The sequence below is a fragment of the Cololabis saira genome, chromosome 8 (genome assembly GCF_033807715.1).
Source record: "Cololabis saira isolate AMF1-May2022 chromosome 8, fColSai1.1, whole genome shotgun sequence".
NCBI classification, from domain to species: Eukaryota; Metazoa; Chordata; class Actinopteri; order Beloniformes; family Belonidae; genus Cololabis; species Cololabis saira.
In genome coordinates this window covers 5,664,916-5,784,915 of record NC_084594.1, presented here as the reverse complement: position 1 = coordinate 5,784,915, position 120,000 = coordinate 5,664,916, and the positions used below count along the sequence as shown (strand labels likewise).

General features: G+C 38.8%; 1 protein-coding gene across 1 annotated transcript; it reads left to right on the top strand.

Moving 5' to 3' along the window:
* Nucleotides 1-42,414: 42,414 nt before the first annotated feature.
* ccndbp1 (cyclin D-type binding-protein 1) lies at nucleotides 42,415-111,250 on the top strand. The gene is made up of 11 exons (XM_061728369.1): nucleotides 42,415-42,564; nucleotides 45,405-45,464; nucleotides 49,141-49,220; nucleotides 50,221-50,302; nucleotides 51,900-51,996; nucleotides 52,154-52,227; nucleotides 98,669-98,745; nucleotides 100,097-100,356; nucleotides 102,365-102,425; nucleotides 106,383-106,429; nucleotides 111,117-111,250. Exons 1-11 carry the CDS (start codon nucleotides 42,477-42,479, stop codon nucleotides 111,223-111,225), a joined length of 1,035 nt encoding a protein of 344 aa, XP_061584353.1. The 5' UTR covers nucleotides 42,415-42,476; the 3' UTR covers nucleotides 111,226-111,250.
* The last annotated feature ends 8,750 nt before the right edge of the window (nucleotides 111,251-120,000 follow it).

Genomic DNA, 120,000 nt, shown 5'->3' with positions numbered 1-120,000 from the left:
CGCTCCTTTCTTCCGCTCAGACCGGCGGAGACGGCCCGCATGGCCGACTCCAACATGAAACACAAGCCGCTTTGCGAGGGTCAAGGCGAGGGGAGAGACATCCTCGAGTCGGGCTTATCAAACGCTTGAAAAATGCATGACTTGTTCTACTGTAGCACCATGACACAAGTGTGAAGAGTTATCACAGCTGCCCGCATCGGCCGCCCGCTTTGATGAGGAGGAGATAAGAAGCGTTGCCGCTAGCTGCCCGTGTACGCCGACAGACAGCTGCGTGGAAGTGGCACGGTGGGTGGCCGCGACGCTACTAACATTAGTTTACCTTAAAGGGGACCTGTTGTGAAAAACAGGTTTTCTCTTGCTTTAACATATATAAAGTGGTCTCCCCTCAGCCTGCCAACTCAGAGAAGTGTCAGGGTTTGACATTTCCCCCAGTTTGTTTTTTCAGTTCTGCTCCTCCTGTGTTCCATCTGCCCTGATTGTCCGCACCTGTGTCTCGTTACCCCCTGTGTATATCTGGTCTTGTCTTTCCCTGCTCCATGTCGGTCCGTACTGTTTCCTTCCTCCATGTGTCCTGTCAGGTTTTTGGTTTTGACTCTCGTGTTTTGTTGAATCCTACTCTGCAGCGTTTTTTGTTCTTGTTTTTTTTATTAATAAATCCTGTTTTTTGCAACTCCTGGCTCCTGCTCTCCTGCATTCGGGTCCTCAACAAACCACACCCGTGACAAGGAGGAAAGCAACCAGATTCTGCAGTGTCTGTACAGCCGCCCGGATGAGCCGTCCAGTGTGATGTGGCTTCTAAAGGAGCCGTGTGTAAGAAATGGCCAAAACTGGTACTGCAGTCACTTTCAAAATATTGTTGAGCGGCGTGTACCCCCCCCCCCCTCCTCCCCGACCAGAGGTTGGCAGGTAGGCTGCAGAATGCAGCAGGAACGTACCGTACGCACCGTACATGCGCATCGCCGCGTACCCTACGGCGTAGGCTCTGCGTTGGTGTAACGCGGAACCATAAATCAGCCTTAAGGCTGCAGCGGCGTGGGAGAGATGGATGACTGAGGGAGAACACAGTTTCACCAAGAGTGGAAAGCAGCGCCGGGCAAGTTATGCCACAGTTTGCAGATGTATTGTTGACGCGTGGGCCAACGTGTCCGAGGCGCTGCATGGCACGGAAAGTGATTCTGACAGCGAGGAAATTGGGACTGGCACCGCTGATTTAGCGGAGCTCTTTAATGCAGAAACAGAGGATGAGACTTCGATTGGTTTGATTAATGTAAAAACTGAAATAAAGTAGCCTACAATCAAACAAAGTTTTGCTCCCGCTCTATTTTTAAATACGCACACTCGTGTGCTTGTGTGTGTGTTCTGCGGCGCGCGTGTGTGTGTGTGTGTGTGTGTGTGTGTGTGCGTGTGTGTGTGTGTGTAGACGGCGCCTTTAGGTTCAGTGCGCCATGTGTGTGTTTTAAATACAGAAATGACACAAAACTGAGGGTGCGCCTTTCCACACGGCGCCCGTATGGTCGCGAAAATACGGTATTTATATATGAAATGTCAGATAGGTAATTTTTTGACGACACCCCGGTTGAGAAAGGCTGATGTAGGTAAGAGACATTCATATTGATTTTCACACTTTTTTGAACATGACCCCAGCGCAACTCACTCGCACAAATGCGAGTGGATACATATTTCTCTTCGCACCGGATTATTTTTATTCGCAAATGCGATGAAAACTGTCGCCCTGTACAGCCCTGCACTGTTACCTTGTCCAAGTAAATTAGCGTTAGCCAAACATTTAGCTATGAATCTTACCTGTCCAGGAGAAAATCAGCAACGTTGGCGTCTGTCTTCAAATTCTTCTCCGCTTTAAGCCGTCTCCATCTATCAAAAGCATCTCCTATACAAATCCTTGTTTTATTTCGGATCTTGTCACGACGTAACTCGGATTCATAACGAGGTCTTTTAGGTTTTGGAAAGCTAGACATTTTTTCATCCAACACGTTCGCAGCGGCTGCTGCGATAATTAGAGCCGAGCTGGCAACCCGGATGCCGAAACAATACTGACTTGGTGATTGGGAGATAGGTGGAGGGTGGAGCTTCAGAAACAATACTGACTTGGTGATTGGGAGATAGGTGGAGGGTGGAGCTTCAGAAACAATACTGACTTGGTGATTGGGAGATAGGTGGAGGGTGGAGCTTCAGAAACAATACTGACTTGGTGATTGGGAGATAGGTGGAGGGTGGAGCTTCAGAAACAATACTGACTTGGTGATTGGGAGATAGGTGGAGGGTGGAGCTTCAGAAACAATACTGACTTGGTGATTGGGAGATAGGTGGAGGGTGGAGCTTCAGAAACAATACTGACTTGGTGATTGGGAGATAGGTGGAGGGTGGAGCTTCAGAAACAATACTGACTTGGTGATTGGGAGATAGGTGGAAGGTGGAGTTTCAGAAACAATACTGACTTGGTGATTGGGAGATAGGTGGAGGGTGGAGCTTCAGGCCAAAACAAAAAATGACAACATAAACATCAGTTGAGGGCTGCAACTCCTCTTTTTAAACTGGAATATCCTGGCTTGAGTGCTGTTGTCAGTGACATAAGTATTTGAAATTAACATGATTTTTAAATGTCTGTTGACATATCGGGGTCATTTTATGATTAGTTTTATTATTGCTCTTACATACGGCTCCTTTAAGAGCCGTTCAGATTCTGCTCCCGTCGTTACGTAACCAAAATGTGTTTTACATAGGTTGGCCTCCGATGCGTGAAACCACGCCCACAACTAACTCCGCTTCCGCCATTTTTCAAATCTTTTTTTCAGTTTCAGATCTGATACTGAAAAAAAAAATTGAAACTGTAAAAAAGAATTTTCAGGTTCAAATTTTATTTTCAAATTAGCAAAACTTTTGGCCTTGATTTGGCTCCATAGAAGTAGCCCCCTCAGGGACAAATATCAACACTCACAACCCATAAAACGTCTTAAATCAAGTGCAAAAAATATGTTGAATCCTTTTTCTTCTTGATAGACGGCTCAGGGTCGTTTAAGTCCTGGCTGAAATGTTTTCATTGTTACGACTTGGCTTGGAAACAAAATTGAGACAAACACTTTTTCAAATTTAAAAAGCAAAGCTTTTATTTGACTAAATAAGTCAAGTTAACCCCACAGGGGAGAAAAATAAGAAGAAAGTTCCAGCAGCAGATGAGGATGAGCTGTCTGCAGCTTCCACTCTTCGCTTAATTGCACCTCCAGCTGCTGGAGTGCATCATTATCATTTTTGGAACGCTGAGTGAATTTAAAGCGGGCACGATATGACTTATTTTCAAATGCTGACACGACTTCCCTGCGGCTGGAATTTCCAAAGTATGTCTGTAACATGGTTTGGTCAACAATGCCACAGAGATGCATCATAAAGCTGCACTTTGGGTGACGTCTTCATCGTTCTGCTACTGGACGGTTTCGGGAGCAGAGTCAGCGGTTCCACCGACACTTTTCCTCCCGTGACGTGTCGGCGGCTCGGTGCAAAGCTGAGTGTTTGATGGCCCGGTCGTTTTAACCAAGACACCGGTTTGTTACTGTTTTTCTGTTGGTTTTGACTTCAAACACTCAAATAAGTGCACTCAGGCACGGAAAAGACGGGGAATATGTTTTGGAAGTGTCTTTCAACGTTACATTTTTTGTTGTTCGATATCTTCTCTCCACATATCTAGCTCGAAGGTAAAGCCGGTGACACTGGCGATGAAGGCGAATGAACATGGCTGATGACGTTATGTGACTGACGTGTATTTTTGTTGACAAATTAGAAATTAAAAATTGTTCTTTTAAAATTAGATGGCATCAACTCAAACTCCAAGACAACTGCCTAACGAAATAAACTAATAATATGAATAAAAATGAATTCGGAAATATCATTTATTTATGTTCGTTTTTTTTTCAAGGCCAAAGTACGGTGGCCGAGACCCGCCATTGCAGAAATTAAAGAAACGATGCAAATAAAAAGAAACGCAGCTGCAAATAAAATAAACGCTTTGCAAATAAAATAAATGCTGCAAATAAAAACAAACGCCGCTGCAAATAAAAGAAACGCTGCAAATATAAAGAAACGCAGCTGCAAATAAAATAAAAACGACGCAAATAAAAAAGCCACAACGGAAGTTGCTGATGCACCGGTGTTTTTTACGTGAGAGGAGAAGAAGACGAAGAGGACGTAAGTGAAAAGGAAGAAATAAGAAGAGCGAGGAATAAGAAGAACAACGAACGAGAAAATAAGTGAAAAGGTTAGTGTTCAACGTTGCTACGTGTAATTTTTAATGTGCAACACCGGTGCATCAGCAAAAATAGTCCCCGGTAATTCACTTCCTTTGTGGCTTTTTTATTTGCGTCGTTTTTTTATTTCATTTGCATTCATTGCATTCATTTGGTTTCTTCATATTTGCAGTGTTTCTTTTATTTGCAGCAGCGTTTGTTTCTGTTTGCAGCGTTACTTTTATTTTCAGCAATGCCGGGTCTCGGCCACCAAAGGGAGCCGCTACAACGAGGACGAAGAGCCACATGCGGCTCTGGAGCCACAGGTTGCAGACCCCTGGATTAAGGCAACAATTCGACTTTCTTTGTGTTTAGTGTGAGTGTTGGAAACTTAAGTAACCCTGGCAGGCAGCAGGAGTCGTTCACGATGCACCACCAGTGCCTCGTTGGAAAAAACTCAGAAATACAACCAATCATCTGATCCACACTTTCTCATCTGACACATATATTTACCGAGTCATCATTGCTTTCTTTATGCAGAACTGCATCAGATTTCCTTAGAAACAGCTCACGCCGGAGGAGAAAACGGACATTTCTCAGCGAAGACAGTCCTAATTTTCCGGTTGGGTGTGTTTGCTCGCCGCCGTACTGAAACTGCCGGGCTGACGACATCGTGCCGTGCAAGCCCAAGTAAAATTGGTAACATTAGCAGTAACTGCAGCCCGTTGTGTCACGACGCCTGAAGGCTCATTGCTGATGATTAACTGGGACGCACGTCGGTTATTGTCGGACTGATTGCTGTTGTTCCTTTCCTCGTGTGACTGCTCCGAGAAGTGTTTCGCCATGAATACATTTGAAAAAGTTGCTGATGAACTCTTTTAGGAGAGAACGTTGTCAGATATATTTTTATTTAGATGCACCAGTAAACGTCCACTTTCCTCATTGTCTCCAGTACGGTTCATTTTCTCATTTCTGCTAATGTGTGTTTTTATTTCATACACTGATACAAATATTGTGCTTGATCTACTTAAAACAATTAAGTCAACTTTTTGCATGAGATTATTATGTAGATCAAGAAACTAGTCTTTGTATAAACTACTTAATTTTTTGTATGTAAATAATACATTTAGCAAGTACAGTCAACTTAATTGTGTTAAGTTTACTTTATTTATCAAAATTAAGTTGACTTTAAAAAGACAAAAAAAGAAAAAAAGAAGAAAAAAGAAAAAAAGGAAAAAAAGGAAGAAAAACAATTAAGTTGACTTTACTTGATTGAATTTTGTACATACTAAAAATTAAGTAGTTTATACAAAGACTAGTCTTTCTTTCTTATTTCTACATAAAAATCTCATGCGAAAAAATTGCCTTCATTTGTGGTGTTGTATTTAAACAAATAAAGCATTTTTCATCTAAACGTTGGTCAATCTGCCCAATAGATTACAATTGTTAAAGGAAAAGTAAATTTTACATAAATACTGCTTGTTAAGGAAAAAATGCACAATGTCTTGTTTTAAAACTATGAAGGAGTATTAGGGCCAAACTAAGACAAAAAAAAAAGGAAATTACAAGAATAAAGTCATAATAATATGAGAATAAAGTCGAAAAATTACGAGAATAAAGTCGTAATATTTTGAGAATAAAGTCGTAATATTACGAAAATAAAGGCGTAATATTAAATATATTATAAATATATAAATATAACTTCACAAGATGCTCAATATTCCTCATTTTAACACAGGGAGAAGATGCTCTTCCTGTTAGAGTTCTCATAAAATACGACTTTATTCTCATAAATTATATTCACATAATATTACGACTTTATTCTCGTAATGTTAAGACTTTATTCTCGTAATATTACGACTTTATTCTATAACGACTTTATTCTCGCAACATTACGACTTTATTCTCATAATTTCCAATTTTTTCTTTTTGTCTTAGTTTGGCCCTAATACTCCGTCGTATAAAACAAAAGCAGATTAAGTTCAAAACTAGATGTATTCATGTAAAGCAACAAACTTAATTTTTTAATTGTTAATATCACAGATTTAAATGTTATATTTACATGCGCTTAGATTTATTTTTTCAGTGTAATCACTCTGTTTCTTTGCCTTCAGTCTGTTCTCTTCATCCAAATCCCTCTTTTATCGTCTTTCCACTTATCCCTCCTTCCTCCGTGCGTCTTTCTGAGTTCCCTTTGACATGAATTATTAACAAAAAAGATAAACAGTTTACATGTGTCTCTCTCTCCGGCTACATCCCTCCGGGTCTCTCGGCCCAGGTGTGCAGTCTTAGGTGGTGGCCAATCCCGTTGCAGGTGGGATTAAACGGGGATTAAGCGAGTTTCTCCGTGAAAGCAGACAGACGGACTAGCACTAATCTGACTTTAGCCGTGTACTGAAAAACAGCCGGCTTGAGCAATCCTACTCTTCCTGCGAATGCATCAAGTCTGTGTGTGTGTGTGTGTTCGTGTGTGTGTGTGTTCTTATGCTTCCACCTTTGTGGGAACCAAATGTTCTCTGCATGCAAAAAAAAAAACACAAAAAAAACTAAAACGTGAGAGAATAAAAGTGTTGCGTGGGTCCTGATCTCTGCAGGGAGTTAGCCGAGGATTAGGGTTTAGGGTTTACAGCTCAGTTAGGATTAGGGTTCAGGTCAGGTTTACAATTATAACAAAACATGCAGCTGTGGAAGTATCACTCATGCAAGCTGAAACAGCTTCACCTAAACGTGTCATTTAACCTCAGCATGAATATGGTCGTTTTAGTGAATCACACTGGATTAAAGCAGCACAATTTTGTTTTCTTTCAGCTTTTGTTGAGTTTGGCGGCTCCTTTGGACAAAAGCGGTAGTGCTTTACCAGTAGTGTGGAAGGGTTCCTACCATCCACCTCCAAGTTACATACAGTAACCCTGCGTTCACACTGAAAGCGTCAAAAATGTCCTGATGCCAGCATCTCGCTGTTTGGAGCGTTCACACTGAAAGCGGCATGTACTGTCGACCATAGACATATATATGTATATATGTGTATGCTGTCGACGCCTGCAGTGGTCGGGGCTAAAGCTGCGCTGCAGAACTGGAGGGAACAGCGGGAACAGCCTACACATATAGCGTACACATCTTCAGTTTCCTATTTCACCATAGATCACACTTTGGGACGCCTTCTTTATATTTTAGCGTTATTTCCGCGTAGATAAGAGTGAATTTGATGCTCCTTAACAAGTTTGGTCCACGGATCAACATCAACCGCCAGAGCCCAATAAATCCATAAATTAATTACAGTAAGGTAACGTGGACTAGATGTTGGATGAGGGTTGCTTGTAGAGCTACATAATTAGTTATCTAACGTGGTCTGACGTTGCAACCCGTATCCAACCAAGGACCAACTTTAAAGTGTCTGAACGGTCCGACCAAAGTCACTAAAACTGCATTATTTTTGATTGCAGTGTTCCACATAAAACTGGTTCAATCAGAATCAGAATCTGAATCAGAAAAAGGTTTATTGCCAAGTTTGTTAAACACACACAAGGAATTTGTTGTGGTGATTGGTGCAATACAATAAAAATATAAAATATAACTCCAACTCCAACAATGTCAGTAAGCACAACAAAATTCATACATAAGGCCTGATTATAGGACGCACTGTCGTTTTTTTAGAAAAATTAAGGATTTTGAGGGCCTTATAGTGCGGAAAATACGATACAACGGAAAAACAGACACTTTTACTAAATTATGAATAAAAAGTGGTATTGACAATAAAACCTTATTCACTGTATGCAGGTAGTCAGATTACCTAATTTTTTCAACATCTAGACCTGACAAACTAAAGGATCCCTACATCATAATACTGCCACCACAGAAAGCTGTTTAGTCCCAACATCTTGACTTCTTATCACACGTGTGCGTGGAAATAGTCTCATTTTCAGTGTTAAACATTGCTGTGATTCCCACTGTTGGTTTTCAGAAGGATACAGAACAGGGTGACGCATCCGGTCATCTTTCTATCGCTAATCATTACTTGTCACTGTGGATTCAGTGCACGATTATACACGGACATCCTGTCTGACACAGGAATCAATACCTCTGGCAGCATTACCTGTGTGCAGCGCAGGCACGACCGACAACTGTTGCAGATTATAATAGGAGGATAAAAGCGCTTGCGTGATCTTTTTTAAGCATGAATGAGGTTGATGCTACGCTGGTGCGTCTGGTAAGTCGTGGGCTTTGTGCTTCCACCGTCAGCCTTTGTTTCATCTTTTTGAAATCGCAGTAGAGCAAAGACAGGGTAAACCGTGTCAACAATAACAATGAATGCCCAGACCGGCTGCAACCAGCAGATATGTCACGTTGTGATTCTCCACAGGAGGAAAAAGAAGCTGAACCAGTCGTCTCACTTATATTACAGTTTCCTGTCTGTTTATGCTGCTTTACTGAATAACAGCCTTAACAGGAACACCTAAACTACAGCCTGATGCTCATTAGTCAACATTACCTGGGGAAAACTGTCCTTACTGGGAGAGTGACATTTAAACAGAGCTGGAGCCAAAAACTGTACTCAAGTAAAAGTACTGTTACTTCAGAATAATATGACTCAAGTAGAAGTAAAAAGTAGTCATCCAAATAATTACTTGAGTAAAAGTAAAAAAGTACTTGGTGAAAAAACTACTCAAGTACTGAGTAACTGTTGAGTAACGTCTGATTTATTTTTTTAACACAACCATTCAAACAGACAAAAGTACAAAATAATCATCTTCAGGCAAATTAAATCAATAAAATAATAAAATTAATTAAAATTAATAAAAAATAAAATATAGCTTAAATTAAAATAATCTTAAAGTAAATTCAAGTACTTTAATAAATAATAAAATAAATAAAATAATAACAGAATAAAAAAATAAATTAAGCACAAGTAGCACAAAATTTCAAGCCTTTGTACTTTTCTTTTTTAACCAGCAGAACTAGAACAAACATGAACTCATATAAACTCTGTGTGTGTTTGAGTCTGTGTAAATGTGACAAAACATGCAAAAACAAACATTTTTACCAAAGAATCACCCAGTGATGTCATGAGATTGACGCGTACGTGGATAAAAGGGATAAAAGAAAAGTAACAGCTCAACGTAGCCTAATGTAGCGGAGTAAGAGTAACAGTTTCTTCTTCACAAATCTACTCAAGTAAAAGTAAAAAGTATAGTGATTCAAAACTACTCCTAAAAGTACAACATTTCCCAAAACTTACTCAAGTAAATGTAATGGAGTAAATGTAACTTGTTACTACCCATCTGTGCATTTAAATGCTTATAATAAAACCCTTTTGTCTCAGTGACCCGGTAAAGTGAATTATGAGTGCTGTAAAAGTAAAAGACTGTATTTACTGTAGGTATCTCCCCCCCAAAAAAGGCCCGTGGTAGTTTTTATTCTCACTGATCTATACATGCAGAACATCAACAAGGACCCGGAGTTCAGTGTTTTGCTTAATAACATGCTGCATCAGTAAACGGGGAAATAACGGGGGAAGACGACAGGGGCGTCAATTAGGTATGAAGGTACGGCAGCTGCCACACCTCGGCTTCAGGGGAAAATGTAAATGTTTGTTTTTTAAATACATTTAGGGAATTACTCTGTGTATATTTGTATTGATTATTCTATTACTTACTACATATAGAATAACTACAAATGCAAATCAGAACAACATGATCGATTTCACTAGTTATTATACACTGCAAAAACTCAAAACAAGAATATTTGTCTTAATTCTAGTTAAAATGTCTAATTTTTAGTTAAAAAAAATCTCATTACATTTAAGACAAGACTCAAAAACAACAATTTTCACCTGTTTCAAGTAGATTTTTACTTAAAATAAGTAGAAAAATCTGCCAGTGGAACAAGATTTTTTTGCTTGTAATGAGAAGATAAATCTTGTCCCACTGGCAGATTTTTCTACTTATTTCAAGTGAAAATTTACTTCAAACAGGTGAAAATGGTCAAATAACAAGTTATTTTTCTGGCGATGACTCTTGTTTTAAGTGTAATGAGATTTTTTTACTAAAAATGAGACATTTTAACTAGAAATAAGACAAATATTCCTTTTTTTTACTTTTTGCAGTGAGCGAGACTGCATTTGAAAAAGTTCCAGTTTTCTTGACCACACAGATAAGCTACATAAACTTCTGTGATGAGTATTTGCTGGACGTGTTGATTGATACTCTAGTTTAGTTCTGTGACTCGTAACCTTGCCATACCTTAGCTTTGACTGAATTAACGCCACTGGAAGAGGAGCAGCTCAGCTGATGCTTTAGTCTGTTCATCATCTGGTGGTGAAGGAGAAGAACGTTACTCCCCCTACTGGAGCCCTGAGGAAACACCAGATCATCCAAACCATGGGATGGGGTTCTGTACCGGCCGTCTGGTACTGTCTGCAAATTATGAGACAAAACAAACACATTCAACAACACACATTAACAGAAAATGTTTTGTGAGAAGGACGGGAGTTATAATTCAAGAGGGAAATTTAATTTAAAAAAACAATGTGTTCATTCTAAAAGGAAAAGCATGTGTATCTCAGTTGTTGGAGTGGATTATGGAATGGGTTGGGTGATGGGTTGAAGCGATGTACAAATATAAATCAATTAAAAAAAACGGTACAAAAAGGAAATTCCGGGAAGTTATTTGATTGAGGAGTTACTGTATGTAAAGGAAAGATTGTGTTTGTTAGCTGGTTAGGTGCAAAGGCTCAACCAATGGGAAAATCTGTAGCCTAATAGGTAAATTAGCAGCTATTTATTATTAATATTTATGTTTAATTTATGATAGAGGTAACAAAGGGGCAGGGTTAAATAAGTTTTACTTTGTTTTTTTTTCCGGTTTGTATTACGTTTTTGTAGTTGTTGCTTTTTTTCTGTATGTTTTGAATTTGTTTTAAAATTTTATATTTTTCCCTTATGAGTTCGAAATAAACAATTCAATCAATCAATCAATCAATCAATCAACACAGGTCAGAAAAATGAAGGTATATGTGCTAAAATGTGAGCATGAGGGGGAAAGAATTCTTTACTTCAATAATCTGTTTGGATAAAATCCCAAAGATATTATTAACTTATTATCAATATTTCACATCAACTCTTATTACTATTGATATTGTGTTTGTTCATGTTTAAATTCTTTTCTTTTCTCAGTTTTCTTTATTTCTATAGTAAAGGTTTTTTGGCATCCTTTTCCTGTTACACAATTTAGATTTTCATTTTTTTTGTATTTGTTGCTCTTTTTTATGGCTTTTTTTCTCATTTTTGGGTTGAAGGCTTATACATTTTGAGATGTTTCATTCACTATGCATGATGGCGCTGGGTTGAAATAAAAGGTGCATGACTAATTAAACAGGGAATAAAAGTTTGAAAGAGAAAAGTGCAGAGATTTCTTTTTTCAAAACGACTTTCTGCCCATAATTGTATCTCCAGAAGGGTCTAAACTCCAACTGTGCCTGGCACTTTGTCACGTGACTGGTTGTAACAATTCTGACTGGTTTAGAACGGTAACTAATAACCACAGAGTGAGTGGAGAGCAGGGGGAAGCGAAAACCACTGTTCCATTTGCTCCGCACAATTTTTCGAGGATGCATTTAGGGCAGGGGTCGGAAACCCAAAATGTTGAAAGAGCCGTATTGGACCAAAAACACAAAAAACAAATATGTCTGGAGCCGCAAAAAATGAAAAGTCTTGTAAAATTCGAAGTGTCGAGAAAAAAGTCAAAATGTCGAGAAAAACCTTCGAAATGTCGAGATTAATGTTGAAGTACAATTTCGAAAAAAAAGTTGAAATGTCGAGAAAAACATTTGAAATGTCGAGATTAATGTTGAAGTACAATTTCGAAAAAAAAGTTGAAATGTCGAGAAAAAAGTCAAAATGTTGAGAAAAAAGTTGAAATGTCAAGAAAAAAGTCAAAATTTCTGGGAAAAAAGTCGAAATTTCTGGAAAAAAGTCGAAATGTCGAGAAAAGAGTCTAAATTTCGAGAAAAACATTTGAAATGTCGAGATTAATGTTGAAGTACAATCTTGAGAAAAAAGTCCAAATGTTGAAATTAAAAAGGAAAGGAAAACGGAAGAAAAAAAGAGAGAAAAAAGAAAAAAAGGAAAAAAAGAGAAAAAAAGGAAAAAAAGAAATAGAAAAGAAGAAAAAAAGGAAAAAAAAGGTCAAACATTTTTGAAAAATCTCCATGAGCCACTAGGGCGGTGCTAAAGAGCCACGGGTTGCTGTTCCCTGATTTAGGGGATGTTGGCTCAAAATGCATTCTGGGATACTTGTCCGTCTCAAAGCTACACAGGGAAAGTGATAGAAGATTCGAGATGAGTAAACATAAAGTTATGTTACATCCACAGGGCAAATGCCAGAGTCATGTCATTTCAGAGCGACATTATAAAGACTAATAAACCGTATAAAGAAGACTCAAATATCAAACTGTTCAAGTAGGGTTAAAGGTCAAGACAGCTAACGTCGACAAAAAACAAGAAAAGTGAGAGAACAAGGCTCAAGAATTACCAATTAAAATAAAAATCCCTCTCAGTTTAATAGGCTAGTCGCGGGTGGGATGAATGTTTTAGAATACCAATTAGTTTTAATTACAAGCATCTGGCACAGGAAGAAAATGAGAAAATAAATTGTACCTCTGATTCAGTTTTATAATACGTTGGACACGATGACCTGATGGCAGAGCGACAGCAGGTCTTTCTGCTGAACCGAGTCCCAATCACAGTAAAACCACCCCATCCTTGTGCTTAATCAATACAAACAGGGTTCAAGACTAAATAATTGGGGACTTTAATAGTTCTCTTCCATCTAAGGCAGGAGTCTGCAACCAAATATGTTGAAAGAGCCATATTGGACCAAAAACACAAAAAACTAATGTTTGTCTGGAGCCGCAAAAAATGAAAAGTCTTGTATAAAGCCTGAATTATGGTGTGCGTTAAATCAACGGCGTAGGCTCTGCGTTGGTGTAACGCGGAACCATAAATCAGCCTAAAGACTTAGAATGAAGGCAACACATGCTGCATGTTTCTATATTAGTTGTAACTTCGGGAAGATTTTTTTTTTCATTATGCACTTCGAGAAAACAGTCGAAATGTCGAGAAAAAAGTCAAAATTTCGAGAAAAAAGTTGGAATTTCAAGATTAATGTTGAAGTTGAATTTTGAGAAAAAAGTCGAAATGACGAGAAAAAAGTTGAAATGTCGAGAAAAAAGTCAAAATTTCAAGAAAAAAGTCGAAATGTCAAGATTAATGTTGAAGTTGAATTTTGAGAAAAAAGTCGAAATGACGAGAAAAAAGTTGAAATGTCGAGAAAAAAGTCGAAATGTCGAGAAAAAAGTCGAAATGTCGAGAAAAATTTCAAAATTTTGAGAAAAAAGTAGAAATGTCGAGATTAGAAAGGAAAGGAAAAAGGAAGAAAAAAAGAGAAAAAAAGGAAAAAAGAAGAAGGAAAAAAAGAGAAAAAAGGAAAAAAAGAAGAAAGCTGGAGTTGACAAATTTCTGCCACAACAAACCTTAAAACTTAATATTAGGTGGCAATTTGTGCAAATAATGACTTCCTTTAGTGTATTTTGATTCATTTTTATCTGTCAAATGGCTCTGAAACGAATTGGCGACTAAATCCAAACATTGAGTTGAAGGCTTCTCCTGTCATTTGAGTTTTAATTGTATAACATAATGCAAAAGCACTTTGGATGAAGGTGGACGGCTTTGACTTGCACATCTGGGGGAGGAGTTGCATCCCATTTCCCACCAGCAGTCAATGTTGCATTACATTACTAAAATGAACCATCATGTTGTTGGAAGCAGCTGATCTTTCAGATCCATTACGATCCAGCTGGAAAGCCAGCTTTTCATTTGTGGAGCTGCGATTCGGAGCCCCCTTTCTAAAAAGCCTGGAGCTCATTTGGTTCCACTTTAGCAGGTATAAGTGCAGCGACGTGTTTGCTCGCTGCTAAAACGCAGCTGACCTCTACATCAGCGCCGGGGCTAAAAACATCTTATGTAAACACGAGCAAACGTCTGCTTTACCCAATGCTTTCATTATCTGGACATGCTGGAAAAATGTAGCATACGTGTGTGAGGCCCTACAGTTTTAAACAGGATGTAGAATTTAGTAAATGATCCTACTCACTAGTAAAGATTCAGATTTCTGAAAATCCTGTTTTCCTGTTTGAAGCATCCTTTACTTCTCTAGTGATGTGACATGCATGTATTTGGAAAAATGGTCAAAAATTCCCATAAACACACTTGGTGTCGTGTTAGGATCGAACCCAAGTTGTATCTACAGGACTGTCTCAGAAAATTAGAATATTGGGATACATTTCTTTATTTTCTGTAATGCAATTAAAAAAACAAAAATGTCATACATTCTGGATTCATTACAAATCAACTGAAATATTGCAAGCCTTTTATTATTTTAATATTGCTGATTATAGGTTATAGTTTAAGATTAAGATTCCCAGAATATTCAAATTTTTTGAGATAGGATATTTGAGTTTTCTTAAGCCGTAAGCCATGATCAGCAATATTAAAATAATAAAAGGCTTGCAATATTTCAGTTGATTTGTAATGAATCCAGAATGTATGACATTTTTGTTTTTTGTAATTGCATTACAGAAAATCACAATATTCTAATTTTCTGAGACAGTCCTGTACTTGTACATCCTTCTAATAATTGTCAATATTCTATTCAAAGAAAGTCTGATCGCTCAAAATGTTCAAAGATTGGAAGGAGGAACTGATTTGATCAAAATTGCACCAAGCGCGACTAGAGAAAACTTATGTATGATACAAAATGAAGATGGTTGGGACACTAAAAGCATTTGAAAGATGAGGAATAATTATTCAGGCATGAATATATGAAACTTTACTGATCAATAACAAAATAAACCAAAGAAAATGGATGACATGAAAAGTTAGAAGATGGCATGGAAAGGTACATTTTTCCACCCTAAAATAATACATTATAGTAAAGATACAAATGCAGGAGCTACAGTAGTCTTTTATCATCACTCTGGGAGAGGAGGCAACTAATCTTTGTGAAATTACTGAGATATGGAAAAAAATCGCTGTTACAAACCTGATTAATATGCTTTTTAAACAGCAAATCTGATCAAAAATAAATCCAAATAACCTTCTATAGGGGCTTGGCACCAAAAACGTTTACCTCTATTTTATCAGAATTTAAAAAGATTGCAGACATCCAAGGCCTTAATGTCTTTAAGACAAGCCGGAGGCTTCGCTAACCCTTCTGTTGCACAAATACAGCGGCGTATCATCAGCATAGCAATGAAAATTGACGCCGTGGCTGTGGATGATAGACGAGACTGCGCTATACTCTTCTATTAAGAAGGAAGCAACTTTCTACTGAGACTATAAGAATGTCTTTTACGACACAAAGCTCTTGATTCCATGTAATTTTCTGTATCTAAACTTAAAAACTGCAGTTATGGTGTTTAGACTTAGACACCGCAAGAAACACAATGTCTTAACATGTACCACGTAATTACTCTGGATGGCAGTACTTATGTTTAAATACCCCCCACCGCAGACGCTATAGAGCTATGCAGCTACAGCTTTAAACAACTAATTCCTGGTGAATTGATCCTATGCAGAGCTGAGGCTCAACGTCTGACTCCCTCCCTGCACTGCCAGCGTGCTCACTTCCTTTCAGCATGACATGCCATCACAGTCTAAATTACTTTACCAATGTCTCCATCTTGGTCCAGAATATTTAGCATCTGTAGCATAAGTTTATGAATGAAAACGGCAACCGGTAAAAATGGCCAACAACATATTTTTTCCTAAAATATGTCCAATAGTCTGCTAGTACAGTGGTTCCCAACCTTCTTTCCTTTTTCCCCCCCTACTTGTGTCTAAGACCAGCCGGGCCCCCCAACCCGTACATACTGGCACCAAAAGAGTAAAGTGATTCGTTACAAATCTTTAATTGAAAAAATTAACATTAATTATGTTTTTTTGATACGTTTCTCTTTGGTTTACCCTGTATACATATGACTTTGTCTTTCTCACCTTCATTTTGTGTCACCAATGTATAAAATACGCACAGAAAATAATTGCAAGGACATAAAATAATTTCTGAAAAATGTCTCTTTTGATATGAGAGCAAAATTTTTTAACATTTCTCCTTTAACAACCTAATGTTGATTAAATTAAATGTTTTAATTAATTAAATGTTGAATAATGATAATATTAATAATAATAGGTTTTTATAAAAAAAAATAAGTTTTTATCCTGCTAAATATCTTAGAAATATATTTTGGTCATTTTAAAATAATAAGTGGGTTTATACAGACTTGGATTACTGTATTCCATTAGGTGTGTTATTATGATTTTTTATTTATTTAACATGCGCAAATATAATTTTTACAACTGCATATCCTCAAAGCAGACAAAGTTTCGCACCCCCCCAGAGATCTCAGGCGCCCCCCCCAGGGGGGCCCGGACCCCAGGTTGAGAGACACTGTGCTAGTATATACATATATACGGTGGCCGAGACCCGCCATTGCTGAAATTAAAAGTAACGCTGCAAACAGAAACAAACGCCGCTGCAAATAAAATAAACGCTGCAAATAAAAATAAATGCCGCTGCAAATAATAAAAAACGTTGAAAATAAAAAAGCCACAACGGAAGTGAATTACCGGGGACTATTTTTGCTGATGCACCGGTGTTTTTTACGTGAGAGGAGAAGAAGAAGACGAAGAGGACGTAAGTGAAAAGGAAGAAATAAGAAGAGCGAGGAATAAGAAGAACAACGAACGAGAAAATAAGTGAAAAGGTTAGTGTTCAACGTCGCTACGTGTATTTTTTCTTCGTCTTCTTCTTCTCCTCTCACGTAAAAACACCGGTGCTTCTGCAAAAATAGTCCCCTGTAATTCATTTCCGTTGTGGCTTTTTTATTTGCGCTGTTTTTTTTATTTCATTGGCAGCAGAGTTTATTTTATTTGCAACGTTTATTTTATTTGCTAAGCGTTTATTTTATTTGCAGCGGCGTTTGTTTCTGTTTGCAGCGTTACTTTTATTTTCAGCAATGGCGGGTCTCGGCCACCGTACATATATACTAACAGATAATTTAATAATTGAATAATAAATTAAATAATAATAAAAAGATACCTAGTACCCAGAGCCGAAGTAGGCGGGGTTGCAGCGAAGCTGCTGTGATTTGATGACTTTGGAGTGTGTGACACAAACAAAGAAGAAGAAATCAACACCAAAGATGTAGAACCTGGAGGAGATAATATATGTGTTCGATAGTTAAAAGTTAAAAAATGAGAGTGAGACCAGCTCCAAGCAGCGAGGCTTTTTCATTTTTTGTTAGCTCGTCTCAGTGTTGCTGAAAAGTCCGTTGGTAGCCGTGACCAGCGGTGGACTGAGAAACCTTCTGGTAGATCTTTTTGTTCCTTAATGCCTCATCTAGTCCCTTTGAATTCACAGGTTTATCAACATCTGCACCTCAGAGTTGAACCACCAAACAGACTTTTACGCTGCCGTTGCTGGTTGAATACGAACAAGAAGCCGCCGTCAGAGTCGCTCTTCAAACGATGACAGTGACTACGTTTACATGCAGTCAAAATTTGGGTTATTGCTAATATTCCGGTTACTGAAACATTCGGAATATTCCGTTTACATGGTGATTAATTATTTGAGATATCTGGATCAAACCAGCGACGCACAGAGAACGTCATGACACAATTCCCGTCATTTCTGCTTCTTCTTCCTGTATCCAAATTCAAAACAAATGCTGCTTCAGACAACTTTTCTCTCACTTTCTTGTAAATCTTCTATCCCGGTACTTTCTACCGTCTACAAATGCAGAAATGTTCCTATCCTTCATTACATTTATGAAGTGATTAGTCTCCTCCTGGTCTTGTGTTTCTCCGTGTTTATAAGAACTTCCTGGACTCAAAAGACCAGGATTCCTTGTGAACAGAACATGTGTAGAAAACAAATTCATGTTCCGTTTGATGGGGATATTCCGTTTGGAGTTTACATGACCCAATATTCAGGTTTTAAAAGGAGTAACCCAGGGCTCATATTGGGGTTTTTAAAAACCCGAATATGAGCAAATTCAGGTTATTCAAAGGGGTTATTGGTGTTTACATGGCCGTGCATAACCGGGTTATTGCCAATATTCAGGTTTTAAAAGGGTTATTGATGCATGGAAACACAGTCACTGACTCAGACGTCTGACTCCAACCCCCCGACCAATCGGTGGCCTGTCGTGTGATGACATCACAGCCTTCTTAGAACCTCGGCAGAGTAGTTACAGAAAAGTATCTACTCTGCACCGGTAGAGCCCTGGTGGAAAAGCGCCAGAACCAAGTGGAGGCGAGCTGAGTCGAGCAGGTACTAGTGGAAAAGCATCTGTCATGTTACTTGGAGAAGACTTGTGAAGGACACACTTTCACGCATTTCAAGAAAACTAACATCTGCCATTCATATACGTCAAGGATAAAGCTTTTTACCAAATCATGGTACTAACCACTAATATAGTTGGAAAACAAACAAAAGACCATTTTATGGTCATGTTATCTTTCAGCTACTTTGGGTTTGATCACTTTTACTTAATAAGTTTGTATACTGAATAAAATAAAATGTAAAGAAGAGAACATGTAGTCGAAATCCGTGTTGGAATCGGGAATAACCTCCTGCGTCTGTGCTCGGAAAACACATTCGATAATAAAAGCTTGACATTTGGATAAAATCTGCAACCCTGTTCCTCAGGATATTGTATACAGGTTACCGCCTGGCTGCACACACACACACACACACACACAAACACACACACACACACACACACACACACACACACACACACACACACACACACACACACACACACACACACACACACACACACTCTGTCACCCCGCTGCTCCCTGCAGCAGCTGTGTGAGGTAATGTCTGTCTCTTTCTCCGTCTGTGCAACACCCTGCAAGAATAACAGATCCACCTCTTTCTCTCAACCTTTTTCTAAACTCATTATCTTCCTTTCTGTCAATCTGTCTGTCTCAATGTCTGCACCCCCCCGCCCTGCCCTTCCACCCCCCTTAACACCACCTCTCCTCCGTCTTCACTCATCTTTTCCCTCCTACTCCCCCACCCGTGTTTGAGGCTAGACTCACAGGACTGTTAAAATCGTCCTCCGTCAAAACGAGACCGGGCAGAGAATCAGACTCGACTCGGGGAGGTGAATAAATCTTGTGGCAAAGTGAAAAGTACGCGAGTGGCTTTAAAGTTGTTGGGTTTTCGGTGTTAATCCCCCATAAAATGTGGTCTGGTTTTTCACCGACGTCGCAACAACAGACAGACTGAACCCCGAGACGCCTCCGACGTGTCACTCTGGTGTGTGAGTCTGTACGTGTGTGGAAAGAAAGACTCCATGAATGAACTGAAGTGCAAATCTCTGCGTGATTATGGGTGTTAATGAGGGAACTTGGCTCAAATTGTAAAAATGCTTTTGGGTGGCGAACAAGAGTAGAGACGTGCTATAAAAATGTGGCCTGTTTACGTTTGTAGGATGTCTGGGTTGAACGGCTCTTTTGAGTAACTTCCACCGCATCCCTATGGGGCTCTGCGGTGTAGACGTCGGGCAAACATGTCACCACGTCTTTGCAGCCCTGTTATTTCCACCGTGCTGCGTCGGTTCTTCACGGAGGACAGGAGAGCATGCAGTCACTTCCATAGATCCTTATCTCGGTCCTTCAGTCAACAGAACTAACCGCCTCTGTAGCTTCTTCACAACATCGGAAGTGCTATGTTTCATGTTTAGTCTTCGCAAAATGAATCCTGTTCTCCTCGTCACTAATTCTGTGCAGTTTTTTTTCGTAAGAAGGCAGTTTAAGCTCTTCAAACTTTGTTGTACAGATAGTTACCAGATATACATCTAGATAGCACGGCCGGCTAATCTGAAGCTAATGCTAATAAAGGCGTTGGGTAAATAATAGGCCTGTTTTCTCATATTAATTACCAAATATCAATTCGTATGTCTAAAGATCTTTTTTTTTTTATTATTTTATTTTCACACAGTGAACTTTAATCCCAGTAGTCGCATCATTTAAGTGTAATACTAGTATTAATATGTTGCATAACTACAGTCATGTAATTCAGGTAACAGCCTTAGAAAACATTTTTAATAACACTAACCCAAATTGATATCGGAATGAATTGAATTGAATCAAACCTTTTTTTCCACTTTTTGAGTCTTTTTGTTACTTATTCCAATGCAAACTTCCCCTTTTACTGTCGCCTTCTGAAAATAGGGAATAATTCATTTTATATTTTTTAATTTCAACATTTTTGTACCCGCCCCTCTTGTATTCCTGAGACTGAGGACACCAGCTTTAGTAAACAAATATATAAACTTTGTACACTGTTTTTACTTGTTTCTTTCAAATTGATGAAATAAAAGGTCTTAACAAAAAAAAAAAAAAAAGAATTGAATCGAATCGTGATAATCGATTCTGAATCTTAAGAAACCGAATCGAATCGATCCCCAGCCCTAGTAAATAACATGCAAAATCACATCTGAACAAACTGCTAAATTCTGGAACAACATTCTTCATACACACGTTTTCACAATCGAGATGTTTGACTATGATGCACAAAACAGATTTAGCCAAACGCTAACAGAACCTCAGCACAAATACCTCACACCAGCTATCTAGCGTGGTGGTGGAGGGTTGAGGAGGTGAGCTCATGTTGCAGCTCCAGGACCTGGACAACTTGCAGGTTTGGAATCACATGTGGATCAATGTGGATCCTGCGACAGGATAACGACCCCAAACACGCTGGGAAAACTACAAACACGCATGCTGAAAAAGAAAAGAGTCGAGCAGTTGCAAAGGTCCAATCAAACTACAAACCTCAACCTGATTCAAGTGATGGGACCTTAAAGAGATCCACTGAGCGTTGCCCCTCACCCCTACTTCTCTTCTCTTCTTCTCTTTCCTTTTTTCAGATCAACTCTCAGTTATTAATTATAGGTATTTCATCATTGTTCCCTATTGTTCTTGTAGTTTGTTGTGCTGGTTTGCCCCCTTTTTCTCTCTGTACATGTCTGCAGGCCAGAGCTTCAGGAGCTGCATGCTGACCTGCAGTCCCACCACTGATCATCTCAGTGTCTGCTGTCTCTGTAGTCCACCAGCTAACCAGGTATAACCAGTCATATGTACATAAAACTCCAGTTAACGGATCATTAATACTAATATATCTTGTCTTTTGTCCATCCATCCATCCATTTTCTTCGGCTTATCCGTTCCCGGGTCACAGGGGCAGCAGTCTCAGCAGAGATGCCCAGACTTCCTTTACCCCAGACACTTCCTCCAGCTCTTCCGAGGGGACCGAGACGTTCCCAGGCCAGCCGAGAGACATTGTCTCTCCAGCGTGTCCTGGGTCTTCCCCGGGGTCTCCTCCCAGTGGGACATGCCTGGAACACTTCCCTAGGGAGGAGGGACATGCCTGGAACACCTCCCTAGGGAGGAGGGACATGCCTGGAACACCTCCCTAGGGAGGAGGGACATGCCTGGAACTCCTCCCTAGGTAGGAGGGACATGCCTGGAACACCTCCCTAGGGAGGAGGGACATGCCTGGAACACCTCCCTAGGGAGGATCCAGGAGGATCCGGTACAGATGCCCAAGCCACCTCAGCTGACTCCTCTCAATGTGAAGGAGCAGCGGCTCGACTCCGAGCTCCTCTCGGGTGACCGAACTCCTCACCCTATCTCTAAGGGAGCGTCCAGCCGCCCTGAGGAGGAAACTCATCTCTAAAGGAGGAAACTCATCTCTAAGGGAGCGTCCAGCCGCCCTGCGGAGGAAACTCATCTCTAAGGGAGGAAACTCATCTCTAAGGGAGCGTCCAGCCACCCTGCCGAGGAAACTCATCTCGGCCGCTTGTATCCGCGATCTTGTCCTTTCGGTCACTACCCAAAGTTCATGACCATAGGTGAGGGCAGGGGCGTAGATTGACCGGTAAATCGAGAGCTTCTTCTTTCGACTCAGCTCCTTCTTCACCACGACGCTCCGGTTCATCGACCGCATAGCTGCAAACGCTGCACCGATCCATCTGCCAATCTCACGCTCCATCGTTCCCTCACTCGTGAACAAGATCCCGAGATACTTGAACTCCTCCACCTGAGGCAGGACTTCTCCACCCACCCGGAGAAGGCACGACACCCTTTCCCGGTGGAGAACCATGGCCTCGGTTTTGGAGGTGCTGATTCTCATCCCTGCCGCGTCGCACTCGGCCTCAAACCGCCCCAGCACATGCTGAAGGTCCCGGTCCGATGAAGCCAACAGGACAACATCATCCGCAAAAAGCAGAGATGAAATCCTGAGGTTCCCAAACCGGAACCCCTCCGGCCCCTGGCTGCGCCTAGAAATCCTGTTCATAAAAATTATGAACAGCACCGGTGACAAAGGGCAGCCCTGCCGGAGTCCAACATGCACCGGGAACAAGTCTGACTCACTGCCGGCAATGAGAACCAGACTCCTGCTCCAATCATACAGAGACCGGACAGCCCTTAGTAGAGGGCCCCGGACTCCATACTCACTCAGCACCCCCCACAGAATGGCACGCGGGACACGGTCAAATGCCTTCTCCAGATCCACAAAACACATGTAGACTGGTTGGGGCAAATTCCCATGAACCCTCGAGCACCCTGCGGAGGGTATAGAGCTGGTCCAGTGTTCCACGACCGGGACGAAAACTGCATTGTTCCTCCTGAATCGGAGGTTCAACTATCGGTCGTATTCTCCTCTCCGGTACCCTGGCGTAGACTTTCCCGGGGAGGCTGAGAAGTGTGATCCCCCTGTAGTTGGAACACACTCTCCGGTCCCCCCTTTTAAACAGAGGGACCACCACCCCGGTTTGCCACTCCAGCGGTACTGTCCCCTTCCTCCATGCAATGTCGCAGAGGCGTGTCAACCAAGACAGCCCTACGACATCCAGAGACTTGAGGTACTCAGGGCGGATCTCATCCAGCCCCGGTGCCACCGAGGAGCTTACAACTCGTACTTGTCTACTACTCTACCTACGTTTGTCTTTTGTACCTTTGACAATATATCAGTGTCTCCTCTCTCTGTTCTTCATTCTCTCTGTCTGTTCTCTCTTTTCCTGCTCTGCCCAGTCTGGCCTTCGGCAGGAGAATCCCCCTTATGGTCCTGGTCCTGGTCCAGGTTTCTTCCCTCCCAAAGGAGAGTTTTTTCCTTGCCACTGTTTGGCTTACGGTTTTTCTCCCACTAGGGGAGTTTTTATGTAATAATTGCTCGGGGGTCATGTTCTGGGAATAAAATGTCGAAACTTTTCATTTCTAAGGCCAAGTGGTATAATCTCTACGTCACGACAGGAAATCAAACGGAGCAGAAACGAAGCTGCTGAGACAAATGAGAAATAAATAAATAAATCCTGGGCCTGTTCCTCCCACACACACACACACACACACACACACACACACACACACACACACACACACACACACACACACACACACACACACACACACACACACACACACACACACACACATGCACAAACACACACGCACAAACATGCAGACTATATGTTTTATATAAATCCAGAAAATTAAAACCAGCCGGAAGGCTGTTAAAATACACGCTTGCATTTGTTCGAGGGAACTTCAAATAAACACATTTCTTTCAGCAGACATATTACACAATTAGTTATCCACACGGATTTAGCACACACTGTCTGGAAGGCTATTTTAAATCCTGTGTGTGTGAGTGTGTGTGTGTGTGTGTATGTGTGTGTGTGTGGAGGCGCTGTTAATGATGTCATTGTATAATCAGTATAATCTGATTACTGTGTGACAGATTTGATGCCTCTCAATTTCCTGTCTGTCTTGCAGTTTATTCCTTCAAAGAAATTTGAGAATTGAGAACGTCCGTCTGTCCGTCTGTCCGTCTGTCCTTCACGTCTGACTCACTGTCCGTCACGTGACCTACGTCGTCATTCACCGAATGACCGCTCTCAGTTTCACAGAAAAGTAAAGAGAACAAATGTCAAATGAGTCCAATTAAAGGGTTTGGGATTATATAGCAACTCTTAGGAAAGGTGGAAGCAATAAGGAGGACCAAAACTAACATAATTAAGAATAAAAGCAGAACTATTTGTTTTTTTCCTTTTCTTTATACGTGCATTGGTTGCTTTTACATCCCCTCGTCTCCTCTTTTAACTTTACTTTATACATTTCTGCCTCATTATGCAAATGAGGAGGGCGGGCCTTAGTGGTCCAGCTTCTCTACTATTGGTTAATAAACAGGAAGGAGCAGGATCGGGCCGAAAACAAGACTATTGCACAACCTAAAGACTAAAACCACTAATAATAATGTCAACATTTATAGTTAATAGACACTAGCTTCTTTCATAACATTATTAGATCATGTTAGAAACTCACCCATTAGATAATATTCAGTCTTCAGTGCAATAGTCTTAATGTTTATCCCACACTGGGATAAACGTACACGCCCCTCTCACCCCTGTACTGTTTACACCATCAGCCTCACTGGAGACTGAATATTGTCTAATGGGTGAGTTTCTAAAGTGATCTATGAATGTTATGTGGTGTAAGAGACAAAGGGACATTATAAAACCAACAAAGAAGCTAGTGTATACTAACTATAACTCTGGACATTATTACTAGTAGTTTTAGTCTTGAATAAAATGTAGAGTAGAATGAAGATGAATATAATTCAATATTGAGGACATTTATTAACTATACTGCCAGGACGTCGTTAAAGCGCTCATTAGCTCTTTTCTGCTGTTTGTAAGCGCAAGAAACACTAAACTTAAAGAATGAGTTTTTATTATCTTTTATTTTCAATCCACTCAGGCCGTCCATCCCCCGTCCAAACCCCTGGTTCGACAGGACTTTGTCAGATTTCCAGACGCCCCTGGTAGCCTGGATTTTTCCTGAGCCTGATGGGACTCATTTGTGTTGGCCGTGGCTAGGGGTGTAACGATACACTAATCTCACGATACACGATATTGAGGTCACGATAACGATACGATATTATAGCAGTATTTTTTTAACAACCTTGAATGAGGAACATATGACTGGAAAAATTGTCTTTTATTTGAAAGACACAAAATACAAAACAATGCTGTGCATTTGCCCTATTGTTACAGTTTGTAATGCTTTATAACTGTTTAAGTTTTAAAGAGAAAGCCAGGCCAACCATTTTCCACAAACTGAACTAAAAGTAAATGTCAGGTTTGCATTATGATCTTCAGTTTCATACAAGTACAAATATTTTGCCACAAACTGAATAGTTTCTCTCATGTATGATCTGACTTTTTTCTTTTCCAGAAATTTAACAACTAAAATTAAATAAATAAAAGTAAATAAATACATTTTTACATCATAAAACAGATTGATTCATGCTCACCTTATAAGTGTAAGAGCAGATTTATTTTTGTTAAGGTTATTTTGGTAATTCAGGGTTGATTATTTTATAAATATATTCTTTATATTCTGATGTAAATCAGGGACTATAATGACACTAGTCAGTTTATCTGTAGTGATTAGTCTGTTTTAGATTGGGCGGAGTGATACGCCACAGTACGGCACTAGGTGCTGTGTTGATGTTCTAAAATCCTACACTGTTGAGGGACATTAAAGTACACTGGAACTCAGCAGAAGTTGTCCCCGTGTTTATCCTACTCACCACCCCAAAAAGGCTTAATTTAATAAGGTAAGGCTTAACTCTACACCAGACTTACATAAGTAAAAGTTCAGAGCTCAAAACCCTGCAAGAGTCCCGTGATCGGGACCAAAACGGTACTAGTTTCTTCTGAGCGGAGGAAGATTTTGGTCCGCGGGTCGAGCCGTGGTCGGATGCGCGTTACTAGTCAACACAATAGATTAATATTAATAACCCAATATCGCGATACAGTTTGTCACCTCCACGACACGTTTCGTGACGTTTTTGTATCGCGAAATTTCGTGGCACAATATATTGTTACACCCCTAGCCGTGGCCCTGGTACCAACTGGACAACCACCTCATCGATGGCCGGAACGCAAAATGATGATGAAAAGTGGAGGAAATCTTATAATCTCCACTTTGTACCTCATTAATACCTAGTGGTGATTGTTATATATTGTAATAATCTTGTTCAAAAACAGTGTATTATTTATTGGATATCAATAAGAAATATAAGCGCTTGAGGAAACAAGTTTTTATTTTGTTTATTTTGTTGGTTCTCAGGAGAGTCAATTTCTCAGATAGGAGGTTTACAGGGAAACGGGCTGCTCTGAACAGAGCTGTACATTCTTTACTTACTTTACTTTATTTATTTCTCAGGACAATGCAAATTGATGAACATATATACAGTACATATGTAAATGTGCCAGATTGTAGCACAAGGCTAGTTTCCATCTGTAGTCCATGCTATTCATGCTTGAAAGTGCAGTTTTAGTTTTCTTTTTGCTTTTTTTTTGACCATTTTTCTTTTTTTTTGTCTTAAACTGTAAAACAAAGACGTGATTCGTCTCGTTTTAAAAAGTGAAAAACAAACACAGGGAGACAAACTAATCAAAAACCAAAATATTCAATCTGTTGTGCACAAAATCCGTGACTGAATGTAATTTTAGCAGTTTTATTGTCTGTCTCTGTGTTATTGCCTCTTCTATCATCTCTTTCTTTCATCTTTCTTCCTCCTTTAATCAGCGTCTTATTTTTATATATATCTCACAGTTTTTCGAGTCGAGCACTTGGAGGACTTCAGGAGATTAAAAAAAGAAAAAAGAAATCCATCGCCTCCCTCTGCTTCTCCTCCGTCTCATTTCCTCTTTTGTCTCTTTCTTTTTTCCTCTCCCTCCATCGCTCCGGAGTCCGTTTCTGTCTCACAGGTGTGATCTGTGTGGGGAGTCACTGTCTAGACAACTGATTATACCGAATAATGAGGGAGAGGGGGTGGCGGGCATAAACCGAGCATTAAAGGGAGAGGAGGGGGGGAGGAAAAGAGAGTGCCAGACAGAGAAAGAGAGGTGTAAAGAGGGGAAGAAAAAGTAGGAGGAAAAGCAATCTGCAAGGGATTAGTGAGAAGGAAAAAAGATGAACATAAGAGGGAAAGAAAGGGACAAATCGGAGATGAAACACGGGAGATGAAAAGAGGAACGGGGAATATAAACCAAAAATATATTAAAGAGAGTGAGGGGAAAAAACAATGGGATGCGGAGAAAGAGAGATGAAAAATAGAAAGAATGTGCGCGCACCCCCAAAAAAGACTAAAGTGTACCAATCTCACACACACACACACACACACACACACACACACACACACACACACACACACACACACACACACACACACACACACACACACACACACACACACACACACACACACACACACGAAGTGAACACTGAACCAGAACAGAAATGCAGACTGATTTGTTGTTCGGAAACCCTATCAGTCACACAGGCTTTAGTGTGTGTGTGTGTGTGTGTGTGTGTGTGTGTGTGTGTGTGTGTGTGTGTGTGTGTGTCTTTGTTTGGTGATGAGTAACGAGCGATTCCAAAAACCTCCCAGGCACAGAACAAACACACACACACACACTTCCCCACACTGTAATAGGCTTATCCAGCACTGCAGTTTCATCCTCTAAACTCTGCCCTGTTTCCTTCATAGTTCTGCTGAAACACTAGTGACTTCCAAAGAAACCGTCCTACGCTTCCACGTGTGTCCTTGCGTGCACGTACACACACACACACACACACACATACAGGAGTGTGTGTGGAGAGAGAGAGGGTGAGGCAGCAGTGCAGAGGGTAAAAATCACAGGACTGTCGAGGAAATGGCTGGAACGAGGCTTAACTTCTGTCGCATTGCAGCACAGACGGATTGAGCAGTCAGATACGACCGAGTAGGTTAAATATTTATTACGTGGCCCGTTCAGGCAGCACCGTCTGCACACAGGAGGAGTGGGAGTGTGTGAAGGGGGTCATAAAACCAACCCCAAAACCATAACGGCTAACGGGATTTAAGATGCTCGGCGGTGACGGCACGCGTGCAACGTCACCGGAGCTGGAAGAGAGGAACATCTGGATCCAGTGGAGAGGGGAAGAACCTCCAAGAGCCAACACGGATCCTGTAGGACCAGGACTGGAGTTGAGGGGGGATGATGGGGGATGGCATCCCCCCCTGAAATAAAAACGGTCCAAATCATCCCCCCTGTAAAACTGCCATCCCTCCTTTCCATCCCTTATGTTATTTCATCAATGAATGTGGTTTTACTGCTATTTCAACATATAGAGTCATCACCAGAAAAATAACTTATTTGAAAAAATGTTCACCTTTTTCAGGTACATTTTCACTTGAAATAAGTAGAAAAATCTGCCAGTGAAACAAGATTTATCTTCTTCTTACAAGCAAAAAAATCTTGTTCCACTGGCAGATTTTTCTACTTATTTCAAGTGAAAATCTACTTGAAACAGGTGAAAATTGTTGTTTTTTCCAGTGATGAGTCTTGTTTTAAGTGTAATGAAATTTTTTTACTAAAATGAGACATTTTAACTAGAAATAAGACAAATATTCTTGTTAAGATTGTGAGTTTTTGCAGTGATCCATGTTACTTATCCTGTGAAGGACAGAGTCATATTGATAAGTTCAGAAAAGTGTTTTTTATTGTTGTGTTTTGATGTATTTGATGTAAGCCCAGTGGATATTTAAAGCTTACAGAAGGCTGCATTTAACTGCTGCTATGTCACTCCTGCAGTATTTCTGCAGGTGTTTTGGTCACTGCTATTATTTGTAATATATTATATTATTTGTAATCAGCACAAATTATCTGTCCCCATATGATCAAATCCACCATCCTCGAGTACTGTGTAGGACCAAATCCAGACTGATAACCTGACATGAGCGATCCCGGTCCAGAGAAGAGCCAGGACAACGAGACATATAGTCCACGGGCCAGAGCCCAAAATTTCACTGGTCAGTTCCACTCAAGGTGACAAAACTTACTTATGATTTTTGAAAAGATCCATGTCTGTAGATGATATTTTAGTATGATAACCTTCCTGAGTGGCAGCTGGATCATAGTTATCAGCTCATGAAGTTACCACCCCCTTCAGAAAATTACATTTTAGATGCTGCTGCATATCCTGGTTTAGACTCATGTACAGGATATCTGTCAATGTTTCACAATATCGTCTTTGGTATCATTTTAAAGGGGACCTTTTAAACATTCATTCAAGCTAAGATGTGATACATTTCCTGAATCCTTATGGTCCTGTGAGTATTACAGTTTTTGTATTTTGTGTCTCTGTTGTTCCTAGTTGACACAGGGATAAAATATAGTATATCATTTAGGAGAAAATTGTGTAAAAATGTGTGTTGTTTATAGTTTAAAGAGCTGCAGTGACCTCGATGTTGGTCAGAAAGATTCACATCTTAGCTTGAATGAATGCTTAAAACGTCCCCTTTAAAATGATACCAAAGACAATATTGTGAAACATTGACAGATATCCTGTACATGAGTCTAAACCAGGATATGCAGCAGCATCTAAAATGTAATTTTCTGAACTTCATGAGCTGATAACTATGATACAGCTGTCACTATAGACGTAGATCTTTTCAAAAATCATAAGTAAGTTTTGTCACCTTGAGTGGTACTGATATCTGGTTTGACTAATACTGACCCTAAAGCTCTCGGGCCTCGTCGTCTCACCGAGGATCTGGAACAATCTCCCGCCATTTCTACGTTCGCTGGACTCTGTCCATGCTTCTTTTTCTTTTTTTCCAACAATGTCTTCATTGATTTTAACATGTTCTATTTACATACAAATGTCATTTCCGCTCTCTCTCTCCGCTTCATATGTAAACATCTTTAGATTCGGCAAAATTACCTCGTGCTTTAATGCACATTTAACAGAAAAAAATGAAAAAAACAAGGAACACCTCTCAACAAAACAACAGATTGTCAGCAATATTTATGGTTGGTCATATTATTTTGAGTTACTTATATTTTAATGGCTTTGAGATTTGTCCACTGCAGAGAGCCACATTAATAAGTTTCCCCAGATTCATCCATCAGAGGAGCCAAATTAGACCTTTCAAAAAAGTTAACGACAGGCCCCAAACATCGTCAAATAATGACTGGTTTCACTTTATCATGTACGTCATTTTTTCAAGGGGTACGGTGGAAGAAAGTTCTGAGATCCATTTTCCTGAACTCGGTCCACAGATGTTTTAATGTGAGGGCTAATAAAAGGCATATGTCTATAAGAATTTGGTGTTTTCGTGTAATTTTATGGTTAGCTGGTTATATATCCATTGATGCTTTTAAGAGCAAACTTAAGGGATTAACAAAGTTGTCTGAATCTGAATCTAAATCTTATGTACTTTTATTCTAGGAACTTTCAATCTGTATTGTCTTGTTTTTATTGTATTTTTACTTTTATTGTAGTGTTTTATTCTTTGTGAAGCACCTTGTGACGTTCCCTTGTCTGTGAAAAGTGCTAAATAAATAAACTTTACTTACTTACTCCTCTGAAACTGCCGTGGACATTCCCTCAAATCAGAGACAGTAAATATGTCGTCTCGTCCAACGGCTCCATCTTTCCAGAGAAAGTTTTTATTTCATATCCCACACTTACAGCAAAAACTTAAACTTAATATACCAATCCTTCTTATGAGCTGATGTAAAACCGGGACGTAAAAACATAAACCTCTGGATCTTCAAGATTCAGGATTATTTATTGTTCATACACAATGAAATTACAGGTCCCTTATCAACGGTGCTTAGATAAAGTGCAGAGAAAATAAAAGTAAGGTAAGTAAAATATAAATATAAATACATAAGCAAAAAAGAGACAACATTTTTTTTTAAATAACAAAAAAGTAAATGAATGAATGAATGAATGAATGAATGAATGAATGAATTTATTTCGAACATGTATATAAAAAAATAAAAATAAACAGTAACATCTTCATATGCACGTAGGTTTGAAAAAGGAGTAGGAAGAAGTTTACACTTTTTCTTAGTTCCTACCCCTTTATAACTCTATGAATTTACATTATTGCTATTATTATATCTACACAATATCCATATAAATATAGTCTATATAAATATTACGTAAAGAAGGCTATTACTACATAATTATCCATATAAGTATATAGAAAATATAAATATTACATAAATATCATATTAATATATAGAAAATACAAATATAATATAAATCTATATAAATATATACTATATAAACTACATAAATATCCCTATAAATATATATATGCTACATACATAATAAATATATAACATATATTACATAATTATAACTATCCCTCTCAACAGATAATATATACTACATAAATATCCACATAAATATCTAAACACATCTTAAGCAAGTATAATATACCATTTTTCCCTATTTTATTTTTAATGAAGATTAATAAAATAAAGAGATGCTAGAGGAAAATAATGCTACACAAATGTTCCAATAGTTATTGCACAAGACTCGACATGCTGATTTCACAACCTCAGATGAACAACAACATATAACTTTTATTTTTTCATCAAAATAAAGTCTGTTCACCCTCACCGCCTCCAGGTAAGTAACTACCAGGAGTGCAGATCTGTTTCAAAGTCTTAAGCATCCACATGTGTGTTAACACAAGACCAGGGGGGGTCGTTGTGACCAGTACTCCAGTTGTAAAATAAAATCAGGGGGGATGGTGGATTTTATCATATGTGGACAGATAATTTGTGCTGATTACAAATAATATAATATATTACAAATAATAGCAGTGACCAAAACACCTGCAGAAATACTGCAGGAATGACATAGCAGCAGTTAAATGCAGCCTTCTGTAAGCTTTAAATATCCACTGGGCTTACATCAAATACATCAAAACACAACAATAAAAAACACTTTTCTGAACTTATCAATATGACTCTGTCCTTCACAGGATAAGTAACATGGATCACTGCAAAAACTCACAATCTTAACAAGAATATTTGTCTTATTTCTAGTTAAAATGTCTCATTTTAGTAAAAAAATCTCATTACAATTAAAACAAGACTCATCACTGGAAAAAACAACAATTTTCACCTGTTTCAAGTAGATTTTCACTTAAAATAAGTAGAAAAATCTGAAACACAGGAGGAGTGGGAGTGTGTGAAGGGGGTCATAAAACCAACCCCAAAAACCATAACGGCTAACAGGATTTAAGATGCATTACAAGCAAAGTTTTTTTGCTTGTAATGAGAAGATAAATCTTGTTCCACTGGCAGATTTTTCTACTTATTTCAAGTGAAAATTTACTTGAAACAGGTGAAAATTGTCAAATAAGTTATTTTTCTGGTGATGACTCTAAATGTTGAAATAGCAGTAAAACCACATTCATTGATGAAATGACATAAGGGATGGAAAGGAGGGATGGCAGTTTTACAGGGGGGGATGATTTGGACCGTTTTTATTTCAGGGGGGGATGCCATCCCCCTCATCCCCCCTCAACTCCAGTACTGGCTGTGACGTCTCTTTCCTCCCGTATCTCTGCAGTAGCGTTTTCCTTCAGAACGCCGTCTTATCAGTCGGCTCTGATCCCCCTCTGCCTCCCGTTCTTGGCGGAGGCACCGGTGTCTGATTCACCGAGCAGAAAATGTTGGAGATGAACCAGATTTATTAGGACAGAATCCATCTGCCTTAAAAAGATGTCTGTGTTTCCCAGAAAATGTTAAACTTGTCAATAAAGTGAACTGATTGTGCAGCAGTCTGCTGAATGTCTGAGCTCCACGCCGGACTGTCGGGAGAGCACTGCAAAAACTCAAAATCTTACCAAGAATATTTGTCTTGTTGACCTGAGGTCTGCTCCAACGGTCAGCTCCTTCAAATCGGGCCTAAAAACATGACTGTTTACTGAAGCGTATTCTTAAATTAAACTTACCTGCTGGACTTTACTGCCCTTATTTTTAACAGCTTGTGCTTTTTATTATTTTACTTCTTTTCTTATCATCTTATCAATCTTATATGTTATTTACTGTCTAATTATGTCTTGCCGCTTTTAATGTCAATGTAAAGCACTTTGAATTACCTTGTGTTGAATTGTGCTATATAAATAAACTTGCCTTGCCTTGCCTTATTTCTAGTTAAAATGGCTACTTTTTAGTCAAAAAATCTCATTACACTTAAAACAAGAGTCATTACTAGAAAAATAACTTGTTGTTTGACAATTTTCACCTGTTTCAAGTAAATTGTCACTTGAAATAAGTAGAAAAATCTGCCAGCGGGACAAGATTTTTCTGTTTCAAGTAAATTTTCACTTGAAATAAGTAGAGAAATCTACCAGTGGGACAATAAATGTATTTATAAAGCACATTTCACATGATGAGCATGGACTCAATGTGCTCAAAATACATAAACAAACAAACAAACAAACTAAATAACAAGTTTACAATAACAGAAATAGAGCAAGCAAGCAAAAAAATCTTGTTCCACTGGCAGATTTTTCTACTTATTTCAAGTGAAAATCTACTTGAAACAGGTGAAAATTGTTGTTTTTTCCAGTGATGAGTCTTGTTTTAAGTGTAATAAGATTTTTTTTAACTACAAATGAGACATTTTAACTAGAAATAAGACAAATATTCTTAAGATTTTGATTTTTGCAGTGAGTTCCACTGAAAACATCTGGGATTTGAGGCCTTGAACCTCGAACAGCGGATGAATAAAGTCCTCTGTCAAGATTTCACTGCTGGATGCCAGAGGTGTCAAGTAATGAAGTACAAATACTTTGTTACCTTACTTAGGTAGAAATTTTGGTTATCTATACTTCACTGGAGTAATTATTTTTCAGACGACTTTTTACTTTTACTCCTTACATTTTCACGCAATTATCTGTACTTTTTAATCCTTACATTTTAAAAACAGCCTCGTTACTCTATTTCATTTCGGCCTTTAATAAAAACTATCCAGTTAAATTGCTCCATCCGGATAGAGTGAATTTGGTTGTGGTTGTTTCAGATGTTCTTGTCCAGTTTTGTTCTTACATCCGTTCCCTCAGATTCCTGCAACTAAACTTGGATGTACATTCCAATAAAGGTTAGGATAAATGATAACATGAACATGAAGTTTGACTTTTTGCACCATTACAATACTTATAGGTAACTAGTCATCATATCTTCTGCTCTCTGAAACACATGTTAATGCTCAATAGTACACATATATGCTTCTTTAATATATTTGCATTATACTAAGATGCATTCATTTTCAATGGCTTTTGTCCTTAATGGCCTTTTTCCCCCTTACATTACTTTTACTTTTATACTTTAAGTAGTTTTGAAACCAGTACTTTTATACTTTTACTTGAGTAAAAAACTTGAGTTGATACTTCAACTTCTACAGGAGTATTTTTAAACTCTAGTATCTATACTTCTACCTGAGTAATGAATGTGAATACTTTTGATACCTCTGCTGGATGCTCATCAGGATTTTCTCTGAAACACCGGGTACTTTGGTGCGTTTGACCTCATCATCACCCACTGTCAGGGATTCAGGCTCTTTCTGAACTCGTTGGGAGTAAGATCCGGTCCCACACCTTTCTCTGCTGTTTGAAGATGAACTTTTCTTAACAGAGTCAAGGTTTTGCAGAAAAGTTTTAAAAAAGGAGCCCTGTTTTCTAATATCACTGATATATTTTATTTGCTGAAGCCGCAGTTAAAGTCTGCTGCTGTTTCGTCCTTGGTTCATCCAGGTGCTGCGTTGGTCCCGTCAGCCGTCTCCAGGTCTGAAGGAGGTGATTTATCTCTCGGCTTTGCATTGAAACACTCCCAGGGAGGACTAATTCCAGCCTGCTCATCGGTGCGGGTCATCGCTGGAGACGTTTCATTTCCATACAGAGCATTTACCTCTGCATTCACTTCCAGCTCATGCATTTTCTTTTTCCATCACTGTTATTTTCTAGGGAGAAGCTTGTCGTAGTGTTCTGTGGAAAAGGGAGGGCGCTGATAACCTTGAGTTTCCAGAAACAGATGCAGCTCGACCTCGCCTGGCCCTCCTCTCAGAAGTGATTAAAGAAAAATAATAAAAACACTGCTGAAAAATCCTTGACTGCCACTGATTTAAGTCTAACTTTTTTTTTATATTTTAGCTGAGAAGTAAGAAAATATAGTAAAAAAAAAAAGAAAAGCAAAGCAAGCACAGGAAGCGTTTGCACTGTAAGGAAGAAGGAAGTACAATTTGTTTGTCTGGAGGAACTTTTAACCCTTGTGCTGTCTTTGGGTCAAGGGAGGGTGAAGGGAGAAAAGAAGGAATGAAGGAAAGAAGGAAGTAGGAAAGGGAGTAAGGAAGGGAGAAAAGATGGAAGGAAGGAAAGAAGGAAGTAAGGAAGAAAGATTGACCAACGTTTAGATGAAAAATGCTTTATTTGTTTAAATAGAACACCACAAATTAAGGCAATTTTTATGTAGATCAAGAAAGACTATTCTTTGTATAAACTACTTCATTTTTAGTATGTACAAAATTCATTTGCAAGTAAAGTCAACTTAATTGTTTTTCTTTCTTTTTTTCCTTTTTTTCTTTTTTTTCTTTTTTTCTTCTTTTTTTTTCTTTTTAAAGTGAACTTAATTTTGATAAATAAAGTAAACTTAACACAATTAAGTTGACTGTACTTGCAAAATGTATTATTTACATACATAAAATTGAGTAGTTTATACAAAGACTAGTCTTTCTTGATCTACATAATAATCTCATGCAAAAAGTTGACTTATTTTTTTTAAGTAGATCAAGCACAATATTTGTATCAGTGTACCTGCAGGAATTCTTTCTTTCTTTCTTTCCTTCTGACGAAATGAGGGCCTTTTTTTTCCCCCTAAACGTGCCCCAAAAGTCACCAAATTTATCACCAATCCAGGCCTGGGGAAAATTTTGATATTTAATGGTTTGCATTAATGGGCGTGGCCTAATGGCTCAACAGCGCCACCTAGAAAACTTTGTGCCTCAAGCCCCACGATACGGTTTGACGTATATGCACGAAAAACGGTACACACCTGTATCATGTCGCAACTTAAAGAAAAGTCTCTTGGCGCCATGGCCGAAACCGAACAGGAAGTCGGCCATTTTGAATTAATCGTGTAATTTTGGCGCAATTTATGCCATTTCTTCAGCCGCTTCTTTGCCCGAACCGTAACGTGCACCCAGGTCAGGTGTGTTATACATCAAAATGTGCATCACCATCCTGCGATAACACGCATTACTTTTCTCAGTCAAAAGCGTTACCGTGGCGACTCTAGACGCCAAAAAGCGCGCCCACCTTCATCTGATTGGTCCATATTTGATAGTCCCTACTTTCTGCCATAACTGTTGAATGGTTTCACATAAAGAGTCGTGTGTGGTGTCATCGGACTTAGTTTTTTTGATCCTTGACAATAATTGGTACAAATTAGCACCGCCCCTTTTTCTGATTTGTCGATAATTGATAGTTCCTATTTTCTGCCATAACTGTTGAATGGTTTGATATAAAGACTCGTGGGTGGTTTCATCCACTAAATGTCCAGGCCTGAAGAATCTACATCAAGTCATACAAGCTTCCACTGCAGCCTGAACGTGCACAAGGGTGCGAGGGCCCGTTCATCGCTGCTTGCAGCTTTAATTTATCTTGTGTTTTTTCAAGTGTTTTTTCTTTTCTACCTCAGTTTTTTTTTGTTTGTTTTTTTAAATTCTATTTCTTTATTGTATTTATACCGGGCTGTTATGACAACAAAATGTCCTCTTGTGGATGAATAAAGTCATCATCTATATATCTATTTAAATTAAAAACATACAGTCTGAGCTGGATGGAAGAAACCACTGTTGTAAATGGCGACCTCTAGTGGCCAAAAGGTGGTACTGCACATTGAGGCGCTCCAACCAAAGGAGTCCCTATATATCAATTTTCTTTTGGTATTTTGTAGTAATATTTTTCTCTTTGACTTTTCCATGTTCATACTTTTTTTTACACATTTTTTTTACACAATTTTTTACACATTAAGAGTAAATCTCTACCAACACTGAAGGCTTTGGCATCACAAATTGGCAGAAGTACATGTACTCAGTTACACTACTTAAGTAGTTTTTTGGAGGATTTGTACCCTATAGCACCCTATAATGTAATAATTTCCTATAATGTAATAATTTCCTGATAATGTAATAACGCCTGAAAATGCAATAAAATTTGCACTTAACTCAATCGAAAATGTAATAAAACCCAATAATGTAATAACTTCCCCAATAATATAATAAAATATCCTGACGGATATTGTAATAACATTTTTACCAGTAATGTAATTCCTTATTACGTTATTGGGAATTTATTACATGGTACTCAAAGTCTGCAATTTAACCCAATAGTCATTCAGTTGTTTCAAATCAAGCGTATATAACATTCTTAGATACTTAAAACACAAAATGTAGAACTCTGGACTGAAAATGAACATATATATTACTTTATTTGTCAAGTATTACATTATCAGTTTTGGAAAAAAAAGACCCACCTGAAAATGTAATAAATTCCCAATAATGTAATACTATATTCCCATACTATAAGACTATGTAATATATTAGTTTCACCTTTTAAAGGAGCTTGAGGCTCCTTTTTTTTTGAATTATTGAAATAAATTAACTTTTACACCATATTCTAATTTTCTGACCTTCACCTGTAGGTTATATTTATATTTACCTGCATGTACATCTGGGCTGATGTGGACATACATAGCATTTCAGTTGCTAGTATGGTTGGCTCACAGAAGGAGCTCCTTAAACACGTTGTCACTGCTGATGGCCATTCTAAAATGTAGCTCAAAAGATTTTAACTACTGATTATTTGCTGGTATTATCATACTGTTCTTATTCGAAAATAATTCTATTATTCCCTTCTTTTGTCAACATGTCATTGGTTGTATTTTTTTAAACCAAATTTGTTGCAGCATCAATTGAACTTGTCAGTAGTTCTATTAATAATGGCAGAGAACTTCTTACACTCACCCAGCGCGGCAGATGAAGCCATAGAGTTGTATGTCTTCCTGAGAACATACATACTTAAAGCCTTATAAATGTGTCTGGAAAGCACAGACAAGCATTCTGACCTGCTGACTGAAATAAAGTTGTGCGGGTGCGTGTCTATGTTCCCACAGCCCTTTTTTCTATATATCCTATACACATATTTTAAAGACATCTGTTTCTGTACCATTAATCACAGTGAAACACCACTGGTAATAAAAAAAAGACAGTCAAATTCCAACCCAACCTATCGAACCTATGATGAAAATTACAGGCCTCTCTCATCTTTTTAAGTGGGAGAACTTGCACAATTGGTGGCTGACTAAATACTTTTTTTCCCCACTGAACGTAAATCTTTGTTAAAGACATAAGTGAGATTTTTGCAGCAAACAACTGTTTCTGGAATTAAACTTCTGCAAAGACTAGACATTGATCTGCTTGTTTTATGCTATCTCCATTTAAACTCACTGCCTGTTGTAGATCAGAAGTAATCTCACAGATGACTAATTGAAAGTCCCAGCAGCAGTAACGATTTTCACATTGGATGGTTATGTTTTCATATTCCTCTGTTTTCTGATCAGGAAATGTTTTAAACCAGTTTAATGTAAAAAGTGGTGAGAAATATATCTTAATCCAAGTTTTTCTTGCAGCTGTGAAAGAGATGGACATCCCTGCGACCCTGGAGCCCGTCCCAGACCAGAGATGGGGCACCAAGGTGAGTTTGAACCCCCAACTGGACAAACCCTCCTGTTATGTCATCCAGTCATTATTATTTTTTTTGTAAGCCTTATTTTTATTTTATTTTTTGTTGCACCATGTTGTAATTTGGCAGGACAAACAGATCAGGCAGCTGACTGGAACCTGCTCACCTTATGTAAATCTCTCTCAGCTATTTTAGTTTGGCTGACTCTTTTCATGCTAACCTTTGATGCTAATATCACTGTATCCATCTGCTCTGTTCAAACCTGTCCAGACCTCCTCATTTCAAGTGTTGCTACAGAAATATGTGAAAGTGCTTCCAGACAGGAGCGGGGACTGGCAGACTCCGCTGGGACTCACTGATAAAACAATGAATATCTGCTTGCAAAGCTTTCTGGCGACCCCTCTTGGATGAAAAAAGGTACTACAACTGTGAATTCACCATAGTCACAGTTGTCAGATTCCACTTACCATAAACTCCCACAAATATTACCGGTGTTACCAGAGGTGTCAAAAGTATTCACATTCATTACTCAGGTAGAAGTTTAGATACTAGAGTTTAAAAATACTCCTGTAGAAGTTTTTTTACTCAAGTAAAAGTATACAAGTACTGGTTTCAAAACTACTTAAGTATAAAAGTAAAAGTAATGTAAGGGGGAAAAAAGCCATTAAGGACAAAAGCCATTGAAAATGAATACATCTTAGTATAATGCAAATATATTAAAGAAGCATATATGTGTACTATTGAGCATTAACATGTGTTTCAGAGAGCAGGAGATATGATGACTAGTTGCCTATAAGTATTGTAATGGTGCAAAAAGTCAAACTTCAGAGGCATGTTATCATTTATCCTAACCTTTATTGGAATGTACATCCAAGTTTAGTTGCAGGAATCTGAGGGAACGGATGTAAGAACAAAACTGGACAAGAACATCTGAAACAACCACAACCAAATTCACTCTATCCGGATGGAGCAATTTAACTGGATAGTTTTTATTTAAAGGCCGAAATGAAATAGAGTAACAAGGCTGTTTTTAAAATGTAAGGAGTAAAAAGTACAGATAATTGCGTGAAAATGTAAGGAGTAAAAGTAAAAAGTCCCAAAAATAATTACTCCAGTGAAGTATAGATAACCAAAATTTCTACTTACGTAAGGTAACGAAGTATTTGTACTTTGTTACTTGACACCTCTGGGTGTTCCTGGCTTTATAACATTTTAAGTAGATTCCGGGGCAACATACTCCGTGTTGAGGGGATTGTCCTCTGCAGCCAAAGCAGTGGACGGTTTGTTCATTCAGTTGCTACAACTGGTCATGTGGTGCGTTGAGATGGATCACTCCTTTTTGGTTTCTAAACATTGCCCACTTTTTCTGATGGGGCGAGATTTAATTCATGCTTTGGGTTTGTCACTCATTTCGACATCTGAAGGTCTTAAGGTAACAAAACTGAATTCAAATGAAGAACTCTTGTTTGCTTCCCAGTGGCAGTTTCAGGTGCAGCATCTGCTTTGGGCTACAAGGAGCGCGGTCTCACCGACAAGTACTTTGTGTCAAACGTTACACTCCATTGCACTTCACATCTCAGTGTTGGGGTGATAATGAATATGAACACCTTTGGTACCGTGTAGACTCTTGTAGTGAGAAGTTAACTCAGTACTGGTCCGTGCATATTTGTGCTTTGTCTGTTGCACTGACTGTTTCACAGGAAAAGATGTAACAGCTTGTGATTGTGAGGATGTTCATGTGTGTTACTCTTGTCTGGATTAAATATTTAATCCGCGGTAAATGAGCTAAAGTGGGCTTGTTAGATCTGGTTCAGAGGTCTGCACGTCCTGGATATTTTTTAGAAGATCTGAGATTTTGGTGATCTCAGTTTCTTTCAACGATGCACCTTCAGTGACAAAAAGAGAAAAACAGGCTTCAAAAGGACTCTTAAAGCCCGAGTGACGTCACCGGGGGTTTGTCCAGTTTTATTCAATGGTTGACCCTGGATTTGGACCAGAACTATTGTGACTTTTTAATAGAAAAAGGATGATCTGTGTTCATTACTTGAGCAAAGATGAAACGAGGAACAAGCTCCTGGTGGGGTCAGATGTTGAGAATCCATCCTTGGTGTCTTCGCACAGGGGAAAAAAAGCTTCATCACCTGCTGCTGAGGGTTCATCCAAGTGTAATTAATCTGACCTTTGTTCTCTTTTCCAGGACAGTTTGAGTTTGCACTGAGGTGAACACCAATAAAAAAAATTATTTCCCACTTCTTAAAAATGGTACATTTTTCACAAAAGTGTGTATTCCTGCCTTCATTAATCCAATGTGAAAGTTACAGTTAGATCTGCAGCAGAAATCAGTGAAAGGTTAACTGATTTCAGATTTTAAGGGGGACTAAAGTGAGTTGTTTAATTTGACACTGATCTAAGAGCCTACAGAGAGGCTAGTCTAGTCTAGTCTTTGCAGAAGTTTAATTCCAAAAACAGTCGTTTGCTTCAAAAATCTCACTTCTGTCTTTAACAAAGATTTACGTTCAGTGGGGAAAAAAAGTATTCAGTCAGCCACCAATTGTGCAAGTTCTCCCACTTAAAAAGATGAGAGAGGCCTGTCATTTTCATCATAGGTTCACTTCAACTATGAGAGACCGAATGGGGGGAAAGAATCCAGGAAATCACATTGTAGGATTTTTACTGAATTCATTGGTAAATTCTTCGGTAAATTAAGTATTTGGTCACCTACAAACAAGCAAGATTTCTGGCTTGATGTACTGATTTTCATTCTTTTATTCTACTTCTCCTCCGTTGGCAAAACTGCCACCTAAGAGCACATTTCATAGCAAATGAAGGCAGAAATGGTTCATATACACTTTCTTGCTTCTCTTTACATCCAAGAATGAGTGACTTCTAAGTGAAAATATCAAACTACACGAACTAAATACACTGTAAAGACCAAGTTTGTCCAGATGAAAATAGTTTTGTCATTAAACCTATACAATAACTCCTTCATGACCACGTTTTCAGTTTTCTTGTTCCAACTAATTGTAGGAAAAATTAGATTCTGCTGTTTAATTTTAACTAAAATACCTGAAATGATAAGGTGCAACAACTGAGAAGAAATAATTCAGAACAAGGCACAGTGCATCATGTGAAAGTATTCAGAGTAACTAGTAGATTTGAAAAAAAAAAGGCCAAAACATGTGTATTAAGATATAAAAGCAACCAAAATTAAATGTAAAAATGCACAAATTACATGAACAAAAGTCTAAAAAATGAAGAAACAAAGAGACTTGAATGAAATTAAAGGTTTAATCTTATCATTTATAAAGTTTTTCTCCATCTCAGGAGACACCATGGATGTATTATAGAAACACACACACATGAACGGGCTCGTCTGGTTGGAACGATTTCCAGCGCGGTGTTTCGTTTATTAATGTCCCCCGTCAACAAGCTTCCGCCTGTTTTTGGTTCCACAACACGCATGAAAGCTAACGCAGCCGCGAGCTGGCCGCCAAACTCCGGGACATGAGCGCCGGGAACTGCGATGGAAACGTGGCTTTGCCTTTGCGGAACGTGCTGAACTCCCTGCAGTGTATCCGGGACCGAGTGAGAGGTAAATGTCGCTTATTCTTTGTTTCGAAGAGGTTTGAAACCCTAACCAGCTAACTAAGTGCTAGCCGTCACGTTGTTATCATGAACTATTTAAACAATGTTATTTTATCCTTTAACTTGTTTGTGGAAACCGGTTTACCTCTGTATTTGACTGATGTGTTCAATTGCATGTATAAACTCCCCCCTTGAAGTCTCTTTAGCAATAAATAAATATATAAAAATAATAGTTCAAAATGTCAAAACATTGGAAAGTTTGTTATATTATTGTTATTATATTATAAATATATTTATTATTATTATATATAATACATAATATAACTATAAATGTATTATATATATTTATATTATGTATTATATATGATATAATACATACAGACTGATTATTTTTTAGCCTTAATCCTTGAACTTTTATCATTTTTTCATTTTAATTAACTATATTTTATGTCAGTGTGCATTGGTCTCCCAGTTTTTATTTTTTATTTTTTTGGTCTCCCAGTTTTTATTTTATTTTGTTTATTACGCTTATTTTTCAGTCAAAATGTCAAAGCACTTTGTATTTCATGTACCTGGATGAAAGATGCTATATAAATAAAATGTGATTGATTGATTGATATTATATATTTATATATGTATATATAATCATATAATATAATATATCATATAATCTTCATCTGCTACCGTGTGTGCGGGTTTCAGTAAAACAATATAATATATATTATATATATATATATATATATATATATATATATATATATATATAATAATAATAATAGATAATATTAAAATAATAAACATAGATCGGAGAAACGGGAAGGAGCTTCAGCACAAGAAGGAAAGAACATCAAAAGGAGTGCGAGAAGGGGATGGGAAAAATACACAAGAGCAATAAAAGAAAAGGCACTGCAAGAGACTCACAAGTCAGCTATAACGGACCACTGCAAAAGGGAAAATCACGTCATGAACTGGGACAAAGCCAGAGTCATCCGCACTGAAGAAAACAGACACCAGCGCTGGATCATGGAGGCCATCGAGATCAGGAAACATGGACAATATACCATGAACAGAGATGAGGGAGCGTACATGCTCTCACACATGGACCAGTATCTTGGAGCGGCGGGAGGACGGCGGGGGGCGAGACCGACCTGTCAAATCTGACAGGTAACAACAGCTGATAAGACGTTCAATTCAATTCAATTTTATTTATATAGCGTCTAATACAACAGATGTTGTCTCTAGACGCTTTCCAGAGATCCAGAACATGAACATGAACATAAACATAAACCTCTGAGCAATTATTGCATAAACAATGGCAGGTAAAAACTCCCATAGTGGGAGAAAAACCTTAAGCCAAACAGTGGCAAGGAAAAACTCCCCTTTAGGAGGGAAGAAACCTTGAGCAGGACCAGGCTCATAAGGAGGGACCCTCCGGCCGAAGGCCAGACTGGGGGGTCAGGGACGGCAACAGCACAGCAGGCAGGTGGAAGCAGCAGCGGGATGACCAGAGGAGGGGGGGGGGACCGGGACCGCACGCAGGCCAGCACGCAGCTCCCGAAGCTCCGGCCTGCAAACATGCACAAAAGAGAAAAAAGGGGGGCCGGCACAAGAAACTACAGGAGCGATGGACAAAAATGATAGCTATGAGATATTTATAATAAATAAAAATGGAAATGAATAAAAATGGAAAAGGAGAAGAGAGGAAGGGAAGAGGAGAGGAGAAGAAGGGTGAGAGGCACCGCCCAGTGGATCATGTCGGTGCCCCCTGCAGCATAAGCCTATAGCAGCATATCTACCACCAAGCTATATTTGAGACTAACTATTATAGTCTTGTTCTATAGCTGCAACTATGACTACTGACTCTAACACACTAGAGTTTACACTACCTAGAGATTTACCAACACCAGCTAGAGGTTTACTAAACACTAACTATAGGCTTTACTAAACAGAAAGGTTTTAAGTTTAGTTTTAAAGGTGGAGGTGGTGTCAGCATCCTTAACCCAGATTGGAAGTTGGTTCCAAAGTAATGGTGTCACATTCCACCACGTGACACTCTCTGAAGAAGGCGGAAGTTCTGCCGAAACTGTCAGAAAAGTTTGAAGGTAAGACCTATGAAAGAAAACCACAAAGCTATTTACTTCCTGTAGTCTATCATGAGCTCTTTGGTCTTTGAGGTGTTGAGGAGCAGATTGTTCCCCCTGCAACGCACTGTGGTATCATCAGCAAACAATGGTGTTACTGTTACTATCAACACGGAAGACATAATGAACACAATAAAACAACTACAGGAAGTAAAACAATGGACCTTGGACAATCGCTGTATTAAAAAGGCAAAACAGGTCATAGAGGACACTTCTCTCCCTGGACTCTCTCTGTTTGCACTGTTGCCCTCAGGTCGACGTACAGATCAATAAAAACAAGAACAACCCCATTCAGAGACAGTTTTTAATCCTCCAGCTGCAACAAAACTCAATCTACTCAAAAAACAAACTGAAACTGATATGAAGGATTGTGTGCATGTGTAGGCTATTTTTAATTATTTATTGGTTTTAATCAGTTATTTGTTTTATTTTATGTTGTGTGTGTGTATGTAAATATTTTATATATTAATAGTATTTATCTATTTATTTTTTTAGCACTGACTGATGGCACTTTTAATTCCATTGTTATATAGCAATGACAATAAAGATCTAATCTAAATAAACTGTAAGAACCCAAAGCAGATTTCTCTTCTTACTAAACTGTAGTTCTTTAATAAATGTACATTTTTGGCTGTGAATTATACAACGTAAAAGCTTCATGTCACCTTGAGGAGTCTCCTAACTCGGCCCTCTCTTTCCTCCGCAGATGGAGAATCCAACGAGTCTCATGGGGCATTCAACCTCTCTAACTTCTGGGACACTTTGAGTTGAGTATCACGCTCCCACTGACTGGGGGCTTAAAACAATAAGCATTCTCTTCTGAATAGTTTGATCCAGAAGGATTTAGATCATGACGCCTTTATGATGTTGTGACTTTACTTACCAACTTACCAAAATGGATTGGAAGTGAAGCAACAAGATTTGATCCAAGTTTATGCTTTCAGCTTTAATTTAAGAAGTCTGACAAAAACATTTTAAGCAAAATGTACCCATTTTCTGGGACTCTAAAGTATTTGGACAAGGTGAAATATTTGTAGATAAAACCTGAATTTTTAGTACTTGGAAGAAAATTCTTTCCAGTCAATGGCCGGGTTTCCCAGATCCAACCTCTCTTAAGGATTTAAGAGAGGTTCAAAGAAGGTTTGAACTAAGAGAGAATCCTAAGATACGGGTGTTTCCCAGATGACTTCTTAACACCGTCCTTTAGTTTCGCTCTTTCAGAAGCTCTTTGGAGCAGCTGTACGGTTCTGAAACCAAATGAATCGATGCCAGGCAAATCGATCGCCGATCACTATCAGCGCATTTTCACACGCAGCACTGCTGCCTAACGCACTAATTCACTGCTGCCTGTGCGTTATAATAAAAAATTAAGATGATAAATATAATTCAATGGCCCTTTTTCATCCAAACGGTGTGTTACTCCGTTATTTCTGGCTACAGTGAGGCTTTTTTTCCCCACACACGGAGACCGGGAGTAAACGGGGTGGGCGTGTGTGTGCGTTCAAAAACATGAGCCAAGAGAAGGCGAGTTTCGCAAATCGCAACGTGGAATTACAGCAAACCCTGGTTTTTCGCAGGGGTTATGTTCCAAAAAGAACCCGTGATAAGTGAAATTCTTTTTACAATTATAGAGGGCTTCAGATTGCAGAGATCATCCCCGCCTCGCACGTATTCCTCCTCTTCTGAATGATGCGGCATCCCGACTCGCGCTGTATACAGCGCGAGTCGGCAGGTGGGTTTTTTCAAGAGAAGAAAATAGTTATGGGTCGTTGTCTTCGCTCTTTTTTCTTCTGGGCAAAAAGATTCTTTAATATAAACCGACACCATTGATTATATTTGAGACTGTAATGAACGATTCATCAAAGGATCCCGTTCATCAGCTGCTGCTTCCCTGTCATCACATAGATGCGCTCGGGCTCGGGCACGGCGCAGGAGGATCGGTGTCCCGGCTGCCTGACAGCCCGGTCCGACAGCACGTCCAGGGGATTGAAGTGCTGACGCACGAATGCGTTCATATAGACAGTTCTGCTTCGCGCACGGTGACGCGGTTGATTTGCAGCGAGAACATGCTGTATAGCAGCCAAATTATCAAATAAATGATATTCATGATGATCGTTTTATTTGTGCGCATAAAGCATATACAGGAACACACTTGTTATTCCTTATTTTTCTTTTTTTCCCCCTTTGCTGTCACCAATAAATGCTAAACAATATAAATCTAAAGTATAAAATAAATCAAAATTTGTGCGGGGTGCATTGTTTTAATATCTCATTGCTTGGTGTGATATTGATTTGCCTGACGCGGCTGGATCTGTGAGTCTTTGTTCACTAAGATGGTTGGAAAGACTGGGTCAGCAGCATCTTTCATTTCCTTCTTAATGAAAGAGATACTTAAGCTAAGAGCAACTCTGGGAAACGCGATTTTCTTTCACAGGCTCCTTAAGAAGGTTTGAAAGAAGTCTTTCGCTGTTAAGAACTACTTAACTGATCTGGGAAACCCGGCCAATGACTGTCTGGAGTCTGGAGTCCACGAGCATCACTAACCATGAGCACTTGGTCTTTAGTTGCTCATAAACGGGTTGAGTTCAGTCGAATTAAGCATTCATAAATATTGCATTTCCTTCCATTTTTATTGTGTTTTCTTCCACTTTATGTTGAGGGTCATTATCCACCTGCACTGTGTGCTTGTCAGTTCTCTGTTGTCTAGATGTGAACGGAGATTATAGACCTGTCAATCTCTCCACTGCTGTCAGCAGTCACGTCATCAATCAGCACCACTCAGCCTCACTCAGCCTGTCATCGGCAGCTGCATCTGTTTGACACATGATGTTGGATCAAACCTTTCCTAGTTTACTCTTTCTCATCATTCTGATACAGGTTTTTAGATTAGATTAGATTAGATTAGATAGTTTTTTATTCATCCCTCAGTGGGGAAATTCGCTTTGAGCAGCAGCAGTCATCTAGCACCTTCCTTGACAACCATGTCTGCCTCACTCAGCTGCACCCCTCACTGTGTATTTCTTTGTATAATCTTTTGTATTTTTTTGTATAATTGCCCTGTAAAATTGTAAATAGGTTATGTTTATTTTTATTCAGAACTGTCCCTTTTTCTTTTCCTTTTCTTTTCTTTTCTTTTCTTTTCTCTCTCTACCTCAAACTGCTGCACCTTAAATGTTTATACTGTTTATTCTGTATCATAGAAATACCACATTTGTTTTATTGTTTTATTTTATCACCAAAGAGCGAAATTACCGGAGTCAAATTCCTTGTTGGACAATGTTCGAACCTGGCCAATAAAGATGATTCTGATTCTGATACATACAACACACATGCAGTGAAAATGGTAAAAAAGTCAAAAATATAAACAATATACTGTATTTTCTGGACTATAAGCCGCACCCACTCTATTTAAAAAAAAAAAAAAAAAAAAAAAAAAAAAAGATATGCAAGCCGCAGATATTTCTGTTGTTAGATTAGATATTTACTACATGTACAGAGTGATTTTGAACTGTAAATGATGTACATGTTTGTACCTAAATAGATCCTTTCCTAACAGTGTCTTTTAACACGGCAGCAACTTTGCTGATTAAAACAGGACAGAACCAAGAGAAAATAACCGGTATTTATTTATCTATTTATCTGTTTGAAATCTGCTTCTACTTCTATCTGCTAAAGAAGAAGTAGTGTATTCTTCTTTGCATTTATTTTGTCTTAGTTTTAAGTTTCTAATTCCGGTTAGAGCGCCCCGAGCAGTGGAAGAAAAATCCACAGAATAGTCGCACCTTTGTATAAGCTGCATGGTTGAAAACCTATGAAAAGATTAGCGGCTTACAATCCAGAAAAAACGGTACATGCAGTGGAAGAGAATAGCGCAGTACGAGAAAAAAACAGGTAGGATATGTATGAAGTAGAGAGGTATTGCACATCTTGTTGTTATTTTCCGTTGCCCTTTTACTACTGTGAGCAGGCGTGGTTGTATAGTCTGATAGCAGTGCAAAAACAGTGCAGCTTTTCTTGGTTTCTTCTGTGAAAAGAACCTAATTTCATACATCAGGAGCCTACGGTATTTAGATGTTTTCTGGTAAAGTCTTGGTCCTTTTTTTTTAATGTCATCACCAATTTGAACTTTTTAAAACCTCAATATTTACATCCATGAATGCTTCTCTTTATTGTAGACTTCAACAGTGACAAGTTTTACCTTCTCAAGAGTATTATTGCTTTCTGTTGATGTTGTGAAGGCTTTTTCTTTGTTTCCTTCAAGGAAAAAACCTTCCACTTTAGTTATCTTCTATGGTCTTTTGAGGTTGTTGGACTCACCAGCGCTCAGACTATTTTTCACATCAAATGACTCCCCTGTTGTTGTGATATTATTTCATGCAGAATCTAATCAAGTTTTATCGAGTTAAAGACATTTAAACTGTGATGTAACTGTTTGTCCTCAGACCAGGCCGTGAAGGCGGTGTCCCAGGAAGCTACTAAACTCAGTCTGGCCTTCTCCAGCCAGCCACTGCCGTCACAGCAGGTGGGATTATTATTATTATTATTATTATTATTATTATTATTATTATTATTATTATTATTATTCGCAACATGAATTCATATAAACCTTCACACAGTGAATGGAAAAATAAACATTAATTTATATTAATGATATTAGCCTTTGACCTATAGGAAAACACAACAGTATCTCATAGGGCTGGTCGATATATCGAGATTTTAATATATATAGATATATTTTCAAACGCGATATGGTACGAGACAATATCGATTTAAAAAAAAAAAAAAATGATTTTGATATAGCTTATTTTGTGACAAATTGACTTGAATGTTTTATTTGAGATTTGCACACAAATGTTTTGTTATTTTCACAACTGTCAACCTCAGTGGAAAAGTCTGCCTGTTACTGTCTACATTGTATTAATTGCACAGTGTATTTTAATGTAATTGTTATGCAGGAAAGGGATATTTGTTTTATTTTATTCAAGAAGCATATTTATTCTATATATGCAGGCAGTTTATTATTATAAATTATTATGTTTATTATTTCATTTGTCTTATACATTTTGATATTGTGCAGACCTCTGTTAATAAATGTACCTGTGTGACATTTGGCACGAGGCTTTGTATTAAAACTGACTGTTTTTTTTAAGGGTTTGCCTCAGAAAAAAATGAAGCTAACAGAGATGCTAACAGAGATGCTAACAGAGATGCTAACAGAGATGCTATGCTATAATGCTTTGGGGGAAACCCCAATTATGGCACAGAAAAAATATCGATATATATTGCGTATCGCCATTCAGCTAGAAAATAGAGGTATGACTTTTGGTCCATATCGCCCAGCCCTGTATCTCATCTTGGTTGACTTATGGCAAAGTAAAACGATAAATGAATGTAATATCACATTCACAGGCCTTTCAGCCTTTCTGATTCATGATCCACATTGATGGGATGGGCTAAAAAACCTGAGCATAACTGAGTTGTGTCCTAAACTTGTTACCCACCAGCGCGTGTATCTGTTACAGGATGCCGAGACGTTGTCTGAATCCATGCTGAAGAGCATCCTCACTCTGTCCACCGTCTATTACTGGCTGCCCAAGAGCCAAGGTAACGTAGATCTGCCCCGGCGTCCGTGTGAGCCCAGAAAAACTATCTGTTTGCTCTGGGCTGATATTTCTGCTTGTGCTTCTCCATATTCAGGGAATCATCTTGTCTGATTTCAGTTCAGTTTATTTTCGGTCATGACATCACAAAAAATAAAAATAAGACAAACATCAAAATAGCTTCTACAAAATCAAAAATAAAATAAAAAAGTAACAAAAAAAGAAACAACAAAAAACAAGTTTCCAATATACAAATAACATCCAGACCGAAAAAGTGTAGCTCGGGGGTCGGCAACCCACGACTCCATGCATGAGGCTCTTTAGCGCCGCCCTAGTGGCTCCCTGGAGATTTTTCAAAAATGTTTGACCTTTTTTTTTTCCTCTTTTCTCTTTTTTTGCCTTTTTTTTCTCCTTTTTTTTCTTTTTTTGCCTTTTTTTTCTCCTTTTTTCTTCTTTTTTTTTTTCTTTTTTCTTCTTTTTTTCCTTCTCTTTTATCTTCCTTTTTTAATCTCGACATTTCGACTTTTTTCTAGACATTTCGTCTTTTTTCTCGAGATTGTACATCAACATTAATCTCGACATTTCGACTTTTTTTCTCAAAATTTTGACTTTTTTTTCAAAATTTTGACTTTTCTCGACATTTCGACTTTTCTCAACATTTTTACTTTTTTCTCAACATTTCGACTTTCGCCATTTGCCGTCATTCTAAGGCTTATACAAGACTTAATGCGTGGAAGTAATGCGTGTAGTGGCAAGATCTAGACGCACATTTTGATGTAAAACACACCTGGGTGCACGTTACGGTTCGGGCCGTATTAACTGCCGAAGGACGGGGTAATTTTAGTGACATGACTCCACCACCAGGAGTGGCTCCTCCAGTGAACAGGATACCTGCTGGATTCTGCACAAACTGAGTGGCCATGGCATGAGTCGTGCGGCGACCATTGGGTGTGAAGACGACAAGATCAAAATTATCACCCCAACTGTGGATAGGGCCGATGCGTTTCTCTAGGCCAGGGATCAGCAACCCGCGGCTCTAGAGCCGCATGCGGCTCTTTAGCACCGCCCTAGTGGCTCCTGGAGCTTTTTCAAAAATGTTTGACTTTTTTTCTTCTTTTTTTCTCTTTTTTTCTCTTTTCCTTTTTTTCTTCCTTTTTCCTTTCCTTTTTAATCTTGACATTTCAACTTTTTTCTCGACATTTTGACTTTTTTCTTGAAATCTTGACTATTTCCTCAGCATTTCGACTTTTTTACTCAAGATTTCAACTTTTTTCTCGAAATTTTGACTTTTTTTCTCGAAATTTTGACTTTTTTTCTCAACATTTCGACTTTTTTTCTCAACATTTCAATTTTTATCTCGACATTTCGCCTTTTGCCATTTGTCTTCATTCTAAGGCTTATACAAGACTTTTCATTTTTTGCAGCTCCAGACATATTGTTTTTTTGTGTTTTTGGTCCAATATGGCTCTTTTTGGGTTTTTGAGTTAACATTTTGGGTTGCCCACCCCTGTTCTATACAATATGTTATATATGGTTTTATTAAAGATTGATTTCACTCATTTGAACTTTGTTTGACCTCATCTGTTGCCTCCTTGTCTCAGGGGTGACGCTGCGGCGACAGGTCAGAGACGGCACGGTGGACGTGTTGGAGGGCGTCGCTCAGCTGGTGGAGGTCATAGTGACCTCACCGCTGGAAAGGTGCTGAAAACTATGTCATAAAGACACAGTGTTTAAATTTGTCTTATAACAAAGACAAAAAAACCTGTTCACCTCCTTTTTAGTCTGATTAGATAATAATTTAAAATATATTTCCCTCTTTTCTTCTGTTTTGTGTGTATACCACGCCGTCCTCCAGTCTCAGCCAGGATCAGCTCACATCAACGGGAGCCGTCTGGTCCGCCTGCGACCAGTTTGCCCAAATTCCACGAGGTTAGTAGACTTAGTACAAGTCATTATATACCGTATTTTCTGGACTATAAGCTGCTACTTTTTTCATAGGTTTTCAACCATGCAGCTTATACAAAAGTGCAGCTATTCTGTGGATTTTTCTTCCACCGCTCGGGGCACTCTAACCGGAATTAGAATCAAAACTAAGACAAAATAAATGCAAAGAAGAATACGCTACTTCTTCTTTAGCAGGTAGAAGTAGGTAGAAGCAGATTTCAAACAGATAAATAGATAAATAAATACCGGTTATTTTCTCTTGGTTCTGTCCCGTTTTAATCAGCAAAGTTGCTGCCGTGTTAAAAGACACTGTTAGGAAAGATCTATTTAGGTACAAACATGTACATCATTTACAGTTCAAAATCCTTCTGTACATGTAGTAAATATCTAATCTAACAACAGAAATATCTGCGGCTTGCATATCTTTTTTTTTTTAAATAGAGCGGATGCGGCTTATAGTCCAGAAAATACGGTAAATATCTCTCTTTTTGTTATTTATTTATTTAACAAAACAAGAGCTGTCATGTATTCAAATTGACATTTAAAGAGTTCAAATCCTGAAAATGATTGAATACGAGCTGAACTGGCCCAAAAATGGGGAAAACAGAAAACCACAATTGTTTAGCTTTTAAAAGATACCTGATAAACAACCATCTCAGTGCCTGAATACTGATTAAAAACAAACTCCTTAACGCCTATATAGATCTTAAAATATTTGAAGATGACTAATGCCCGTTTCTCACTGTTTTTCTCATATTTTATTATTATAATTGTATTTATTTATTTATCGTAGTTGTTTTTCCCTACTTTTTTAACTCTAAATCTACATACTGTTGTATATGTTTTATATGCCTCAAGGATTTGTACAATATTCAAGTGTTTAATTAAAAAAACAAGTCTGGCCCACTCTGCCTGAAGTGCTCCATAGTGCCCCCTGCTGCCGAGCTGGAGCCATAACATGCTGCTGTCGAATCTCTCCACAAGTTTGTTTTGTTTGTTTTTCTATTCATATAATTCTATTTATTTATTATTCATCAATCAGATGATTCAAATTAGACCTTTCAAAAATGTAAATGACAGGCCCCCAAACATCGTCAAATAATATTAATTATCATGTTTTCAAAGGGCACGGTGGAAGAAAGTTATGAGATCCGTTTTCCTGTACTCTGTCCACAGATGTTTTTCCATGTGAGGGCTAATAAAAGGCATATGTCTATAAGAATTTGGTGCTTTCATTTAATTTTATGGTCAGCTGGGTATTTATGCATCAGTGCATTTAAGAGCAAACTTAAAACCCACCTGCTTCTCCAAGCTTTTAAACATTAGTGATGAGACGGTTGTTTTATGACCATCATATTGATCTGTCTTTTTGGCTTTTGTATTACTTATAAATTGAATTCTTATATACAGGACTGTCTCAGAAAATTAGAATATTGTGATTTTCTGTAATGCAATTACAAAAACAATTAAAGCTGCAAGCAGCGATGAACGGGCCCTCGCACTCACGGCCACCGCCCCCCATAAGCATATCAGAAATGACACCACCCACGACTTCCTATGTCAAACCATTGAAAAGTTATAGCAGAAAAAAGGGACAACCAATCAGAAGAAGGGGCGGGGCTAATTCAGGCCAATGAAGGTCAAGGACTCCATACAGAATCTGATGACACCACCCACGACTCTCTATGTCAAACCATTCAAAAGTTATAGCAGAAAATCGGGACAACCAATCAGAAGAAGGGGCGGGGCTAATCTTCGCCAATTATGGTCAAGGACTCAATACCGAGTCCCATGACACCACCCACGACTCTTTATGTCAAAACATTCAAATGTTATAGCAGGAAATAGGGACAACCAATCAGAAGAAGGGGCGGGGCTAATCTTCGCCAATTATGGTCAAGGACTCAATACCGAGTCCCATGACACCACCCACGACTCTTTATGTCAAACCTTTCAAAAGTTATGGCAAAGAAAAGTATTCTAGTGGGCGCTGTTGAGCCGTTAGGCCACGCTCATTAATGCAAACCATGAAATATCAAATGTATCGACAGGCCTGGCTTTTCTTTAAGTTGCGACATGATACAGGTGTGTACCGATTTTTGTTCATGTACGTCAAACCGTATTATGGGGCTTGAGGCACAAAGTTTTTTCTGTCTGAACCAATCAGATGAAGGGTGGGCGCGCTTTTTGCCGTCTAGCGTCGCCACGGTAATGCTTTTGAAAGAGAAAAGTAATGCGTGGTGTCGGAGGATGGAGACGCACGTTTTGATGTATAACACACCTGGGTGCACGTTACGGTTCGGGCCGTATTAATGACCGAAGAAATGGCATAAATTGCACCAAAATTACACGATTAATTCAAAATGTTCAAAATGGCTGACTTCCTGTTCGGTTTCGGCCATGGCGCCAAGAGACTTTCCTTTAAGTTGCGACATGATACAGGTGTGTACCGATTTTCGTGCATGTACGTCAAACCGTATTGTGGGACTTGAGGCACGAAGTTTTATCTGTATGGACCAATCAGATGAAGGGGGGCGCGCTTTTTGGCGTCTATCATCGCCACGGTAACGCTTTTGACTGAGAAAAGTTATGCACGTTATTGCAGGATGGAGACGCACATTTTGATGTATAACACACCTGGGTGCACGTTACGGTTCGGGCGAAGAAGCGGCTGAAGGGATGGCATAAATTGCGCCAAAATTACATGATTAATTCAAACTGGCCGACTTCCTGTTGAGTTTCGGCCATGGCGCCAGGAGACTTTTTTTTAAGTTGTGCTATGATACAGGTGTGTACCGATAAAGGAAGCTCTGAAAACCTTAACAAACCATGGTTTACTATAGAACTTAGGAAATCTGCTTTAAAGAAAAACAAGCTTCATAAAAGGCATTTACAAAGTCCTAGTCCTTTAAATTGTGCTACATACAAAAATTATAGGAATAAATACAACCACCTTATTAGAAATAAATAAATGATCTATGGATAATATTGAAAGAATCACTCAACAAGAAAAAAAATCATCTATTCCAGCCCAGTCTACATTTCAGGATGGTGCATAAGATAACAGAGCATACACAAATTGCTAATAAATTCCATGATTTCTTTATAAATGTGGTTCCACGTCTTGCAAAAAATATTGAAAATGTTCATGGTTCTCCTTCTAACTATAAATGAAGGTTATCCCTCTTTAAAGAAGACCTATTATGAAAAACATAGGAACATACAATGACATAGAATGCTGATTCTTTAATATTTGTCTTTAAATTTGTCTCAAATCAAACTGTCTGCTGTTTCTCATCATTTGGGCCGACCACCCGTCATGTGGGGTAACCAACGAATCGCAATTTTGTACCAAATTCAAAATTTAATGTCTATCAGTTTTGGTATAATATAAATCTAAAATAAATATAAATCATTGGTATAGTATGCATAAATGGCTTTATGAGGGTGACACTTCCATTATAGATAAAACGTATTTCAAAATGGTTTTCAAAAAGTAAAGGACATATGAGTCTATCTTTCTTGAAAAGTTAATTTAATTACTGATACTTATTAAAATATAAATTTTGTTAAGGAAATCTATTAATTTTGAGATAAATAACTCAAAGGCCTAATACATTATTGACACACAACTGTGATTCAGGCTTAAAGCTCCCCTGCTACACGTCATTCAGGCAGCCAATCAGCACAGAGCCTCATTAACATAGCCCCCCCTCCCCTCAGAATCCCTCATAGAGAAGGTTAGAAACGGTAAAAATAAAGACATGGCCCAGAGGCTGAATTTCTCATTTATGTAGAAAAAACATTCAAAAGCTTGTTCTTAAGACATTCAATGCCTGTTTAAAATATACATTAAATGCCATAATAGGTCACCTTTAAATAATTTTTAAGCAAATGAAGCAATTCTCGCCAAATACAGTAAATTCCAGTTGTCCCTGAACGCACCAGTAGGATAATCTGTAATTTTAGAATTCCGACCGGTCCCTGAATGCACCTCCTCCGCGGCGCTGCGCCGTGCCGACCAGATCTCGGCTGAAAGCCGATAATAATATAATAAAATTGCAAAGCTGCTGTGCAATAAGGTGTAATACATGCACTGTAATTATTTTCTGTATAAAAATTGAATGTAAAAAGACGGGTTTGACTCAAAATCAGTGTGGTTTTATTTAAGTGGTCTCTGTCTCGGTAGAGATGAACAAAGCGAACTGCGCATGTCTGTAAGCAGACATGCGCCGCCGAAATACATCGGTGAAAACTATTCCACAGGATTATTACACCATAGATGTCTTAAGACTACTCTACAATTATGCACACAACAAAAAATACTTACAGATTCGGGACCATGGAGTCGGGCTCGTGAAAACACGAGGTGACATGTCGTGTGAGTGACGTCACCACGCTGAGCACGCAACAACGTCCCCCCGCTCCCCCCCTCCCCCCCTCCTCCCTCGGCCTCCGCTCCGCTGCAGGGCCTGGCCGGCACACAGAGCCAGTTTGCTTTAAATCCAATGGATTTAAATAAATATTGATTAAAAATCCCGCGTTGTACGCACAAAATATATTTTCACATCACAGTAAACAATATTTTTACGAAGTTTACGAAGTTAATTGGACATGGCATGACAAAGATATGATTTAATTGTATATGAATACATTTTTGGAAAAAGAGAGTTACAAAGTTCTTCAAAAGCGATATGTACCAGCGTATGATTTTTTAATCCTGTTGTAAGCTATCTGAAACTGCCATTTTATTGTCTTAAGACCAAGCCTATGATTTTAAATTATTATTTTACCAAAAAATTCAGAGTGACGTAAAATGGCAGTTCCCTTCAAGTTATGACCACGATACTCAACACAGTTAATAAGGACGCTTATGACAATAATATGTGTCGATTTCATTGTGATTGGGTGAATGAAACAGCAATGACAGCACATAATTTGATGAAAAATGTATACCTGACCAAAAGGTGGCGCTATGGAGTTCATCCAAGATTGTCATATCCACTTGTTCAGAATGGAATTCTGATTACATGTATTGATTTTGGGTTAATTCTGACCAATTCTGTTTAAGTTACAAAAACTTTTATGTTCATGGCGAGACACCGAAATTTTACTACCTCTAACGGCCACGCCCTTCGATAAGAACGTACAGTTTTCTCTGTCAGTCATCGTCAATGTCTTACCTATTATCTGACCAACTTTGAGATCATTAATCTCATCTCGCTTGGAGCACAGATGCATACTAGAAGACATGACAATTCCTGGTGCCAACAGGTGGCGCTACAACCGATCCTGAATATTCCACCACATATGTCTTCAGGCTCAGTCTACAATCATGCACATACGTTTTCGACCACATCAAATCATGTATTGCTGAATTACAGCCAATTGATGTTTCATGGCGAGGCTTAAAAATGACCTCAAACTTCGCCGAATCACTACGGTCAAGCCCTCTGGTGAAAACTTAAAAGCTTCGCAATTTAGCGTCGGCCATGTGTCTAGATTGTACAAACCAAGTTGTGAGCCAATCTGATAAAATCTCTAGGAGGAGTTCGTTAAAGTACGAGGCCTAGAAATGATCAGAATTCATGAAAAATGACATTTTCTGTTCAAAATGCCGGACTTCCTGTGTAACTTAGACCATGGGTCCAAAAGACTTTTTTGTAGCTCTTTGTCTAATATAATACACACATAAAGGTCATTGCTGTAAGTCAAACCATATTGTGGGGCTCGTCAAAAAACATAAAATAGGTGGCGCTATAGAGCCCATTCTTGTGGACCCATGCCTGTCGCCCATAAAATACGTAATTTTACGCGACTCTGGAAGCGTGTGCAAAATTTGGTGAGTTTTTGAGCATTTTAAGGCCTCCAAAAAGGCAATTTATTTACGGCAAGAATAATAATAATAATAATTAAAGCTGCAAGCAGCGATGAACGGGCCCTCGCACTCACGGCCACCGCCCCCCATAAGCATATCAGAAACGACACCACCCACGACTTCCTATGTCAAACCATTCAAAAGTTATAGCAAAAAAAAAGGGACAACCAATCAGAAGAAGGGGCGGGGCTAATTAAGGCCAAAGAAGCTCAAGGACTCATTACAGAATCCCATGACACCAACCACGACTCTCTATGTCAAAACATTCAAATGTTATAGCAGGAAATAGGGACAACCAATCAGAAGAAGGGGCGGGGCTCATTTTCGCCAATTATGGTCAAGGACTAAATACCTAGTCCCATGACACCACCCACGACTCTTTATGTCAAACCTTTCAAAAGTTATGGCAGAGAAAAGTATTCTAGGGGGCGCTGTTGAGCCGTTAGGCCACGCCCATTAATGCAAACCATGAAATATCAAATGTATCGACAGGCCTGGCTTTTCTTTAAGTTGTGACATGATACAGGTTTGTACCAATTTTGGTGCATGTACGTCAAACCGTATTGTGGGGCTTGAGGCACAAAGTTTTCTAGGGGGCGCTGTTGAGCCATTAGGTCCCGCCCATTAATGCAAACCATTAAATATCACATTTTTCACCAGGCCTGGCTCAGTGTTTCGAGAGGAGGTAGTAAAACGTTTTTACTTTTAAGTTTAACAGCACACTGGTTGGATGAAAGCTTCATGCCACACAGTACAATTCTAAACACAACTTTTATCTTATTTCTAAAGATAAAGGAAGCTCTGAAAACCTTAACAAACCATGGTTTACTATAGAACTTAGGAAATCTGCTTTAAAGAAAAACAAGCTTTATAAAAGGCATTTTCAAAGTCCTAGTCCTTTAAATTGTGCTACATACAAAAATTATAGGAATAAATACAACCACCTTATTAGAAATAAATAAATGATCTATGGAAAATATTGAAAGAATTACTCAACAAGAAAAAAAATCATCTATTCCAGCCCAGTCTACATTTCCGGATGGCGCATAGGATAACAGAGCATACACAAATTGCTAATAAATTTAATGATTTCTTTATAAATGTGGTTCCACGTCTTGCAAAACATCTTAAAAATGTTCATGGTTCTCCTTCTAACTATAAATGAAGGTTATCCCTCTTTAAAGGGGACCTATTATGAAAAACATAGGAACATACAACGACATAGTTATGCTGATTCTTTAATAAAATGTCTTTAAATTTGTCTCAAATCTTAACTGTCTGCTGTTTCTCATCATTTGGGGCGACCACCCGTCATGTGGGGTAACCAACGATTCAACATTTAATGTCTATGAGTTTTGGTTCAAATATAAATCATTGGTATAGTATGCATAAGTGGATACTACTTGTACACATTTTAAATCAGTTTTATGAATTGTAGAGAAAAAAATATATATATAATGGCTTTATGAGGGTGACACTTCCATTATAGATAATATGTATTTAAAAATGGTTTTCGAAAATGAAAGGACACATGAGTCTATCTTTCTTGAACAGTTAATTTAATTACTGATACTTATTAAAATATACATTTTGTTAAGGAAATCTATTAATTTTGAGATAAATAACTCAAAGGCCTAATACATCATTGACCCACAACTGTGATTCAGGCTTAAAGCTCCCCTGCTACACGTCATTCAGGCAGCCAATCAGCACAGAGCCTCATTAACATAGCCCCCCCTCCCCTCAGAATCCCTCATAGAGAAGGTTAGAAACGGTAAAAATAAAGACATGGCCCAGAGGCTGAATTTCTCATTTATGTAGAAAAAACATTCAAAAGCTTGTTTTTAAGACATTCAATGCCTGTTTAAAATATACATTAAATGCCATAATAGGTCACCTTTAAATAATTTTTAAGCAAATGAAGCAATTCTCGCCAAATACAGTAAATTCCAGTTGTCCCTGAACGCACCAGTAGGATAATCTGTAATTTTAGAATTCTGACCGGTCCCTGAATGCACCTCCTCCGCGGCGCTGCGCGGTGCCGACCAGATCTCGGCTGAAAGCCGATAATAATATAATAAAATTGCAAAGCTGCTGTGCAATAAGGTGTAATACATGCACTGTAATTATTTTCTGTATAAAAATTGAATGTAAAAAGACGGGTTTGACTCAAAATCAGTGTGGTTTTATTTAAGTGGTCTCTGTCTCGGTAGAAGACAGAGACATGAAAGACGTGAAAAAAGCGAGCTGCATTACAGACATGCGCCGCCGAAATACATCGGTGAAAACTATTCCACAGGAATATTTCACCATAGATGTCTTAAGACGACTCTACAATTATGCACACAATAAAAAAATACTTACAGATTAGGTTGGGACTCGTGTGAAAACACTGGAGGATTCATGTCGTGTGAGGAACGTCAATACGGTGCGCACGCAACGTCCCCCCGCTCCCCCCCTCCTCCCCCCCTCCTCCCTCCCCCTCGGCCTCCGCTCCGCTGCAGCTGGCCGGCACACAGAGCCAGCTTGCTTTAAATCCAATGGATTTAAATAAATATTCATTACCAATCGTGCGTTTTACGCACCTTAATGCCAAAAATATATTTTCACATCACAGTAAACAATATTTTTACGGAGTTTACGAAGTTAATTGGACATGGCATGACAAAAATATGATTTAATTGTATATGAATACATTTTTGGAAAAAGAGAGTTACAAAGTTCTTCAAAAGCGATATGTACCAGCGTATGATTTTTTAGTCATGTCGAAATGTATCTAAATCTGACATTTTATTGTCTTAAGACCAAGCCTATGATTTTAAATTATTATTTTACCAAAAAATTCAGAGTGACGTAAAATGGCAGTTCCCTTCAAGTTATGACCACGATACTCAACACAGTTAATAAGGACGCTTATGACAATAATATGTGTCGATTTCATTGTGATTGGATGAATGAAACAGCAATGACAGCACATAATTTGATGAAAAATGTATACCTGACCAAAAGGTGGCGCTATGGATTTCAATCCAAGATTGTCATATCCACTTGTTCAGAATGGAAGCCTGATTACATGTATTGATTTTGGGTCAATTTGGACCAAGTATGTTTAAGTTACAACAACTTTTATGTTCATGGCGAGACACAGAAATTTGACCACCTCTAACGGCCACGCCCTTCGATAAGAACGTACAGTTTTCTCTGTCAGTCATCGTCAATGTCTTACCTATTATCTGACCAACTTTGAGATCATTAAACTGATCTCGCTTGGAGCACAGATGCATACTAGAAGACATGACAATTCCTGGTGCCAACAGGTGGCGCTACAACCGATCCTGAATATTCCACCATAGATGTCTTCAGGCTCAGCCTACAATCATGCACATACGTTTTCAACCACATCAAATCATGTATTGCTGAATTACAGCCAATTGATGTTTGATGGCGAAGCTTAAAAATGACCTCAAACTTCGCCGGATCACTACGGTCACGCCCTCTGGCAGAAACTTAAAAGCTTCGCAATTTAGCGTCGGCCATGTGTCTAGATTGTACAAACCAAGTTGTGAGCCAATCTGATAAAATCTCTAGGAGGAGTTCGTTAAAGTACGAGGCCTAGAAATGATCAGAATTCATCAAAAATGACATTTTCTATTCAAAATGCCGGATTTCCTGTGTAACTTAGAGCATGGGTCCAAGAGACTTTTTTGTAGGGCTTTGTCTGATATAATAGACACATAAAGGTCATTGCTGTAAGTCAAACCATATTATGGGGCTCGTCGAAAAACATAAAATAGGTGGCGCTATAAGCCCATTCTTGTGGACCCATGCCTGTCGCCCATAAAATACGTAATTTTACGCGACTCTGGAAGCGTGTGCAAAATTTGGTGAGTTTTTGAGCATTTTAAGGCCTCCAAAAAGGCAATTTATTTACGGCGAGAATAATAATAATAATAATAATAATAATAATAATAAACATCACAGATACAATAGGGTCCTCGCACTTTCAGTGCTCGGGCCCTAATTAAAGCTGCAAGCAGCGATGAACGGGCCCTCGCACTCACGGCCACCGCCCCCCATAAGCATATCAGAAATGACACCACCCACGACTTCCTATGTCAAACCATTCAAAAGTTATAGCAGAAAAAAGGGACAACCAATCAGAAGAAGGGGCGGGGCTAATTCAGGCCAATGAAGGTCAAGGACCTATTACAGAGTCCCATGACACCACCCACGACTCTCTATGTCAAAACATTCAAATGTTATAGCAGGAAATAGGGACAACCAATCAGAAGAAGGGGCGGGGCTAATTTTCGCCAATTATGGTCAAGGACTCAATACCGAGTCCCATGACACCACCTACGACTCTTTATGTCAAACCTTTCAAAAGTTATGGCAGAGAAAAGTATTCTAGGGGGCGCTGTTGAGCCGTTAGGCCACGCCCATTAATGCAAACCATGAAATATCAAATGTATCGACAGGCCTGGCTTTTCTTTAAGTTGCGACATGATACAGGTGTGTACCGATTTTTGTTCATGTACGTCAAACCGTATTATGGGGCTTGAGGCGCAAAGTTTTTTCTGTCTGAACCAATCAGATGAAGGGGGGGCGCGCTTTTTGCCGTCTAGCATCGCCACGGTAACACTTTTGAAAGAGAAAAGTAATGCGTGGTGTCGGAGGATGGAGACGCACGTTTTGATGTATAACACACCTGGGTGCACGTTACGTTCGGGCCGTATTAATGACCGAAGAAAGGGCATAAATTGCGCCAAAATTACACGATTAATTCAAAATGTTCAAAATGGCCGACTTCCTGTTCGGTTTCGGCCATGGCGCCAAGAGACTTTTCTTTAAGTTGTGACATGATACAGGTGTGTACCGATTTCGTCAAACCGTATTGTGGGGCTTGAGGCACAAAGTTTTCTAGGGGGCGCTGTTGAGCCATTAGGTCCCGCCCATTAATGCAAACCATTAAATATCAAATTTTTCACCAGGCCTGGCTCAGTATTTCGAGAGGAGGTAGTAAAACGTTAATACCTGAAGCAACAGCAGGACTGGTGTCATCACCATCACCACCTTTGAACAGCCAATATGCTTACAGTGTTTTTTCATACACGTATAGTTCATACAGGAAGATAGTGTAGCCTTTGTCTCACTTGATTTGGCCTTGTATTCATATACATACTAATTGAATGATTATAGGCTATCCCATTTGTTGCCCAAATAAATAATTTCAAAATCAGTAAATAATTAAAATCAGTACTCGAGTTGTAAAAAAAAAAAATCAGGGGGGATGGTGGATTTGATCATATGGGGACAGATAATTGTGCTGATTACAAATAATATAATATATTACAAATAATAGCAGTGACCAAAACACCTGCATAAATACTGCAGGAATGACATAGCAGCAGTTAAATGCAGCCTTCTGTAAGCTTTAAATATCCACTGGGATTACATCAAATACATCAAAACGCAACAATAAAAAACACTTTTCTGAACTTATCAATATGACTCTGTCCTTCACAGGATAAGTAAAATGGATCACTGCAAAAACTCACAATCTTAACAAGAATATTTGTCTTATTTCTAGTTAAAATGTCTCATTTTAGTAAAAAAATCTCATTACACTTAAAACAAGACTCATCACTGGAAAAAACAACAATTTTCACCTGTTTCAAGTAGATTTTCACTTGTAATAAGTAGAAAAATCTGCATGTGGAACAAGATTTTTTTGCTTGTAATGAGAAGATAAATCTTGTCCTATTGGCAGATTTTTCTACTTATTTCAAGTGAACATTTACTTGAAACAGGTGAAAATTGTCAAATAAGTTATTTTTCTGGTGTTATTTTTCTGGTGATGACTCTAAATGTTGAAATAGCAGTAAAACCACATTCATTGATGAAATGACATAAGGGATGGAAAGGACGGATGGCAGTTTTACAGGGGGATGATTTGGACCGTTTTTATTTCAGGGGGGAAATCCCCCTCATCCCCCCTCAACTCGAGTACTGATTATAATAAAGTGTCTTATAAATCAATAATTTTAAAATCTCAATCCTTATTTTTATTTAACGGCCAGGGTTTATAGGCTGCATATTTACACTGTGTAGCCTGAAAGTGAACTGCAACTTACGTGCGGACGCATCTTTGCTGTGGAGGGGGCTGAATAAATCAACCAATTTTTGACATTTGGCCGTGTCTTCCTCCAGCGCCTTTTTATTCTCTCTCCCTCTCGGCACCGCCTTGTCGAGGCAAAACCTCATTTTAACTCTCCCTCGCTGTGGAAACAACCCCTGCTTGTAATAATGGCTGCAGCTCGAGCGGCAGAGCTGGTGGTGGGCGTGGTTTCAGCAGCGGAGGAGACCGAGGGGTGGTGTGCATTTTGGTGACGTAAAGAAAATGCACCAATCTGAACGGCTCACAGAAACCACGTGACACTGGGGGACTCTGTAAGGGTGGGGGCGAGCAGATCCAGAGCGATGGATAAAACATGATGTTTTATCCATCGCTCTGAGCAGATCTTGCAGATTTTCATAGGGATTTCATCTTTTCTGTGTTGGCAGGCTGAGGGGAGACCACTTTAAATATGTTAAAACAAGAAAACACGTGTTTTTCATAATAGGTCCCCCTTTAAAGATTTTCTAACAGTTTAGTTTGTTATGAACGTCAGAGATGTAGTTATAACACTGCATACTTGTGAATAATTATAAACATTGAAAAACGTACTTTTATATGAAAATAACCAGAAACAGATAGCTATAACATGGTATTTATATACTGCTTTAATGAACATTATTTTTATAGCCTATAAGCTATAAATATTATTTTTCTATTTTAATAAAATTAAATGTTTTTCTCTCATTTCAATTAAAACAAATAGGAATATTATCGGTTTTAATGACAATTATTGTACATCACAGCTAATTGTAAAATACATTGATTCAATTCGATTATATACAGGAATTACAGGCTATGATAATAATAGAAAAGAAAGAAAAATGACTCAAACAAAAAAAAACAGTGAGTGAGACAGGCAAGACAGCGACAACCAATGCAAGTGGGATGTCAACAGTGTATACATATTTCAAAACACAGACAACAACTTCTGAGCAAGTGGTTTGTTGAGCAGATATTGGAATTAATCTCAGATATTTGCATGAGGTCACTCTCACTCTCAACTAAATAAATAAATAAATATATATATATATATAAATACAACAACACACCCCTCTCCTCTTAAAATAAATTCAAATAAACAATCAAACTTATTTCCTTATACAATTTATACAAAAACCATATGTCTTTGTAAAAGAGCATAAAACAAAATGTCTTTCAGAATAAATGTACGTATTTTTAACGTGTGACAGCATCCTGTATCATAACTACATCTCTGCCGTTTGTACAAACCAAACTGTGTGGAAATCGGGTAAAGAGTCTGGGAGTTATGAATGATTGTAGTCCGGGAGAAACCTTGCTCAGTAGAAATGATGCACTAAGACGCAAATAATGCCCTGTCCAAGATGGCGGCCGCATCGATCGGCGCCCGGTCCAAGATGGCGGCCGCGCCCCACCCCCCCTCCCCCGAAGAGCTGCGCGCGCATTCCAAACTGCACTCATCCCCCCACCTTCCCCCCGCGGGAGCTCAACCCCTCCCCTCCCCTCACAGTGCTGCTTGCAGCAGTCTTCTCAGCTGCAGCAGCCCTGCTGGATCTGACTGAGACACAGTCTGATCACACATAAATATTCATTTAAAATCACGTCTAATGATTAGGTTTATCAAAATCACAGGACATTTTCAAAATACAGTAAACAATATACTTATGAAGTCCCATATGTCTATGACATTTATTGACAAAGACATAGCTTTTTACGTTATTAGTTCATTTTTTTAATTTTTAGAGTGACCGAGTTTTTCAAAAACAATATGTTACAGTGTATGATTTTTTACTCCTGTTGTAAGCTATCTGAAACTGTCATTTGATTTTCCTTACACAAAATCTTTGATTTTTAATTAATATTTTTCCAGAAATACAGAGTGACATAAAAATGCCAATTCCTTTCAAGAAATAACCACGATACGCGACACGGTCAACAAGGAACCTACTGCCAATCAAATGTGTCAATTGTATTAAGATTGGATAAACCAAACAGCAACTAAAGCACATAATTTGATGAAAAATGTATATCTGACCAAAAGGTGGCGCTATGGAGTTCATCCAAGATTGTCATATCCACTTGTTCAGGATGCAAGCCCGATTAAATGTATTGAATTTGGGTTCATTCTGACCAATTATGTTTAAGTTACAACAACTTTTATGTTCATGGCGAGACCCCGAAATTTGACAACCTCTGACAGCGACGCCCTTTGACACAAACTTACAGTTTTCTCTGTCACTCATCGTCAATGCCTTACCTATTATCTCACCAACTTTGAGATCAAGAAACTGATCTCGTTTGGAGCACAGATGCAAACTAGAAGACATGACAATTCCTGGTGCCAACAGGTGGCGCTACAACCGATCCTGAATATTCCACCATAGATGGGTTCAGGCTCAACCTACAATCATGCACATACGTTTTCAACAACATCAAATCATGTATTGCTGAATTACAGCCAATTGATGTTTGATGGCGAAGCTTAAAAATGACCTCAAACTTCGCCGAATGACTAAGGTCACGCCCTCTGGCAGAAACTTAAAAGCTTCGCAATTTAGCGTCGGCCATGTGTCTAGATTGTACAAACCAAGTTGTGAGCCAATTCGATAAAATCTCTAGGAGGAGTTCGTTAAAGTACGAGGCCTAGAAATGATCAGAATTCATGAAAAATGACATTTTCTGTTCAAAATGCCGGACTTCCTGTGTAACTTAGACCATGGGTCCAAAAGACTTTTTTGTAGCTCTTTGTCTAATATAATACTCACATAAAGGTCATTGCTGTAAGTCAAACCATATTGTGGGGCTCGTCAAAAAACATAAAATAGGTGGCGCTATAGAGCCCATTCTTGTGGACCCATGCCTGTCGCCCATAAAATACGTAATTTTACGCGACTCTGGAAGCGTGTGCAAAATTTGGTGAGTTTTCGAGCATTTTAAGGCCTCCAAAAAGGCAATTTATTTACGGCGAGAATAATAATAATAATAATAATAATTAAAGCTGCAAGCAGCGATGAACGGGCCCTCGCACTCACGGCCACCGCCCCCCATAAGCATATCAAAAATGACACCACCCACGACTCTCTATGTCAAACCATTCAAAAGTTATAGCAGAAAAAAGGGACAACCAATCAGAAGAAGGGGCGGGGCTAATTCAGGCCAATGAAGGTGAAGGACTCCATACAGAATATGATGACACCACCCACGACTCTCTATGTCAAACCATTCAAAAGTTATAGCAGAAAATCGGGACAACCAATCAGAAGAAGGGGCGGGGCTAATTTTCACCAATTATGGTCAAGGACTCAATACCGAGTCCCATGATACCACCCACGACTCTCTATGTCAAACCATTCAAAAGTTATGGCAGAGAAAAGTATTTTAGTGGGCGCTGTTGAGCCGTTAGGCCACGCCCATTAATGCAAACCATGAAATATCAAATTTATCACCAGGCCTGGCTTGCCCATAGGAAAAACAACACCAACCGCCGCTGAGTTTGTGTGCAGTTTCCCATTGAAACAATATCTCACACTACTGAGGTTAGATGAAAAACATTAATTAGATGAAGTTGGTAATTAAAGGAGCTTGAGGCAGGATTGAGGCAGGATTTATGAAAAAAATGTGTATACGTTTTAAGTTTTCTAGTAATAATGTCAGATGAAGCGTTCCAAACCAAAAAGAATGAGCCCTCTAGTGTATCTCTCCTTTGCCTTGAACAGGCTGTGTGCTGCAAAATGTGCTGCAATTGTGCCCGGAATTTCCCGCGCTGTCCTGCTGATGTGACGTCACATGACGCTGCATGCGCGTTCTCCCCGTTCTCCCGTGCCGGCTTCGCTGTTGGCTGCAGTACCCCCAACGTCTGTCGTGGCGAAGGGTGGCGCTAGAGAGTCTCATTTCTTAAAAGGAGCCTCAAGCTCCTTTAAAGATTACAATATTTAGATATCACTCATCACACCAGTAAACAGGAGAAACCACAATGGTCAATTCTCGCCAAATTGAGTAAATTCCAATTGTTCCTGAACGCACCAGTGGATGAAAGATGCAGTGGATGAAGAAATAATCATCAGTTTCCGAATTCCGACGGTGTATATTTTTATTTGCACCTTTTGCTATAAAAAAAAACAAAAAACAGTCAATGAAAAATGGATAGGAATAGTAAGCCAAGAGGACTTATAATATTACAAAGTTCACTCTCACTCTCAAATAAATAAATAAATATATATAAATAAATACAACAACACACCCCTCTCCCCTTCAAATACATTCAAATGAACAATCAAACTTGTTTCTTTATACAATTAATTTATTTATACATTTATCAATATTCCATACCATGTCTTTGTAAAAGAGCATAATACAAAGTCTTTCAGCATAAAAGTGCGTATTTTTAATGTGTGACAGCGTCCTGTTTCATAACTAAATCTCTGCCAGCCTCTCCAAGATGGCCGTCGGTACCTTATCCAAGATGGCGGCCGCGCTGAACGTCAGCTCCAATGCCCCGCCCCCCCGCGGGAGATGCGCGCGCATAACAAGCCCCCCCCCCACCCCTCCCTCCGTCCCCCGCGGGAGCACCCCTCCTTTCTCTACTCTCCTCTGGCTGTCACCCGCTGCAGGCAGTCAGTCAGAGTTAAGAATCCAGTGAATTTAACATAAATATTAATAGAAAATCACCGGTCCCACTCAGGCTTATGAAATTCACAAGATATTTTCTCATTATAGTAAACAACATATCTACGTAGTCGGATGTTAATTTTGACATTTTGTGACAAAGACATAGCTTTTTATGTTATTAGTTCATTTTTTTAATTTTTAGAGTGACGGAGTTGTTCGAAAATAATATGTTCCAGTGTATGATTTTTTAGTCCTGTTGTAAGCTATCTGAAACTGCCATTTAATTTTCCTTACACAAAATCTCTGATTTTTAAATAATATTTTACCAGAAATACAGAGTGACATAAAAATGCCAATTCCTTTCAAATTACGACCACGATACGCGACACGGTCAACAAGGGACCTACTGACAATCCTATGTGTCGATTGGATTAAGATTGGATGAACGAAACAGCAATTATAGCACATAATTTGATGAAAAATGTATACCTGACCAAAAGGTGGCGCTATGGAGTTCATCCAAGATTGTCATATCCACTTGTTCAGAATGGAAGCCTGATTACATGAATTGATTTTGGGTTGATTCTGACCAATTATGTTTAAGTTACAACAACTTTTATGTTCATGGCGAGACACCGAAATTTGACAACCTCTGACAGCGACGCCCTTTGATAAGAACTTACAGTTTTCTCTGTCAGTCATCGTCAATGCCTTACCTATTATCTCACCAACTTTGAGATCAAGAAACTGATCTCGCTTGGAGCACAGATGCAAACTAGAAGACATGACAATTCCTGGTGCCAACAGGTGGCGCTACAACCGATCCTGAATATTCCACCATAGATGTCTTCAGGCTCAGTTTACAATCATGCACATACGTTTTCGACCACATCAAATCATGTATTGCTGAATTACAGCCAATTGATGTTTGATGGCGAAGCTTAAAAATGACCTCAAACTTTGCCGGATCACTACGGTCACGCCCTCTGGCAGAAACTTAAAAGCTTCGCAATTTAGCGTCGGCCATGTGTCTAGATTGTACAAACCAAGTTGTGAGCCAATTCGATAAAATCTCTAGGAGGAGTTCGTTAAAGTACGAGGTCTAGAAATGATCAGAATTCATGAAAAATGACATTTTCTGTTCAAAATGCCGGACTTCCTGTGTAACTTAGACCATGGGTCCAAAAGACTTTTTTGTAGCTCTTTGTCTAATATAATACTCACATAAAGGTCATTGCTGTAAGTCAAACCATATTGTGGGGCTCGTCAAAAAACATAAAATAGGTGGCGCTATAGAGCCCATTCTTGTGGACCCATGCCTGTCGCCCATAAAATACGTAATTTTACGCGACTCTGGAAGCGTGTGCAAAATTTGGTGAGTTTTCGAGCATTTTAAGGCCTCCAAAAAGGCAATTTATTTACGGCGAGAATAATAATAATAATAATTAAAGCTGCAAGCAGCGATGAACGGGCCCTCGCACTCATGGCCAACGCCCCTCCTTCCAGCCCCCCCCAAAAAGAGAATATTAAAAATACGATAAATGTAAAAAAATAAATAAAATTAAACAAGATTTATCTTCTCATTACAAGCAATAAATCTTGTTCCACTGGCAGATTTTTCTACTTATTTTAAGTGAAAACAGGTGAACAGGTGAAACAGATGAAAATGGTGTGTTTTTTTTCAGTTATGAGTCTTGTTTTAAGTGTAATGAAGTTTTTTTTACTAAAATGAGACATTTTCACTAGAAATAAGACAAATATTTTTGTTAAGATTTTGAGTTTTTGCAGTGATCCATTTAACTTATCCTGTGAAGGACAGAGTCATATTGATAAGTTCAGAAAAGTGTTTTTTATTGTTGTGTTTTGATGTATTTGCTGTAAGCCCAGTGGATATTTAAAGCTTACAGAAGGCTGCATTTAACTGCTGCTATGTCATTCCTGCAGTATTTCTGCAGCTGTTTTGGTCACTGCTATTATTTGTAATATATTATATTATTTGTAATCAGCACAAATTATCTGTCCCCATATGATCAAATCCACCACCCCCCCTGATTTTTTTTTACAACTCGAGTACTGGCTGCGGTTCTGTTTAAAGCCGGGCAGACACTGTGCCATTGCCGGCTCGTTTTGAACCAATTTTCCTCTTGTTTCAATCATTAATATGTGTGCAGACAAGGTAAAAAAAAAAAAAAAAGAAAACTCAAACTCTTTCAGTTCACTGTGTTTTCTAGTAGTTCTTCTAGTTTTCTATTGTTACTTTTAAGTTTACTGTTCCCTTTGTGGTTTTACTGGTTGTAAAGCATGTAGCTTTAATTATCACCCAATTCTGTGTTTCACCTTGTTAGTCAACTTCACTCCAACTCATTACCACCAATTTTACACTTATTTTTGGAATGAATGGTCAATAGACCTCATTTACATAAAATCATAGCTCACTTTTGAGATAGATAAAGATAAGCCGAAATTCTGAATTTTTTTGACTATAGTTAAACTCAGAGGCATATAAATTGATGGATTATCACAGACGGGTATATGTGAAAATGAAATGAAATCATTTAAAATGTTTGGACCACCACCCAGCACCAGCCAGTGGTTGGTGGGTCAAATTGAATATCACAGGAGAGGAGAAATTGAATAAAATATCCATAATTCAATGCAAGTAGTGATCAGAGGTGGGTAGTAACGAGTTACATTTACTCCGTTACATTTACTTGAGTAAGTTTTGGGAAATTTTGTACTTTTAGGAGTAGTTTTGGATAACTGTACTTTTTACTTTTACTTGAGTAGATTTGTGAAGAAGAAACTGTTCCTCTTACTCCGCTACATTAGGCTACGTTGAGCTGTTACTTTTCTTTTATCCTTTTTATCCACGTACAATCTCATGACATCACTGAGTGATTCTTTGGGAAAAATGTTTGTTTTTGCATGTTTTGTCACATTTACACAGACTCAAACACACACAGAGTTTCTATGAGTTCATGTTTGTTCTAGTTCTGCCTGGTTGAAAAAGAAAAGTACAAAGGCTTGAAATTTTGTGCTACTGGTGCTTAATTTATTTTTTTATTCTGTTATTTTATTATTTATTAAAGTTCTTGAATTTACTTTACGCTTATTTTAATTTAAGCTATTTTTCATTTTTTTATTAATTTTAATTTATTTTATTATTTTATTGATTTAATTTGCCTGAAGGTGATTATTTTGTACTTTTGTCTTTTTGAATGGGTGTGTTAAAAAAATAAATCAGACGTTACTCAACAGTTACTCAGTACTTGAGTAGTTTTTTCACCAAGTACTTTTTTTACTTTTACTCAAGTAATTATTTGGATGATACTTTTTACTTCTACTTGAGTCATATTATTCTGAAGTAACAGTACTTTTACTTGAGTACAATTTTTGGCTACTCTACCCACCTCTGGTAGTGATCATCAATTTTATTTGAAATGAGTGTAACAGAGGCAGTTATATGGAAGAAAATCATATTTTTGATATAAAAGAAAAGTGAATATGGGTCAATTTGACCAAAAGACCACAGAAGGGTTATCTATTAACATTTCAACATAATCAACTCATCCAAGAGATATTCAGAAGAGCTTCTCTTCTGCAAATGGTACAGTAGATGAGCTGCCATACAAAGGAATTTCCCTTTGGGGATTAATAAAGTAATTCTTATTCTTATTCTTAAAATCCGTCTAGCTGACGTGACCCAGGCAGACCAAACAACAGGCTTCAGCTTGAGCGGCCGTTTTCCGCTTGGTCCTAGTGCTGACCTGTCTCCATTTAATATAGCGTAACATTGTTTTTGGACGGTAAAAACTGCAGGGGACCAAAACTGCCTTTTGAAAAAGTGCAGGATACATGTCCCCCCCCCCCCCCCCCCCCCATATTACGTCCGTGTATGAACGTACAGTCAGTGTGAGCAGAGACCTGTCGCATCAGAGCATCAGGTCCGTCCCAGCCGGTGTTCTGCCAATTTCTGCTCCCTGCCGAAAAAATGCTACGTTTGGGTTCTGCGCATGCGCACAGTCGATTTTCAAAGTTTGCATCATTTCTTGCACGATGTAAAATGGATAATGGGATGTTGATTATTTGATCCTTCAAAATACACGACCCATGACATGAATGCATTACACTTTGTGAACATTATACGATAAAGAGAAAAAAAACAACAATTCTATGGCTTTATTTGATATTCATTCAGTCATTCGCCTTTATTTAACCAGGCAGGTCATTAAGAAAATTCTTATTTACAATGACGGCCTGGCAAGAGACAAGGAGGGTGAAAAGGAAGTGGTTTAGGGAGTAAAACACAGTAAAGTTGTGGCTCTACAAAGGTGGAAAACCTTTAGGTAGCATTTTTTGGCAAAGCTGCAGAAATGGGCAGAAATTGGCTCTCGGCTCTGCGCGTGGCCGCGCGCGGCCGCGCGCTCCTGATCGGGATCGCGGATGGAAGCTCAATAATAATATAATAATATAATAAAATAAAATAATTGCAACACGCATTAAAAAACCACAATACAACTTACGTGACGTGACGGCGTGACTCCACATGTTGCTGCAAGTTGCAACAACCCCCCTCCCCCGCCCCGGCCCCGCCCCCGCCCCCGCCCCCGGCAGCTTCCAGGAGCTGCGGCTGCGCGTTCCCGCGGTCTGCGCGCACGCGGCCCGCAGACAGCTTCATGCTTCTAATCCAACTCAAAACATTCATTATAAATCGCCTCTTGCACATACAATGCTCAAATCATATAATTTTCAACAATATTTTTACGAAGTTAGAAGTTAATTCGACATTGCATGACAAAGTAAAGATTTATTTCAAAATGAGTTCATATTTTGAATAAAGTCGGTGACAAACTGTCCCAAATATAGAATGGATATCAGAATGGAAGCCTGATTAAATGTATTGATTTTGGGTCAATTTGGACCAAGTATTTGAAAGTTAAAACAACTTTTATGTTCATGGCGAGACACCAAAATTTGACAACCTCTAACAGCGACGCCCTTTGAGAAAAACGTACAGTTTTCTCTGTCAGCCATCGTCAATGTCTTACCTATTTATCTGACCAACTTTGAGATCCATCCGCTCATCTCCCTTTGAGCACAGATGCATACTAGAAGACATGACAATTCCTGGTGCCAACAGGTGGCGCTACAACCGATCCTGAATATTCCACCACATATGTCTTCAGGCTCAGCCTACAATCATGCACATACGTTTTCAACCACATCAAATCATGTATTGCTGAATTACAGCCAATTGGTGTTTCATGGCGAGCCTTAAAAATGACCCCAAACTTCGCCGGATCACTACGGTCAAGCCCTCTACTAAAAACGTAAAAGCTTCGCAATTTAGCGTCGGCCATGTGTCTAGATTGTACAAACCAAGTTGTGAGCCAATCTGATAAAATCTCTAGGAGGAGTTCGTTAAAGTACGAGGCCTGGAAATGATCAGAATTCATAAAAAATGACATTTTCTGTTCAAAATGCCGGACTTCCTGTGTAACTTAGAGCATGTGTCCAAGAGACTTTTTTGTAGGGCTTTGTCTGATATAATAGACACATAAAGGTCATTGCTGTAAGTCAAACCATATTGTGGGGCTCGTCAAAAACATAAAATAGGTGGCGCTATAGAGCCTAATCCTTTTTGACCCATGCCTGTCGCCCATAAAATACGTAATTTTACGCGACTCTGGAAGCGTGTGCAAAATTTGGTGAGTTTTTGGGCATTTTAAGGCCTCCAAAAAGGCAATTTATTTATGGCGAGAATAATAATAATAATAATAATTAAAGCTGCAAGCAGCGATGAACGGGCCCTCGCACTCACGGCCACCGCCCCCCATAAGCATATCAGAAATGACACCACCCACGACTTCCTATGTCAAACCATTCAAAAGTTATAGCAGAAAAAAGGGACAACCAATCAGAAGAAGGGGCGGGGCTAATTCAGGCCAATGAAGGTCAAGGACTCCATACAGAATCTGATGACACCACCCACGACTCTCTATGTCAAACCATTCAAAAGTTATAGCAGAAAATCGGGACAACCAATCAGAAGAAAGGGCGGGGCTAATTAAGGTCAAAGAAGCTCAAGGACTCCATACAGAATCTGATGACACCACCCACGACTCTCTATGTCAAAACATTCAAATGTTAGAGCAGGAAATAGGGACAACCAATCAGAAGAAGGTTGCGGGGCTCATTTTCACCAATTATGGTCAAGGACTCAATACCTAGTCCCATGACACCACCCACGACTCTTTATGTCAAACCTTTCAAAAGTTATGGCAGAGAAAAGTATTCTAGTGGGCGCTGTTGAGCCGTTAGGCCACACCCATTAATGCAAACCATGAAATATCAAATGTATCGACAGGCCTGGCTTTTCTTTAAGTTGCGACATGATACAGGTGTGTACCGATTTTTGTTCATGTACGTCAAACCGTATTATGGGGCTTGAGGCGCAAAGTTTTTTCTGTCTGAACCAATCAGATGAAGGGTGGGCGCGCTTTTTGCCGTCTAGCGTCGCCACGGTAACACTTTTGAAAGAGAAAAGTAATGCGTGGTGTCGGAGGATGGAGACGCACGTTTTGATGTATAACACACCTGGGTGCACGTTACGGTTCGGGCCGCATTAATGACCGAAGAAATGGCATAAATTGCGCCAAAATTACACGATTAATTCAAAATGTTCAAAATGGCCGACTTCCTGTTGGGTTTCGGCCATGGCGCCAAGAGACTTTTCTTTAAGTTGTTACATGATACATGTGTGTACCGATTTTGGTGCATGTACGTCGAACCGCATTGTGGGGCTTGAGGCACAAAGTTTTCTAGGGGGCGCTGTTGAGCCATTAGGTCCCGCCCATTAATGCAAACCATTAAATATCACATTTTTCACCAGACCTGGCTCAGTGTTTCGAGAGGAGGTAGTAAAACGTTTTTACTTTTAAGTTTAACAGCACACTGGTTGGATGAAAGCTTCGTGCCACACAGTACAATTCTAAACACAACTTTTATCTTATTTCTAAAGATAAAGGAAGCTCTGAAAACCTTAAAAGGAACCCTGGCTATTAAGACATGTAGAAGATAAATGTTGGTATCAATTATAACAATGTGATATAAAAAACCTTTTAGATGTCTTCGTTTTTATAAAATTAGAAAATATAATTTAACATGTAGGTCGCCATTGTTTACATTCTGGGTAGTGACGTCAGACGGTGGCACCTGCTAGCCCCCGTCCACTGTTTTGACACCCAGAAACAGATGAAAACACAGCTAAACAGGTGACGGCGCACCAGAAACACAGATCAAAACATAGCCAATCATTAAGGTGACGAAGCACCTACAAAAAAGTTAAAAAAAAAAAAAAAAAAAAAAGTACAGCACCATAAAGCATGAACTATAAAAACACCACAAAACTCAGATAGACTAACAGACCACACGTTTCAACTAGCAGATAGCCGATGCTACAATAAAAACCCCAGCCAGATCTGGCATCATTAAATTAAATAAAGATGTTCTTGCCTATTTGACGCGAAGTCTGCACCTCCCGTTTCATCAAAGTCCCGGGCCAGTCCCCTCAGCCTCTGGTCTGTCATCACCCAGCACCGAAGCCGGTTTTAGGGGGGGGCAGGGGTGGGCTATGCCCACCCAAACGTGCATCATGCCCACCGGCGTCTCCATCCCGGCCAGAGCGGAGAGCGCAGAGCGGAGAGCGGGTGGCGGTGCGCTGCAGGCTCTAAAGCCCCGGCTACGCCGTCTACGGCGTAGGCTACGTAGCCTAATGCACTGGTAAGACGCGCACGACTTTGATCATTTTTGCAGATCTCCCGTGCATCACAGAACTTTGATCCAGTTTGCCTGAACCGAGACGTCTTATGGGCTCCCTCGTCAGCCTCCACGGCCAGGAGAGTGCTGCTCATCTATGTTTTAGATACCTGTCCCAGTTAAACTAACGCGGCTTATCTTCCCAGAGCCACCGCTCTACGTCATCGCCCCCAGAATGCATTGCGCAGGTAAAACATGGCGCCTCCCGCAGGTCAAAATATGTGATAAACATTGTAGATTTTTAAAGCAATTAGATTATTTTATGTGTTTCTAACAACATATTTTAGTATAAGAGAACAATTGTGGCTAATTAGGGACTACAAGTCTTAATAACCAGGGTTCCTTTTAACAAACCATGGTTTACTATAGAACTTAGGAAATCTGCTTTAAACAAAAACAAGCTTTATAAAAGGCATTTTCAAAGTCCTAGTCCTTTAAATTGTGCTACATACAAAAATTATAGGAATAAATACAACCATCTTATTAGAAATAAATAAATGATCCGACTACGAGTGAAAACTCGTAGTCGTAGAAATTAGAGTTGTATTCACAAGACTTTGCACTCACAGCTTTTAGATTCATACTCACATAAAAACGATCCTAACCCTAATAATTTATCAGACTCATGTGTGTGACAGCAGAATTTTGGGTACAACTTTTTTATTTACATACAAATGTTTATCATTACGAATACGAATCGTTATAACATGGACACATCTTTTTTACGCACACACAAATAATATTGGAACAATAATACCCCCATAGGGGGGGGGCTATGATAATGAGGCTCTGCTCTGATTGTCTGCTTGAATGACGTGTAAGAGGAGAGGAGACAAAGCGTTGCTCCGTAGCAAAGCGTGTCCACGGTTCTGCGTTAAATCGACGCGTACCCTACGCCGTAGGCTCCGGGGGAGAGCTCTCCCCCGGAGCCTACGGGTTCGGATCCCCTCGACGGGCTGGTCCGTGAGCAGCTCCGGCAGCTCCGTACGCGGCGCCGGGGCTCCGGAGCTAAGCTAAATACTTAGCCCATGCAAAGATCATATTCATAGACAAATATAAATTACATTAAAAAAACCGGAACTTACCGCTGGCTCGTGTCAGTTCCCGGGTCCGTGCTGTGGGATCTGATCCTTTTATGAGGGTAAATGTCCATGCAAAACCTCATCTTAACTCTCCCTCGTTGTTCAAACAGCCAGCGCTGCTGAACAATGGCGGAGCTCGAGCGGCCGGCAGAGCTGGTGGTGGGCGTGGTTTCAGCAGCGGAGGAGACCGAGGGCGTGGTTTGCATTTTGGTGACGTAAAGAAAATGCACCAATCACAACGGCCCGTGGAAACCACATGACACTGTCACTGGGGGACTCTGTAAGGTGGGGGCGAGCAGACCTTGCAGATTTGCATGGGATATCATCTTCTCTGTGTTGGCAGGCTGACGGGAGACCACTTTATATATGTTAAAACAAGAAAACACGTGTTTTTCATAATAGGTCCCCCTTTAAAGATCCCAGGGAGTCGTTTGCACCATGTCATAACTGCATGCGAGAGTCCGATTATCACGTTGAGCTGCGTGACATCGGATGCTCTCTGTCCACACTGAAACTGTTAAACTCTCTCTGTCCACACTGAAACTGTTAAACTCGCAGCCAGTTAGGACAGTCCAATACAAAAAAAATAAAGCAATGGAATTGATTTTGTCGCTGAAGCTTGTTCGCATTGCATGGAACACGCTTTAATAGTGTACGCAGCTGGCTCATCTGCCTGGAACGGCTCATTTTAGAATTCCGACCGGGCCCTGAATGCATCTCGTCGTTCTCCTGCGCGTGTGAAACAAAACACTGGGGAGGTGTCAGGTTTCTCCCAATACATCCATGGTTTCTCCCAGCAAGGGCACGTGTGAGTGACGTCATCACGCAGTCCGGGCTCGGAGCTCCGGGAGCGCGCCCCCTCCCCTTTTCTATTCCCCAACTCAGAGTTTCAGTGTGCGCGTTCACGTGTCTGAGACAGGCTGAGACAGGGTGGCAATGATTCATTCGACATAAATATTCATAGAAAATCCCATATTGGAAGGACTTTATTGCAATTCACACAATATTTTCACATTACAGTAAACAATATATGTACGAAGTCACATGTCAATAAAATAATTGTATGGCAAAGTCATAGCTTTTTACGTTATTAGTTGGTATTTTCAAAAAAGAGAGTGGCAGAGTTCTTCAAAAATAATATGTTCCAGTGTATGATTTTTTCGTCATGCCAAAAGGTCTCTGAATCTGCCATTTAATTTTCCTTACACAAAATCTTTGATTTTTAATTAATATTTTTCCAGAAATACAGAGTGAAATAAAAATGCCAATTCCTTTCAAGCAATGACCACGATACGCGACACGGTCAACAAGGAACCTACTGCCAATCAAATGTGTCAATTTCATTAAGATTGGATAAACCAAACAGCAACTAAAGCACATAATTTGATGAAAAATGTATACCTGACCAAAAGGTGGCGCTATGGAGTTCATCCAAGATTGTCATATCCACTTGTTCAGAATGCAAGCCCGATTAAATGTATTGATTTTGGGTTAATTCTGACCAATTCTGTTTAAGTTACAACAACTTTTATGTTCATGGCGAGACCCCGAAATTTGACAACCTCTGACAGCAACGCCCTTTGATAAGAACTTACAGTTTTCTCTGTCACTCATCGTCAATGTCTTACCTATTATCTCACCAACTTTGAGATCAAGAAACTGATCTCGTTTGGAGCACAGATGCAAACTAGAAGACATGACAATTCCTGGTGCCAACAGGTGGCGCTACAACCGATCCTGAATATTCCACCATAGATGGGTTCAGGCTCAGCCTATAATCATGCACATACGTTTTCGACCACATCAAATCATGTATTGCTGAATTACAGCCAATTGATGTTTGATGGCGAGGCTTAAAAATGACCTCAAACTTCGCCGAATCACTACGGTCAAGCCCTCTGCTGAAAACTTAAAAGCTTCGCAATTTAGCGTCGGCCATGTGTCTAGATTGTACAAACCAAGTTGTGAGCCAATTCGATAAAATCTCTAGGAGGAGTTCGTTAAAGTACGAGGCCTAGAAATGATCAGAATTCATGAAAAATGACATTTTCTGTTCAAAATGCCGGACTTCCTGTGTAACTTAGAGCATGGGTCCAAAAGACTTTTTTGTAGCTCTTTGTCTAATATAATACACACATAAAGGTCATTGCTGTAAGTCAAACCATATTGTGGGGCTCGTCAAAAAACATAAAATAGGTGGCGCTATAGAGCCCATTCTTGTGGACCCATGCCTGTCGCCCATAAAATACGTAATTTTACGCGACTCTGGAAGCGTGTGCAAAATTTGGTGAGTTTTCCAGCATTTTAAGGCCTCCAAAAAGGCAATTTATTTACGGCGAGAATAATAATAATAATAATTAAAGCTGCAAGCAGCGATGAACGGGCCCTCGCACTCACGGCCACCGCCCCCCATAAGCATATCAGAAACGACACCACCCACGACTTCCTATGTCAAACCATTCAAAAGTTATAGCAAAAAAAAAGGGACAACCAATCAGAAGAAGGGGCGGGGCTAATTAAGGCCAAAGAAGCTCAAGGACTCATTACAGAATCCCATGACACCAACCACGACTCTCTATGTCAAAACATTCAAATGTTATAGCAGGAAATAGGGACAACCAATCAGAAGAAGGGGCGGGGCTCATTTTCGCCAATTATGGTCAAGGACTAAATACCTAGTCCCATGACACCACCCACGACTCTTTATGTCAAACCTTTCAAAAGTTATGGCAGAGAAAAGTATTCTAGGGGGCGCTGTTGAGCCGTTAGGCCACGCCCATTAATGCAAACCATGAAATATCAAATGTATCGACAGGCCTGGCTTTTCTTTAAGTTGTGACATGATACAGGTTTGTACCAATTTTGGTGCATGTACGTCAAACCGTATTGTGGGGCTTGAGGCACAAAGTTTTCTAGGGGGCGCTGTTGAGCCATTAGGTCCCGCCCATTAATGCAAACCATTAAATATCACATTTTTCACCAGGCCTGGCTCAGTGTTTCGAGAGGAGGTAGTAAAACGTTTTTACTTTTAAGTTTAACAGCACACTGGTTGGATGAAAGCTTCATGCCACACAGTACAATTCTAAACACAACTTTTATCTTATTTCTAAAGATAAAGGAAGCTCTGAAAACCTTAACAAACCATGGTTTACTATAGAACTTAGGAAATCTGCTTTAAAGAAAAACAAGCTTTATAAAAGGCATTTTCAAAGTCCTAGTCCTTTAAATTGTGCTACATACAAAAATTATAGGAATAAATACAACCACCTTATTAGAAATAAATAAATGATCTATGGAAAATATTGAAAGAATTACTCAACAAGAAAAAAAATCATCTATTCCAGCCCAGTCTACATTTCCGGATGGCGCATAGGATAACAGAGCATACACAAATTGCTAATAAATTTAATGATTTCTTTATAAATGTGGTTCCACGTCTTGCAAAACATCTTAAAAATGTTCATGGTTCTCCTTCTAACTATAAATGAAGGTTATCCCTCTTTAAAGGGGACCTATTATGAAAAACATAGGAACATACAACGACATAGTTATGCTGATTCTTTAATAAAATGTCTTTAAATTTGTCTCAAATCTTAACTGTCTGCTGTTTCTCATCATTTGGGGCGACCACCCGTCATGTGGGGTAACCAACGATTCAACATTTAATGTCTATGAGTTTTGGTTCAAATATAAATCATTGGTATAGTATGCATAAGTGGATACTACTTGTACACATTTTAAATCAGTTTTATGAATTGTAGAGAAAAAAATATATATATAATGGCTTTATGAGGGTGACACTTCCATTATAGATAATATGTATTTAAAAATGGTTTTCGAAAATGAAAGGACACATGAGTCTATCTTTCTTGAACAGTTAATTTAATTACTGATACTTATTAAAATATACATTTTGTTAAGGAAATCTATTAATTTTGAGATAAATAACTCAAAGGCCTAATACATCATTGACCCACAACTGTGATTCAGGCTTAAAGCTCCCCTGCTACACGTCATTCAGGCAGCCAATCAGCACAGAGCCTCATTAACATAGCCCCCCCTCCCCTCAGAATCCCTCATAGAGAAGGTTAGAAACGGTAAAAATAAAGACATGGCCCAGAGGCTGAATTTCTCATTTATGTAGAAAAAACATTCAAAAGCTTGTTTTTAAGACATTCAATGCCTGTTTAAAATATACATTAAATGCCATAATAGGTCACCTTTAAATAATTTTTAAGCAAATGAAGCAATTCTCGCCAAATACAGTAAATTCCAGTTGTCCCTGAACGCACCAGTAGGATAATCTGTAATTTTAGAATTCCGACCGGTCCCTGAATGCACCTCCTCCGCGGCGCTGCGCGGTGCCGACCAGATCTCGGCTGAAAGCCGATAATAATATAATAAAATTGCAAAGCTGCTGTGCAATAAGGTGTAATACATGCACTGTAATTATTTTCTGTATAAAAATTGAATGTAAAAAGACGGGTTTGACTCAAAATCAGTGTGGTTTTATTTAAGTGGTCTCTGTCTCGGTAGAAGACAGAGACATGAAAGACGTGAAAAAAGCGAGCTGCATTACAGACATGCGCCGCCGAAATACATCGGTGAAAACTATTCCACAGGAATATTTCACCATAGATGTCTTAAGACGACTCTACAATTATGCACACAATAAAAAAATACTTACAGATTAGGTTGGGACTCGTGTGAAAACACTGGAGGATTCATGTCGTGTGAGGAACGTCAATACGGTGCGCACGCAACGTCCCCCCGCTCCCCCCCTCCTCCCCCCCTCCTCCCTCCCCCTCGGCCTCCGCTCCGCTGCAGCTGGCCGGCACACAGAGCCAGCTTGCTTTAAATCCAATGGATTTAAATAAATATTCATTACCAATCGTGCGTTTTACGCACCTTAATGCCAAAAATATATTTTCACATCACAGTAAACAATATTTTTACGGAGTTTACGAAGTTAATTGGACATGGCATGACAAAAATATGATTTAATTGTATATGAATACATTTTTGGAAAAAGAGAGTTACAAAGTTCTTCAAAAGCGATATGTACCAGCGTATGATTTTTTAGTCATGTCGAAATGTATCTAAATCTGACATTTTATTGTCTTAAGACCAAGCCTATGATTTTAAATTATTATTTTACCAAAAAATTCAGAGTGACGTAAAATGGCAGTTCCCTTCAAGTTATGACCACGATACTCAACACAGTTAATAAGGACGCTTATGACAATAATATGTGTCGATTTCATTGTGATTGGATGAATGAAACAGCAATGACAGCACATAATTTGATGAAAAATGTATACCTGACCAAAAGGTGGCGCTATGGATTTCAATCCAAGATTGTCATATCCACTTGTTCAGAATGGAAGCCTGATTACATGTATTGATTTTGGGTCAATTTGGACCAAGTATGTTTAAGTTACAACAACTTTTATGTTCATGGCGAGACACAGAAATTTGACCACCTCTAACGGCCACGCCCTTCGATAAGAACGTACAGTTTTCTCTGTCAGTCATCGTCAATGTCTTACCTATTATCTGACCAACTTTGAGATCATTAAACTGATCTCGCTTGGAGCACAGATGCATACTAGAAGACATGACAATTCCTGGTGCCAACAGGTGGCGCTACAACCGATCCTGAATATTCCACCATAGATGTCTTCAGGCTCAGTCTACAATCATGCACATACGTTTTCAACCACATCAAATCATGTATTGCTGAATTACAGCCAATTGATGTTTGATGGCGAAGCTTAAAAATGACCTCAAACTTCGCCGGATCACTACGGTCACGCCCTCTGGCAGAAACTTAAAAGCTTCGCAATTTAGCGTCGGCCATGTGTCTAGATTGTACAAACCAAGTTGTGAGCCAATCTGATAAAATCTCTAGGAGGAGTTCGTTAAAGTACGAGGCCTAGAAATGATCAGAATTCATCAAAAATGACATTTTCTATTCAAAATGCCGGATTTCCTGTGTAACTTAGAGCATGGGTCCAAGAGACTTTTTTGTAGGGCTTTGTCTGATATAATAGACACATAAAGGTCATTGCTGTAAGTCAAACCATATTATGGGGCTCGTCGAAAAACATAAAATAGGTGGCGCTATAAGCCCATTCTTGTGGACCCATGCCTGTCGCCCATAAAATACGTAATTTTACGCGACTCTGGAAGCGTGTGCAAAATTTGGTGAGTTTTTGAGCATTTTAAGGCCTCCAAAAAGGCAATTTATTTACGGCGAGAATAATAATAATAATAATAATAATAATAATAAACATCACAGATACAATAGGGTCCTCGCACTTTCAGTGCTCGGGCCCTAATAATAAACATCACAGATACAATAGGGTCCTCGCACTTTCAGTGCTCGGGCCCTAATAATAATAATAATAATAAACATCACAGATACAATAGGGTCCTCGCACTTTCAGTGCTCGGGCCCTAATAATTAAAGCTGCAAGCAGCGATGAACGGGCCCTCGCACTCACGGCCACCGCCCCCCATAAGCATATCAGAAATGACACCACCCACGACTTCCTATGTCAAACCATTCAAAAGTTATAGCAGAAAAAAGGGACAACCAATCAGAAGAAGGGGCGGGGCTAATTCAGGCCAATGAAGGTCAAGGACTCATTACAGAGTCCCATGACACCACCCACGACTCTCTATGTCAAAACATTCAAATTTTATAGCAGGAAATAGGGACAACCAATCAGAAGAAGGGGCGGGGCTAATTTTCCCAATTATGGTCAAGGACTCAATACCGAGTCCCATGACACCACCCACGACTCTTTATGTCAAACCTTTCAAAAGTTATGGCAGAGAAAAGTATTCTAGTGGGCGCTGTTGAGCCGTTAGGCCACGCCCATTAATGCAAACCATGAAATATCAAATGTATCGACAGGCCTGGCTTTTCTTTAAGTTGCGACATGATACAGGTGTGTACCGATTTTAGTTCATGTACGTCAAACCGTATTATGGGGCTTGAGGCGCAAAGTTTTTTCTGTCTGAACCAATCAGATGAAGGGTGGGTGCGCTTTTTGCCGTCTAGCATCGCCACGGTAACACTTTTGAAAGAGAAAAGTAATGCGTGGTGTCGGAGGATGGAGACGCACGTTTTGATGTTTAACACACCTGGGTGCACGTTACGTTCGGGCCGTATTAATGACCGAAGAAATGGCATAAATTGCGCCAAAATTACACGATTAATTCAAAATGTTCAAAATGGCCGACTTCCTGTTCGGTTTCGGCCATGGCGCCAAGAGACTTTTCTTTAAGTTGTGACATGATACAGGTGTGTACCGATTTTCGTGCATGTACGTCAAACCGTATTGTGGGGCTTGAGGCACAAAGTTTTCTAGGGGGTGCTGTTGAGCCATTAGGTCCCGCCCATTAATGCAAACCATTAAATATCAAATTTTTCACCAGGCTTGGCTCAGTGTTTCGAGAGGAGGTAGTAAAACGTTAATACCTGAAGCAACAGCAGGACTGGTGTCATCACCATCACCACCTTTGAACAGCCAATATGCTTACAGTGTTTTTTCATACACGTATAGTTCATACAGGAAGATAGTGTAGCCTTTGTCTCACTTGATTTGGCCTTGTATTCATACTAATTGAATGATTATAGGCTATCACATTTGTTGCCCAAATAAATAATTTCAAAATCAGTAAATAATTAAAATCAGTACTCGAGTTGTAAAAAAAAGAAATCAGGGGGATGGTGGATTTTATCATATGGGGACAGATAATTTGTGCTGATTACAAATAATATAATATATTACAAATAATAGCAGTGACCAAAACACCTGCAGAAATACTGCAGGAATGACATAGCAGCAGTTAAATGCAGCCTTCTGTAAGCTTTAAATATCCACTGGGCTTACATCAAATACATCAAAACACAACAATAAAAACACTTTTCTGAACTTATCAATATGACTCTGTCCTTCACAGGATAAGTAAAATGGATCACTGCAAAAACTCTAAATCTTAACAAGAATATTTGTCTTATTTCTAGTTAAAATGTCTCATTTTAGTAAAAAAATCTCATTACACTTAAAACAAGACTCATCACTGGAAAAAACAACAATTTTCACCTGTTTCAAGTAGATTTTCACTTGTAATAAGTAGAAAAATCTGCATGTGGAACAAGATTGTTTTGCTTGTAATGAGAAGATAAATCTTGTCCCATTGGCAGATTTTTCTACTTATTTCAAGTGAACATTTACTTGAAACAGGTGAAAATTGTCAAATAAGTTATTTTTCTGGTGTTATTTTTCTGGTGATGACTCTAAATGTTGAAATAGCAGTAAAACCACATTCATTGATGAAATGACATAAGGGATGGAAAGGGGTGATGGCAGTTTTACAGGGGGATGATTTGGACCGTTTTTATTTCAGGGGGGAAATCCCCCTCATCCCCCCTCAACTCGAGTACTGATTATAATAAAGTGTCTTATAAATCAATAATTTTAAAATCTCAATCCTTATTTTTATTTAACGGCCAGGGTTTATAGGCTGCATATTTACACTGTGTAGCCTGAAAGTGAACTGCAACTTACGTGCGGACGCATCTTTGCTGTGGAGGGGGCTGAATAAATCAACCAATTTTTGACATTTGGCCGTGTCTTCCTCCAGCGCCTTTTTTTTCTCTCTCCCTCTCGGCACCGCCTTGTCGAGGCAAAACCTCATTTTAACTCTCCCTCGCTGTGGAAACAGCCCCTGCTTGTAATAATGGCTGCAGCTCGAGCGGCAGAGCCCATGGGCAGAGCTGGTGGTGGGCGTGGTTTCAGCAGCGGAGGAGACCGAGGGGTGGTGTGCATTTTGGTGACGTAAAGAAAATGCACCAATCTTAACGGCTCACAGAAACCACGTGACACTGGGGGACTCTGTAAGGGTGGGGGCGAGCAGATCTTTCAGATTTTCATAGGGATTTAATCTTTTCTGTGTTGGCAGGCTGAGGGGAGACCACTTTAAATATGTTAAAACAAGAAAACACGTGTTTTTCATAATAGGTCCCCCTTTAAAGATTTTCTAACAGTTTAGTTTGTTATGAACGTCAGAGATGTAGTTATAACACTGCATACTTGTGAATAATTATAAACATTGAAAAACGTACTTTTATATGAAAATAACCAGAAACAGATAGCTATAACATGGTATTTATATACTGCTTTAATGAACATTATTTTTATAGCCTATAAGCTATAAATATAATTTTTCTATTTTAATAAAATTAAATGTTTTTCTCTCATTTCAATTAAAACAAATAGGAATATTATCGGTTTTAATGACAATTATTGTACATCACAGCTAATTGTAAAATACATTGATTCAATTCGATTATATACAGGAATTACAGGCTATGATAATAATAGAAAAGAAAGAAAAATGACTCAAACAAAAAAAAAAACAGTGAGTGAGACAGGCAAGACAGCGACAACCAATGCAAGTGGGATGTCAACAGTGTATACATATTTCAAAACACAGACAACAACTTCTGAGCAAGTGGTTTGTTGAGCAGATATTGGAATTAATCTCAGATATTTGCATGAGGTCACTCTCACTCTCAACTAAATAAATAAATAAATATATATATATAAATACAACAACACACCCCTCTCCTCTTAAAATAAATTCAAATAAACAATCAAACTTATTTCCTTATACAATTTATACAAAAACCATATGTCTTTGTAAAAGAGCATAATACAAAGTCTTTCAGAATAAATGTACGTATTTTTAACATGTGACAGCATCCTGTATCATAACTACATCTCTGCCGTTTGTACAAACCAAACTGTGTGGAAATCGGGTAAAGAGTCTGAGAGTTATGAATGATTGTAGTCCGGGAGAAACCTTGCTCAGTAGAAATGATGCACTAAGACGCAAATAATGCCCTGTCCAAGATGGCGGCCGCATCGATCGGCGCCCGGTCCAAGATGGCGGCCGCGCCCCACGCCCCCTCCCCCGAAGAGCTGCGCGCGCATTCCAAACTGCACTCATCCCCCCCACCTTCCCCCCGCGGGAGCTCAACCCCTCCCCTCCCAGTGCAGCTGCAGCAGTCTTCTCAGCGGCAGCAGTCCTGCTGGATCTGACTGAGACACAGTCTGATCACACATAAATGTTCATTTAAAATCACGTCTAATGATTAGGTTTATCAAAATCACAGGACATTTTCAAAATACAGTAAACAATATACTTATGAAGTCCCATATGTCTATGACATTTATTGACAAAGACATAGCTTTTTACGTTATTAGTTCATTTTTTTAATTTTTAGAGTGACCAAGTTTTTCAAAAACAATATGTTACAGTGTATGATTTTTCACTCCTGTTGTAAGCTATCTGAAACTGTCATTTGATTTTCCTTACACAAAATCTTTGATTTTTAATTAATATTTTTCCAGAAATACAGAGTGACATAAAAATGCCAATTCCTTTCAAGAAATAACCACGATACGCGACACAGTCAACAAGGAACCTACTGCCAATCAAATGTGTCAATTTCATTAAGATTGGATAAACCAAACAGCAACTAAAGCACATAATTTGATGAAAAATGTATACCTGACCAAAAGGTGGCGCTATGGAGTTCATCCAAGATTGTCATATCCACTTGTTCAGAATGCAAGCCCGATTAAATGTATTGAATTTGGGTTCATTCTGACCAATTATGTTTAAGTTACAACAACTTTTATGTTCATGGCGAGACCCCGAAATTTGACAACCTCTGACAGCGACGCCCTTTGACACAAACTTACAGTTTTCTCTGTCACTCATCGTCAATGCCTTACCTATTATCTCACCAACTTTGAGATCAAGAAACTGATCTCGTTTGGAGCACAGATGCAAACTAGAAGACATGACAATTCCTGGTGCCAACAGGTGGCGCTACAACCGATCCTGAATATTCCACCATAGATGTCTTCAGGCTCAGCCTACAATCATGCACATAAGTTTTCGACCACATCAAATCATGTATTGCTGAATTACAGCCAATTGATGTTTGATGGCGAAGCTTAAAAATGACCTCAAACTTCGCCGGATCACTACGGTCACGCCCTCTGGCAGAAACTTAAAAGCTTCGCAATTTAGCGTCGGCCATGTGTCTAGATTGTACAAACCAAGTTGTGAGCCAATTCGATAAAATCTCTAGGAGGAGTTCGTTAAAGTACGAGGCCTAGAAATGATCAGAATTCACGAAAAATGACATTTTCTGTTCAAAATGCCGGACTTCCTGTGTAACTTAGACCATGGGTCCAAAAGACTTTTTTGTAGCTCTTTGTCTAATATAATACACACATAAAGGTCATTGCTGTAAGTCAAACCATATTGTGGGGCTCGTCAAAAAACATAAAATAGGTGGCGCTATAGAGCCCATTCTTGTGGACCCATGCCTGTCGCCCATAAAATACGTAATTTTACGCGACTCTGGAAGCGTGTGCAAAATTTGGTGAGTTTTCGAGCATTTTAAGGCCTCCAAAAAGGCAATTTATTTACGGCGAGAATAATAATAATAATAATTAAAGCTGCAAGCAGCGATGAACGGGCCCTCGCACTCACGGCCACCGCCCCCATAAGCATATCAGAAATGACACCACCCACGACTTCCTATGTCAAACCATTCAAAAGTTATAGCAGAAAAAAGGGACAACCAATCAGAAGAAGGGGCGGGCTAATTCAGGCCAATGAAGGTCAAGGACTCCATACAGAATCTGATGACACCACCCACGACTCTCTATGTCAAACCATTCAAAAGTTATAGCAGGAAATAGGGACAACCAATCAGAAGAAGGGGCGGGGCTAATCTTCGCCAATTATGGTCAAGGACTCAATACCGAGTCCCATGACACCACCCACGACTCTTTATGTCAAACCTTTCAAAAGTTATGGCAAAGAAAAGTATTCTAGTGGGCGCTGTTGAGCCGTTAGGCCACGCCCATTAATGCAAACCATGAAATATCAAATGTATCGACAGGCCTGGCTTTTCTTTAAGTTGCGACATGATACAGGTGTGTACCGATTTTTGTTCATGTACGTCAAACCGTATTATGGGGCTTGAGGCGCAAAGTTTTTTCTGTCTGAACCAATCAGATGAAGGGGGGCGCGCTTTTTGCCGTCTAGCGTCGCCACGGTAATGCTTTTGAAAGAGAAAAGTAATGCGTGGTGTCGGAGGATGGAGACGCACATTTTGATGTATAACACACCTGGGTGCACGTTACGGTTCGGGCCGTATTAATGACCGAAGAAATGGCATAAATTGTGCCAAAATTACACGATTAATTCAAAATGTTCAAAATGGCCGACTTCCTGTTCGGTTTCGGCCATGGCGCCAAGAGACTTTCCTTTAAGTTGCGACATGATACAGGTGTGTACCGATTTTCGTGCATGTACGTCAAACCGTATTGTGGGGCTTGAGGCACGAAGTTTTATCTGTATGGACCAATCAGATGAAGTGGGGGCGCGCTTTTTGGCGTCTATCATCGCCACGGTAACGCTTTTGACTGAGAAAAGTTATGCACGTTATTGCAGGATGGAGACGCACATTTTGATGTATAACACACCTGGGTGCACGTTACGGTTCTGGCGAAGAAGCGGCTGAAGGAATGGCATAAATTGCGCCAAAATTACATGATTAATTCAAACTGGCCGACTTCCTGTTGGGTTTCGGCCATGGCGCCAGGAGACTTTTCTTTAAGTTGTGTACTGATACAGGTGTGTACCGATAAAGGAAGCTCTGAAAACCTTAACAAACCATGGTTTACTATAGAACTTAGGAAATCCGCAAATTCAAAATTTAATGTCTATGAGTTTTGGTTCAAATATAAATCATTGGTATAGTATGCATAAATGGCTTTATGAGGGTGACACTTCCATTATAGATAAAATGTATTTCAAAATGGTTTTCAAAAATGAAAGGACACATGAGTCTATCTTTCTTGAAAAGTTAATTTAATTACTGATACTTATTAAAATATACATTTTGTTAAGGAAATCTATTAATTTTGAGATAAATAACGGTCGCCCCCAATTACTTTTTTAAGGTCATTGCCCTATTAATGTAGGTTTAAAAACACTAAAATACCTTTGTTTTAAGTTTTCACATATATGCACACTACATTCCAAATGTTTGGAAAATGGCCAAATACATCTTTATTTTAAGTATTTTAAAAATAGGCCTCTCAAAGGCCTTATACATCATTGACCCACAATTGTGATTCAGGCTTAAAGCTCCCCTGCTACACGTCATTCAGGCAGCCAATCAGCACAGAGCCTCATTAACATAGCCCCCCCTCCCCTCAGAATCCCTCATAGACAAGGTTAGAAACGGTAAAAATAAAGACATGGCCCAGAGGCTGAATTTCTCATTTATGTAGAAAAAACCTTCAAAAGCTTGTTTTTAAGACATTCAATGCCTGTTTAAAATATACATTAAATGCCATAATAGGTCACCTTTAAATAATTTTTAAGCAAATGAAGCAACGGTAAATTCTCGCCAAATACAGTAAATTCCAGTTGTCCCTGAACGCACCAGGAGGATAATCGGCTTTTTAGAATTCCGACCGGTCCCTGAATGCACCTCCTCCGCGGCGCGGCGCGGTCCCGACCAGATCTCGGCTGAAAGCCGATAATAATATAATAAAATTGCAAAGCTGCTGTGAAATAAGGTGTAATACATGCACTGTAATTATTTTCTGTATAAAAATTGAATGTAAAAAGACGGGTTTGACTCAAAATCAGTGTGGTTTTATTTAAGTGGTCTCTGTCTCGGTAGAAGACAGAGACATGAAAGACATGAAAAAATCGAGCTGCATTACAGACATGCGCCGCCGAAATACATCGGTGAAAACTATTCCACAGGAATATTTCACCATAGATGTCTTAAGACGACTCTACAATTATGCACACAATAAAAAAATACTTACAGATTAGGTTGGGACTCGTGTGAAAACACTGGAGGATTCATGTCGTGTGAGGAACGTCAATACGGTGCGCACGCAACGTTCCCCCGCTCCCCCCCTCCTCCCTCCCCCTCGGCCTCCGCTCCGCTGCAGCTGGCCGGCACACAGAGCCAGCTTGCTTTAAATCCAATGGATTTAAATAAATATTCATTACCAATCGTGCGTTTTACGCACCTTAATGCCAAAAATATATTTTCACATCACAGTAAACAATATTTTTACGAAGTTTACGAAGTTAATTGGACATGGCATGACAAAAATATGATTTAATTGTATATGAATACATTTTTGGAAAAAGAGAGTTACAAAGTTCTTCAAAAGCAATATGTACCAGCGTATGATTTTTTAGTCATGTCGAAATGTATCTAAATCTGACATTTTATTGTCTTAAGACCAAGCCTATGATTTAAAATTATTATTTTACCAAAAAATTCAGAGTGACGTAAAATGGCAGTTCCCTTCAAGTTATGACCACGATACTCAACACAGTTAATAAGGACGCTTATGACAATAATATGTGTCGATTTCATTGTGATTGGATGAATGAAACAGCAATGACAGCACATAATTTGATGAAAAATGTATACCTGACCAAAAGGTGGCGCTATGGATTTCAATCCAAGATTGTCATATCCACTTGTTCAGAATGGAAGCCTGATTACATGTATTGATTTTGGGTCAATTTGGACCAAGTATGTTTAAGTTACAACAACTTTTATGTTCATGGCGAGACACAGAAATTTGACAACCTCTGACAGCCACGCCCTTCGATAAGAACGTACAGGTTTCTCTGTCAGTCATCGTCAATGTCTTACCTATTATCTGACCAACTTTGAGATCATTAAACTGATCTCGCTTGGAGCACAGATGCAAACTAGAAGACATGACAATTCCTGGTGCCAACAGGTGGCGCTACAACCGATCCTGAATATTCCACCACATATGTCTTCAGGCTCAGCCTACAATCATGCACATACGTTTTCGACCACATCAAATCATGTATTGCTGAATTACAGCAAATTGATGTTTGATGGCGAGGCTTAAAAATGACCTCAAACTTCGCCGAATCACTACGGTCAAGCCCTCTGCTAAAAACTTAAAAGCTTCGCAATTTAGCGTCGGCCATGTGTCTAGATTGTACAAACCAAGTTGTGAGCCAATCTGATAAAATCTCTAGGAGGAGTTCGTTAAAGTACGAGGCCTAGAAATGATCAGAATTCATGAAAAATGACATTTTCTGTTCAAAATGACGGACTTCCTGTGTAACTTAGAGCATGGGTCCAAGAGACTTTTTTGTAGGGCTTTGTCTGATATAATAGACACATAAAGGACATTGCTGTAAGTCAAACCATATTATGGGGCTCGTCGAAAAACATAAAATAGGTGGCGCTATAGAGCCCATTCTTGTGGACCCATGCCTGTCGCCCATAAAATACGTAATTTTACGCGACTCTGGAAGCGTGTGCAAAATTTGGTGAGTTTTGGAGCATTTTAAGGCCTCCAAAAAGGCAATTTATTTACGGCGAGAATAATAATAATAATAATTAAAGCTGCAAGCAGCGATGAACGGGCCCTCGCACTCACGGCCACCGCCCCCCATAAGCATATCAGAAACGACACCACCCACGACTTCCTATGTCAAACCATTCAAAAGTTATAGCAAAAAAAAAGGGACAACCAATCAGAAGAAGGGGCGGGGCTAATTAAGGCCAAAGAAGCTCAAGGACTCATTACAGAATCCCATGACACCAACCACGACTCTCTATGTCAAAACATTCAAATGTTATAGCAGGAAATAGGGACAACCAATCAGAAGAAGGGGCGGGGCTCATTTTCGCCAATTATGGTCAAGGACTAAATACCTAGTCCCATGACACCACCCACGACTCTTTATGTCAAACCTTTCAAAAGTTATGGCAGAGAAAAGTATTCTAGGGGGCGCTGTTGAGCCGTTAGGCCACGCCCATTAATGCAAACCATGAAATATCAAATGTATCGACAGGCCTGGCTTTTCTTTAAGTTGTGACATGATACAGGTTTGTACCAATTTTGGTGCATGTACGTCAAACCGTATTGTGGGGCTTGAGGCACAAAGTTTTCTAGGGGGCGCTGTTGAGCCATTAGGTCCCGCCCATTAATGCAAACCATTAAATATCACATTTTTCACCAGGCCTGGCTCAGTGTTTCGAGAGGAGGTAGTAAAACGTTTTTACTTTTAAGTTTAACAGCACACTGGTTGGATGAAAGCTTCATGCCACACAGTACAATTCTAAACACAACTTTTATCTTATTTCTAAAGATAAAGGAAGCTCTGAAAACCTTAACAAACCATGGTTTACTATAGAACTTAGGAAATCTGCTTTAAAGAAAAACAAGCTTTATAAAAGGCATTTTCAAAGTCCTAGTCCTTTAAATTGTGCTACATACAAAAATTATAGGAATAAATACAACCACCTTATTAGAAATAAATAAATGATCTATGGAAAATATTGAAAGAATTACTCAACAAGAAAAAAAATCATCTATTCCAGCCCAGTCTACATTTCCGGATGGCGCATAGGATAACAGAGCATACACAAATTGCTAATAAATTTAATGATTTCTTTATAAATGTGGTTCCACGTCTTGCAAAACATCTTAAAAATGTTCATGGTTCTCCTTCTAACTATAAATGAAGGTTATCCCTCTTTAAAGGGGACCTATTATGAAAAACATAGGAACATACAACGACATAGTTATGCTGATTCTTTAATAAAATGTCTTTAAATTTGTCTCAAATCTTAACTGTCTGCTGTTTCTCATCATTTGGGGCGACCACCCGTCATGTGGGGTAACCAACGATTCAACATTTAATGTCTATGAGTTTTGGTTCAAATATAAATCATTGGTATAGTATGCATAAGTGGATACTACTTGTACACATTTTAAATCAGTTTTATGAATTGTAGAGAAAAAAATATATATATAATGGCTTTATGAGGGTGACACTTCCATTATAGATAATATGTATTTAAAAATGGTTTTCGAAAATGAAAGGACACATGAGTCTATCTTTCTTGAACAGTTAATTTAATTACTGATACTTATTAAAATATACATTTTGTTAAGGAAATCTATTAATTTTGAGATAAATAACTCAAAGGCCTAATACATCATTGACCCACAACTGTGATTCAGGCTTAAAGCTCCCCTGCTACACGTCATTCAGGCAGCCAATCAGCACAGAGCCTCATTAACATAGCCCCCCCTCCCCTCAGAATCCCTCATAGAGAAGGTTAGAAACGGTAAAAATAAAGACATGGCCCAGAGGCTGAATTTCTCATTTATGTAGAAAAAACATTCAAAAGCTTGTTTTTAAGACATTCAATGCCTGTTTAAAATATACATTAAATGCCATAATAGGTCACCTTTAAATAATTTTTAAGCAAATGAAGCAATTCTCGCCAAATACAGTAAATTCCAGTTGTCCCTGAACGCACCAGTAGGATAATCTGTAATTTTAGAATTCCGACCGGTCCCTGAATGCACCTCCTCCGCGGCGCTGCGCGGTGCCGACCAGATCTCGGCTGAAAGCCGATAATAATATAATAAAATTGCAAAGCTGCTGTGCAATAAGGTGTAATACATGCACTGTAATTATTTTCTGTATAAAAATTGAATGTAAAAAGACGGGTTTGACTCAAAATCAGTGTGGTTTTATTTAAGTGGTCTCTGTCTCGGTAGAAGACAGAGACATGAAAGACGTGAAAAAAGCGAGCTGCATTACAGACATGCGCCGCCGAAATACATCGGTGAAAACTATTCCACAGGAATATTTCACCATAGATGTCTTAAGACGACTCTACAATTATGCACACAATAAAAAAATACTTACAGATTAGGTTGGGACTCGTGTGAAAACACTGGAGGATTCATGTCGTGTGAGGAACGTCAATACGGTGCGCACGCAACGCCCCCTCCTCCCCCCCTCCTCCCTCCCCCTCGGCCTCCGCTCCGCTGCAGCTGGCCGGCACACAGAGCCAGCTTGCTTTAAATCCAATGGATTTAAATAAATATTCATTACCAATCGTGCGTTTTACGCACCTTAATGCCAAAAATATATTTTCACATCACAGTAAACAATATTTTTACGGAGTTTACGAAGTTAATTGGACATGGCATGACAAAAATATGATTTAATTGTATATGAATACATTTTTGGAAAAAGAGAGTTACAAAGTTCTTCAAAAGCGATATGTACCAGCGTATGATTTTTTAGTCATGTCGAAATGTATCTAAATCTGACATTTTATTGTCTTAAGACCAAGCCTATGATTTTAAATTATTATTTTACCAAAAAATTCAGAGTGACGTAAAATGGCAGTTCCCTTCAAGTTATGACCACGATACTCAACACAGTTAATAAGGACGCTTATGACAATAATATGTGTCGATTTCATTGTGATTGGATGAATGAAACAGCAATGACAGCACATAATTTGATGAAAAATGTATACCTGACCAAAAGGTGGCGCTATGGATTTCAATCCAAGATTGTCATATCCACTTGTTCAGAATGGAAGCCTGATTACATGTATTGATTTTGGGTCAATTTGGACCAAGTATGTTTAAGTTACAACAACTTTTATGTTCATGGCGAGACACAGAAATTTGACCACCTCTAACGGCCACGCCCTTCGATAAGAACGTACAGTTTTCTCTGTCAGTCATCGTCAATGTCTTACCTATTATCTGACCAACTTTGAGATCATTAAACTGATCTCGCTTGGAGCACAGATGCATACTAGAAGACATGACAATTCCTGGTGCCAACAGGTGGCGCTACAACCGATCCTGAATATTCCACCATAGATGTCTTCAGGCTCAGTCTACAATCATGCACATACGTTTTCAACCACATCAAATCATGTATTGCTGAATTACAGCCAATTGATGTTTGATGGCGAAGCTTAAAAATGACCTCAAACTTCGCCGGATCACTACGGTCACGCCCTCTGGCAGAAACTTAAAAGCTTCGCAATTTAGCGTCGGCCATGTGTCTAGATTGTACAAACCAAGTTGTGAGCCAATCTGATAAAATCTCTAGGAGGAGTTCGTTAAAGTACGAGGCCTAGAAATGATCAGAATTCATCAAAAATGACATTTTCTATTCAAAATGCCGGATTTCCTGTGTAACTTAGAGCATGGGTCCAAGAGACTTTTTTGTAGGGCTTTGTCTGATATAATAGACACATAAAGGTCATTGCTGTAAGTCAAACCATATTATGGGGCTCGTCGAAAAACATAAAATAGGTGGCGCTATAAGCCCATTCTTGTGGACCCATGCCTGTCGCCCATAAAATACGTAATTTTACGCGACTCTGGAAGCGTGTGCAAAATTTGGTGAGTTTTTGAGCATTTTAAGGCCTCCAAAAAGGCAATTTATTTACGGCGAGAATAATAATAATAATAATAATAATAATAATAAACATCACAGATACAATAGGGTCCTCGCACTTTCAGTGCTCGGGCCCTAATAATAATAATAAACATCACAGATACAATAGGGTCCTCGCACTTTCAGTGCTCGGGCCCTAATAATAATAATAATAAACATCACAGATACAATAGGGTCCTCGCACTTTCAGTGCTCGGGCCCTAATAATAATAATAAACATCACAGATACAATAGGGTCCTCGCACTTTCAGTGCTCGGGCCCTAAAAATGTCATACATTCTGGATTCATTACAAATTAACTGAAATATTGCAAGACTTTTATTATTTTAATATTGCTGATCATGGCTTACAGCTTAAGAAAACTCAAATATCCTATCTCAAAAAATTAGAATATTCTGGGAATCTTAATCTTAAACTAATCCATAATCAGCAATATTAAAATAATAAAAGGCTTGCAATATTTCAGTTGATTTGTAATGAATCCAGAATGTATGACATTTTTGTTTTTTTAATTGCATTACAGAAAATAAAGAACTTTATCACAATATTCAAATTTTCTGAGACAGTCCTCTATGTGTTATACATGTTTCCGGTACACGCACATGCGTATATGCACATATATTTTTATTCTATTTTTTAGATTTCTTTTCTATTCATATAATTCTATTTATTGCACAATTTTTGTATCTTTTATATGGGTGTTGGTTTTAGGGTGAGATGGAGTTTAGTTTTATTTGGATCCCCATTAGCTGCAGCAAAACTGCAGCTATTCTTCCTGGGGTCCGACACATAATATATAGTACAAGACAAAAAATGAAAAGCAAACCTAAAGAGGTAGTAAAGAAAAGAAACATAGAAAAGAAAAAAGTAAAAAAAAAAAAAAAAGTAAATTCTACTACAAAATATAATTTAGATTTCTGTCAAATAAGACCAGTGCTCCTTTTGACACTCACATTAAGGTTACAGTCATTCTGTTAAACATTTAAATATAATGCAATACAATACTTTTTTTTTTTTATGCAATACAATACAAAATCATACATTCTTTAAATAGCATCAACCAATTCAAATAATGTATAGTCATCGACAATGCGTTTAAGTTATGATCACTTATCTTAACTTGAACCAATGACCATTTTTAGTAAACCAATAACCTTTTAATAATAATAAATAATTAGTTGTCCATTTCCCTGAGGGAACCTCCCAAAGGGATAAATAATATTGGCCCGGTTTCCCAGATCAGTTAAGTAGTTCTTAACAGTTAAGTAGTTCTTTCACAGGCTCCTTAAGATGGTTTGAAAGAAGTCTTTCGCTGTTAAGAACTACTTAACTGATCTGGGAAACCGGGCCATTGTCTGAATCTGAACTCCAAACCTTCCACAACGTAACATTTGTCTCAGTTTGTCATATCGTCGCTCAAGTTGTCAGGATTTATTAACCCGGACCACATGTGCTCCACAGATAATAAGGCGGCTCTGCTGGTGGTTCTGTCCTCTCAGGTGGGAGTGGTGAAGGATGCTCTGGAGGAAATGGAACAGGTAAACACAACTTTTTACTTTTTACTTCTGTTTAATTGATGGGTCACCTCATTGTAGCTTCACGTCTTTACATGGGGTCACAAACAGCCTCAAACCTGTCTATTATTCTTCTTTTTTTTTTTAACAACAAATCAGCTGTTATATCAAAGATCCTCTCTACAGAAGATAGCGCATTACCGTTTCTGCCAATGGTATGAAATGGTAAACATTTCCTGTCTCCTAAGTGGGCGTGGCCGTCCCTCTCCCCACATCGTTTTGGAAGTGCTGTGAACATGTGTGTGTGTGTGGATGGATCATGGATAAAAGTTGACGCTAAAACAAATAATACTCACAATAACGTCATGTATTTAACTGGTAACCAGCATTAACTAGCTAGAAGGGCATTGGAAAACAACACCAGCTAGCTCATTCAGGTCTGTGCAGCTGGTATGCGATATGACAGCAGCTAATATTAATAGCTAATTTATTACTTACCTGCATCCTTTGGAAAAGAAAAGACTGACAACTGCTTGTTCCTGTTATTACAGCATATTGCCGCACAAAACGTAGACATTTTTAACACTAACGCTTTACTGATGGACTATTGTCTGTTCATGTCAAAACAATACAACATACAACAGTAGATACAGTACAACTTTAATATTTGCGCCTTATTTTGCCGCTCGTTTTTTTTCATCTGCTACTTTAATGTCTGATATCAACCGAACACAAGATCATCAGATCAATCTTAATATTCTTTTCTCCCTTCCAAAAAGACTTCAATAATATCAATAACAGTATTATTAAGCAAAGAAGCAAGTTTTATTTTAGTTTTAAACTTAATTTTATCCGATGGGAAAACGACTTTGGGCAGTTCTGCAGTGACCGACGGCTCTGAGGAGAGCTATGTATTATTATTATATTATATTATATTATATTATATTATATTATATTATATTATATTATATTATATTATTAGCTATGAGAGCCAAATCTCACGAGTGTGTTGCTCAGACAGAGACAGGTCTCAAACAAAGTTCATTTTCTCCTAATCTGTCGGTCTGAAAATTGCCATTTTGGTGTCAGAATGTTCAGGAGGTTTGTGGCTTTTGAAAAATGGGTCCCATATTTACTTAGGTTACTATGGGGCGAAGGAATTGGTAATAATCTGTGCTCACGTTCACTTTTCCCATAGGACTCAATACACTCCGGACCTGCTGTCTCCTAAAGGGGCGGGGGAGTGGGGAAACCCACGTGACACAGATACAGGAAACACAACCGTAGTGGGGTGTCTCGTTTCAAATAAAACATCTCTGGTTATATCTTCTGAAGCAGCACACTTGTCTATCCTGGTATTGCCGATCCCCCTTAGGCGCTGTCCGAGCCTCAAGACCCGTTCAACGACGTCCTGGATGACGAGCAGGAGGGCGACAGCCCGCGGAGCAACCTGGACACGTACTGGTCGGAGAACGACCGCAGCGTCATCGCTCCCTGCCAGGGTCTGATGAAAGCAGCCGCCGCGTGTTTGAGGAAGCTGACGTCAGCCGTGAAGGCCAACGGAGACTCCAGCGTCGCTCAGAACGTCGCTCAGCTCGACGACCTGGCCGACATCAGCAAAGAAATCAGCCCCAGGTAGAAAAACACACTGAACAGCCTCTGAATCGCTTTAGTGTGCTTAAAGGGGACCTATTATGGCATTTAATGTCTATTTTAAACAGGCCTGGAATGTCTTAAAAACAAGCTTTTGATTGTTTTTGCTAAATAAATTAGAAATTCAGCCTCTGATCCATGTCTTTATCTTCCCATTCCCTAACCTCATTCTCTATGTGGGATTCTGAGTGGGCGGGGCTATGATGATGAGGCTCTGTGCTGATTGGCTGCCTGACGCAATACACCGCTACGGAAAAATGGCGGAACCTCCGGCCGGCGGAGTCATAACCGTGTCCTAAAGCTGGGCATACACTGTGCGATATTTTAAATTGTTTGATTCAGCCCCATCTCAAACTGCACGACTAGATTGCTGAGTTCAAAAGTTCACAGCCCACGATTTATGGTCTCACACTGTACGACCCGATGCTCGGATACTCCGTCTGCTCACACTATATGATCATAATCCTCCCGTCTGCTCACACTATACGATCATAAAACTCACGTCAGACCTCTGTTACTGGAGGCCGGTTACTCGAGGCCAATTTTAGGGGGGGGGGGCAGGGGTGAGTTGTGCCCACCCAAACCTGCCCACCCAATCAAAGGTTATGGGGATCCTTTCTTTTTTTATAATTTTATTTTTATATTAAAAATATCACAGAATATCTGTACCGTTTCTGATTGGGTGGGCACTGCGCATCATTTTTAGACACAACAAAGAACGCATACTGCAAAAGTTGTGTCTCGGCGGAGGAACCCGGCGTCCCAGCAAAATGAGAAGAGAAAAAAGAGTTGTTCCGAACAGCAGACACTAAAGGCTGATTTATGGTTCCGCGTTACACCAACGCAGAGCCTACGGCGCAGGGTACGTACGACCCGCACCGTACGTGTAAATGCGGTCTTTTTTTCTGCTATTAAAACATTATTTGTAACGTGAATTTGCAACACTTTAAACTACAAATAATAGTTTTTGACATGACATCAGAGATTGCGCATGCTCTCTGCGAGAGGATGAGTCCAATCGGGTCGTAGCTGCTCCAACTGTGCGATTCCTTCACGAGGAGCGACCAGGATTTCAAACACGCTTGATTTTCTTGCGACCTCACGATTTGTGATTGGGAGCTTGTCGTGAGGTGTTAATCTCTCGTCGTGAGGTGTTAATCTCTCGTGGTTACCCCACGTTTACTGCACGAGGCGAACGATTGGGTCAAAATCGGGCCCGATCAAAAAAAAAGTTGCACGACTGGAAAATCTGCTCAAAACGAGCCGATAATCGCACAGTGTCTGCCCGGCTTGCATGCGATGCGAGCGTCAGCGACAAAATCAATTCCATTGCTTTATTTTCTATGGGACTGTCCTAACTGGCCGCAGCGTTTCAGCGCGCCATTTTCAGCTGAACATTTGTCAGACGTCCTGCTTCTATTTTCTTCCTGTCGCTCGCGTTGAAAGCCGGTTGAAATCTCTGTAGGAAACAGTCATGGATGAGGAGCGGCTGATCCAGTTAGTTGAAATGAGAAGTTATCTCTATGATTCCTCCTCATTTCACTACAAAAACCTCAATAAAGTGGCAGCTGCTGGAGGGAGATGGACAGAGAGACTATGTCACGCAGTGCTACGATAGTCGGACGCTCGTATGCAGTTACACGGTTTTATAGTTGTGGGCGTGGTTTGCATTTTGGTTACGTAACGACGGGAGCAGAATCTTATTGGCTCGTAGATCCACATCAGACTGGACGGCTCATCCGGGCGGCTGTACAGACACTGCAGAATCTGGTTACTTTCCTCCTTCTCTGAGTTGGCAGGCTGAGGGGAGACCCCTTTATATATGTTAAAGACAGAAAAAACCTGTTTCTCAGAATAGGTCCCCTTTAAGTTGAGTAGAAATACACAGTTTGTGTCAGATTTCTTACTGAATGATGTAAACTTGACCTAATAAATCCCTGTAATCCCATATAGTCATGTTTTAATCCATGTTTACTTTATATCTCATCAGCGTGGATGATCTGGCGCTCTGTCTTTACCCCCCCATGGACTACAGTGGAGTAGAAAACAATGTAAGTCAAGCCTTCACATCCCATCATTGCAGATTTAGATAAACCCAACATACCTTTTTTTTTTTTTATCTGGGCTTTGAGCATCGAGTGTTGGTCCGATACCAGTGAGACGATGGGTCAGAGGTCGACATGTCCATAGCAAATCTGACTAAAAGAGTGATGGAGGACGAGCTGCTCTTAGATATCTAACAACCGTCCACACCCGCTGAAGTTGCATCTACAGCAGCTGGTTTTAAATTAATAGTGACATTATATCACCAGTTTATCACTAAATAGTGATGAATATACTGTGCACGTATTAAATTTAATGTCACTCTAGTAATGTTCAGTAGCAAGAGCCCTTGCTGTTTTAGCCGTGAGTGTTCACACAAACAATCAGTGCGTTTACATGGGAAGTTTAATTCCTCTTTAATTCAGAATTAAAATAAAATCCAATTTAAAATGAGTAGGGGTGTAATGATACACTAATCTCACAATACGGTACGATACACGATATTGAGGTCACGATAACGATACGATATTATAGCAGTATTTTTTTAACAACCTTGAATGAGGAACATATGACTGGAAAAAATGGTCTTTTATTTGAAAGACACAGAATACAAAACAATGCTGTGCATTTGCCCTATTGTTACAGTTTGTAATTCTTTATAACTTTTTAAAGTAAGTTTTTATAAGTTTTAAAGAGAAAGCCAGGCCAACCATTTTCCACAAACTGAACTAAAAGTAAATGTCAGGTTTGCATTATGCATCTTCAGTTTCAGACAAGTACAAATATTTTGCCACAAACTGAATAGTTTCTCTCATGTATGATTTGACTTTTTTCTTTTCCAGAAATGTAACAACTAAAATTAAATAAATAAATAAAAGTAAATAAATACATACAATTTTACATCATAAAACAGATTGATTCATGCTCACCTTATTAGTGTAAGAGGAGATTTATTTTTGTTAAGAAGGTTATTTTGGTAATTCAGGGTTCATTATTTTATAAATATATTCTTTATATTCTGATGTAAATCAGGGACTATAATGACACTAGTCAGTTTATCTGTAGTGATTAGTCTGTGTTAGATTGGGCGGAGTGATACGCCACAGTACGGCACTAGGTGCTGTGTTGATGTTCTAAAATCCTACACTGTTGAGGGACATTAAAGTACACTCGAACTCGGAAGAAGTTTCCCCGTGTTTATCCTACTCACGACCCCAAAAAGGTTTAATTTAATAAGGTAAGGTTTAACTCTACACCAGACTTACATAAGTAAAAGTTCAGAGCTGAAAACGGGACTAGTTTCTTCTGAGCGGAGGAAGATTTTGGTCCGCGGGTCGAGGTGCGGTCGTCACACGTGGTCGGATGCGCGTTACTATTCAACAAAATAGATTAATATTAATTTTAAATCTCGACATTTCGACTTATCTCGAAATTTCGACTTTTTCTCAACATTTCGATTTTTTTCTCGAGATTCTACTTCAACATTAATCTCGACATTTCAACTTTTTCTCAAAGTGCATTTGAAAACAAAAAATCTTCCCCTAGTTTTAACTAATATAGAAACATGCAGCATGTGTTGCCTTCATTCTAAGGCTTATACAAGACTTTTCATTTTTTGTGGCTCCAGACATATTAGTTTTTTGTGTTTTTGGTCCCCTGATCTAAGACGTGCCTGAAGTTTAGCTAACCTTTCTGTTACATCTGGCTTCAGAGATAAATACAGCTGCGTATCATCAGCATAGCAATGAACCTTGATGCTTCTGGATTAAACTTCCACAGGGCTGCATGTACAGACTGGTCCTAGCACTGAGCCCTGCGGGACACCGTAGCAGACGCTCGTCTGTTCTCAGACGAGTGCAATATCCGGGCGTCAGAGACGCTCCTCCACAGAGGCGTGTCCAGGATTACACCATCTCCAGTCTGATTTTTCTTTTAATTTATTTCCTTCCTCCGGGAAATCGGTGACCAAACTGAGTTTATTGCGTGTGGCACCAGTCTGACGGGATCTAGTAGGCGTCGTCATTGTGCTTGATGACGATCAGGGAAACAACATTTTTTAGTCACTTTACATTTTTCTTTTCCTGGAGCAATTCTGATGAATAAGACGCAATCGGGACAAGTTGAAGCTGTCAAGACATGTTGTGGATTGTTTTACTCGTAACTAACTGTACCAGACTTAATTAATTCAAATTAAAGAGTACTTTATTAATCCCAGAGGTGTCAAAAGTATTCACATTCATTACTCAGGTAGAAGTATAGATACTAGAGTTTAAAAATACTCCTGTAGAAGTTGAAGTATCAACTCAAGTTTTTTACCCAAGTAAAAGTATAAAAGTACTGGTTTCAAAACTACTTAAAGTATAAAAGTAAAAGTAATGTAAGGGAAAAAAGCCATTAAGGACAAAAGCCATTGAAAATGAATGCATCTTAGTATAATGTAAATATATTAAAGAAGCATATATGTGTACTATTGAGCATTAACATGTGTTTCAGAGAGCAGGAGATATGATGACTAGTTGCCTATAAGTATTGTAATGGTGCAAAAAGTCAAACTTCATGTTCATGTTATCATTTATCCTAACCTTTATTGGAATGTACATCCAAGTTTAGTTGCAGGAATCTGAGGGAACGGATGTAAGAACAAAACTGGACAAGAACATCTGAAACAACCACAACCAAATTCACTCTATCCGGATGGAGCAATTTAACTGGATAGTTTTTTTTTTAAAGGCCGAAATGAAATAGAGTAACGAGGCTGTTTTTAAAATGTAAGGAGTAAAAAGTACAGATAATTGCGTGAAAATTAGGGCTGGGTATCGATTCAAATGTCAAGAATCGATTCAATTCGGATTCTTAATATTCAGAATCGATTATGATGATTTGATTTGATCCGATTCGATATTGATTTGGCTTAGTGTTATTTAAAATGTTTTTTGAGCTGTTGCCTGAATTATATGACTGTAAAATAACTAGTGAAATAATAATTTCACAATAATTATTGTGAAATAACTAAGAAATAAAGAACTCAAACAGGCCTTTCAATATCCATTTAAAGTGCAAAAAAGAAAGAAATTGCAACAGTTCATGCAGTAAACAAATCATTTTAGCTTATCTAATTTATTCTGTCACCACGCACACATATTGCCATGAAGCACCTGGCATTTTTCAGAGGTTTCATGACAAACTGTGTGTCCGACTACTGGGATTAAAGTTCACCTGGTGAAAATGATGAAGAAAAAAAAAAAAATTCTCAAAAAAAAAAAAATAGATCTTTAGACATAAGAATCGATTTTCAACACAGGCCTAGTGAAAATGTAAGGAGTAAAAGTAAAAAGTCGTCTGAAAAATAATTACTCCAGTGAAGTATAGATAACCAAAATTTCTACTTAAGTAAGGTAACGAAGTATTTGTACTTCGTTACTTGACCCCTCTGATTAATCCCCCAATAGGAAGTTAATTTTAATAGCAGCCGTTTCAACGCAGAGCTGCATTTACTTGTAATCTTCTGCGTCAGACGGGACCGAAACCAGTTCACCTTTGGGTTCTTTTCAGTCTTCACGCCCTTCACTGCTGGTGGTCAGACTTGTCCTGCTCCTTTTTAATTATTAATGAGATTTTTAGAGGTCGATCCGAGGCCAGAGTTTGAAAACAGACTTGTCGTCTTAGGTTCTCCCAACTGTGAAGTCCAGAGACCCCTAAAGACGTGATGAGACCATTCTCAACCTCATAGGTCTAGCTTCTTTTACAGTCTGCAGATGGAAGATTTAAAATAACAATGAAGGTTTTAGGGTAATTATGGGATAATGAATTGCATCAACAAAGACAGAAGATCAAATGAGTCAAAAACTGGTTTCTACTCTTGTCTGATGGAGCTCCAGGGCATCAGGCAGATTTAAAGCAAAACATTCCTGAAGGAAAATGTAAAGCAACTCATGTTCTAACAGTGACACTTCTCTCCTCCACAGACGTCCAAACTGGCAGCAGTTTTAAAGAAAGTTCTGCAAATCATCAGGTGAGACTGATTCAGCTGCAGCCAGAACTGATTCAAACGTATAAAATAGCGACATCCAGTGGCGTCAATTCAGTCAAAGCTAAAGTACGGCAAGGTTACGAGTCACAGAAGTCTGCTATGTAGCTTATCTGTGTGCTCAAGAAGCCTGAATTATGGTTCAGTCTTCTTGATCCTTCACAACTCCCACCTGAATCGATGCAGAACCCACGCCGTACGGTACCATAAATCAGCTTTTAGAGAGCAGAAAAGGCGTATCTGACAAACGCAATTAAACTCATTCTGTTCACTTTATTCACTATGTCAGCAGGGGCGTCAATCGGGTATAAGGTACGGCAGCCGCCACACCTCGGCTTCAGGGGGAAATGTAAATGTTTGTTTTTTAAATACATTTATGGAATTACTCTGTCTATTTTTATTGACTATTCTATTATTTAATACATATAAAATAACTACAAATGCAAGTCAGAACAACATGATTGATTTCACTTTCCCAACACTTGTACCCCCCTCGTATCTTGAAATGTGATGTCCCAGCGTCCCTGACGACAGTGGTCGCTAGGTCAATCTCGTTTTTAGCGCGCTCTGCAGTGTTACTAACTTACAAAAATGAAAAGGAAGCAGACAACCACGCAATTTTTTTTTCAAAAAAAGAAAGCAAGTGATGGGTCCAATGTTGCCCCAGTCAGGATATTAACGAGGCTGTTAGCCACTGATGGATTAATTATGCAAGTTCATCTTAAGGTAAAATATCAAATCACCCTACCCTCTTATAAATCTGTTTAAAGGAGCATGAGGCTCCTTTTAAGAAATGAGACTCTCTAGCGCCACCCTTCACCACGACGGCCGTTGGGGGTACTGCAGCCAACAGTGAAGCCGGCACGGGAGAACGGGGAGAACGTGCATGCAGCGTCATGTGACGTCACATCCACAGGACAGCGCGGGAAATTCGGGACCGAATTGCAGCACATTTTGCAGCACACAGCCTGTTCAAGGCAACGGAGAGATACACTAGAGGAAACATTCTTTTTGGTTTGGAACGCTTCATCTGACATTATTACTAGAAAACTTAAAACGTATACGAATTTTTTTCATAAATCCTGCCTCAATCCTGCCTCATGCTCCTTTTTAAGGGAAATATTTTACTTTTTTTACGCTCCTTCTCTCTTCTGCTCCCTCTCTCTCCTTTTTGCATTTGGACTTTAACTGTTTTAAGTTAAACTGGGATGTCCCCGTGATATTGTTGCACTGACATAGTGGATGAAGTGAACAGAATGCGTTAAATTGCGTTTGTCAGATACAAGATTTCTGCTCTCTAACTGCTGCTTGCTGTCCATGGTGCAGAAAATGGATGCGTATTGCGTAATCAACACGTTGTTAAAGTGTAGTGTTCGTAGTTACGTTAGCAGGATGTGAGTGAGACCGCATTTGAAAAATTTTAAATTTTCTTGACCACACAGATAAGCTACATAGCAGACTTCTGTGATGAGTATTTGCTGGGCATGTTGATTTATACTGTAGTTAAGTTCTGAGACTTGTAACCGTTCCATACCTTAGCTTTGACTGAATTGATGCCACTGTATGTCAGTGCAACAATATCACATGGACATCCCAGTTTAACTTAAAACAGTTAAAGTCCTAATGCAAAAAGGAGAGGGAGGGAGCAGAAGAGAGAAAGAGAGAGATAGTAAAAAAAAGTCAAATATTTCCCTTAAACAGATTTATAAGAGGGTAGGGTGATTTGATATCTTACCTTAAGCAGTGTGCATTTGTAGGCGTACTTTGAAATAAATTAAACAGTGAACTGTAGGCCTATTTCAGTCTATATTTGTGTAAAAGTCAAATAAAAAAATACCCCACTTTAATATAAATAAAAAATGTAGCTGCAACTTAGCAGCTTTAAAAATAAATATAGAAATTAAAAATAGTTCTTTTAAAATTAGATGGTATCAACTCAAACTCCAAGATAACTGCCCAACAAAATAAACTAATAATATGACTAAAAATGAATTCAGAAATATCATTTATTTATGTTCAGGGTTTTTTTCAAGGCCAAAGGTTGCAGACCCCTGACCTAGTGAAATCGATCATGTTGTTCTGATATAAATTTGTAGTTATTTTATATGTATTAAATATTAGAATAATCAATACAAATAGACACAGAGTAATTCCATAAATGTATTTAAAAAAACAAAGAAACATTTACATTTTCCCCTGAAGCCGAGGTGTGGCGACTGCCGTACCTTCATACCCATTGACGCCCCTGGCAACATCCATCAGTTAAAAGCTTCCTGGTTGCTTGAAGTGCCAGAAATGATAGTTGCTGATGATGAAAGATGGGAGGTTTTTTCTTCTGAATCGGGCGTTGTTCCAAGGAAACAGCTGCTGTGTGACGTCAAGGGTGCGGAGCATGTATGCATCACTTCATCACATCCATCAAGACGCCTTTGAAATGCTAAAACTAAAACACACTCACCTGCCAAGATTGTTGCTCCACAGCCTGTAGTTTAAACTCAGAGGTTCCTTCTGCTGCAGGAACATCTGATTGATTGATTGATTGATTGAAATCTTTATTTCGAGCATATTAATTATAAATACAAAAAAAAACAATTACAGGACTGTCTCAGAAAATTAGAATATTGTGATTTTCTGTAATGCAATTACAAAAACAAAAATGTCATACATTCTGGATTCATTACAAATCAACTGAAATATTGCAAGCCTTTTATTATTTTAATATTGCTGATCATGGCAATCTTAATCTTAAACTGTAAAACATAATCAGCCATATTAAAATAATAAAAGGCTTGCAATATTTCAGTTGATTAGTAATGAATCAATTTTTATTAAACCTTCATGCCCGAAAAGGAGTAGGAGGAAGTAAAAAACTTATGAGGTTCTACCCCTTGTTTCTATTTCCATTTTGCTTGAATACAAAACAAAAATTAAAAAAAATGTAACATCAAGCTTTACTTTATCAAAAAAAATATACCTATTATAAAAATATTACAGCACTTCATCTGTAAAGAAACAAACAACTGAAGATGCGGATTTAATAAAGTTCATTTTGTCCATGGCTTTATGATTTAATTTGCTGATTCTTTTTGTCGGACAAGAATATTTACCTGACATTTACATGTCAGGTATTTAAAAAACCTAAATAATAATAATAATAATAATGATGATAATAATGATAATAATAATAAACTTTATTTCTATAGCACCTTTCATACGAAAATCGCAGTTGCTTCACAGTAACATTACAAACATGTCAAGAACAATGAGAAATAGAGAAACAACAACAGCAAATAAAACAAAAAACACAAATATTTAAGTGCAGTGATATAAAACATAACCCTGACAAAATTCGGTTCCAAATTCCTCCACAGAACAATACATTTTAAAACATGTCACTATTTTGTTGTATTTAAGAAAATGGTTTGTAAAGCTATTTTTGAAGCTTATAAGTGCAATTGACCATCTGTAAATGTTTCTTTGCTTTTCTATTGTTTCTTTGCCTTTTGTTGTTTCTTTGCTTTTCTATTCTCTTTTTGGTTTTCTGGAGGTCGGTAGCCACAAAAAGAAAGTTGGTATTATAGGATAGGCTTTTATAAGCAGTTTGCTTCAGCCTATGCCTTTTCAGTTATTGTTCAACTCATTTTTTGGTTTTGTATGAAATGTTAATGCTGTGCACTAGGGATGGGTGGTATGGACTAAAAAATGTATCACGATAATTTCTGGCATTTATCCCGATAACGATAAAAATGACGATAAAAAAAAAATACCAATTCAAGTCCACCTTTGTAATTATAAATCTGTTTGTTTTTTTTGTTACACAAAAACGTCTTCAACGGGAATTTATCCTTTTTTCTTTCTTTCTTTCTGGCTCATTTATTTCTTTATTTCTTTCTTTCAGGCTAATTTCCTTCCTTCCTTCTTTCTTTTTTCCCTTCCTTACTTCTTTCTTCCTGCTCTCTCCTTCCTTCTTCCCTTCCTCCTTCCTTCCTTCCTTCCTTCCTTCTTTTTTCCTTCCTTCCTTCCTTCCTTCCTTCCTTCCTTCCTTCCTTCCTTCCTTCTTTTTTCCCTTCCTTCCTTCCTTCCTTCCTTCCTTCCTTCCTTCCTTCCTTCCTTCCTTCCTTCCTTCTTTCTTTTTTCCCTTCCTTCCTTCTTTCCTCCTGCTCTCTCCTTCCTTCCTTCCTTCCTTCCTTCCTTCCTTCCTTCCTTCCTTCCTTCCTTCCTTCCTTCCTTCCTTCCTTCCTTCCTTCCTTCCTTCCTTCCTTCCTTCACGTACGTTGTGCATGGATTTAACACAGAACCATCAATCAGTTTTACACAAAAACTTCATCAACAGGAATTTATCGTTTTTACCGCAAGATGACAAATTCTTACTGTGGGGAATTTTTTTGACGGTTTATCGTGAACGGTAAAATATCACCCATTCCTAGTGTGCACAATGTTTTTTTTGGTGTTGTTTTGTGTTGTCGTGACTGAATAAACTTCATTCATTCCTTCATTCATATATAGACAAAAGGAAAGTGGCAACTAAGGCGCGGTTATCTCATGCTTAAATGCTTGAGTGAAGAGATATGATGATATCTACCGACTATATAAATATTCTGCAGAAATGTGACTGAGAACCTGCGTCTCTGCTCAACGTGGCGTAAACCTTTCCCTTTGCTCGCCCCGGCAGGTCGGGTCACGTGTGCGGGGAGTCGGAGCTGACCTGGGTTCAGTTCCTAGACGGAGCCGTCGACCACAACCTGCAAAAAGCCAAAGACCTCATGGATCAGGACAGCTAGTGTTTCCACTGCGTGTGTGCGTGTGTGTGTGTGTGTGTGTGTGTGTGTGTGTGTGTGTGTGTGTGTGTGTGTGTGTGTGTGTGTGTGTGTGTGTGTGTGTGTGTGTGTGTGTGTGTGTGTGTGTGTGTGTGTGTGTGTGTGTGTGTGTGTGTGTGTGTGTGTGTTTTTATTATTTTTGAATTGAACGGCTGGTGTTTGTCTGGAAGTGTGAAAAGCATCGCTCCACGACTGCCCTCACGTTCTTCCATCTCTCTGCTGGGAAACGTAGTTGTGTAGTTGCCAAAACCAGTCAGAGCTCGGACAGAAAACATATCGGTGTCTGAAGTCGTGTGAAATGTGATGCTGCAGTTGGAAAGATGAGAAAAAACAGACGACACGCAAAATAAAATGTAATAAATATCGATTCTGGTGTGATTTTTCTTTTCTACTCGTATCTTTTCTGCCTCCGGGTGGCTGATTTCTCCGACTGATTGGATGGATGGATGGATGGATGGATGGATGGATGGATGGGTGGATGGATGGATGCAGTACTGGAGTTGTAAAAACAATCAGGGGGGATGGTGGATTTTATCATATGGGGACAGATAATTTGTGCTGATTACAAATAATATAATATATTACAAATAATAGCACTGACCAAAACACCTGCAGAAATACTGCAGGAATGACATAGCAGCAGTTAAATGCAGCCTTCTGTAAGCTTTAAATATCCACTGGGCTTACATCAAATACATCAAAACACAACAATAAAAAACACTTTTCTGAACTTATCAATATGACTGTCCTTCACAGGATAAGTAACATGGATCACTGCAAAAACTCACAATCTTAACAAGAATATTTGTCTTATTTCTGGTGAAAAAATCTCATTACACTTAAAACAAGATTTTTTTGCTTGTAATAAGAAGATAAATCTTGTTCCACTGGCAGATTTTTCTTCTTATTTCAAGTGAAAATCTACTTGAAACAGGGGAAAATTGTCAAATAAGTTATTTTTCTGGTGTTATTTTTCTGGTGATGACTCTAAATGTTGAAATAGCAGTAAAACCACATTCATTGATTAAATGACATAAGGGATGGAAAGGGGGGATGATTTTTTTTACCGTTTTTAGTTCAGGGGGGGATGCCGTCCCCCCTGCAAAAACTCAAAATCTTATAAGAATATTTGTCTTAATTCTAGTGAAAATGTCTCATTTTAGTAAAAAAAATGTCATTACACTTAAAACAAGACTCATCACTGGAAAAAACTACAATTTTCACCTGTTTCAAGTAGATTTTCACTTAAAATAAGTAGAAAAATCTGCCAGTGGAACAAGATTTTATTGCTTGTAATAAGAAGATAAATCTTGTCCCACTGGCAGATTTTCCTACTTATTTCAAGTGAAAATGTACTTGAAACAGGTGAAAATTGTCTAAGTTATTTTTCTGGTGTTATTTTTCTGGTGATGACTCTAAATGTTGAAATAGCAGTAAAACCACATTCATTGATGAAATGACATAAGGGATGGAAAGGGGGGATGGCAGTTTTACAGGAGGATGATTTGGACCGTTTTTATTTCAGGGGGGGATGCCGTCCCCCCTCATCCCCCCTCAACTCCAGTACTGATGGATGAATGAAAACAGAGTTTCAGGCGCTGCGGTGATTCACACAGGACAAAAGTGAGATGACTGGGGTGAGAGCGGGGTGAGACCACGCTGAGGCAATCGTTGCAGGCGTTGCATGACTTGTCACTTCCAGTCAGGTGCAGCTCTGCCCATCCCCAACTGGTTAGCCCTCTGTCTCACCCTGTCTCACTCCTTTAATCGATACTCCCACCCCATCAGCAAACCTCCACCCCGGTCACACCTCCGATCTCCATCCCTCATTTTAGTCTTTTGTCTGGTTTAAAAACTAGTTCCTGATTAATGGACTGGACTGTGAGGACATTTATCTCCAGCAGCAGGATTATCGTTACATTATCCGTGTTGACATGTGAAGTCTCGAGCTGGTTGTTTCCTGACTCACCAAACATGAAACCCACAATAAGGTCATTTGAGGGACATTAAAGTGGCACAGATTCATCTCCACTCGTGTTTGTGAGGTCACACTGCAAAAACTCAAAATCTTAAGAATATTTGTCTTATTTCTAGTTAAAATGTCTAATTTTTAGTCAAGAAAAATCTCATTACACTTAAAACAAGCGTCATCACTGGAAAAAAACAACAATTTTCACCTAAGTCGGACCCCAGGAAGAATAGCTAATGCCGTTGCTAATGGGGATCCTAAATAAAAAAAAAAAATACTGTATTTTCCGCACTATAAGGCGCACCTAAAAGCCTTTAATATTCTGAAAAAACCGGCACTGCGCCTTATAATGCAGTGCGCCTTATATATGATAATTACCGTAATTTCTGTTACTGTAGTCAGGGGGATTGTGGGTAATGTAGTTGGTGTCGCCGAAGTAACGGCGCTAAAAACGCCAGGAATCGTCACAGACGTTCCAGACAAGCAGCGACGCTGACTCGCATAATGGGGACTTTGACGAGACGGAGCAAAGCTGGTTTTTATTTTGTTAATAAAGTTTGACATACGGTACTTTTCTTTTTTTGCATTTGCTGTAGGATTTTGTAGCATTTCCTGTAGCGCAGCTCCATCAGGTAGATACGCAACTCAACCCCAGCCACTATAGTACCGTATTTTACCAGATATTTAGAGCCTTATAATGGGGTGCGCCTTATAAAACGTTTTAAAATACGTCATTCATTGAAGGTGTGCCTCTGAGGCGGATCTAGGGGGTGGCTACTTGGGCTCAAGCCCCGAATGTTTTTCCAAAAGCCCCGGATCCATAGGCGCCGGAACCGTGGGTGCTTCGGGGCCCGAGCGCCCACGGAGATGGAGGAGCAGGCGAGCCCCCATGTCAACAATCACTGATTGGCTAAAGCGGTTTTCACACACAGGGCGCACAGCGGTAGCCGCTGCCGGCTTTCCAATTCATTGTGTATGTGCTGCCTCCGCGCAAGAGCGCAGGGTCTGCCGCAGAGACGGCGCAAGTGCCCGGAAAAAACAAAAAAACAAAAAAATCGTCTGGTCTCAATGTTCAATTGGGGCGCAAACACCGCGGCAGGTGCCGTCTCGCGCCGCCGAGCTCGGTGGGGAAGCGTCCGCTCTGGGGCAAAGCGCAGACCGAGCCGCTGTTCTGTCGATTTCTGCTGCTTCGTCGAAAAATGCTACCACGGCACAAACCGATAGCGTCTATCTGTCGAGTTTTGCTACCCTATCAGAAAAAGTTCCTTAATGGTTTTCTACCTTTTGCAGAGCAACAATTTTACTGTTTTACTCCCTAAACCACTTCCTTTCTCCCCAAGTGGTCCTTGTCTCTTGCCAGGCCGTTATTGTAAATAAGAATGTGTTATTAATTACCTGCCTGGTTAAATAAACGAGAATGACTGAATGAATATCAAATAAAGCGATAGAATTGTTTTATTTTTCCTCTTTATCGTATAAAACTCAAATATCCTATCTCAAAAAAATTTGAATATTCTGGGAATCTTAATCTTAAACTGTAAACCATAATCAGCAATATTAAAATAATAAAAGGCTTGCAATATTTCAGTAGATTTGTAATGAATCCAGAATGTATGACATTTTTGTTTTTTTAATTGCATTACAGAAAATAAAGAACTTTATCACAATATTCTAATTTTCTGAGACAGTCCTGTATTGGTGAACCCTTGTATGTAATGTACATGTTTTCTGATTGCAGTGGTTTTTTATCTATTTTATTTATGTATTGAACATTGAGAGACAAGACCTGCCAGAATCATGTCCTCGTTCGTGGTGCACGGTGGAGAAGTTTTAAGCTTTTATTTTGTCTAACATGCATCGCTGTGCATGATGTTTATTTTTAATGTTCTTTTCTCTTAAATTGTCAGTGAAGCTTACAAATAATACAGAAAAACACAAGATGACTGAAATTTTACCCCAAAAGTTTGAATCCAAGAATCTAATCGTTAAACGTCAATCAAAAGTTTACAAGCTGTTGGCAAAACATCAGGGATAACACCACGGGAAACGCGTTTACACTCTACATCTACACAAGCACATCTGAAATGGCATAATCTGTGGACGTCATGACGATTGCGACACTTCATTCCTCAGAAATGTGTCAGGGCTGGGTCCGACAGGTGTATAAAAGCACCGGGGAACAGGTGGCTGGCAGTGTGCCGTCAAGTGGCTTTCAGAGCGACGTCGTTTGCTTTTTCATCACCCAAGAGAAGATTTGAGAGGAGGAAAAGATGCCTTCAGAGGTTCGACAGTCTGGTAAGTTCTGCAGTTTTTTAATATTAACTTTAATTTTTAGTTTATGGTTGTCATATTTTGTCCTTTTCTTAAACTGCTGTGAATATACAGGACTGTCAGAAAATTAGAATATTGTGATAAAGTTCTTTATTTTCTGTAATGCAATGAAAAATGTCATACATTCTGGATTCATTACAAATTAACTGAAATATTACAAGTATTTTATTATTTTAATATTGCTGATTATGGTTTACAGTTTAAGATTAAGATTCCCAGAATATTGTAATTTTTTGAGATAGGATATTTGAGTTTTCTTAAGCTGTAAGCCATGATCAGCAATATTAAAATAATAAAAGGCTTGCAATATTTCAGTTGATTTGTAATGAATCCAGAATGTATGACATTTTTGTTTTTGTAATTGCATTACAGAAAATCACAATATTCAAATTTTCTGAGACAGTCCTGTAAACCTTCATATGGTCACTTTAAATGTTGACGTAGTTGTTTTAAAGCATTATTTAACAGGGGAAGCACATTGCTACATGACAGGGACTCAGTTTTTCTTGTAACCTGTCCAACGGCTGCAGAGGGTGATTATGATGATGATGAATAGTTTTATTCGTGCAGGACAAAGAGCCTGATGTTTAGGTGTGATCACGCTGGGGTTCAGTAAAGAAACCGCAGGTGCCACTCCTACACAAAGGGCCAAATTAAACTTCCATCAGCAATCTGCAGCGTTTTTGTAATGAAGAAAAAGCTGACAACAATTTTCTTTTTTGTTGCTGGATGACATGCATTTGCCTGGAGGGAAATAGCTCATTTACAACCCAAGAATCCCAAACAGGAGGATGAGATCTTCCATAAAGCCCAACGAAAAGTGAAATGCAAGGAGCTAGTTGTCTTTATTATCTGTTGCTCATCGGTCGAGTCGTTTTGATTCGTCGCTGAGATCTGAGACTAAGTGGAGGCAGACCCGGCCCAAGGCATAAGCGAACCAAGCGGCTGCTTAGGACCCCATGAAAAGATCCTGTGCAGCCACTTACAATCAAGGATCACACTGTAGATGCAGTAGGAGACTTTAAATACTTAGGTACCTCTATTGACAGCAATCTTAACTTTAGTAACAACACCGACCACATCTTTAAATCTTGTAATCAACGGCTACATTTACTATGCAAGCTCAACTCTTTTAGTGTGAGCAAGCAGATTATGGAGACTGTCTATACCAGGGGTCGGCAACCCAAAATGTTGAAAGAGCCATATTGGACCAAAAACACAAAAAACAAATATGTCTGGAGCCGCAAAAAATGAAAAGTCTTGTATAAGCCTTAGAATGAAGACAACACATGCTGCATGTTTCTATATTAGTTATAACTTTTCATTAAAGTTGAAATGTCAAGAAAAAAGTCGAAATTTCGAGAAAAAAGTTGAAATGTCGAGATTAATGTTGAAGTACAATCTCGAGAAAAAAGTCGAAATGTTGAGAGAAAAAAGTCGAAATGTCGAGAAAAAAGACGAAATGTCGAGATTAAAAAGGAAAGGAAAAAGGAAGAAAAAAAGAAGAAAAAGGAAAAAAGAAGAAAAAAAAGAAAAGAAGAAAAAAATTATTTTAAAAGTTTCCTCAAGTTAGGAAAGTCCCTCAATAGCCTTGACGTTGCGTTGTTATATATATATATATATATATATATATATATATATATATATATATATATATATATATATATATATATATATATATATATATACTCCAATGCCCGGCACCACCCTACATTTGTTTGGACAAACATAATGATAACCATAAAAATATTGACAAGGTACTGTTTATCTAAGTTGAGTGATTTTAATTTAATTATAGTTCTAGTTTTTGTAGCACTTCAAATTGTTGCACATTGCCTCTGCAGTTTATTTAAAACCAAAAATAAAGTAGATAACGTGTTTACAGTAAATGGTTTATAAATGATCTATTTGATTATTTTGTTTCTTTTAGCAGACCTACACTGTATATGACACTCAGTATCACACTTAGTACTATATCACGTTAAATATTAAGTGTAAATCAACCCCAGGCCGCTCTTGTAGCTGAATTTGCTCCAATTTTAGATTAAAAACCATAGATGGTAAAAACCTGCCAGGCTGACAATAGGATGATGAAACAACACTGCTGCAACTGTGCAGCTCTCTGACCTTTGACCTGTTGCTTCTCTGTGTGGCCAGTAGGGGCAGTTGCTGACTCTGCAAAATATTAATTGAAAGAATTTTCTGCAGGTTTGTTAATCTGTTGTTGCTTCCATGGTCTTAATCACTGTGGATTACAATCTAACTACAACAAAACGTTCTTACATCTAGTTTTACAAGTGTATTTGTAATGACAGGGAAGAACATGAAAAACGTTTATAGTGGATGTGTGAATGATGGATAATAAAGTATTATTGGCAGTAATAGAGGGCCCCAAAATCAAGTTTTGCTTGTCAAGTAAAGCACTTTATTTCTGTATGAAATGTGCTGTAAGAAGTAATCTAATCCATGTGGGCTGATATGTGGGACACACTGTGCACAACTTTAATCCTGTAAAAATAAATTCCTCTCATCGGTGATGAATGCTCCACGGATACCGAATGAAAACCTTGTCCTGAGTTAATTTGGGCCAAACACAAGAATAGTGCCAGGCGCGAAACCCCAATGGACTTAGCACATGTTTTAAGTTTTAAATTATAATTTTATCACTCCAGGTCACGATTAAGTGTTCAGATTGATGTGGAACTGGACTGAAAAGTTCTCAGATTGGGTCTAAACCAGGTTTAAACGACCTGCATGTCCGTAATCAGTACTGGAGATGAGGGGGGATGAGGGGGATGGCATCTGCCCCTGAAATAAAAACGGTCCAAATCATCCATCATTTCAAGTACATTTTCAGTTGAAATAAGTAGGAAAATCTGCCAGTGGAACAAGATTTATCTTCTTATTACAAGCAAAAAAATCTTGTTCCACTGGCAGATTTTTCTACTTATTTTAAGTGAAAATCTACTTGAAACAGGTGAAAATTGTCAAATAACAAGTAATTTTTCTGGTAATGACACTTGTTTTAAGTGTAATGAGATTTGTTTGACTAAAAATGAGAAATTTTAACTAGAAATAAGACAAATATTCTTATTAAGATTTTGAGTTTTTGCAGGGTCGAATGAAAAGTCTTATTTCTCAGCAGGAAAACAGCCTAAAAATAGCCTAAAAGTTTTGAATTCGATCAGTTTTATGCGTCTCATTAGGTCCTCGTTTGTTTCTTATTCTGAAGAATTAATTGCAAGGCATCTTAAATGACTTTACTTCTTACTTTGGCAGCTTGTCAGGTCTGTGGTTTTGCGGCCTGACTCACGCTGTGGTGATCTGCTCTTTACCAGAGGTGTTATCCATCACAGCTGGGAGCAGAGCAGCGTGTGCTCTATTCTTATTATTCCTGTTGAGACTTGCTCACACAGACACACACACGCCTCCCTGGCAGGTGAAACCTTTGTGACATTTCACCTGGATGAGCAGAGTTCAGGTCGCCACCCTGCCCTGGTTTCTGTAACACAATACTGTAACTGTGACAGCAGCCTGCACTCCCCACGCCCTCTACTGTCTCATGAATGAATGAATTGTGCAACGCGGTGATGAACTGTGGGTTGAAGCGTGTTTCAGTGACAATTTTGAGTTATGTGATACTTAACCCCATTGAAATGTTACAAATGTTGCAACTATTTGCACACGTTATTGGCTGTAAAGGCGTAACAAAGCTCTCTCTACATATGTGTGCGTGTGTGTATGTATAAGTATATATGTGTATATATATATATATATATATATATATATATATATATATATATATATATATATATATATATATATATACACATATATGTATACACATATATATATATATATGTGTATATACACATACATTTTTTTTCATTTCATTTTTCATTTCATTCTTTATTTCATTCAAAAAATAAAAACAATATAAAAAAACAAATAAATTCACAAATAACATAAATTAAATTAAAAAAAAAAACAACTAAGTAAATAAAAAAACTAAAATAAAATAAAATTACCGCCGTCTATGGGTATGTCAAACTTAACTAACATATTTCATTATATTTACTTAACATACAGGCTTTAATTGTTCTTTTGAATGTAATGTTTGATTTGGATTCTTTGTTTTCTTTATTCAGATTGTTCCATAAACTGATTCCTTTCACAGAAACACAACGTTCCATCAATTTTGTCCTGAATCTTGTTTTTTAAAAGATCTCTGTTCCTTTTAAGTTATACTTGCTTTCTCTTTTTTCAAATCTTTTCTGAATGTTGATAGGTGAAGTTTTTTTATGAGCTTTAAACATAATTTGCAGAATACTATAGTCTACTAATTCATGAAATTTCAACAATTTTAACTGAAGGAATAATGGATTTGTTGGATCTCTATATCGTTTTCTACTGATTATTATTATATATATTACATAATA

Excerpts from the sequence above, each read along its gene's own strand:
- ccndbp1 (XM_061728369.1), top strand. The coding sequence starts at position 42,477 with ATGAGCGCCGGGAACTGCGATGGAAACGTGGCTTTGCCTTTGCGGAAC. Across the intron at positions 49,221-50,220 it reads AGCCACTGCCGTCACAGCAG|GATGCCGAGACGTTGTCTGA; the intron begins GTGGGATTATTA and ends TATCTGTTACAG. Across the intron at positions 106,430-111,116 it reads AAAGTTCTGCAAATCATCAG|GTCGGGTCACGTGTGCGGGG; the intron begins GTGAGACTGATT and ends TCGCCCCGGCAG.